Genomic DNA, 132300 nt, shown 5'->3' on the forward strand with positions numbered 1-132300 from the left:
TGGCCCGTGTCAGGAAAGGATGTCAGGCCAGTGTTTTCACCTGAGCTGTTTTATAGCTAACAAAGTCTGCAGCAGAGAGTGTGAACACTCCTTCCGAGTTTTAATTCCTGGGGAAGGACAAATATAGAACCTCAGGGAACAATTTTCACTTGCAGGGGCCTGCAAATCCCTAAGTGGATTTTCAAGAAGAGCTGCATCCAGGTGCCTGCAAGTCCTTGGAAAGAGATCATCTCGAAACTGGCTTGGAGTGGTCTTGGCAATGGCTGGTTGCAGGTGACAAGTGAGCCAGAAAGTGACCTGTGTGTTCACGTATCTGGACTGTGTTTCAGCAGGTTATTGTAGGAGAAACAGTAAGTACTACTGCAGCTCCCAGAGAATTTGATGGGGAGGATGCATTTAGCCCGGTCCTGCACACCTGTTGTTATCTCACTGACTGTCTTGCTAGCTTCAGGAACTGTACGTCATGCTGTTAACGTTCTAGAAAACCTACAACAAACTAAAGAAATGGGCTTTACATTTCTCCCAAGTCCTGTCTCTCTGCTGTTCTGAAACGTGTTAATCGTTCTTGCATATTTGATGTTTGTTTTGAATACCACAATCTCTCTGTAGGATTTGGGGAGTTAAAAGATTTTTTAAAGACACTTTTGGAGCCAGGAATGAAATTTGTTCTTTATTCTCTCGCTGTTTCTCTGAGTGCACAGGGATGTAATGGTGAGAAAACTGGAGAAGAGAAAAGTATTTCTAAATACGTCTGCCCCATTTTTGTACATCCTATGGGCATTGTTTCCTGACCGTTCGAGCTGAATTCATTAATTAATTGATTCCCCTCCTAGAAAATGTTGATGAAATTTTAAACGTAAAATCATTTTTGCCAATGGTTTCCACAGAAAATGTCAACGTTGTGGCAAAGCAATCAAAAGCTGAACATTTCCAGCTCAAATATGAACATTTGGATTTGCTGCAATGCCTGCTGGGAGGTGTAGTTCCAGTGTCTCATGCCTGTGTTCTCCTTTATGGATCAGACTCCCTGGCCCAGCAGGCCCCTGGACAAGGTGAGGGAGGGCAGCTCTGAGCTCCCAGAAGAGGTGGGGCCTCGGGTGGAAGGGTTGAGCCTGGGGACAGCCAGCCCCCTGTGGTGCCTGGAGCATGCCACACCGCTCCCCAGCCCGTAGAGCCACACGGAGCGCAGGGCTCCAGCGACAATTTAAAGGGCCGGGGGTTCTGAGTCCCTTTGAATCCCCAGTCCCTAAGTCAGCTGGGCCCTTCCCTCCCTCCGGCCCCCGTGGGCAGGCCTGGGACCACCATGGCCAAGGGACCATCACAGTCACTCTGAGCACAGTTCTTCCTGGGCGTTGGGCTTGGCACGACGTTCTTCAGCTCAGCTGAAAACCTTCAGTGTTCTGGGGCTTGTTTTGCTTCCCGTTTTCTGCAAAGCAGACATCTGTTTGCAGAAACCTCAGGGGATCCCCAAACCCAGCTCTCGGTCGAACACCCGCTTCTGTGGAAACGGTTCGACCAGCTCAACGAACCGCAGCAAAACCTCCCTCCTCTTAGCCCCACAAAGTTGCGAGGAGCATAGGACGGACCCCCACCAGCGCCCGTTCCATAGCAACACCAGCCCTTCTCCTAAGAGCCCTTCACCCCCTGTCCTGCAGCCATAGGGCCCCCTCTGGCACGCCCTTCCCCACAGCAGGCCCTCCTCGCCCCACAGAACCAGCCCCACCCACCGCAACCATAACCGGTTTCTCCACTCAACACTTCAGCTACACTAAACCCACTTCCTCTCCTCAGCCATTTGCCCCTCCTCTCACATCTTGATTCACCTGTTTCTGTTCGTTCCTTATGGAACCTATAAAACCCAGGGTGGTGAGTTCAATCCTTGTGGAGGCCATTTAGGGATTTGGGGCAAAAATTTGTCAGGGATGGTACTTGGTCCTGCTGTGAAGGCAGGGGACTGGACTCAATGACCTTTCAAGGTCCCTTCCAGTTCTAGGAGATAGGCAATCTCCATTAATGGGGTACCTGGCATTGGCCACTGTCAGGAAACAGGGGAGATGGGCCTTTGGTGTGGCCCCGTGTGGCCATTTTGATGGGAGAGGAACGAGGTGCGTGAGGAAATTTTGATTGGACCAACATCTGCTGGTGAACAAGACAAGCTTTGGAGCTCTGACCAGCACAGGAGAGCTGGAAAGCTGGTCTCTTTCCTCAAGAGCAGTGGGTCTAATAAAAGCTATTACCTCACCCACCTTGTCTGGCTCCTATCTTTATATATCTATAGAGATCAGCGGTTTTCAAATGACGGGTCGCGACCCAGTCCGGAGGGGGGGAAGGTCGGGCCCTGGGTCTCGTTGCTGCAGGGTGAGCAGTGGGGGGCAGGACTAAGGCAGCTCCCTGACTGTCCTGTACCGCAGACTGTGCTGCACCCCAGAAGCAGCCGACAGCAGGCCCGGCTCCTAGGTGTGGGGGGAGCAAACAAAACTCCATGCACTGCCCCTGCCCTGAGCACAAGCTCCACACTCACTTTGGCTGGGAACCTGCTGCCGGCTACTTCCGGGCGCAGCATAGTCTGCGAGGCCGGGAGAGGCAGGAAGCTGCCGTAGCCCCCCCGCTGCACCGCTGTCTGGGAGCCGCTCGAGGTCAGCCCCGGCCCTGACTCACCTCCAAAGGGGAAGCCCCCCTGATGCCCTCAAAGCTGGAGCCCCCTCCTACCTACCCCAAAGCTCTCCTCAGCCCCCCCCCCCCCCCCCCAAGAGCCTCCGCTCCAGTCAAATCATGTGGGGTCGCGGCATCAACACTTTTTTTCACCTGGGTCATAAGAAAAAAAAGCGTGAAGACCTCCTCCCTAGAGGTGTGTGTCTGTCTGAGCGTCCCTTGGTTCAAGAACTTCTAAGGGCTAGGCTCACCATATTTGACATGCAGCTTCCTCTGGGCCTAACGTAAAGTACGGGCAGGGCTGGGGTGTGCCAGGACAACCAGACGCCCTGGGCCAGGGACTGGTTTCCATAACATGGAAAAGGAGGCGGCTGGGGCTGAGCTGTTTGGAGGGATGAGCTACTGAGAGTGGCCACTGGGGGCAGGGAGCCCTTAGGGGAGAGCTATGCTGCAGCGTGGCCACTGGTTCCACCGAGGCGGGCGCTCCACTATCTTGCCTGTCAGCACACCAGGTAAGTACCCCGCCCCACATCCCAAACCTTTTCCCCCACTCCCTGCCCTTGGCCACAGCACCTGAGATGATGAGAAAAATGGCCCCTGGAAAGTGGAAGGTGACTAGGGGCAGAAAAAATGCCCCTGGCAGCTGTAGCAGTTTAGGGGAAGAGAAAACGCCCCTGGGAGCTGGGGAAGGGCTGGGGGGAGAGAGAGGCCCATGCCGGAGCTGTGGAGCTGTTGCTGGGGTGGAGCAGGGGGCATAGTGAAAGTGTGGGAGCTGTGGCTGGGGGCAGAGCAAAGGGGTGGAGCTGTGGCTGGGGTGAAACGGGGGGGGTGGAGCTGTGGCTTGAGGCGGACCAGGGGGCGGAGTGGAATTGTGGCTGGGGGCGGAGTAAGGGGGGAGCTGTGGCTGGAGGCGGAGCAGGGGGGTGGAGCTGTGGCTGGGGGCGGAGCAGCGGGTGGAGCTGTGGCTGGGGGTGGCGCAGGGGGGTGGAGCTGTGGCTTGAGGCGGACCAGGGGGCGGAGTGGAGTTGTGGCTGGGGGCGGAGTAAGGGGGGAGCTGTGGCTGGAGGTGGAGCAGGGGGGTGGAGCTGTGGCTGGGGGCGGAGCAGAGGGGGTGGAGCTGTGGCTGGGGGCGGAGCAGCGGGTGGAGCTGTGGCTGGGGGTGGCGCAGGGGGGTGGAGCTGTGGCTGGGGGCGGAGCTGAGTTAAATCATCAGAAATCTAACTGCGGAACATGGTGTGATGATGCTTTTACAATGCCATGATTTGTGGGGCCAATTTCATGATTTTGGAGGGAAATCTCACTCAGGATTTTTTATTTCTTGACGTTGGCAAGTCTGGATTAATCTCCCTGAGCTGTGAATTTCTCCACAATGATGCAGACTCCCAAGCTCTATGGCAAATGCTGGTGAAGATTTGCAGGGAGACGGGACCTGCTCCCCAGAAAGGGGCTCGCATGGATTCTGCAAGAGCAGCATTAATGTGTGTAGAGCTGGACTTAGCATGTGCGGGTTCTAGGAACAACAACTTTATTCAGGCTACAAAAGGATGACTAAGAACATAAGAACGGCCGCACTGGGTCAGACCAAAGGCCCATCTAGCCCAGTAGCCTGTCTGCCGACAGTGGCCAGCACCAGGTGCCCCAGAGAGGGTGGACCGAAGACAATGATCAAGCGATTTGTCTCCTGCCATCCCTCTCCAGCCTCTGACAAACAGAGGCCAGGGACACCGTTTCTATCCCCTGGCTAATAGCCTTTTATGGACCTAACCTCCATAAAATTATCTAGCTTCTCTTTAAACTCTATTATAGTCCTAGCCTTCACAGCCTCCTCTGGCAAGGAGTTCCACAGGTTGACTGGTGTCATGGAGCTTCATATGCCAGTAGATGGCGCTCTTTATGGTCACTCACTACATGTATGTAGAGGGCAAAATGCAGCAAATGGGACAGATCCAGCCGCCTTGCAAGGATCCTTAGGCACAGAGCAGCTCACGTCTCTTTAAACAGCTGGTTGCTCCTGGCTTTGGATAATGGGGAGAGAGGGGGGAGGCTTTGCGCACTTGCCCCGCCTCTCAACTTTCATTGGCCTGTTTCCAGCCACTAGGAGCTGAGGAATTTTGCTGGGGGCAGGGCAGTGTGTGAAGCCGCTTCCCTTCCCCTTGCCATGAGCAGAGTCACATGGAGCAGCCAGCCAAGCAGTTTGGGACTGTAGAAGACAAGCATGGAGCCTGCCTCAGGTTCCTGCAGGGCTGCTGGCTGGGAGCTGCCTAGGTAAGTGCCTCTCGGCCAGAGCCTGTCTCTGGCACCCCACCCTCTCTCTCCGCCCAACTACCTGCAGCAGGCCACCACCCCTTCCAGCCCCAGGTCACCACCCAGCCCCTTTGTGCCCCCTCTCCCTACCTTCTCCAGGTCACAGCACCTTCCCAGACCTTGCACCTCCCCTACGTCCCTCCCCCAGGCCAGAATCCTCTCCTGCACCCATACCCCCTCCTGGACCCTGCACCCCCATTCCCCTGCCTCAGGTCACCACCCACACCTTCTGCACCCTATTTTCCCCCTTCTCCCAGGTCACAGCTCCCTCCCAGCTCCTGACCCGAACCCACTACCCAGAGCTCCCTCCTGCACCCAACTTCTGTCCCAAAGTTGTGGCCCTTGACTACTTACCAAAATCTTAGAGTGCCCCCCCACCATTAAAAACTATTGCTCACCCCTGATATAGAATATTTTAAACCCATTGGGCCTGTTTTCTGACCAGGACCAGCCCCAAACACAGTACCCGTCCCTCCCCTGCAATTTATTCCTCCTGACATTTAGAATAATGTGCATGGTCAGAGGCTGTTACCCAGCCAGGATCCATCCCCGAGGGAACCTGAATAGAACAGAGCTACTTCTCCTGGCCTCCCTTTGCTGGCTGCCGGCCGGCTACTCCTGCTGCCTTTTTGTAAATACACCTGATGACAATTTAGACCACCCAAGCTCCCACCATGACCTCTGCCTTGCACCTGGCAGAACAGAGTCTGTGGAACAACCACCATCAGACAGATTCAAACCTGGGGCCCCTGGAGTTTAGTGTAAAATCCACTTGAGCTATAAAGCCAGCTCGCGCTCAGCTTAGGTTGGAGAGCTCTCTCATTCTTCTCTCTCCGCTGTATGAGGTCTAAGTCAGTTTTTCTCAACCTTTTTTTTATAAACTACCCCTTTAAAAAAATTATAAAGACCCTACAGTTTTCAGACGCACAATTTTTTTTCCTACCCTTGCGACACATTTGTTTAAACAACTTAATCATAGACAGGAGGGCGATGAAATTTTGGGGTGTAAAAAGTACAAAACTACGAAAGCGCTGTAAAACTTAACACAAAAATTCAGTTTTCTCCAAATTTCAGTTGTGTTGACGTATCCCCCGGACTTCTCTCAAGGACCCTGAAGCAGGGCTGGATCGAGCCATTCCGGCGCCCCGGGCAGACAGGTTAATTGCACCCCAGGTTGGGGGAGGGTGCATGCGTGGCTCCGCCCCTGCCCAGCGCATGGGGGAGGGCGCACGGAGCTGGCGGTGGCAGGATGCACATGCCCGGCCTGGCCCAGCCCGGCTACCACTGCTGCTGCGCAGCCTGGGGGCGCCCGGGGCGGGCCGCGGGGGGAAGGGTGCTGCTGGCCAGCACTGCGGGGGTTAACACGGCCCCCACCCTGGGCCGCTGGGAGCTGTTGCAGCCCTCAATCCGGGTGCCGGGCGTGCAGTGACTGATGGTCCCTTATAGCTGCCATCAGGTACCCCCCCGATAGGTTGGCGCCCCGGGCAGCTGCCTGGCTAGCCCATGCCTTAATCCAGCCCTGCCCTGAAGGGTACTCGTACCCTTGATTGAGAAACACTGGTCTAAGTGCCACTGCATGGGACACTGTGTGGGTTACACCTGGTCACCCACATCCTAAAACATTCTGGACAGAAGCAGGCAGCAGATCAACCGCTCACCTGCCATGGGAGCGGCGAGCCCCCCAGGCAGTGATCATAACCCACGCCCTGGGGGGAGTGCTGTGCGTTGGGGGCTGGGATTCCCCACCGGGCTCTCCGTGGAAGTTAAACGTGGCCTCCAGAGAGAAGAAAGGGTCGCCGAGGTGATTTTCTGGGTCACGCCTGCGGTCCTTCATTTTCAGCTAATTCCAGACTTGCGGACTTGCGAGGCGCAGGGCCTCAGAGGATCCAGGGAAAGGCACAGGAAAGGGGAAAGGGTCTCCCATTGGGATGGGACGCATCAACCCCGCACTGGGCCCGAAGGGGTTAACCTGGCCCAGCGGCCTGCAAAGGCCCCGCCCCCAGAGCCCTGCTGGGCATGCTCCAACTGGAGCGGACTATAAAAGCTTCTGGAGCTGCTCCGTCAGGGCTGACTGCTGCAAGGGCAGGAGGTGCTGCAGGAGCGCCTGGGGAGGAAGCACATCTGGACCAAACAGTGGCAGTCAGGCCCAGAGGGGCTGCAGCAGAAGCTGCAGGACCTGAGCGTGAGGCTGGAGAGGACTTTTGACAAGACCCGGTAGGCGGTAGCCCAGGGTGGGGAATTGCTCCCTGAGAGTGGGGTGTGTTGTGGGGGGATTCCCTGCTGAGCCACTGCTAACAGGGCCCTGGGCTGGGACTGGTGGAGACGGAGGGCCCAGGTCCCTCTACCCCCTCTGCAGATGCCCTCATGTGGGGGAGGTTTGTTCATTACATATGGGCCCTGTGGCTGTTGGGCCGTACTACCCTGATCCCAGAGGGATGGTGCACAGACTCTGGGGGGGCTGCTGGGCCCCCTGGTGCACAGACTCTGGGGGGGCTGCTGGGCCCCCTGGTGCACAGACTCTGGGGGGGCCGCTGGGCCCCCTGGTGCACAGACTCTGGGGGGGCCGCTGGGCCCCCTGGTGCACAGACTCTGGGGGGGCCGCTGGGCCCCCTGGTGCACAGACTCTGGGGGGGCCGCTGGGCCCCCTGGTGCACAGACTCTGGGGGGGCCGCTGGGCCCCCTGGTGCACAGACTCTGGGGGGGCCGCTGGGCCCCCTGGTGCACAGACTCTGGGGGCTGCTGGGATGTGTTATCCTGAACGAAGGGGAAATGTTTGGACTCTGGCTACTGGGCCATACTGTCCTGAGCACCGGCTGCAGTACATAGACTTTGTGGTGCATAGGCCACCCTACCCAGAATGAGGGTCTGAGGGGCCACAGTGGACTTTTGCCACCTTTCCTCGTGGGCAGATGAGACTCCCCTTGACAGGCTCCCATTCCCTCCCCCCTCCCCCCAGCATTTCCAACCTTGTCCTCCTGTTTATTGTCATCTTTCCTGTTTACCTCTGACCTTTCTTCCGTGCAGACCCCAGGCATGGGGCTGCCTACTCGAGCCCATCCGCAGGCCCCTACCCTGTCCACAATTCAGTCCCCCTTTAGTCTGGCTGCCTAAAGAGAACTAAGCTGACGTAAGTTGCTTTCTGTTGTTCCCTCACCTCACCTGTGTATGTCTTGGACTTGGACAATGAGTTTTTTGGAGCAGTAACTCGGTGACATTTCATGGCCTATCATATACAGGACTTCAGACTCGATAAGTGCTGAAGGAAACGACCAGGGGCCGTGCGCAGCTTGACCTGCTGCTCACAAACGGAGGAACTAGGAGGGGAAGTAGAGGTGGGTGACAACCTGGGCAGCAGTGATCATGAGATGGTCGAGTTCAGGATCCTGACCAGAGGAAGAAAGGAGAGCAGCAAAATACACACCCTAGACTTCAGAAGAGCAGACTTTGACTCCCTCAGAGACCTGATGGGCAGGATCCCCTGGGATGTAACATGAAGAGGAAAGGAGTCCAGGAGAGCTGGCCGTATTTTTAAAAAAGCCTTATAAAAGGCACAGGAAGAAACCATCCTGATGCGCAGTAAGAAAAGCAAATGTGTCAGGCGACCAGATTGGCTTACCAGAGATTTCCTTGGTGAGCTTAAACACAAAAAGGGAGCTTACAAGAAGTGGAAACTTGGATAGATGACGAGGGAGGAGTATAAATATATTGCTCGAGAATGCAGGGGAGTAATCAGGAAGGCGAAAGCGCAATTGGAATTGCAGCTGGCAAGGAATGTGAAGAGAAACGAGAGGTTTTTACAGACATGTTAGCAATAAGAGGGTGACCAGGAGGCTGTGGGGCCGTTACTGGATGAGGGAGGTAACCTAGGGACAGATGATGTGGGAAAAGCTGAAGTACTCAATGCTTTCTTTGCCTCTGTCTTCACAGACAAGGTCAGCTCCCAGACTGCTGCACTAGGCAACGCAGTATAGGAAGAAGGTGGGCAGCTCTCGGTGGAGACAGAACAAGTTAGGAACTCTTTAGAAAAGCCAGACATACACAAATCCATCCAGATTTAATGCAGCCGAGGGTACTGAGGGAGTTGGAAAATGTCATTTGCGGAGCCTTTGGCCATTATCTTTGAAAACTCATGGGCTGTGTCTACACTGGGCCTCTTATTCAGAAAACCAGCCGCTTTTCCGGAATAACTTGCCAGCTGTCTACACTGGCCCCTTGAATGTCCGGAAAAGCACTGACGATCTACTGTAAAATTGTCAGTGTTTTTCCGGAAAAACTATGCTGCTCCCGTTCGGGCAAAAGTCCTTTTCTGGAAAAATTGTTCCAGAAAAGGGCCAGTGTAGACAGCACAGTAGTCTTTTCCGCAAAAAAGCCCCGATTGTGAAAATGACGATTGGGGCTTTTTTGCGGAAAAGCGCGTCTACATTGGCCACAGACGCTTTTCCGGAAAAAGTGCTTTTCCGGAAAAGCATCCTGCCAATGTAGACGTGCTTTTTCTGAAAATGCTTATAACAGAAAACTGTTCCATTTTAAGCATTTCCAGAAAAGGGTGCCAGTGTAGGCGTAGCCATGGAGATCAGGAGAGATCCTGGATGACTGGAAAAAGGCAAATGCCATGCCCATCTTTAAAAAAGGGAAGAAGGACAAGCCAGGGAATTACAGACCAGTCAGCCGTACCTCAGTCCCCAGAAAAATAATGGAGAGGATCCTCAAGGAATCCATTTTGAAGCACTTGGAAGAGGGGAAAGTAATCAGAAATAGTCAACATGGATTCACCAAGGGCAAGTCATACCTAACCAGTCTGATTAGGTTGTGATGAGGTAACTGGCTCTGTGGACATGGGGAAGTCAGTGGATGTGCTATACCTTGACTTTAGCAAAGCTTTTGATATGGTCTCCCACAATATTCTTGCCTGCAAGTTAAGGGAGTATGGATTGGACAAATGGATTGTAAGGCAGATAGAAAGCTGGCTAGATTGTCGGGCCCAATCGGTAGCGATCAATTGCTTGATGTCACGTTAGGGGTCGGTTTCAAGCAGGGTGCCCCAAGGATTGGCTCTAGGGTTGGTTTTGTTCCCCATCTTTATTAATGACCTGGATGAGGGGATAGATTGCACCCTCAGCAAGTTTGTGGGTGACACTACACAAGGGGGAGCGGTAGATCTGCTGGAGGGCAGGGATAGGGTCCAGAATGACGTAGACAAATTGGAGGACTGGGCCAAAAGAAATCTGATGAGGTTCAACAAGGACAAGTGCAGAGTCCTGTACTTGGGATGGAAGAATCCCAAATAATGTTACAGGCTGGGGACCGACTGGCTAAGTAGCAGTTGAGCAGAAAAGGACCTGGAGATTGCAGTGGATGAGAAGCTGGATATAAGTCAACAGGGCGCCCTTGTAGCCAAGAAGGCTAATGGCATATTAGGGTGCATTAGGAGGAACATTTCCAGCAGATCTAGGTAAGGGATTATGCCCCTTTATTCGGCATGGTGAGGCCACATCTGGAGTATTGCATCCAATTCTGGGCCCCCCACTACAGAAAGGATGTGGATGCATTGGAGAGGGTCCAGCAGAGGGCAACCAAAATGATTCAGGGGCTGGAGCACATGACCTATGAGGAGAGACTGGGGGATTTGGGCTTATTTAGTCTGCAGAAGAGAAGAGTGAGGGGGGATTTGATGCAGCCTTCTGCTTCCTGAAGGGGGTTCCAAAGAGGATGGAGAGAGGCTGTTCTCAGTGGGGGCAGGTGGCAGAACAAGGGGCAACGGTCTCAAGTTGCAGTGGGGGAGGTCTAGGTTGGACATTAGGAAAATCTATTTCACTAGTCTGGTAGGGAAGCACTGTGATGGGTTCCCTAGGGAGGGGGTGGAATTTCCATCCCTAGAGGTGTTTAAGTTCTGGCTGGACCAAGCCCTGGCTGGGATGATTGAGTTGGGCTGGTCCTGCTTTGGGCAGGGGGCTGGACTCCATGACCCCTGAGGTCTCTTCCCACCCTGGGATTCCCTGACTCTGTCACTTAACTGTCCCTTCTGGCCCCAGAATCTATGAATCAGGGACCCTCCCTTCCCTGCTGCTTGGAAACGGCCTGACATATACAGCAAGCAGGCCTTGTCCTATATAAGGCTATGTCCACACCACAAGGCTTTTGCACAAAAACGTCTGGTTTTGTGCAAAAACCAGTGGAGCGTCCACACCTCAAGTGCATTTTTGCGCAAGAAAATCGGCAGGACACAGGGCTTTTGCCGGTCGAGTTATTCCTCTCCCCACAAAGAATAACTCCTTTTTGCACTACACCTCTTGGCCATCAGGGCTTTCTTGCACAAGAGTGTCCATGCAGTGTGGACATTCTCTTGCGCAAAAGCTTTTGCCACGTGCTTTGAGATCTGGACTTGCTTTTGCACAAGAAGTTTTTGTGCAAAAACCCTGCAGTGTAGACAAAGCCTAAATGGCTGATAACTGATACTGACATGTTTCACAAAGATGGAATTATGATTTTGAAAATCAGCTGAATGACTTCATAGGTAAGTTTACCTAGCGGGGTGCAAATGGCACAGCTCTGGCAAAAGCAGATGCCTAGGGCATTTGTAAAATACCTAGGCAAGTCTTTTCCTCCCTGAAGGAGCTGGATCTAGACATTAATTTGGGAATATGGTCCCCTGTAGTTATATAACTTTTGAAGCCTCTTTTTCTGCTCCATGCCTGAAACGTAATAAAATACTTGCTAGAAATATAAAAACCCAGGAAGGAAGGGAGTTTGGAGGCAAACTAACATCCTATTTCCAAGCAGAAAGCTTTTCTAAATGCTTCAGGCCATGCTAAGTAAGCACTGGTGTTTACAAGCAAGATTAGTAGCCCATTTGCATTAGATGTGGATTCGAATACTTTCCCTGGTTCGTTAACTCTACAACGAGCCAGCAAATGAAAGACGCGTCCCTGCTCCTGTGTTACAAGAAGCTCGTTAAATTAAAAGTGAATGGTGTTATCAGTCGAAATGTGGCCTTGCGATGGTTGGAAAGTTATCCAGGAAGAAGAGAAAGTGCTGGTAGTTTGTGAATTCACTCTTTTGTTGCTTCAACTCCTACTTGGGGTGGCTAATATATTACAGCATATTGCCCTATATCTGGGGAGGGGAATGTCCGGTACGTATTTTCTGTTTTTCTGGGATAGAAGGCCGCTTGGGATGTTCTTTCCTTGGGAGTGTGGGGACTTAAAGGGGTTGTGATTTTTTTTTTTTTTTGGTGCGTTTCTCCCCGCACCCCCCCCCCCCCCAACAGCTTAACTTCTTGTGGGTTTTTTCTCCAATTTTTTTCCCGCCATATTGGTTTCACAAAAAATACCGATCTGGCAACCCTACTGGAGCATGCTGTGGGAGGAAGCCCGAGTCTCAGTACACTTCCCCCGCCCCCTCCTCTCTCCGCCGCAGGGCTGGAGCACGAGGGGAACCCCAGCACCCCAAGTTGTGTGAGTGGTGGCCAGGTCCGTGAGGAGTTTTTGTTTGGTTTTGGGTGGGCGTTGCTTCTCAGTCAAGGGCCAGGCCTAGGGTTGCCAGATACTGTCACAAAAAATACTGAACATGGCAGGGAAAAAATTGGTTGAGGGGGGGAAACAAAAACAAAAAAAATGGACCAAACTTGTTGAGGAGGAAAAAAAAATCAGTCACTGTGCCTTTAAATCCCCACGCTCCCCCTGCCCTCGCCACACGCGGCAGGAGAAGAATGTCCCAAACAGCCTTCCATCCGAGAAAAGAAGAAAACACTGGACATTTTACATGTCCGGTATTTTCTGTTTGGTTTTTTACCAGATACAGGCCGCAAATACCAGACTGTCCGGGCCCATATCGGACACTTAGCAACCTTAGCCCAGCCAATGAGGTTTTACTTTTTTTTCCTCTCTCTTGCTTCTCACTTGAGTGCAGCCCCCGAATGACTTCTTCTGAGAGTCAGTGGCCCCCGACTTGGGGGGGAAAAAAAGTTCCCCACCCCTGCTCTACGTGCTGAAATGGCTGCCTTGGATCCAGTCCTAGACACCTCACTCCTCTGGTGCTCCAGAGCAAGAGGGAGGGACAGAGAACTGAGGTTCAGGGTTCCCATGGGCTGGATTTACTCTTCTGGGGTTCCAGGGTTAGTGGGTTTTGTGAACCCCCCAGGCTCTGGGGTGGGAACAAAAATGAGGATTTCAGTGTGCGGGACAGGGCTGACAGTGAGTGCGAGAGGGTTGGGTCTGCAGAATGAGGGCGGAAAGTGGGGTGCAGGAGGGTGTCAGGGTGTGAGGTCTGGGTGAGACGTAGAGAGCAGGAGCAGGCTGGGAGAAGGGTGCATGGCTGGGGGGAGGGGATGAGCAAGAGAAGGTGCAGTGTGTGGCCAGGAGGGGGGTGCAGGAGCAAGGGTGGGTTCAGGAGCACGGTGGGGGTAGGTGTCTGGCCGGGGGAGGATGCAGGAGCAAGGGATGTAAGCGACTAGTCGACTACCCGATAAGCATATGTGGGTGGCTCTTTCTGCGTAGCTAGGATAGCGAGCTCCCCACCTCCTCCTTTCAACTTTTCGATGGAAATTCAATGGACTACTCAAGGAACTGATTAATTGAAATTTAACATCCCTAGTCTGGCCGGGAGAGAGCGTGCAAAGGGGGGTGCAGGAGCAAAGAGGTGGGGGGGATCTTGGTGGGGGGAGTCAGTAAGGGGGATTAGGATGCAGGCTCTGGGCATGCGGACTCCTGCCTGGCTTCGTGCCCCTGCCACTCCTAGGCACAGCCTCCTGATGCACCCATTGGCTGCAACTCTGGCCAATGGGAGCAGTGGGAAAAGCCTCCAGGTAGGGCGTGGTGTTGCTTATGCTGCCTCCCAGGGCGGGAGCACCAGGGCATGGAGCTGCTTGTTCTGCTTCTCTCTGTGAGCCCGTCTGGCGAGGAAGGTCGGGGCTTTCTTCACCACCGGCCCTCGCACCCTCTGAGCAGGAAGTTGGAGCTGCTGCTCCAGGCTTGCAGCTGAGCCGAGGCTGGAGCACCAGCGCAGGCTTCCCACTGCGGGAAGGAGGGGGGCTGAGCTCAAGTCACAGACCACCTGGAGGGAGCCACAGTTTGAGAACCGCTGACCTATAACAAAGATTGGGCTGGCCATATTATGCGCTCTGGTCCGGAGGTGTGTTCCCATGGGCAGCAGAGGGTACGCTACCAGTTGAACTGGGAAAGTGTTTCCCAGCTCAGGGAGACACGCTTGAGTGAACTTTCATAGAGCTTGCACACTAAAAATAAAGAGTAAAAGCCAGGGCAGTGTGAGTCATGGGAGGGGCTAGTTGCACAAGTAAGTATTTATGGTCTTGGGCTCGAGGCAGGTAGCCCCTCCCACCACTTGTGCTGCCACGGCTACACAATATTTTTTATTTTAGTGCAAAAGCTTGATGAGAGCTAGTGCAAGTATGTCTCCTAAAAGTGGGACTCTCATCCACTGAAATTACACCGATGAAGACAAGGCCCCTGTAATGGCCATCTGACTGGCAATAGGATATACAGTTCAAAACAGGGTGTGGTCCCTGGTGAACATCAGAGACCAAGCTGGAACCTGAGTTGTACAGAATCTGTTTATCTGTAGTAGTAGCTGTTTCTTCACTAAATGTCTCTTGTTTGAGAACTAGGATTCCAGATCTCAGGACAGACAGGCACTGAGCGCTTCAAAGCCTGTTAATATCATTTCCGTCCCTGATCTCTCTGGACTGCTCTTTTCCCCGCTGCTTCACTTGGAGTGTGCTTTGGAGGGTGCAAAAATGTCAGGTTGTTACTTGGCTCTACTGAGGAGTGGGGGAGTTGAAGATGGGTTGACACCAACACAATTGTGTTAGAAAGTTTGTATTGACACACACTGGGCTCAGCCAACCCCCCAGCACTCACTAACCAATCTAGCTAGCAAGGTACATGGGGCAAGGTGACACTTGGCTAGGAGACAAAGAAACAGAAGTTAGCAATTAAAGAGCCAATGAGTCTGTGCTGATTATTTTTAGCGCTCTTTTATTAGCTCAAACATTCCCAAGATGACACTATTGGATCCGTCATTTTTTACAGCTTAAAGGGCAGCTACATGCTGAAAAGTGGGTTTCCCTATTTCTGCCCTTTCAAAGACCTCTAAATCTAAAGTCAAGTTCTGCCTAGAATGTGAAAATCCAGCCTTGCCTTTCTGTGAACAGAACAGAGATTCTGTGAAGCGAACTTAGCAGACATTCATGACGAGTGAATAAAACAAAAAGTGCAGTCAAATACATTCAAATGCACAGACCCATTTCCTTTTTCATACACAATCTCTTGTTTATTGCCATTGGCTTTTGATTAGGGCTGTACAAGTAATTTGTAATGAGTGATTAATCCAACATATTTAGCACTAGGGATGTGCATGATTAACCGGTTAACTGGTAAGCCTCACCCTTACTGATGCTTTCCCATTATGGTTAACTAGCAGCCCGGCTGTTGCCTGCCCGTTTAAGCAGCTAACTTGTTAAACATAACATTTGACTGGTTAAGTGATTAAACAGGATTTTACATCCCGACTTAGCACCTTTTTCTCCTCATTGACTATCTGGGAATAGAGCATGATTTCCAAAGACTTTGGGATTCAACATGATTTAATTGTTTTGGGGTGAACTTGTCTGTCTGTGTGGATTGATCATGAACAGTTCTTTCTTTCTTTGATAGTAGGGTAGTGGTGAGGTATTGGTCACCTGGTATTGTCTCTGTTCCCTGACTGAATGAGCAGGCCAGCACTTCTTGTGAAAACTCTGACATGTGCAATTGTGAAAACTCTGGCATGTGCAAATGCAACGTGTGGATTTGGTGAATGCTTGTGTAAATGACTTTGGATCACACCTTAATCCTCTCACTTCTAAGTTGGTCAAAGTGAAGGAGTGTTGAAGAGGGTTACGTAGGAGCCCCCAAACAGAAAATGGTACAATGATGGCCTATGGATAAGACACTGGATTGGGCCTAAGGACCTAGGTTCAGCTCGAGTTCTGCCAGAAGCTTCCTGCCTGGCTTTGGGTAAATCACTACAACTCCATGCCTGGGTTCTCCATCTATAAAACAATGCTTGCTTCTTCCATATTCTTCATCTGTTTTGTCCTATGTGCATTATAATCCCTTCAGAGCAGGGACTCTTCTTGCAATGTATAGAATAGGGATGTAATAGTGTAGTCGATTAACCCATTAACAGATAAGCAAACACTTATCAGGTAATGCTATAGACTACACGCATTTCTCCCCCTCCCACCAGTGAGTGTTTTAGCAGGCTGGCCAGCAGCCTGGCTCGCGCTGTGTCCGGGACCTACCCCCGCTGCGGCTCTGCATTTAAAGTGTATCAGGAGCTCAGCCCCACCCCCCTGCACAGGGGCTGCTGCCACCCCATGCTGTTGCCTCTGTATCAGGGCAGGGGCGGGGCGACAGGCAGCCAGTTTACGAGGGGAGCTGGGTTTTAAACGAGCTCCCCTCATGACCAGCTGCCACCTGGCACCCTGTGCTGCTGCCGCCTCTGATAGAGAGGTGTCAGGGGGCTCCTCGGGAGTGGGGCTGGAGCACACTGGGTGCTTGCCCCATGCCTGCACACTATAGAATAGTCAAGTAATGAAGAATTCAGAAGGTTAATCCACTCCTCAATTAACCGATATTTACCATTCTTGGTATAGAGCCTAGCACCAATTACATAAGAGCGGCCAGACGGGGTCAGACCATAGGTCCATTCAACCCAGTGTCCTGTCTTCTGAATGTGGCCAATGTGCCCCAGAGCGAGTGAACAGAACAGGGAATCCTCAAGTGATCCTCCCCTGTTTCCCATTCCCAGCTTCTAACTACCAGAGGCTAGAACAGTATTCCCACCTATCCTGGCTAATAGCCATTGATGGACCTATAATGAATGGTTTTGATCCATCAATCTCTGAGTTATGGACCAGGCACCCTTTCTCTGAACCACTCTGCTACCTAATGAATTAAGCCAGTTGTGCTAATAAGAACAGAAGATGCCATAATGGGCTAGCCCACAAGTCCATTTAGCTCAGTATCCTGTCTCTGGGAGTGGCCAATACCACAGCTCCAGGATTATACAGAAAAGAGCCATTTGGAAGAGAGCCACCTCTCATTCCCTCACGGCTTCTAGCAGTCAGAGTTTTAAGGTCTCCCCCAGCATGGGGTTACATCCCTGATGAGTTTGGTCAATAGCCGCTGATGGCCCTGTCCTCCATAAACTTACCTACTTTTTTGAATCCAGCTTACTTTTGGCCTTCACAACACCTCAAGGCAGTGAGTTCCAGAGGCTACTTGTATGTTACATGGAAAAGAATTTTGTCACGTTTGTATTATACCAGCTGCCTGTTCAGTTCATTGGGTGATCCCTGGTTTTTGTATTATGGGAAAGGGAAATAAACTAAAGGGAACATAACGTAATGCACATAAGACAATCCCGTTTTCTCCTGCTGTCTCTGCTGACTTTTTTTTGGTCAAAACTCCCTCTAGTGTTCTCAGTCACCTATTGCATTTCCTAAGTCCTCCGTTGGCAGTACGTGCACCAAATCTCCATCGATCGAATGTGTCACTTTACCTCATCTGCCCCCATCGCTGTTCGTTGGAGCCTTTTGTCTCCTCACTGTGGGTAGCTCAGTTTGACATTTGTGCCCTACGGCTCGGCTACTGTTAATCTTGCTCCTTGCTCCATGCCTGTGACGTGGCTGCCGTATTAACACTCCTTTATATACCAGAGCTCACCTTTAATCTTGTTCTGTCTAATCACTGTCCTAAATCAAACCTGTCTTCTCCTTTTACAGTCTGGAGGCAACTTGTGTCCTCAGTGCTTCCATCACACCTCTCCCGGTTTTCACTCGATAAGCACTTTCAGATTGGCTCGAGGCCATCCCACAGCACAAACTGATTTGGCTCACAACTGCCGTTACTTAGCCAGGATTCCGATTGTATTTCCTCTCTGGTTCTCTCCAGTTTGGCCTTTTCATTTTTGAATTTCCAAGACACACAATCCGGAAGGCCTCTCTGCCTGTGTTTAAGGGGGGTTACAGGTCTGTGGGAGGGGTGTTCACACATTGTAGCCTGCAGAGGGAGAGAAGGTGGTATGAGAAAGAGGTCTGAGCATAGGCCTGGAAGCCAGGAATTTGAGCTCCTAGGCCTGGTCTACACTAGCCCAGGAAGGTCGATTTAAGGTTTGCAACTCCAGCCATACTCCAGGTGTAGCGGGAGTCGGCTCACCTTAAACCAAGCGTTGGTGGCATCCATACAGCGGGAGGCCGACGGGACAACACACTCTTTGGCTTTCCTTACTGCTCACAGAACGAGGAGTACCAGACACCAGTGGGGGCTGCCCTCAGTGTTTGATTTGGGGGTCTACATTAGATCTGCTGAATTGAACGCTAGATTGACCTCCGGATGGTCGATCTTCTTCTCCCTACTGTAGACATGCCCCTAGTTTGTATTACTTCGGTGACTCTTCAACATCTTTGACCTATTTTCTCCACCTATAAAATGCAGAGGATAAAAATTATTTAGAGGGCTTTTGTAAGGAGTAACTAATACGATAAAGAGTTTTGAGGCTGAAAAATGCTATATAGTATAGCAGTTACCTGGCACAGCCAAGATGTTAAAGTGGGGCTTTCATTATACTGCCTTATTTGAGGGAATCAAACTTTTTGACACATTCTTCTCCAGAGCTGAAACTTTTCAGAGGTCTCAGCTCTGTGGTGATTTTTGTTTAGAAGTTCAAGGAAAGGCGCCATAATCTGGCCCTAAGAGACAGAAAGGTAAGATAAAATAACAAAGGACTAGATTCTGACTTTAAAGAAAGCCCTTACCTCTCTCTTAGGGCAGCCTTGATGACAGGCTCTAGTCTAGAGGGTCTCTGTACACTTTTTCATCTTTGAAAAGTCATGGAAGATGGGAGAGATCCCTGAAGACCAGGAAAAGGACAAACATAGTGCATCTATAAAAAGGGAAATAAGAACAACCCAGGAAACTACAGACCAGTCAGCCGGATCCTGCGCTGTGGCTCAGCCTTTTAAATGTAGTAAGAGCATTTAAAAGGCAGGGTTGCATTGGAGTTAATTCCCAGGGGCGGCACAAGACAGGACTGCTTAGTCCAAGCTTGCACTGCCCATGGGAGCTAACCTTGCTGCCGCTCTGCAGTTTAAATGTAATAGGTGGTGTGCTGCCTCCCAGCTCCTACATTTAAACTGCAGAGCTGCAGCAGGATTAGAGAGCGCCCTCCCCTTCTCGACTAATTGAGTAGTCGATGGAAATTCCATCAACTACTCGATTAGCTGATGATCCGCCATTTAACATCCCTAGTCTGAGAACCACAACACAGTGTGGCCATGCCCCACGGTGCAACATTTTAATGGAGCGTTATGAGCATTGCTTTTTTTTTTTGTAAGAAAAAGGGTTTTGGTACTCCGGGGGAAAGTTGGGGGGGTGGGGGGGAGGAGAAAGTGTGCTAAAATGCCATCATGGCCCCTTTAAGAGCCGCATGTGCCGAACGGGCTTCCGGTGGGAGCCCAGCCGCCCCCGGAAAAGAGTTGCCGGTACAACGGAGGGGAATACGATTCCTTTAAGTTATGCAGGGGAAATAGGTGCCGCCCTGGGCCGTACCGTCACCAAAAAAGCACTGGTGGTGAGGCTGCCTGCTGGACACTTCCCAATGGTGCAAGGACACTGGCTAGGTCAGCGGTTCCCAAACTTTTCGGCATCAGGCCTCCTTTTTGATTTTTGAAAAACCCTCATGGCCCCCCCCCACCCACCCCCAACAGCAAAACTTGTTGAGCAAAAAAAAGGGGGGGGGAACTGACCAGGGAAGTAAAACTTGATGGGGGGGGGGGCTGGGTTGCGTCACGCCCCCTAATTTGGGAACCCACGAGGGCACCATTCTCTGGGTGGCTGTCCCTGCACCCCTCAGCCTGCAGGCCCCTTGTGGCACCCCATGGACGGCCCCCCAGTAAGCATGGGGGGGGGGATCTGATGAACCAGCTGGGCTAGAGGGGGGGGGTGTTTGGGCGTTGTCATGGCTACAGAACTGCCCCAGCACACAGCACGTGCAAACCCCCGGGGGCGGGGCCTCTGCTTGGCACGTGATCTGAGGCTAATGGAGGGAGGCGGGCACCGTGTCACGTGGGCGGGCATCACCCGGCCCAGGCAATCCCAGCCGCGTGCGCCGCACCAGGGCTGCCCGGGCGTTTGCCTGGCGAGCTTCCGCGCCGAGCTGCGGGTGACGGGGCGTGTTAAGAGCACTGGGTTTCTTCTGCGTCCCTAGCGCGCCCTCGCTCCCCGCGTGGAAAAGCTCCCTGGTGGGGTTTTTTTTAATTTCCGCCTGTCTTTTTCAGTCAGGCACAGCTGCGGCCGCCCTCTCCCGTGCCCACGCCGAAGACGGGCGCCGTGGGGGCTCCGCGCGCCGCCAGCTGAGAAGGCCCCCAAGATGGCGATGCTGGCAGAGCGTGAGTAGCGCGAGGCGGAGGGGGTCAGCACCGGCAAGCCGCGTGAAGGGACAAAACCACTACGTGTGCGGGGGAGGGAGCTGGCGCTGTCTCCGCAGGGGGGGAGCGGGGAGGAGGCAGGAGGAAGATACTAGTGGGGATGCGGCAGGACAGAGGGATGTGTGGGACTGGATGGAAGAAACTATGCTGTCGGGGGGGGGACTAGGGAGATACCACTTTTCCTCCGGGGGGGGGGGGTCGCTGAGTGATGTCTCCTCTGGAACCCTGGCTCCTGCCCCGCCCTGGGACGCTCCCAAAGCATTGGGGGAGGGCTTGGAGGGGAGGGGCCTGTGGGCACTACCAAAGCAAGGGAGGGGGCTTGGAGGGGAGGGGCCTGTGGGCACTACCAAAGCAAGGGAGGGGGCTTGGAGGGGAGGGGCCTGTGGGCACTACCAAAGCAAGGGGGGGGCTTGGAGGGGAGGGGCCTGTGGGCACTACCAAAGCAAGGGAGGGGGCTTGGAGGGGAGGGGCCTGTGGGCGCTACCAAAGCAAGGGAGGGGGCTTGGAGGGGAGGGGCCTGTGGGCGCTACCAAAGCAAGGGAGGGGGCTTGGAGGGGAGGGGCCTGTGGGCACTACCAAAGCAAGGGAGGGGGCTTGGAGGGGAGGGGCCTGTGGGTGCTACTAAAGCAAGGGGAGGGGCCTGTGGGCGCTACCAAAACAGGGGAGGGGGCTTGGAGGAGAGGGGCTTGTGGGCGCTACCAAAGCAAGGGGGGGGGCTTGGAGGGAAGGGGCCCATGGGCGCTACCAAAGCAAGAGGGGGGGGCTTGGAGGGAAGGGGCCCATGGGCACTACCAAAGCAAGGGGGGGGGCTTGGAGGGGCGGGGCCTGTGTGCGCTACCAAAGCAAGGGAGGGGGCTGGGAGGGGTGGGGCCTGTGGGTGCTACCAAAGCAAGGGAGGGGGCTGGGACGGGTGGGGCCTGTGGGTGTTACCAAAGCAAGGGAGGGGGCTGGGAGGGGTGGGGCCTGTGGGTGCTACCAAAGCAAGGGAGGGGGCTGGGAGGGGCGGGGCCTGTGGGTGCTACCAAAGCAAGGGAGGGGGCTGGGAGGGGCGGGGCCTGTGGGTGCTACCAAAGCAAGGGAGGGGGCTGGGAGGGGTGGGGCCTGTGGGTGTTACCAAAGCAGTGGGGAGGCAGGTGCCTAGGTGTTGGAGGAGCAAGTGGGGAGGGCCTGGGCCTGGTGGGGGGGGCTCCTGCTAGCTGGCCCTCCTGTCTCTGTGGGGCCCGGGGGAGGAGTTTTGGGGCCCCACCTCTCTGGGTGGGGGCAGGGCTCTGGGGGGAGTGAAGCTGTTGCTGAGCCCCCCTTGGGGATGTTACCCACACCAGTGTCCCCAGCTAACATGACACTTCCTCCCCCCCCCCCCCCCCCCCCACCGTGGGAGGGGAAAAGGCTTCTCTTTGGGGCCTGCCCTGACGTGGCTGTGTGCTGTGAGCCTGCCCAGCAGTGCCCTGGTGAAACGCAGCCAGGCAGGGTGGCCATCGTTAAACGGCACGCAGGAATTCAGGATGAAAAGTGAATGCCACTTTATCTCCGCCCGCAAGGCTTGTAGGTGGAGCAGTAGCTGAGCGCGAGGGTGCTGTGACTCTAAAGATTTATACGCGTGATTGAAGTTGAGAACACACTTGACATAGCCCCACCGAACTCAACAAGAGTATGTGTGCTTAACGTGAAGCGTTGCTATTATAGAGAGACGCGGCCGGCCCTGCCAGCTGCAGCAGGCCCGCCCCCTCCCGTGTGCAATGCTGTGGGCCTGGCCCACACAGCCCCCTGCCCACAGTGCGGCGGACTTGGCCGCACGAACGCATGGTGTGGTGGGTTGGCCCAGCCTGGCTGGAGCAGCAGGAAACTTAACGTTTAACCGGTTAACTTTTAAAACAGGATTTGACATCCCTGGCAGGAAAAAGGTTCTATAAGGTACCAGTCTTGGGAGCCATCTTGTCACAGTCACCTTTTGCATAGGGTGTGCTCCCAAAGTTACGCCCCTGGAGCTGTCTTTTTAGATCCCACCTATTTATAAGTAAATCATGGCACTGGCTGCAACACTTTTTACCAAAAAAATTTTTACCTTATTTTTTCTGGTACCGTGGTGTACCCATATCTCTTTGTTCTAAACACGTGCATGTACCCAGGAATGGGAACACATCTGAGGTTTATACCAGGGTAGAACACAAAAAAACTATATTTTGTCCTTTTCCTTTCGGACATTCCACTACTGGCTTGTAAGGGTAACTAACTCCCTGTCTTTTACTATGATGAAACATTCATGGTCTGATCCTGAAATGTTTCCTATCTGCTTAAGCCAACGTTTACGTCCATAAAAACAAGGTATTATGGGACACTTAGCATAGGCGAACAGGATTATAGTGAAAAGCTAGGCCAATTTAGGCTGTATAAATGTTACAAAATGCGCCTAATGTATGTGGTGAAGATAGTACATATTATTGTTATAATATATATATGTAGCCAACATGTTTTTAATGCTCTTAAATTAAATTTTCAATGTCTATCTATTGGGGCATTGGGAGCTTCTGAATGTGCATTCATGTCCTCTTTTGATGTCAAATCTAAATAATGTGTGTCTTCAGGATTGGGACCAGAATATGAAATTCATCTTGAAAGTTTTTTTTTAAAATTTGATGCATCCAAATTTACTTTACTAAAGTTGTACGTAGAGAACACAATTGCATACAAGTTCCCATCAGCAGGATTTTTCAGAGTTGTGCAGTATCCAGTTTATTCTTGCCTATTCAGAGAAGCACCGAAATAGCTTTTTAAAGAATAAATCTAATTACAAAGGGCTTGCCAGCACTCTGTCTGTATGATTAGCTTGTGGTAATTGTAAAGGCAGATTATACACGGGCATTTTTGTGTGTGCAGTTCTGGACTAAATTCAATGACTGTATTCTCAATATTGATCCCAAAAGAGAGAGGAAGAACTATTTATTTCTTATCCACTCCCACAGCTAAAGCACTCGTCCCAGCTCTCATTTTCTTGGTTCTCGATTATGACAACATCCTTCTCTCCGGCCTTGACAAAAGCAATTTTGCCCTGGTTTTTATCCATTCAAAATGCTGCTATAAAGATAATTTTCCTAACCTATTGTTTTAAGGGTGTTGCTCCTTTCTTTGCATTGTTCCGCTGGCTCCAACTTCTTTAAACTATAAGAAGCTAGTTGTTACTTTCAAGGCCCTTCGTGACCTATCCCCCAGCCCTATCTGTCATCTTTTATATGAAGATCTCAGCTCTTGCATCTGGTCAGCTCATGATGCCAGTCTCCATCACCCACTTACTAACTTTTCAAACTAAGATCTTCTGCTTTCTCCCGTGCTGCCCCTCACACTTGGGAGATGCTCCTCATAGGGATGTCAACAATCACATGTAGACAACTACACCATTAACCGATAAATCTGGGCTTATCTATCAATCCTGTCGACTACACGCATTCTTCCCCCGTCCCCTTTGCAGAGGCAGCAAGGGGGGAGAGGCGGGAACTGCCTCTGCAAGGCAGAAGAACTGCCTTCCCACCCATCCTGATAGAGAGACAGCAGTGTAGAGGGTGGGGGGCAGGCGAGAGCTGAAACCGACTTCCCATGCGTATTGGTTCCCATGGAGCTGTCGCCCCCCCCTTTCTGTCTCCCACAGCTAGAGAGAGTCAGCTCAAAAGCCAGCTCTGCCTTCCTGCCGTCCATGGGGTTGGAGGAGGTTGCTGCAGCCTCTGTCTGTAGCAGGCCCAGGCTCACCATGGACAGAGGCTGCTCCATGGGATACCAGTGCAGCCTCTGTCCGCAGGGAGCTCGGATTCCCCCATGGACGGGGGCTGTGGCTGTCTCGGGCTGCTGCCTCTTTATCAGAGGCAACAGTGCAGGGTGGGAGCCAGTCTGCACAGGGAGCCAATTTTTAAACCGGCTGCTCCTGCAGGGTGGCAGGGGGCTCCCTGGAAGTGGGGACGGGAGCACACTGGCTGCCAGCCCTGCCCCTGGAGACTATCAAATAGTCATGTAACCACTAAAATCTGATGTGGCTATACGATAATTCAATTACACGGTATCTAACATCCCTAGCTTCCCATAATCGTTGTAAAGCAACCTCATTGTCCTATTTCAAAACCCCTCTCAAAACTCGCCTGTCCTATGTTGCCAACAAAATTGACAATGATCAGGGTGCTTGTGTGCAGTCTGTTGCTATCACGCTGACTAATACTGTCCTATCGTTTCCCAGTACTCCCGTCAGTCTGTATCCATCTGCTGTCTCCTGTCTTGTACTTAGATAGTAAGCTTTGTCAGGTTCTGTTTGTACAACACCTAGCACAATGGTCTGGTCCGTGACGAGCTCCTACGTGTTGTGGCAATACAAAATGACTAATTTAAAACAAGAGACACTAGATGGGCAAGGAAAGGAGACGTAGAACAGGAACGTGTTGAGCCATCTCTTGGTGCAGTTGGGCAGCTGGAAATGAAGAGAGCCAGTAGCACATCACCAACCAGCTCTCTGCCCATAATTATGGAGTGCTCCATGGACCAATTTCAGACCTGCTAGTTGAATATCATCTCCAGGGCTGCATTTGGGCAAGAAGTGTGCAGGGACTGGCCCGTTGCAAACAGCACAGAGCTGGAGTTACGGCAATAGCAAAGGAAGGTGTCAGAGTGAAGGACGTTTTTCTCCACTGGATGGTGCTGCTTGTCCAGGATATCAGTAGCACCTCCATGGTATAATTCCCCAGCGGCAGTTTCATACAACAGAGTGCTAGCATTGGCACTGAATCACTTTTAGCTTGCAGGGCGATAGATAGTTTACTCATTTTGGAAAGATTACATTGCATGAGCAACTGACAAGAGTGAACTAATTCTTTCCAAAACTCATTTGGAGAAGGAGGGATGGCTGCAGCACAGGGGCTGGAGTTCTGGCTCTCCCAGAGATTTCTTCTGAATGTTAATTGTCACTTCTCATTGCTTGAATTTCTTTATCTGTACAATAGGACTAACACACGTCTGCCTCAGGGAAGTGTGCTGATGAATACCACTGTTTGTAAGGTGATTGGAAATCCTGGGATTGAAGGTGCCAGAAAGGGGAAAGCATTGCACGTTTCAGCTTGAAGCTACTCTTCTAGGTCTTGCAAGCAGGGTTCTCTGGGAGTTTTAAGTGTAAAGCGTCTTAGATATATGTGGCAGCTTTTCAGCTGTGTAAGATGTACCAGATTGAATTCCTTGCCACTGTCCTTGGTAATAGTTACAACAGACATAATGGAAGATGCAGGTACTGCAGATGTTGTCACTGGTAGGAAGAGCTGAACAGGTGGGATAGCAGCGCTCTGAGGAAGGTGAAGGAAGAGCAATAAGAGAGTTCAAGATAAAGGATAGTGATAGAAATACCTCTAATACCATTAGCTCACAAACATTTACCTTCCCTCCCACCCCCCGCATCCCCCTCCTGTTCTGAAATGTGATTTGTCCTTTTCATATGTGTTCATTTTTTTAATTGTATCCTTTGGTATATATGGTTGTGACTATTTTCTTCCACTATTTGATCTGAGGAAGTGGGTCTGACCCACGAAAGCTCATCACCTAATAAACCATCTTGTTAGTCTTTAAAGTGCTACATTGTTCTGTATTTTGTTTCAAGATAAAGGAGTAGAGGAACTCAACTAGCTGCTTTTCCCCCTTGTTGCCTCTATCTTAAAAGCCGGTTCCCCCTCAGCACCATCTTCACAGGGGAGGCAGAGGCGTAGTTGGGGACGGGGCGTGAGCCAGCTCACACTCAGTCCCCCTCTGCACTTGTGCTTTTTAAGTGTATTAAGAGCCGCTTTATAAATGTATCCAGCATGGCAGGGGGCTCCTCAGGAGTGAGGCCAGTGTGCACTGGCTGCTGGCCCTGCCCCCAGGGACGATATAGTAGTCGACTAACTGAGAAAAATTCATGAGGTTACTCAACTACTCACTAAACCGAGATTTAACATCCCTACTTAGCATTATGCTTTGTGATTATTATTTTTTTTAAGTGGGAATGCTTTTTAGAAGAACCAGAATTGGGGCCAAAACCCAACTGTGTTCCTGTATCTTGTTCTTAGTTCCCAAAGGTGCTTTTCGAGAAGAAGTGGGGAACCTTTTTTGGGCTGGGGGCCAGTGACCCACAGAAAAGGGGCTGCACGCAAGTGAGAAACAAAACACAAAAGAAACCCTCGCTGATGTGGCCCACCCACTGAGAAGGAGAAAGACACTCTCCATATTCCCCTTGCACACCAGAGCTTGGGGGGGTCCAGTCTAGTAGATTGTGTGCGCTTCAGCCCCACGGGAGGACCATAAAGGGGGCGGGGGAGGGGATGCAATGCCAGCGCAAGCTCCCCAATGCTGAAGGAGAGCCCTGAGCATCAGGGACCGGATTCAGGCAAGACAGGGGCCTCATCCAGACCCTGGGCCTTAGCTTCCCCACCACTGTTTTAGAGGAAAGATTGTCTAGTGGTTAGAGCATGGAATTGTGACTCAGGGAACTGGGTCCAAGAGTTGGCTTGACTGCTGACTTGTTATGCTTTTGAGCAAGTCATTTATCTTCCTGTGCCTCCCTTTGTAAAATGGGGGTAACAGCCCTTTTTCTGTGCATGCCTAACTTTGCTCTGCTAACTTTCCTTGATTGATTTCCATGGAACGACTCATGGTAGTAAAGTTAAACGTGTGCATAAGTGTTTGTCAGATTTTAAGCTCTTCAAAGCAGAGGATCTCTCCTCCTGTGTCTGAGCACGATGTGGCCTTGATCCTTATTTGGAGACTAGCTCAGTTATCCTCAACGTGTGGGCCACGACCGCCTCCCAGGTGGTCCACAGCTTGAACTCAGCCGCCCCTTTTCCCCCACGCAGCGGGGCGCCCGTGCTGCCGCTTGAGCGTTGCAGTTGCCACTCAGCTGTGAGGCTGCAGCACTAGATCCAGCTTCTGGCTCGGGGGAGTATGCGAGGGGGCAGGGGTGAAGAAAGCTCCGACCTTCCCCTCCAGACCTGGCTCTTGGAGAGAGGCGGAGCCGGGTCGGGGATTTCTTCATCTCCCCCTGCCCCGTGCAGCCTCTGAGCTGGAAGCTGAAAATAGTGCTGCAGCCTCGCAGCTGTGCCAGCTCCCTGCTGCGTGGGGGAGAGGGTGGCTGAGCTCCCTCCCCTTCTCACCCCACTGGGGAAATGGCAGTGCAGTGATGCACTCTCCGGAGGTTTTCCCTGCTGCAGGACAGGGGCTGGAGGGGCGTGAAGCCAGGAAAGCATCTTCCCTTATGCCCAATCCCCGACACCCCAACCCCTCTCACTCACTCCTCTCCCCCCACCGAGACCCCCACATCCCAGCTTGCTCCGACACCCTCCCTCCTGGCCCAACACCCTGCCCCCTGGCCAGACACCTTGCCCCCAGCCTGCTCCTGCACCCTTCCCCCAGCCAGACACTCTCTACCCAAGCCCCTCCTGTACCCTCCCTTGCTCCTGCACCCTCTCTTCTGGCCAGACACCTTGCCCCCAGCCTGCTTCTGCACCCTCCCCCCGGCCAAACACCTACCCCGATCCTGCGCCTGCATCCTCCGTTGCTCCTGCACCCTCCCTTGCTTCTGTGCCTGCCCCCTTGCCAGACATCCTACTCCCATCCTGCTTCTGCACCCTACCACCCACCCAGACCTCGCACCTTCACCCTCCTCCCCCGCACTCCATCTCCTTCCCACATCCTGCACCCTCATCCCTATCCCACTCGCTGGCAGCCATGTCCCGCACACTGAACCCCTCACTTTTGTCCCCACCTCCGAACCCCAGAAAAATAAATCTGGCCTATGGGAAGCCCTGAACCTCAGTCCTCCCTGTCCCTTCCCCTCATCCCATGAGACTGGAGCACCAGAGGAGTGAGATGTCTCAGTTGGGGGCCACATCAGTGAGGGTTGGGGAGAGGGGAGTTTAGAGGAGGGTTTTTTGTGTGCTTCTCACTTGTGTGGTCCCCAACTGATTTTTCTGTGCTCAGTGGCACCAGACCCAAAAAAGTTCCCAACCCCTGCCATAAATAAAAAGAACACTGAAACCTTTTGTGTTGGACATAAATTCATATTTTACTTTATTTAAAATGAAGTTTGATAAACTAACATGAGAGAGTTAACGCTTAATGTGTTCAATAATTTAAAGGAAACCGTTCTCCCTAGCTGCAGCACTAGCAAAATGGCTCGGGTGTCATTACGTAATTAACTATGAGTTTCCATTAGCAATTGGTGGTCTGCAGAAAGTTTTGCGTTGACCCAGATGGTCCACAGGCCAAAACGTTTGAGAACCCCTGCTCTAGACGGATGCAGCGGTAATACAAATAATGTCGTCTGAGTTCTCAGGTAGAACAGCAGGAAGCTGTGGGAAGCTTTCCTCACATCGGTGCTTTTTCTATACTCGCTGAATACGCAGACCCGTGTAACTTGGTTTGGTTAACGTTTTATTAAAGCAGTGCTTAGAGCCACTACAGTCTGACATTTGGGACTAGTCGATTAATCGAAATTTAACATCCCTATGCTGGACCAAGGAGGTCCAACCTGTCCATTGAAGGCTGAGATGCTCAGATGCTGTGGTCACAGGGACTAGAGAAGTACCATAAAAAGTCGGTTTGAGATTCTGCTTGGAGGGGAATAATGTCTTGACTCTTTCTTAATTGCATTGTCGGCTTCTGTCGCATTAAATGGCACATATCATTCTTTTCCTGCTGTAGCCCGTAAAAAGCAGAAGTGGTCTATGGATCCTAGAAACAGCGCCTGGAGTAAAGATGAATCCAAGTTTGGCCAGAAGATGTTGGAAAGAATGGGCTGGTCCAAAGGAAAGGTATGGACTAGGGGCGTGGTCTTGCAGAAAAGCAAGCTCTCGGGCCTTACAGACTTTGAAATGCAGAGACACCTGGATACACAAACTACGGGCAGTTCTTGGCAGCGACGTCTTTACAGGCCAGCGGGGAATATTTCTGGCATTGTGAGAGAACTGATCTCCGCTCGCGGCTCTCCCACATAGGAGCGTGCTGCGGCGGGAGGAGATGTGGCTTGATGCCATGCTCTGGCTACTCGGGAGCAGATCATAAGGGGCCATTAAAAGTTGCCAAAAATTTAAGCCGCCCTGGGGGCTGCTCTTACAGCTGTCAGAATTGGTGAGGCACAGCGACCCTGCCTGCATTTCTGAATTGGGGGGGGGGGGCAGCTCCTTCTCCCAGGGAGAGCAGAGAAGGAAAAGAGGAAATAAGACAGCAGGAGAGATCCAGAAGTCAGCAAGTAGGGAGGAAAATAGCTACAGGTTATACCTCCCTTAAGCGGGACTCCCTAGGCTGGCATGGACCACAGCCCAGGAGGAGGGAGGTCTGGCGGCAGGACAGGACCATAAGGGACACTGGTATGTGTGTGTGTGGAACTCTAGCCTGGCTGCAGCCATGGAACTGTGGCCCCGTTCCCGACCTGCGGCGCTCCGGTCACATTCTGGCTCCAGCAGCCGGGGAACTCCAGACCCAGCAGTAGCCAGGGAGCTCTGGCCCCAGCTGCGTAGCTCTGGCCATGGCTCTCTGGCGTCACTAGTAGCAGGGCCGGCAAGAGCCCTGGGGGGGTTGAGGCAGCAACAGCGGGGCGGGGCGGAAGGAGGATGCTGGAGCCCGGAGCCCTAGACTCATAGACTTTAAGGTCAGAAGGGACCATTATGATCATCTAGTCTGACCCCCTGCACTGTGCAGGCCATAGAATCTCACCCACGCCTCTTAGAATAATCCTCTCACCTGTATCTCAGATATTGAAGCCTTCAAATACTTTAAAGGCCCCAAGTTGCAGAGAGTCCTTCAGCTGTGATCTGTACCCCATGCTACAGAGGAAGGCGAAAAACCTCCAGGGCCTCTGCCAATCTACCCTGGAGGAAAATTCCTTCCCAACTCCAAATATGGCGATCAGCTGAACCCTGAGCATGTGGGCAAGACTCACCAGCCAGACACCCAGAAAGTTCTCTATAGCCCAGCCTCGACGGGAGGGATCTTCCATGCTCCAGCATGTTAAGTCCTGAGGATGCCAGAGCAGTGAGGTCCAACCTATACTACAAAGGAATAGGCCTGTACATTGTACGCCCAAGAGCTACTTATCGTTTCTGTATCTAGCTCTCTCTCAGTATTTCAAATTTCCTGCCAGCTGGGCAAGAAAAATACATCATGAGCTCCAAACATATTTCCTTTGTGGACTGAAAAGCCGTTAGCTTTGTTCGGACTACAAGGCAAGACCTGAAGTCCCGATTTGCCCCAACACTCTTCATGAAGCAAACAGTAACATGATTATGCGTGAGAATGCAGTGGAGGAAGGAGAAATTAAGGAAGTGTGTCCTGCGGAGTTCCAGTTTGGGTCAATTCCATTATTTGCCTCGCTCTAACCTCCCTGTGCAATTGCAGTTGAGTGTGTTATTGTTTGTTAATGTACTTTGTTAAACAGCCATTCTCCACCCCAGAGGTGGGTGCATTTCAGTGGTGAGAGAAGCATTCCCAGTGCCTGCTCTCTCTCTCCGTGTTTCAGGTTGCAAAGCACTTGAGACTGACCTCAAAATGCAAGGGGGTGACCTGATTGGTCATTAACCACTCAGTGATATTACTCCTTTGGTGTGTGTAATTTTCTGAGTGACACAAAAGCAGTGGGTTAAAAATTCTTGATGCAGTGCTTTCAGGGGCGGGGGGAATCTTTTTTGGGTCGGGGCAGCTGCCCCACAGAAGAGTCAGTTGGGGGCCACACACAAAGGAGAAGCAAAAAAACCAAATCCCACTGACATGGCCCTTGATTGAGGAGGAGGAAGACGCTCCCCGTGTTCCCGTCGCAGTCCAGAGCCTTTGGAGCCCCAGGCTAGTAGATTCTGTGCTCCAGCCCCTTGGGGAAGCAGTGAGGGACTGGAGCACCAGTGTGGGCTCCCCAGGCCTGGGGGGAGCCCCACGCCTCGGGGGCCAGATCCAGGCAAGATGGCTGCATACGGCCCCCGGGCCTAAGGTTCCCCACCCTGGCTTAAAGCATTTGACTGAATCAATAGTTATTTAAGTTGTGTCTCGTCTGTAATTCCAAACCAAATGGGTTTCTGTAGGATACTTATACTTACCTTTAATATCGCTCCTGAAAAATGCTTACCAGTTGCCTTCACTTCTCATTAGGGTCTTGGGGTTCAGGAACAAGGGAGCACAGAGCACATCAAGGTTCGAGTGAAAAACAACACCCTTGGTTTAGGAGCAGCCGTAAATTATGAGGTGAGCACTCATTAGCATTCTTGCCAACCCAGGTAAGACTGTGTGGATTGTTGACCGCCCCTTTATGTAATGGGCAGTGGGTGCAATGGAACGTCATGGGTAATGATGAACATCTTGCAGAAGAGAGAAATCTGCTCAAATGCCGGATTGGGACAGTTGTGTCCTGCCAGGTTTTTTGGGGAGGATGTTGGGGGTGGTGAATGCTCAGAGATGCCACTTCCCACAGGCCACTGAAATGTTTTCTTGCTGGTAGATAGCCCTTTGTCTCCTTTTACTAGACCTGGTTTTGTGCTTTCCTGTCATTCTGCTCCCTGTGCCTGGAACAGTCCCCGCTTCCCGTTGGCAGCCCTGGGTGTGCACAGAACCTGGGATCGAGCCCTAAAGGCGCTGTCTGAGTCAACGTCAGAACTGACTTTGTGTGTTCTCATCTTTTGTGCTGCCGGGAAAATTCTGTTAGCATTTCCTGCCTGTAGCTGAAAACAACTTGCCCAGGCTGGGCCATAATAGAGCCAACAACAACTCAGTATTGTTTGAAGACTTTCAAGCACGTCTCGTAGGCACTTTGAAGCGAACGTAACGAGTTGTAGCGAGTGCTTCTACCCAGGAAACTTTAGGGGATTTCTAGTTACTCTTTGGTATTTAGACCCAGAGGACGTACAATGAGACTCTTGTAGACCTTTTGGTAGGGTGGTTTGCCTCTTAATCACTTGAGTGCTCTTTTCAGGACAGCTGGCTTGCCCACCAAGATGACTTCAACCAACTTCTGGCTGAACTGAATAACTGCCATGGACAAGCTGAATCAGGTACGTTAATGTGTCGCTATTTTGGGTGCTGGAAGCTTCACGGAGCATTTCCTTTGGTTTTCATTTGTGAAAAGGCAAATTCAGGCCTGGTCCTGTGGGCTGGTAACACTTCTTGCATGATGTTGATCCTCCTTCAGCTCTCGTTAAAATAAATGGGAGGAGAGAGCTCGGTTTCGCACAGAACCAGGCTCTTAATTTTGATGAGGATGTGTATGAATTGCATTTAAACTCCATAGTCTTTAACAGGCTTTGGATCAGGCCCTTGGTAGAGCTCTTCAGGAGAAAAGGCAGACAGGTGTGTTCCCTGTAGCCAAGAGGAGAGCCTTGCGGTGGGATATGCAGAAACAGCAGCCCTTAAAAAGCAACCTGAGGCCGCTCCAAGGCACGTGACACACATTCTCGATTGCCACATTTACCATTGTTAGTGTTGAAGAATTATGGCTGGCTTTTACCTGTTGGCAGTTTCTTTTGCATGAGCTGGAGTCAAAACCTACCGACTCATTACATAAGGCAGGGTAATGGGATTTAGTTGGGCAGAAGCAGGAGACTTGTCAAAAATTTCCAAAAAGAGCAAAAAAGTACTTGGGCCTGATCTAGGCGCATGCTGGTTTAAATAACGGACAAACTACACTGATGTGAGGTTTAAAACAGGACAGGCATCCACATAGCACCGCGTAGGTTTAACTAACTCATTCTAACGTCTTGCCTTTGCTTAGACTCGGGCGTTTTTTATGTGCCGACAAGCCCTTGGGCTCAAGGTCTGCAACGGTTAGTTCCCTGGTGGAGCCCTGTTAAAGTCAGCGGTTTTCTGCCTGGGTGCAGTGTCTGTCCATGTATAATCAATTGCAGCACGTTGGCATGAGGGAGTTTATTCAAACTATTCAGAGCAAAGTGTAGTTGCCAATGTATTAATCCTAAAAATGACACCAAGAGTGTGGGGCTTTATTGAAAGTTCGGAGAGAAATCAAAATCCGTTTTTATGATGGAGAAACAAGCCACACACCTGCAGGGCTGAGTCTCCGATCCTGGTCCTCAAGTGCTATGGGCCAGATTTGTAAAGGTATGTAGGTGTCTAAAGATATAGAGAACTGCTCTAGTCATTTTCTAAGTACAGTAAACTTCTGATAATCTGGCACCTTTAGGACCCAGGGGGTGCCGGATTATCAGATATGCCGGACTATCAGAAAGACCCCTCATAGCCCCCCCTTCCGATAGTCTGGCTCTGCCCAAGGCGTCCCCGATTCAACCGCTGCTGGTCAGTTTCAGCAGCAGCTGAATCGGGGACGCCTGCGGCAGAGCAGCTGGGGTGCTGCCAGGTTGGTCCAGTAGCACTGCCCCTCGGCACTGCGAGACCAACCGGGCAGCACCCCGGCTGCTCTGCCCCAGGCTTCCTGGAATCAGCCGCTGGTCAGTTTCAGCAGCGGCTGAATAGGGACGCCTGGAGCAGAGCAGCTGGGGTGCTGCCTGATTGGCCCTCCAGCCCCGAGGGGCAGCACTACGGGACCAACCTGGCAGCACCCCAGCTGCTCTTCCCCTGACTTCTCCGATTCAGCTGCTGGTCAGTTTCAGCAGCGGCTGAATCGGGGAAGCCAGGCACAGAGCAGCTCCATTTGTCCGGCTGCCCGAGCACTTCCGGGTTCCTGATTGGATGCTGGACTAATGGAGTTTTACTGTACCTAGTTCCTAACTCCCCTTGGATTTAGGTGCCTTTGAAGATCCCACTGGGCACTTGTGTACATCTTTAAGAATCTAAATACATTTACAAATTTGATCCTAATACCCTACTGAGCTAAAGGAAGATCAGTTAGCTGTAACCCGGGGGAAGACCCTGCTGGTGTTTGTAAGTGGATGGCATCCACTAAGTGCTTTGAAAGGTGGGCGAGTGTTATGAACCCCATTTGTACAAATATGGAAACAGAGAGTCTTAAATGACTTCTCTATGGATGCACAGAGCATGACTGGAATAGCCAGGTTCATTGAAGGAAGCTGTTTTGGTTCCCAGTCCTATGCTGTGTCGCCTAGGTAGATCATTGTCACTTCTCCAAAGTCCTGTTGATAAATTTTGAAGACCTTTGGTCTAGACAAAAGACAGGACTATGCAGCACTTTAAAGACTAACAAGATGGTTTATTAAGTGATGAGCTTTCGTGGGCCAGACCCCTTTCCTCAGATCAAATTGTGGAAGAAAATTGACACGATCATATATACCAAAGGGATACAATTTTTTTTTTTTTAAAAGTGAACGCATATAAAATTGACAAATCAGATTTTTAGATTGGAGGGAAGGTGGGGGGGGAGGTTAGTGTCTATGAGATAATGATATTAGGGGGTAATAATTGGGGAAACTATCTTTGTAATGGGTAAGGTAGTTAGCATCTTAGTTAAGGCCCATTCGTAAAGTGTCAAATTTAAGCATGAATGACAGTTCTGAGGTTTCCCTTTGTAGTCTGGTGTTAAAGTCTCTTTGAAGTAATATATATGTAGTGAGGTCGTTGGGACAATGCCCAGTCTGGTTGAAATGACCAGAAACTGTTTTTTATTTGTGAAACTGTCTGTCGTCTGATTTGTGGGCATTAATTCTTTGGTGAAGTGTCTGAGAAGTTTGTCTAATATACATAGCAAACGGACACTGTTGGCACATGATGGCATAAATTATATGGTCTAGACAGGTAGTTATTGTTGTCCATGGTTTCTGAGCACCCATTTCATTGCTGGGTAGTTATAAGCAGGGACTAGGCTATGGACAAAAATACAACCAAAGCAAAGTGTTTTTAAAATGTGAGTGGATATTTATGCAGCGTTCAGCCAGCCCTAATACTGAGTCTCAGTTCTCAGCAGACAGGTGATAATGCGTCTCTCCGTAGATAAAATTCCTGATGTTGGATACTGAAATTCCACTTTGCTGCCACAAGAGGGGGCTGGCGTCACTCTCGCTGGACCTGTGAGTTTGCGATTGATGCTCCACTGAGAATTCTTACTATGGTGATGCTCAATTGCCTCCCAGAACCTGTCCATTGAGGGCTTTCAACTCTTTCTGCAGCAAATGCCTTCTAATCCCAGATTTGCTAGTTCCCCCTGTAATAGATTTTCAGTCTAAATTCAGGAGGGACTGGATGGATCAGAGCCTGATCATGGGCTCTTCACTTTTCTCCTCCAGGCTTCCAGTTAAACTCCTGTTCAGTCATTCTGAGTTCCAAACAGTGCCACCATCTGTTCAAGTTCAGGGAGGGAAATGGGTTTTCACTGGTTCACCAAGAAACTTAGTCTGTAAGCCCTTGATTGCAGGTGAGGATGAGGGAAGCCAGCTTGACTTTTGGTGCCCAGGCTGAGCCTGCAAGGCTGGCAGTTAGAAAACACATCTTAACTTGTAAATTGATGATATTATTTTTTATTGTGGTAGCAGTTAGAAGCCCTAGTTGAGGACCAGGACCAAACTGTTAGATGCCACGCAAGCCCAAAACAAAGCCCTGTGTAGCGTTTCCAATTGAAGCACAAGATGAGACAGCAGTTGTGTACAGACAGATGGGTTAGCACAAGGAAGTAAGGAGGTGATATTAACCAGCATGGTAGGCAGTGGTCTCACCACATCTGCAGCCAAACTGTTCCGGGGGGAGTTTAAGCATCACAGCAAAGGAATTGGAGGTGGACAATGCGGCAGCTTTGTGGATGTTGGCGGGGAGTGTGGGGCAGCATGGGAAAAGGCAAGGTGCTTGTTTAAAAAGCAAGTAGGTGGACGATGCAGGCTGGCACCATGGGCTGGTCATAGGTGAGCCTCAAGATGACAATGCTGAATGTGTGATGATAGTAGGATGGGGACTGCGTGTGAAGAAAGAGCCTTGGAAGGGAAGAGAAGCCGCCTGTGTGTAGCTACTGTGGGGAAGTGAAAGTCCCTGAGAGATGCCCACAGAACCTCACGTTGCCCTTTCCAGTCGTCAGGGTAGCGCCCTGACGGAGTCGCTCCTGTATCTTGTGTGTGTGTCTTCAAGAACTCCTAGGTTAATTGCGGTGGTGGGCAGCAGTGGTGGGCAGCAGACGGTAGTAACAGACCCTACCCAGGGGTTCTATAGAAAGATGCAGCGCGGCATGTAGAAGGGTGGCCCGCCAACCCGATTGCTTCGAGGCACTGTCACAGTATAGATACCTACTAACAAGGCACTGTCTCTGCTTGAAGAACTTGCCTCTTTTTTCAAATTACATTTATACCAAGGAGGTGTAACATTATAGGTAGCAAGACCGTACAATAACGCTTCGTGAACAGCCCTTTCTCTGCTCCTTTGATGTGATGTTACTTGCTGGGACTTAAATCGAGGCGTTAAGTATACACATGATCCTCTGTACTCTGGGTGTCCCTAATCTGGGCATACCCATAGTATGGATCCTGGCGGGAGGAGGAGAAAGCAGCTCTGCACACTGCTGTTTCTCCCTCTCTTGAGCTGGGGGAACGACAGAGCAGCAGCGGGCTTCCCCTCAGGCTTTTTCTTGCTGCTCCTATCGTGGTGGGGGGCAGCACCTGGGAACAGTGGGAGCATAGAGCCATGTGTACCCCCAGGAGCAAGGTGCCAGGTAAGCACTTCACGCCCAGACCTTTCAGCACCCAGAAAATTCTTGAATCCCACATACCCTGTTTCCCAGTGTATTGATGTCTGAGGTTAGCAGTTAGCATTTATCCAATGGACATGTAATCTTTGTGTGTTAGAGCCTGCTGGCGAACAGAAGACGACATTCAGTCTGGAAGAGAAATCCAGATCCTCCAGGAAACGAGTTCATTACATGAAGTTTGCCAAAGGTAAGGGGCACTTTGTTTTTCTTTCACAAACTTCAGGGCTATAAATATCTACATCTGACTTACATTTGGCACTAAAACAGCCATGTGGCAACCGGCTTTAAATTATAATACAGCCTTCCTGCTTTAGTTGGCAGTTTTTGTTGGCTTCAGGCTGGTATTCTGGAATCATTCAGTCATTGTCTGTAGGAAGCTGCTATTTCATAAGGAAGGGTGACTGTTTTGAATGGTATAAAAGAAAAAACACAATGGTCCATGTGATGAAACAACTTACTAAACAGTGGTTGCTTGGACATCTGTACAGCTATATCCTGTACAGTCTTGATAGGCCCACTTAATGGTCATGTGGCTAAGATCAGGGATAAGCTTAAACTTGACTGCAGTAAGACGAAAGCCCTGTTATCAGGTCTTCTCTCTATCCTTGACCATTGGCCTAAGTCACCCAAATAATTAAACTTAACTCCTGAAGTATTGAGATTTTCCCTCTTCTTTCAGAGGAGTAACTAAATGCCAGCCATCCGGATGCCCTCTGTTTCCGGCTTTTCTTTAATAGTAATTCTGTTTCTTTTTTTGTGTGTGTAAAATGTCATTGGAACTGATTTTTGCCATACGTGTGATTTTCCACTAATGGTTACTTTGTTAAAATATAACACACACTCCCCCTCCCCCTCCCCGTCTCCCCCAGGCCAAAGTTATGAATAGATCACATAAAACAGTGGCAGATGACTTCTGAATGGGAGCCAAATTCTTGTCCTGGGGTTCCACCAAAGGCTGCAGCGAACTTTTGGTGGCATCTCAAGTTGTCACATCACTCCTTTCCTCTGCTCTGTGTGCCCCATTCCTGTTTTCAGACAGTGTCATATTCACAGGGGGAAAAAGCTTCTTGTAAGGCCTACAGCATCACTGCCCTGCCCTTGAAAACATTTGGATGTTGCCCAAATGAATAATAGTTGCACTCCTTTGCTTCCTCCCAGGAAAGGATCTCTCTTCCCGCAGCGAAGATGACCTGTCCTGCATTTTTGGGAAACGACAGACTGCGAAAACTGAGGTAAATCTTATGAATTTAGGACTGGAAGGGTCAACTAGTCCAGTGCCCTGCGCTCTCAGACACCCCTGCTGTGCAGTACCATCAATAAACTTATCGCGCTCCACCTGAAAACTAGTTTAGGTGTTTCCCTTCCGCTGCTCCTACAAAAAAGCTACGCTGGAACTTCACCTCTTTGATGGTTAGAAGCCTTCTTCTAATTTCCAGCCTACATTTACTCCTGGCCAGGTTATACGCATTTGTGCTTGTGCCAACAATGTCTGTTAGCTTAAATAGCTCTTCTTTCTCCTCAGTGTTTAACTCTTGAAGTGTTTCCAGGGACCTGTCCCCACTGAGCCTTCGTTTCACTCGGTTAAACAAACCAAGTGCTTTAGTCTTTTCTCCTAAGACCAGCTCTCCATTCCCTGATCTGTCGAGTTGCCTTTCTCGATGCTTGTTCCGACTGGAATTCATCTTTCTTGATCCTGGGTTCAATAGTGTAAACAATTTATTCTTCCTTCTATGTTTTTCCCTTTAAAGATGGGAAAGCGAGATTGTTATGACAATTGAGATCATCAGTCAATATTAAGTCTACCTAAGAATTTTATTTTTCTTTTACACTCTGATTGGCAGTATAGAAAACACGGTAGCTGTCTTTTGTTGTCGGAGTTGTAGATTACGTTGGAAATATAAAGTACAGTACTTAGCAAAAAGTGACCAAGATCAGCAAAACAGCAAATTGTTCTTTAATTTCCATAAGATCACTGTACATTTATAAATTCTAAACCCTAGGAGCTGTTTTAATGTCACCTTAAATATGGTGGCTTGATTTTTCACATTCACTGTTCGGCATGCAGTACCCTCAGTCCTGCTATTAAATATCACCAGGGACTCTTCAGTACTTGAGGTGGGTAAAATGTCAGGTCCAAATTGACACTTATAGACTCACTGGTGCAAGTTCTGGGGGGTTCACAGACAGGTTTGCACTTAACACTTTGGTAGCAGTTTGTGGTATGAGGCGAATGTCTGTCTTGTGACTCTGCAGAGAGATTCCCTTGTGCGGGAATGTGACTAGTGCGGGCAAGTGTTTTGGCAGTACTGAGATTCACTGGTGTGCGCCCAGAGAAGGTGCAAAAGAATGTGCCACAGGTATTCTAGTGCTATCCCTGTGGGCGCTGTGAAGTCTGTGGTGGTTAGAGGGAGGGGTGCAGCCTGTGTTTCATTTCGTGGGTACCATAGGAATGGGAGCAAGATACTGCAGAGCCTTGTGTCCGCTCCAATCAAAAACGTTTAAAAGCTGTTCTACAGCTTCACAAGATCATGGAGCTTGGGAATCGTGTGTCCGGAGAGCCAGTCTCTGCGTGTTATAACGGCAAAGATCTGTCAGCTGTCCAAACCTAGAGCACTTCCATGAGATTGCAGCGTGTACCCCAAGCTAGGGATGTGAAAGTGTCCCTAGGTACACAGTTATATGTAGCTATCCCCCAACCCCCTCTACTGCCTCTGTATCAGAGGCAGCAGCAGTGGGGAAGGGCATGCAGGAGCCGGTACACGTGAGAAGCCTCTGTTACATAGGCAGCAGCATGGAGCAGCAGGCGGGAGCTGCCTGCCCCCTGCATGTAACCATATAATCGTGGCAATGTTCAGTGGTTACACAATTACTTAACACATTTTAATATCCCTAACCCAAGCTATAGTACACGGCCTTGGTGTTCTGTTCGGTAGCTTTACAATTTTAAACAAATACAACTCCCCCCCCCCCCCCCCCCCTTAAATAAAATCTTGGTGATCTTGGTGGGGAGAGAAAGGGGGCATCAGATCTGTTTCCCATGATAAAAACTCCCCAAGCTGCAAGAACAGAGCAACAAATAATTGAAATAACCGAAGCTAGAACCACCCTGTCTTGTCAGCAACTATGAGTAATAATCCACACCTTTATTTTGCAAGCCACTCAGTTCGGACTTGATGGATAACAGTTTGGGGAGACTCCATCAGTCACAAGACCGCTAATCTTAATTTAGTGCAGTTTTGAAATTAGGTTTTGGACTAGCGGCCTAAACTAGTGTATGCTTTCAGTAGTAGAGCTCTGTAGATTAACTTCGCCTATTAGCTGTATAGCCAAGGGCCTACTTTTCATCTCTCTGGCTGAAGTGCTGCCATGTGGTAGCCCAAGATATGGCAAAATCTGATGGGACTTGTAGTCTCCCGTTCTAGTCTTCATCTCCACAGTCAATGTAAGGAAGTCATGGATCACAGCTAGCCCAAAGGTATCCAAATGTGATGTCATTTTAAATCGTTTGGATGGAAGGGATTTTGGGAAGGCATCATGTTGAGCCTCTTGTGCCGTGGCTGGATCAAGGCCAGATCTATACTACATGCAGAAGGTCAGTTTAAGGCACGCAACTACAGCTATGTAAATAACAGTCGGAATCAATGTACCTTAAGCCGAGTTTGGTGCAGTCTCCAAAGTGGGAGGTCAATAGGAGAAACACTCCTGTTGACTTCCCTTACTCCTCGTGACAGCAAAAAGTACCGGTGCTGACGGGCACTCTTAGCATTTGATTTAGCAGGTCTTTACTAGACCCTCTAAATTGAACCCCGAAAGTAGGGATGTAGCAAGTACTTGACTACCTGATAAGCCTAACTACTCCCTCCCTCCCACCCCAACCTGCTGCTTCTGTATGAGAGGCAGCAAATGGGAGGTAGGAGCGGGTGTTGGTGGGAGCCAGCTTAAAAGCTGGTTCCCCCCAGCACCATCTCTGCGGTGCCACTTGCTCCTTGTGCAGGTGGAGGGGGGGGCATATGATGGGTAGGAGAGGCTGCTCTGATTCATTTAAAATGCAGAGGCACAGCAGTCTCTGAGCAAGCCTCCCCTTATCAGCTAATTGTGTAGTCAATACCTGTTCCTTAACATCCTTACCCGGAAGATACGTTGCTAGAGTGTGGATCCACCAGTAAGTGGAGACGTGGCTTAAGTCAACCTCCTACACCATCTTTGACAGGAGTTTGGCCAACCTCTTTTAAAAAACCTGCAATGCTGGGAATTCCAGAATCTCCCTTTGGAAGCCTATTCCAGAGCTTAACTGCCCTTATAGTTAGACAGCGTTTCCTAATACTCGACCCTAACTCTCCTCTACTGCACAGTAAGCCCATTACAGGCAGTCCCCGGGTTACGTACAAGATAGGGACTGTAGGTTTGTTCTTAAGTTGAATCTGTATGTAAGTCGGAACTGGCTCCAGATTCAGCTGCTGCCACTGAAACTGACCAGGGGCTGACTACAGGAAGCTGGAGGCAGAGTTGCTCTGCCCCCAGCTTCCTGGAATCAGCCTGATCAGTTTCAACAGCTGCTGAATCTGGAGCCTGGGACAGAACAGCTAGGGCGCTGCCGGTAGGTTCCCACAGGACCAACCCAGCAGCACCCCAGCTGCTCTACCCGAGGCGTCCCGCAACAAAAGCCTGGTCTGCTGGGGCGGGGGGGGGGGGGCGCACTAGCTGCGCCCCCTCCCCCCCAGCAGACCAGGGAGACCCGAGCAAAGCCACACAGGCGGAGGGACCCCGCCGCCCGTGTGGCTTTGCTCCTGTCTCCCTGGTCTGCTGGGGGGGTCCAGAAAAGCCGCTGGACCCCCCCGACAGACCAGGGGGACAGGAGCAAAGCTGCCCAGGTGGCGGGGGTCCCGCCGCCCAGGCAGCTTTGCTCCCGGCCAAACGAGCAAAGCCGCCCAGGTGGCGGCTTTGCTCGGGTCTCCCTGGTCTGCTGGGGGGGTCCAGCGGCTTTGCTGGTCCCCCCCAGCAGACCAGGGAGACCGGGAGAAGCTTTTCTCGCCCCGGAGGACACGGGGCGAGAAAAGCCTCGTTCATAAGTGCGGATCCGACATAAGTCGGATCCACGTAAGTCGGGGACTGCCTGTACTACTACTACTACATTCAGGAGATGTGGAAAACTATTGATCACAGTTCTTTTTGTAACACATTTGAAGACTTTTATCAGGTCCCGCCCCCTTTTCTCAAGTCTTCACACGCCTAGTTTTTTAACCTTTCCTCACTGATCAGGTTTTCTAAACCTTTTATTATTTTTGTTACTCTTCTCTGGGCTCTCTCCAGTTTCTCCACATCTTTCTTACAGTGCGATGCCCAGAATTGAAGTACTCCATCTGAGGCCTCTCCAGAGCTGATAAGATTGGTACAATTACCTCCCATGTCCTATACACAGCACTCCTGTTCCTGCATCCCACAATTATATTAGTCTTTTTCACAGTTGCCTCAGATTCACTCATATTCAGTTTGTGGTCTGCTACAACCTCCAATTCCTTTTAATCTATTCTACCCTCTAGCCAGTTATTCCCCATTTTGTATTTGGACATTTGATTTTTTTTTTTCTTGCCTCAATGAAATATTTTGCATTTGTCTGAATTTTTATCTTGTTGCATTTAGACCACCTCTCCACTTTATCAGAGTTGTTTTGAATTCTAATCCTGTCCTCCAAAATATTTGCAGCCCCTTCCAGCTTTGTGTTATCTGCACATTTTATAAGCATATTTTCCGCTTCCATTATCCAGGTCATTAATTAAAATATTGTAGTGCCAAATCTAAGACAGAACTTGCGGGACCCGCTAGATACACCCTCCCTGTTTGACAATGAACCATTGATAACTATTCTTTGAGTATGGTCTTTCAACCAATTGCATAGCCACCTTATAGTAATTTCATTTCCCTACTTTACTTATGAGTCTATCATGTGAGACTGTGTCAAAAGCCCTACTAACATCAAGATATCACATCTGTTGCTTCCCCCATCTCCATTAGGCGAATAACCCTGTCAAAGAAGGAAATTAGGTTGCTTTGGCATGATTTGTTCTTGACAAATCCATGCTGGCTATTCCTTATAACGCTATTGTCCGCTACGTGCCTACGGATTGATTTCGTAATTTGTTCCAGTATCTTTCCAAGTATTGAAGTTAGGCTGAGAGGTCTACGATTCCCTGGGTCCTCTTTGTTCTCCTTTTTAAAGATAGGTACTGTGCTTGTCCTTTTCCAGTCTTCTGGGACATCACCCATGCTCCAGGAGTTCTCAGCGATAATTGCTAATGGTTCTGAGACTCCTTCAGCAAGTCCTTTGTTAGCCTAGGATGAATTTTGTCAGGCCTTGCCAACTTGAATACCTCTAGCTTATCTAAATATTCTTTAACCTATTCTTTCCATGTTTTAGCTTGTATTCTTTCCTCCTTGTTAATATTTTGTTGAGTATTTGGTCGCCGTTAACCTTTTTGAGTGAAAACTGAAGCAAAATAGGCACTATTAAATACCTCAGCTTTCTTGATGTCACCACTTATTAGCTGCCATTAAGTAGAAGACTACACTTTCCTTTCCATGTTTCTCTTTCTTCTAATGTATTTTAAAAACCTCCTCTTATTGCCTGTATCCACTTTGCTAAATGTAACTCCTTTTGTGCCTTAGCCTTTCTGATTTTGTCCCTACATGCTTGTGCTATTCTTTTGGACTCCTCCTTAGCACTTCATCCATATTTCCACTTTTTTTGCCTTCTTTCAGGTCGTCATAGCACTCCAGGCGACGCCATACAGCCGGTCCCCGAGTTGCGAACGGTCGACTTACGACCATTCGCATTTACGACCGAAGCTGTCATAAATGGCGGACCCGGGGTTACAAACGCTATCTGTGCTTACGAACAGCGCAGTCGCAGGTAACTCTATGGGGTCCGACATACGCACAAACTGAGTTGCGACCAATTGCTTGGTCCGTAACCGGTTCGTAAGTCGGGAAGAGGCTGTATTGGCTTTTTTCAATATTTCTCTTTCCTTCACGTCACAGTAGTTTGCAGTGAAGCCTTTAATGTTGTCTCCTTGATAAACTACCAATGACCTGGCAGCCTTAAATGGCACCCAAATCAAAAGCCTGGTTATTATGGAGGGCGGAGAGGGCCTGGGTCATTAACCTGGAGCTGCCTCCTACCTCCAGGATGGCCCCTCAAGATGAGCCAGTTGAGTGATGGGAATACAGGGAGAGAGGAGCAAGCACTGGGGGCCGGGCATTAGGGGAAGAGATAGAGTCTGTGCAACGCGTCAGAGGTCTTGTTACCACCACCTAGGAAGGCGGCAACCCTAGGAGGGGAAGCACTCTAGAAATGTGTCCATATCTTGGCATGTTTTTATTAATTCTCACAAAAATGTGATGGCTAATGGCTTTGATGCGGCACTGAACTTTGGGGGCGCAAGAGAGGCCTGGCACTGTTCCCTGTGTCCTGGCTAGATTTCCATGCTGATGTATTGACAGAGGAGGTAGGGCAAGTTGGAACGGTATTACCGCCCCCTGTATCCTCTGTGAAGCTGCTGGAAGAGCCAGACGGGGCAGCATCGCTCCTTCTTACGTCATTCTAGCCACAGAGCCGTCACCTTTTCCTTCTCTCGGGATCCCGGAGACCTGTGACGTTAGTGGGAGGACAACATTAAAAACTTCACTGCTCGACTCCTCACAGGAAGGGGGACTTGTGACATGGAACTTCAGCTCTTTCATACTCCTCTTTGTCTCCTTTGCCGGACATGCCATAGGTGGGGGGAATCCAGCGTGGTACTAAATGAAGTGATCAGTTGATCGCTTTAAATGGTATTTATCAGGTTTATTTGTGATCTCTGGGGAAATTCCTGGACGCTTCCCCGGTGCGGCAGAGAGAGAATGCTGCATATGCTGGAATTCTCTTGCAGTTCTCCTGGATACTAGTTTATATCCGTTCCTATTCAGACAATGTAGGAAGAATCTTGATGTCCATCAGAACCCTGGGATGTGCTTTCATTCTCTAGTAGTCTCTGGTCCCTCGCTTTTTGCTGTGGTCCCATTAGAGCCGTCAGCTGTGGCACGCTGTTGTGCCTGCGTGAGACAAGTTACGAGAGATGGATTTAGGGGCTAGGGCAACCAAGGAATCTTACTGGTTTCTGAAGCCTTATTGTAACCACACTCTGTATAATGGTAACAGATCTTGCACTGCTCCTGCATTCTCACCATGTTTTTTGAGACAGCCCCTCTTCAAGGAACCGGTAATGGAATGTTTACTATTTCGATAGAATCCAACTCAGGTCCATAGTAACCAAAACTCCTTTTTTACATGTAGTAGCTGTTGGGTGGTCCGTGTGAGGTGATTTCAGTCGGGATGAGCGTTCACATCAGGAAACCGTCCTCACTATTAGCCTCTGTGCTGAAACCTTATAAAGAAAGAACTATGACTGAGTTAATGTAGAGAATAAATTCCCTCTTTTATTGCTAGAAATCGTCCCACCCGCTCAGCATGAGGAAGCTCCGAGAAGCATACATTGCAGCTACCTGTTATGTACCTGTGCTCGAGATACAATTTCAGTCTTTCTCTCTCTGGATAGCTGTGGGCAAATGGTTCTTTTTCCTGAAAAGTTCTCAGCTGTGGATGCTACGGGGTACCGGTCTGGCCCCTCTTGGACTCTGCCTGCGTCTGGGCCGTTAGGAGGATTAGGTGACTAAGGCGGTGTTGATGACACCCAACTGTATCTTTCTCGTCCCATTCCCATGATGCAGTTCCGTCCTTCAGGCAGTGCGACTGAGTAATGGGAGAGAGTGACCTGGCTGCAGCTCCGCATAGACGAGATAGTGGGCTGAGGCAAGCAGCTGGAGAACCCGGGGGAGTTAATAGCCGTCCCTCTGAGGGAGAACCTCCACCGTTAGTCACTGGTGTTTGCAATTTCGGAGAGGTTCTAGGCTCCTGGCTGCAGTTGGATGACCATCTTACAGCACTAAACCAGTCAGCTTTTTCCCACCTGCATCCTTTCCTTTCAGATGTCGACCATGTCCCTGTTACCCCAGCTTTTGTTATCTCGAGATTGGACTGCTGTAGCACATTCTGCTTGGGGCTGCATCTTAAAGCCTTTGGGAGACCAAAGTGACACACACTGCCCTGGCTCGCTTCCTGAGTGGTTCATAGCACGGGAAACATGTGACAGCAGATCTCTGGGATCTGTATTGGCTGCCCATTAGGCTGAGAGTGGAGTTTAGGGTATTGGTTATGCCAGTGCTTTTTTTTGTAAGAAAAAAGGTGCCAGGGGAAAGTTGTTGAGCGAAGGAGGGAAAAAAAAAAAAAGCCATGCCGGGGGCCAAAATGCCATCGTGGCCCCTTTAAGAGCCACGTGTCCCGAGCAGGCTTCCGTCGGGAGCCCAGCTGCCCCAGGAAAAGAGGTGCCAGTACGCCCAAGGGGAATGCAATTCATTTAAGTTATGCAGGGAAAATAGGTGCCAGTACGCTGTCCGGGGGCGTACTGTCACAAAAGAAGCACTGTGTTATGCTCTTTAAAGCGCTGAATGGTCCGCAGCTACCTACCTGAATTTAGACACCTTTCAGGCAGGCTGAAAAACAAATCACATGATAGGATTTTTAGGAGGGGTTGTGGGGTTTGGGTTTGCTCCCCATAACTGTGAAGGGGTTTGGGGAGGTGTCGGGCTGGCTGAGATCTTGTTGAAGTGATTATGTTAATGCTGCTGGGATTTCGTACTGATGATGTGAGGGCACCTAGAGCCTTTCATAGGCGTCTCTTTAAAATTATTTTAAATCTAAAATAAATGTTTCCTTCAAGATAAATCGTGTGGCCAAACAAAGCCTTTTTAATAAACTACAGAGGGACCTCTGGATCCGTCCCCCGTAAAGTGAAAACAATGGCTCAGCTTTGGAGTTCACCTAAATTGGAAACGTCTGCAGTTTTCTCAGGGAGACAATGAGTGATCGAAAATATTGAATTGTAATTATGGTGCTCTCCCGAGACCCGTGGTGGGGACCTGCTTGCAGGGCAGGGCCTGCCAGGCTTTGCCCCCACAACCTTTTAGTTTTCTCACTCGCTTTGGAGCTGGGGAGACAGAAAAACAAATTCCATTAGTTCCTATCTGGTTGAACTTCCTGGAACCCCCACTGTTTTTTTTTTTTTTCTCAGAATTTCCTTCCTCCATCCAGCTGTGTTTCCTGATGGAGCCTTATCACAGGAGAAAATACTCCTGAGTGAGACTGAGGATTTGGGAATAAGCTAGACGGTCCCAGTTCGCAAGAGGAACAACATGTTTTGGCACTAACTCGTTTTTGGGGTTTGGGAGAGAAGCCCTGATTTGCTGGGACAGTTCTAAGAATATGGATTCCTGCACAGAAAACTTAAGCATTATAAACACCTCTCACTTCCGCATCTCAGGCCATCAGATCAGTAAATAGCATCCTCGAGTTACAGTAATGTGCATGCTGTCATGCATGAGTTCCCCTAAATGACCAAAGCCCAGTTGCCCATTTATCTCCAGGTTTGGTGTGATCGCTTTCCTGTTAATCATCTGGAATTTTAGCCTTCCTCCCTGTTGCTGTTTTACTTTTTATCAGGAAATTGGTTTCTGACACATTTTCCAGAGTTTCCTCAACGATTTGCATTTCCCAGCAGTTATCACAGACCTTGTCGGCTAGTGATTCGAATCCAAAACTTGAACACTTGCCTAATCTTGGCTAGACCATTGGCTCATTGTGAGGCTATAGGCCAGGGGTGGCCAACGTCTTCTGACATTAATATGCGGCTCTTTGCTCAGGCACCGACTCCAGGGCTGCAGCTACAGGTGCCAACTTTCCAGTGCTCAGCTCCTGGCTCCACCTCCTCTTCTAAGCGTATTGCGTCCTTTTTCCTTCCCTCCCCCACAGAGCTTCCTGAGTGCTATGAAACAGCTGATTGCAGCGGGCAGGAGGCACGGGGAAGGAAGAGGGAGGTGCTGATCGGTGGGGCTGCTGGTGGGCGAAAGATGCTGGAGAGGAGGCACCTGATGGGGACTGCTGACAAATTACTGTCGCTCTTTGGCAATGTACAGTGGTCAACTGTGGCTCCTTCTCAGGCTCAGGTTGGCCACACCTGCTGTAAGCAAATCACTTAATCCCTCCATACCTTGGTTTTCCCTTTTGCGAAATGTGAATGCTAATAATACTTACCTGACAGAGTTAAGTCTCACGAACCCTGATGTGTTCCTAGGTTAGTCACAGCTTCTCTGCATCAGTTTCCCCTTCTGCAAAATGGAACTAATGTGTGTGTGTGTGTGAGGAGTCCTTGGCTCTGCTTTTCAAAGCTGAGGCTGTGGACAGAATTAAGTGCTGCGTAAGAGCAAAGTTACTTATCCACTAAGAATTACAGAGAATGCGAGGAGAGCTTGGCAAGATCACAGCTTGCACTCGGTGTTCAGAATGGGAACACACAATACAAAAAGGACACTGAAAAACTGGAGCGAGTCCAAAATGAGCTGAGTAAAATGGCGACAGGGTTAGAGGCCATGTCCTCGAAAGAGGGAGTGGAGGAATTGGATATGCTCATCCTAGAAAAGAAGCTGAAAGACGACCACCATGTCTATATATATCTGGGCTTGGGGGGTAATAAAGGAAAAGGAAAGAGTTCCTTCTATGGGAGCGGAGAGGGTCAAAAGCTGGGAATAGGACAGGGAGCAGGAATTTAAAGTTAGGAAAAGGAAATACAAGCTAGCTCCTCTATAAGCTTCCTAGTGGCAATGTCAGTCAGTCAGTAGAACAATCTCTTGAGGGAAATCAAGTGAAGAAAAATTGGGTTTAACATGTCCACGGTGGATGTCACAAAAATCTGGTGGCTCCCATAGCATTGTCTTCCTCCCTCCTTAACTCTTGAGTGATCTTTAATATGTATGGCATTTATTCCCCCCTGCTGTATGTATTGGATATTAAATGCATCGTATCCCCATTTTAAATGGTGAGGCAGTTGTGACTTGGCTCTCTGAGGGAGTTTGTCAGAGATGGGATTGAAATTTCAGACTTGATGGCTCTCGGTCCTGTGTTCCGTTTATTTCTATCTCGTATATTTCAGTCCGCAGTTCCCGTTTGCAGCTAAAGAGTGTTTAATGCATTCTACGTTGTCGAGGGATAAATATGAGTAAACATGGCATTAAATGTAATGAGCCTTATCAGTAAGGGAAGTAAATGAGAATAAATAATCCTACAGTGAAGTGTCAGATATTGGAATGGATGGTTCAGTACTGAACTGTTTCTCTTCTAAACCCTGACCAAACACTCCAGTAACAACCTAGTCACCACTCAGCCTCCGCTCACTGCTTCTGTTTTTTTGTGATGGCTTCTTGCAGTTTGTGCATCTGTGATGGTTTTTTTCCTTTGTATCTTCAAAAATCAATAGTTTGTGCGAGAGGGGGGGAGAAGATGCTTGATCACTTACAGTAAACCTTGGTAAGTGATTTAAATGCACTCCATCAGTAGTTGTGGGAGATTGTTGTAGGCTGTTATATTGGAGATCCAAACTTTGAAAACTGCGATTTGTAAGAATCCTTCCTGGGCACTCTTGATTTGTCTGCTTTTACTGCCACGGTTTGCTCACTACAGAGGATTGGTATGACAGCCTGTCTATATAATTTGAGAAATCGAATGTTGTGTCATTAGCCCAAAGGGCAGCTCTGATAACACTCGTTGAGAACTCTCCATGAGAACTCTTTTTGGCTTCGGTGGGAGCTGGCCACGCATCCTGAGGCATGTGCACAAAAGGGAAAGAGTTAATATTGCGCGTTCAGTCTTCGGTTCTGCATTTCCTGCCTTTTGACCGTTTGAATGAATTTGTTACTCCTCAGAGAGAGAAGTCTCTGTGAATGTGTTGTATTAAATCGGTGGCCTCTCAGTTGCAGCTACGCTGCAAACCACAACCTGTGAAACTTCAGAGACAAAAGCCCCTTGGTCAGCTGTTAGCCGGGTAGAGCTTTTGACCCACAATTGAGAACTTTGCTACTTGAGCAACTCTGTTTCTACCCAGCAGGGGGCAGTGGTACATACAAATACTAGCTGACTCATCGACTATATATTTGAAAGAGCTTGTCTGTCTGTCTGTTCAAGAACTCCTCCTAAACAGTAAGAGATAGGAGCATCAAATTCAGTAGACAGCTTCCTCTTATAACTTAAAGCACGGTGGGGGTTTGGTTGTGCCAGGACAATGCCATGTGCCTGGAATGGATTTGCTTCTCATAGAACCATACAGAAAAGAGACAGAATCACTGGGCAGATGGAAGGGGCTAGCTGGGGTACCCCAATCCCGAGCCTCCCACCCCCCCAGGCACCCCTAAAAGGATATGGGGCTGAAGCTCCTCCCTCTCTCCCCCAATTCGTACAGGGACATTGCTGGCTGTTCCCCTTCATCAGGGAGCAAAGGGAAAGTGCACGGTTTGCTGCATTCCTCACTCTGGCTGGGGGATACAGGGGGGCAGATGAAATTGGACCTGCTCCAGCCAGGGGACATGCACCCCTCCCCCAGCTGTGGCCATGGAGAAGTGCTTCACATCTGGCCCCAAGCTGTTCTAGTGAGAGAGGGCTGGGGTAGGCCTCCCTCCCTGGGCCGCCTGCCTGCTGAACCCTTCCTACCCAGCCCCACCGCAGAGCAACGATTGAAATGGAAAAAAAAAAACCAAAACTTATTTGGATTAAGGACCCGAGCAATGCCAGGAAAATCTTCTAGTAAAATATAAATAGAGGTGCCCCCTTCATCACAGCCTAGCGCCATGTGCTCCTGTTACACCCGTGCCACGCACGACGGATAGCTTTTCGTACCCCTTTTGTGCTGGTGTGTCCGACTGCAGAGCAGCAGTGAATCAGGCCTGTGGTATTAATCGGGGTTTTGTTTCGTGCTTCTCGATACTGGGGCCTTCATTCCAACAGCAATAGTCACAGCTCCTTTATATGGCATGGGTTCTTGGCTCTTCTTTGCTTTTATCAAGAGAACTGCTCAGTATTGACGTTTTGTTGCCTATTCTATAAGCACCCTGCTAATCAGCTGAGGATAAATTATTGCTGTTCAGAAAGGAGCAGATCGAGAGACATCTCCCAGTCTCAAGAAACCAGTGGTTTTTTTTCCTCTTTTTCTTCATTGGTGAAGAGTCCTGTTTCTATCTGTTCATTCCTTGGGGGTTTAGTTAGGGACTGAAATGAAACTGGGGGGAGCTCTTTTGATTTATCTTCTCGCCTTCCCTTTTGGTCACTTCGATAGGCTAAAAGAGCCGAGTTGGCTTTAATGTGTCGCTGTTAGAGACCAAGCATTAGCAGGAATAAACCATCATGCCTCACAGTGAAAAATGTCCTCTGATTGGCTAATTAATCAGTCAAAGGGGAATGACATGGCTCTTGGCTTGAGGGACTCTGCTGCGGAGGTAAACAGGCCCGTTGATAAATGGTTCGCCCACAAATTCATATATCAAGAAAACTTAGTCATTTTTTAACTACAGTGTGTGTGAAAACTACACTGCATTTTTGGGAGGTAAGTTTTTTGCTGCTGCTGCTTTTTGAAGAGTGTTTTTTAGGTTGGGGGGGGGTGAAACATTTTGCACCTGCTGCATTTATCACTCATATCTGCTTTTCAAAGTGCAAAAGGTCCCCTTCTGTCAAAGCGACCTCAAGAATATAAGTCCTTGCCATGGGTTCCTGGCGAAGTTGGGTAGCGTATCAGATTGGAAAGGTCTGTGGCTTTCTTGTTGTATGTTCGTTTCAAGCGTTTAATAAGCCATGTTGTCCTTGAATGAACAGTGCTTTACTACAGTGGAAGATCCCATGAAGTAAAGTGCCCAGTAGAATTAAGACTTGACTTTGCCACTCATACGCTAAATGGGATCTTCTTTCACAAACCATCTCATTGATTTCCCAGTGGGACTGTTTCCAGAGTGAGCCCTGATAAAGTCCTGGTCTGCACAACATCCTCTGGCGAGGAGTTCCACAGGTTGACTGTGCACTGCATGAAGAAAAACTTCCTTTTTTTTGTTTTAAACCTGCTGCCTATTAATTTCATTTGATGACCCTTAGTTCTTATGTTATGGGAACATGTAAAAAAACTTTTCCTTATTCACTTTCTCCAAACCAGCCATGATTTTATAGATCCCTATCATATCTCACTTAGTCTCCTCTGTTCTAAGCTGAAAAGTCCCATTCTTTTTAATCTTTTTTTATATATCATCTCATTCATTATCAAGCTAGCTGTGCTCTCCAATCAACCCATTATGTCAGCCTCCATTGCCCGCTCGTTAAATTTTCGCAAGCGCATCCTTGCACCTTCATGTTGCACCTCTCCTGCTTCCCAAGATACTTCCTGCAGACATCTGCAACCTACCTTATTTTCCAGGTTCAGAGGCCTCTCTACAACGGAATTGTGGGCCAAGATTAGGTCTCCAAGTCTGTGTGTTTATTTACTAATAATGATTGCTACAGGAGAACTAAAAAGCTGTCTGAAATGTGCTTTATGTATGTGCATATTTATCTTTTGAACCCCACAGCCAGGGTGCATGTCAATTCTATGCAGCAGGCTTAGGCTAGCCTGACTTAATTAGACTTTCTGAAATTCCTGATGCATGACCGTCTCCAGCTTGCCTGAAATACTTGCAGAAGCAAAGCGGTTTGCACAATATTTGGATAGGGAGGGACAGGGGGAGGGAATGCGCCCCACAGCACTGAATTACACACATACGGGGGTCGGGCAGGGAAAGGGCTGTTACTCTCGTTGGATCTGTGAGTCTCAGAAAGCTGAGGTCAGATAATGAATGAAGGGGTATCTCCCTGCTAGAGGGTTTGTATAACCAGTTGCTTCTGGCTAAGTGGGTAGTAGCCCTTGTTTTGACAGTTAGTACTTAATGCATCCTTTGGGCAACTGATTCCCTGACATCTATTCGTTACAGCAGACCTCCTCTAAACAGGCCTTGGAGCACCTCTCTTTTTTTTTCTCCTCTAATAAGCCTAGTGTTTCTGAGTGACCAGATGGTGAAAGAATGTTAGATGTGATCATTGTAGTGGATCTTCTCCAAAGTAGGGATGTTAAATATCAGTTAATTGAAAAGTTGATTAACTTCATGAATTCTTTGTCAACTATTCTATAGTCCCTAGGGGTGAGGCTGGCAGCTGGTGCGCTCTGGCCCCGCTCCTGAGGAGCCCTCTGCTCTGCTGTCTCTGTACCAGTTAGACCCAGGGGCCTCCTCAATTTCTGGTAGACCAGGCGATATCTGATTGTAATAGGTCACCTGGGCTAATGCCCACAGAACAGGAAAGGCGCTAAAGTCCGTATTTGACTTGGGTCTGACTCAGGCTGAGTTTGTTTTCAGACTGTATGTTTTTCAGTTCCAGTTCTCGCTCCTTCGCCTGGTGGATCAGGTACGTGATCTGGTGTTCTCTTCTCTGCTGTCCGGCTGGCTGCCAGGTGGGAGATGGTCCATAGAATCATAGAATACTAGGACTGGAAGGGACCTCGAGAGGTCATTGCGTCCAGTCCCCTGCCCTCATGGCAGGACCAAGTACTGTCTAGACCATCCCTGATAGACATTTATCTAACCTACTCTTAAATATCTCCAGAGATGGAGATTCCACAACCTCCCTAGGCAATTTATTCCACTGTTTGACTACCCTGACAGGAATTTTTTCCTAATGTCCAACCTAAACCTCCCTTGCTGCAGTTTAAGCCCATTGCTTCTTGTTCTATCCTCAGAGGCCAAGATGAACAAGTTTTCTCCCTCCTCCTTATGACACCCTTTTAGATACCTGAAAACTGCTCTCATGTCCGCCCTCAGTCTTCTCTTTTCTAAACTAAACAAGCCCAATTCTTTCAGCTTTCCTTCATAGCTCATGTTCCCTAGACCTTTAATCATTCTTGTTGCTCTTCTCTGGACCCTCTCCAATTTTTCTACATCTTTCTCGAAATGTAGTGCCCAGAACTGGACACAATACTCCAATTGAGGCCTAACCAGTGCAGCGTAGAGCGGAAGAATGACTTCTCGTGTCTTGCTCACAACACACCTGTTAATGCATCCCAGAATCATTTTTGCTTTTTTTCTGCAACAGCATCACACTGTTGACTCATTTAGCTTGTTGGTCCACTATGACCCCTAGATCCCTTTCTGCCGTACTCCTTCCTAGGCAGTCGCTTCCCATTCCGTATGCGTGAAACTGATTGTTCCTCCCTAAGTAGAGCACTTTGCATTTGTCTTTATTAAACTTCATCCTGTTTTAAAAACCAGCTCCCCTTGCGGATTAGCTGCCTGTTGCTCCACACTGTTGCCTCGGATACAGAGGCAGCAGCAAGGGGTTGACAGCAGCCCTTGTCTGGGGGGTGGGTGTCTGAGCTCCCGGACCTGGTGTGAACTGGAACTGAGCCAGGTTGCCTGCCCACCTAGTTCCTAATACACTTTAAATGGAAAGCCACAGTGGGGGTAGATCCTGGACCAGCGTGAGCTGGGCTGATGGCCAGCCTCCTAAAAAAATTACTGGCAAGGTGATTGCGGTGGGGGGGGGGGAGGGAGAGAAAGAATGCTTGTAGTCTATAGCATTAATCTATAAGCTTTTGCTTATTGATTATCGACTATGCTATTACATTCCTAATCCAAAGAATTAGAATATGGTCCATCTGTTTGGTTTAGCTTATTTTTCCCCCAAAAACCAAGTGGTTCTGACTTTCACATTTGCTACTAAGAAACATGCAGGTTTCTTGCACTTGGCAACTTGCCTTGCAAAAACATTCATACGGTAAAGGGTTTTAGCCGAACCTTGGCCTGTGCTTGCTGTCTGGGATTGCTCCAGGATGGTGGTGATACTCACGTTCTGTGGAAACTGAAGCCCCTCCCCCCGAGTCACACAGAAACATTGTTGGCAGTTCCCCTTTGTCGGGGCAAGGGGAAAGCGTGCAGTTTGCTGCATTCCTCACTCTGGCTGGGAAGTGCAGGAGGCAGATGGACCTGGTCGTGCCCCGGCAGGGGGACATGCACCCCTCCTCCGGCTGTGCCCACTGGCGCTGCGGCGGCCATGGAGAGGCGCTTCTCATCTGGCCCCAAGCTGCTGGGGCTATCCTCTCTCACCAGGGCTGCCTGCATACTCATCCCTCATCCCCCCCACTCTACCACAGAGCAATGATTGAAATGAAGCAGGGACATTTCCATTTTATTTTCCAAAAAACAAAAATTAATTGAGTTAAGGACCTGAGCAATGCTGGGGAAATCTTCTAGTAGGCTATAAAGCCCCAAACCTACTATAGACGCGCTGCTGAGTTTTGATAGACATTGCTCAAGCCACTGAATAGAACTACGGTCTTATATCTCCCCTCTCGCTAGCTCATCTATCTAAAAACCTGTTTCCCTTGAATCTCTGTGAACACCCTCTTCCATGAGAGTGAGTAGGCGCTGGTAACACAGTAGGATAAAGTGGGATCCACTAGTATCTTGGGTGTTGGTTTGAGTCAGACTGCTGGCTTGGAGAGGGTGGCCCTGCGCAGGTAGTGCTAGAATTCTCTTATCATCCTAGCTCTGTCTGGCCCGGACAGTAGGTTCGTTTCACTACATCTGAAGGATGCATTTTTTCTTTCCCTCCCCAGGTAGGTCTCTCGGGGGGGAAAGAACCCAGACTGACTGTCAGATCCCAGGATGGATTTGCTGGGCTGGCAGTTAAGAAAAACAACCTTTTAAACGGTGGGTGCTAGAGATGGGAATGACTAGTCGACTATCTGATAAGCAAATGCTTATTGGTTAGTCAACTAGTCACTTCTCTCTCTCTCTTCTCCCTCCTCCCGCCCACTGCCTCTATCAGAAAGATGCAACAAGGGTGGGGAAAGAGGAGAGGGTGCTTCAAAGCAGCAGCTCTGCGTGGAGCCTGGGGCCAGAGCCCGGGTTCCACGTGGCCCTGCCACTTTGAAACCCCACATACCATCTGGTGCCACCAGGGAGCCTGGGTTGCATGCTCAAGTGGATCCAGGTAGTAGCCTTGCTGGGGACTCCCCCACTGACCCCTGGCTCCACGTGGCACTGCTTCTTTGAAATGCCACGTGGAACCTGACACTAGGCTCCCCGTGGCATTTCAAAGCGGCAGCGCCGCATGGAGCCCGAGTCAGCTGGAGAGCCTAGGCTCCATGCAGCGCTGCCACTTTGAAACACTGCAGGAGCATAGGGGCAGCGGGGGACTGCTTGAGTCCCCCACTGGCTCTGTGCTCTCCACAACGCTTTCACCTTTGATATGTAGCAACAGCCCTGGTGCTGTAGCTACACTGCAAAGGCGGAAGCGCCCTTATCGACTAATCGAATAGTTGAGGCACATTGCATCGGCTATTTGATTAGTGAAATAATCGACATCTTACATCCCTAGTGTGTGCTTCATCTGGCGTCCCAAAAGTCATACAATTGGAGCTCTCTTAATGCTTAGACTTTGTGAGCTAGAAAAACACTTGTTGCCAATTCATATCTGTTCTAGTGAAATTTGCTAGTAGCCGGAAGAGTGGAAGAATGCTACTTCTGTCTCCCCTAGGGTTGAAGTCACTGAGGGAAGGCATCGAGGTGTTCTTCTATAGCAGCCTTCCCCTTTGGATTTCGATCCCTGTTAAAAATCCACTCATGCCAGAACTTGGCCACCCTCAGGGCATGTGTTGTGCTAGCACCATCCATTCAACTTCCCGTTTTATCCTTCCAGGAGAATTCCTTGCTCTGATGCTGATGGTTGAGTGAAGCTGATTGCTTTGTTAATTGAATGAGGATTATTGGTGGGTGTGGCCTAGTTTTGCCTTGTGATCATTTCCCTTTCTATACTGATGCTTAGGAATGTTGCATTATGATGAGAGGTTTGTTGCATAATGGGAAATCCATAAATGTTCACCCAACTTAAAATGGACAGGTGTTGAGAATGGACATAGACCAACGTGACTCTTTTTGAAAAGGTCCCTCTGGAAAGAAATTGTTCTGTAACTGCTTCACTTTTGGACGGGCGCAAGATGACCCTTTCCCATCCAATTTTAATGCTGATTGTTTCCACGCTTGTATCTATTAAAATTGCCTGTGTATAGGAGAGCCAGGTAGTAGCCTTGCTTAGGATGGTGGTTTTATAATGTCCAGTAAATTGAGCATTGTAGCCCGGTGTGCATCTCAGAATTGGTGCCCAGTTGCTGTGGAGGAGGGCATATTATTCACTTTTGTCTAAAGACTTGGGAAAGTGTGACTCGCTCATTTGAGAATTGTACCAGCTCCTTTATCACTGCCAGTCATCTTCAGGAGCACTACATTCCCTGGTTTGACATGAAGGAGGAGGCTTGCCCTGAATAAATACAGTAGATAAATGGTCTTTCTGTTCCTCAGAAGAACTGGGCCACTTCTCAAAGCTGGTGCCAGGAGTACAGTAGCAGAGTGGCATACCTAAAGTTAATTGCACTAACTTTTTAGTTAAGTCTAACTGCCTTGTCAGCTTTGAATTTATATTTTCACAGTTCAGTAGGGAGCGATAATAGGGAGGCTTTGATGTAGTTTGCTGCTGCTTGCTTGGTGCCCTAAGCGCCACAGATTAGTCAGTAAATGTTTGAAGCATTTTTTTTAAGAGACTTAAAACTCACGGGCCAAAAGTGCATGGTGTACTTGTTTGTGGTGTTTAAACAATCTGTGGTTACCTAAGTCTTCACAGCAGGCCCTGTGCTGCACACGATGGTACTCCGAAGTCACAAGACAGCAGGGTATCGATCCTCATGTTCCAGGAGCTCGAAGCCCTGCCATATAAATTAAAGGAGTCTCTCGAGGACAGTGCCTCTGATAGGAAGTGGGTCTGGCCCACGAAAGCTCTTCATCTAATAAACCATCTTGTTAGTCTTTAAAGTGCTACATTGTCCTGCATTTTGCTTCTGATAGGCAGTGGAGCAGTTCTGGCTCCATCCAGCAGAGGGCAGCAGATTGTGCACGGGCACACGGGTGCAGTACCGATAGCGTGAGGCATTCTGAAAATAGGACGGCAAAGCAATAATTCAGTCGTTCGATACTTAGGAACTCATTGTTAATGAAAAGGAGATATTTAGTCTTGCGTAAAATATCTGGGCCTACAATAACGCTTGACCTATATGTGGTACATTCATCACATTCCAGACGCGTTCAGATTCTCAGGCCTGGTTTCCCCCCATTTTCTGTACTGGGCTAGCCATTTCAGTTGAAGGGTTGGGGAGGTTTTAAACCAAAATAATTGTCCTGGTACAACCCTTTCCCCTTCTGTGGACAGTTATACTGACACAAGTGCTTTAAATCAACATAATTTATTTCAGGGATGGGCAATAATTTTTGAAGGGGGGGGCCTCTTCACAAATTTATGAAGGGGCGGGGCTTCAGGTGGAAGGGGCGGGGCTTCAGGTGGAAGGGGCGGGGCTTCAGGTGGAAGGGGCGGGGCTTCAGGTGGAAGGGGGGAGGCCAGGAGACAGCCTATGCTCTCACGGACCCTGATTAGCCTGGGGTAGGGAGCACGTGAAGTCTTTGCTCCCACTTCCCCAGGTGGCTAAAGAGAACTGCCAGCTGGTGGCCGGAGGAGACTTCACACAGTCCTCCTACTCCCAAGCCAATCGGGGCCTGGAGGCGTGGGAGCACGTGAAATCTCTCACCCTCTGCCCCCGCCTTGCCGGGTGAGCAGCGCCTAGAGGGAACCACCAGCTGTTTTGAACAAGTGGCAGTTCCTGCTGGTGCCGCGTGTCCGTGGCGGGCAGCGGGGGGAGACTCTGCATTCCCCCATCCTTAGGTCTGGATTGGCCTCGGGCCAGATCAACCGGCTTGGCAGGCTGGATCCAGCCCACAGAGGCTGTCTTGCCCACTTCTGGTTTATTCCTTTCCCATATGGCAGTACACTTTATGGTATAAACCCACCTTTATACTGGTTCAGCTGCATCTGTAGTAGGCCATTGTACCACATAAGTCAGGGGTGGGCAATAATTTTTGGCTGAGGGCCACTTCAAAAAGTTTTGAAGTGCCCCTGGGCTGCCTAGAAGGAGTGGGACCTAAATCAGAAGGGGCTGGGCCAGTACACTTCTGGGCTACCCCACCCACAGACCTTGATTGGGCCGCCCATCCCACTAGGCACCCATGCTGGACCCCTGCCATGTGCTCCTTGTGGGGAGGTGGGAAGGGGGCCGAGGAAATTTCATGTGCTCCTCCCGCCCTGCGAGGCGCACGTAGCACTTTGAAGTGCCGCAGGCTCCTCGCAGGGCAGGAAGAAGTTTTGTGTGCTCCCCTGCCCCCAGTTGGCTTTGGGGCGGGGGAGCGGCAGGGCCCTCACGGGCGGAATCCAGCCCACGGAGGTCCTTTTGCCCACCCCTGACATGAGTGAACCAGTGTAGTTAAATGCAGGGATTTAAAAAATCGGTTAAACACCAACCATGTCATTGTTGAAAATCCTAGTGGCCACATGCGCTGCGGGCTCTGCAGTATAAAGCTTTATATATAAGCTGGCTCCTCATGCATGGGGCCGGGAGCAGGCTCGCGCCTGGAGCTGGTTTATAAGCTGGCTCCCGGCTGCTGGCTCCGCTTTCAGGGAGCCGGCTTCACTGTGGGTTATCATAGAATCATAGAATAATAGGACTGGAAGGGACCTCAAGAGGTCATCGAGTCCAGCCCCCCGCCCTCAAGGCAGGACCAAGCTCCGTCTACACCATCCCTGACAGATGTCTATCTAACCTGTTCTTAAATATCTCCAGAGAGGGAGATTCCACCACCTCCCTTGGCAATTTATTCCAATATTTGACCACCCTGACAGCTAGGAATTTTTTCCTAATGTCCAATCTATACCTCCCTTGCTGCACTTTAAGCCCATTACTCCTTGTCCTGTCCTCAGAAACCAAGAGGAACAAATTTTCTCCTTCCTCCTTGTGACACCCTTTTAGATATTTGAAAACCGCTATCATGTCCCCCCTTAATCTTCTTTTTTTCCAAACTAAACAAGCCCAGTTCATGAAGCCTGGCTTCATAGGTCATGTTCTCTAGACCTTTAATCATTCTTGTCGCTCTTCTCTGTACCCTTTCCAATTTCTCCACATCTTTCTTGAAATGTGGCGCCCAGAACTGGACACAGTACTCCAACTGAGGCCTAACTAGTGCAGAGTAGAGCGGCAGAATGACTTCACGAGTTTTGCTTACAAAACTTTAAAGTTTTGCAGTATAACTTTATATTGCACAGCCCGCAGTGTGTGGTGACTGCTGGGAGCCGGCATCTGACCGTTATGGAAACTGATAAGCTGAGGCTCATTGGTGAACTTCAAACAGTTACACTTTTACCTCTCTAGTTAAATGGTACAATGTGTGTGTAGACAAGACCTCACTAAGCCTCACAACTCTCCTGGGAGAGGGGTTGCTTGTAATCTCATTGTACATGGACATTTTAAAATAGAAATCCCAGTCTTTACTTGCTGGAGTACGTGATCCCAACTGTGTGTGCTATGTACTTAAACCATGCGGGCTTAAGCGGAGCAGCGTCTATTGAGGATGTCCATTCTCCAGACACTGTCAAAGAGCGTGTAGCATAGAGGAGAACTTGTCTTTCTGAGGCTGTTGTGATTTGATGGGGCATTAGATGTCTTTATAGCACACTCCTGGGGACACTTTTAGTTAGTTTGGTGCTGTTTATATACTGAGAAATATCTTTTATGACATGCATCTGACGAAGTGGGTCTTTGCCCACGAAAGCTTATGCTCCTACACTTCAGTTAGTCTCTAAGGTGCCACAGGACTCCTCGCGGATCTTTTATCCCAGTTCCCCTACACTGTCAAATTCCTTCTGTCCCTTTCCATCTAACCTGCTAGCCTCCCATCTAAGTCTCCCTTCTCCGTCCACTTCTCCAGTCCGGCTCCAGTCCCTTCCCGTATCTAACTCAGGCAGCTCAGAGGGCTACTGAGAAGAGAGGAGAGGGGACCTACCTGGCTCTCCGTTCCACTGCCTGGCCCCTGCGGCAGCTGAGTGCTCCAGTTGCACAGAAGGTTCTACTCAGGCCTAGTATAGAGCATGACCAGTGCATATTGAACCTTCAGGGAATTTAGCTGGGAGGCTCTAGCAAGTCTCTACTGAGCATGTGCAGATGGCAGGTTTTTTTCCCAGAGGTTTACCACTTGGCCAAATTTGGACAGACTTCCACAGAGATGAGAGAAATCACATACTGCCACAAAGGCTACTCCTTGCCAAATTTCAGGTCCCCAGTCCAACTCATGCAAACCCTGGAGCTGCTTAAAGAAAGGGGTCATGAGTATTCATTGACTTGATAAAACCATGTATTTTCTCCTAGCCCGCTTCTTGAAAATGGTTGAACCATTCATTGTGGCTGACGTTTTCCAAAAGTATTCAGCCTCAGGCACATACCAAGCACGGGAAACTTTAAATGGTTAAAGTTTGGCAACATTATAAGCAACTGAAAACAGGGTTTTTATAATGGGAAGTGTCAGGCAAATTGAATAACAGGTCATGCTACCAGCTCTGCTTTTATGAGAGGCACCATTTTCTAGAGCTTTGAGCTATGGGCTAGGCATTCGAAATTCCTGAATTCTTATTGAGTCCAGTGCATAGGACAGAGGACTGACCCAGCTCTTCCCTATTTCCAGTTCTGACCAAAGTGTTCGTCATGCAAGTAATAACTATACGAAGGTAAAGCACACGGGCCAAGTGTTACATTAGTACCAATATCTACTTTGTAACATGTAAGTCTCTCTATAAAGAGCAATATTATAACTGCAGAGAATTAAAGCCAAACTCATCACTCGGTAGGTACCGAATTAAGTGTCCTGATTTTGCAGAGACTCTGATCCCCTGTAGCTCCCCTTGACTTTAATGCTCAGCTCTTCTGAAAACCAAAATACTTCTAATCAAATGCCTAAATTTGGATTTAGGCCCTCGGGTTTGAAAGTGTCGGCCTTAGCTATTAGATGAAAGGATTGTCCATGTTGTACATATTATTCCTGGTGGGCCGTGTGTGTATAGCCCTTGCCCCCTCCGAGGGGAATTGTGATTCCTGCAGGGAAGTATTTGTCATTTCTCCTAATGTTTACTAAGGTAATTAGCGTGCAGCCTTGCGGAGGAAGTGCAGCATCACAGGAATTTTTCTATCCCTGTTTGACTCACTCTGTGATGCCATCACATTCTTGCCTTTCTTGGGTTACAGTTTCCTCAGCGAGCACGGTCAGCTCAGTAGGAGGCTCTGTCACAGTGACAGATGATATCAATACCTAGGCACAATTTCATCCTGGGAAGCCACCCTATTAATCCCTGCCATCAGGGAAGCTTCTTGTACATATCGCCTCGTGAACGCTACCGGTGAGAGAGCTGAGAATAAAGCTTCCAATAAAGACTTCATTTCCTGTAAAATGACAGGGCTAGGGGCTAAATTTTCTGCAAGGCCTCAGTCTGGCCTCTATGTAGACGTACACTGCTTTACACCTGTAACTACTTCCATGCGCAATTTTGTTTTGTCCTGTCATTAGGAAATGCATATAGATTGTTCACACACAGACCAGCATCTCACACAGTGGAGCTTCATGCCTAGTTGATTCCTAGGTCCTGCTGTAACAAACATGATGGATGCTAACATGATTTAGTACATCCCTGAAATGTATTTCTACAAATGAAGCAAAGAGCATTCTAAAATGCTATTAGGAATGTGAATGGGTAACCAGGTGATGCTTACTGGTCATAAGAACGGCCAGACTGGGTCAGACCAATGATCCATCCAGCCCAGTATCCTGTCTGCCAACAGTGGCCAATACCAGATGACCCAGAGGGAGGGAACACAACAGGTAATCTTCATGTGATCCCTCCCCTGTTACCCACCACTAGAGAAACAGAGGCTAGGGACGTCATTCCTAGCCATCCTAGCAAATAGCCATTGATGAACCTAACCTCCATTAAACTATCCAGCTCTTTTTTGAACCCTGATAAAGTCCTAGCCTTCACCATATCTTCCGGCAAGGAGTTCCACAAGTTGTCTGTACGCTGAGTGAAGAAAAACTTCCTTTTGTTTGTTTTAAACCTGCTGCCTCTTCATTTCATTTGATGACCCCTAGTTCTTATATTGTGGGAATAGGTTAATAACTTTTCCTTATTCATTTTTTCCACCCCAGACATGATTTTATAGCTCTCAATCATATCCCCCCTTAATCTCCTCTTTTCTAAACTGAAAAGTCCAAGTCTTTTAATCTCTCTTCATAATGGAGCAGCCCCCCACCTGCAGCCTGCCCCCATACTGGGGCTAGCAGCTGGTGGCAGCATGGCTACCAGCCAGCGACAGTCCCAGTGCAGGGCTGGAAGCTGGTGGTAGTCCCATGGGCTGGGGGCTGCTCCAGCTGGGCTGAAGCGGTCCCCCATCCGAGATCCTGCTCATTTGGCTAACCGGTTAAATGTTCGATTTACCTAATGTTTGACCAGTTACTGATTAATTGGGATTTTACATCCCTAAATGTTGCTGACCAAGTTAAACACCTGTTCTTTTCCAGTAGAAATTGGCAGCTGCCAGTCCTATCTGAAGGCAGAGAATGCTATATCTGGTTATAAAGGCCAGTCACTTCTGGTATGGCTTCGGTGAGAAAAGAGATCTTGGGGTTTAGAGGCCGTTATTTTGTTGCTTAAATCCTTGCCACAGAAAAGAATCACAGATGGTCATACCTTTTTAAGTGGAGGCTTTTGCACATTGGTGTCCAGATAAATCCACATGCTTTGTGTAAGGCACACTTCTTTCAAAGTATGCTTTACGGGAGTGGTTCTCAGCTGGGTGATGGGGGGGGGGGAGGTTGCTGGCGGCCCAATCAGCAAATAGCTGCGACAATGTGACATTTTCACAGCTTTAGAGGTATTATGTATTATGTGGGCCACACCCACACAACACCCAGCTGCCTGTGTAGCCTGCAATGGTCAGTAAGTCGAGAACGCTTGTTTATGGTTGTCGTAGCTTTCGAGAGCTTAGTAGAAAATACAGTCTCTGATTTCATTTTGGTGGCAAGTATATTTTACCTCCACTAAGTGTTCATTGTTTCCTGAGAGACTTAGGCCATATCTTCACATCCTGGAAGATGGATGCTGTGGTGGTTGATCTTCCAGAGTTCGATTTAGTGGGTCTAGTAAAGACCCACTAAATTGAATGCTGAGGGCGCTCCCAGCAATACCAAAATGCCTACTCCTTGCAAGGTATAAGTGAAGTTGATGGGAGCTTTTTTCCCATCAACCTCCTGCTGTGAGGACAGCACCGAAGCTCAGCTTAAGGTTCGTTGTCTCCAGGTATGTTTTTTACATAGATGGAATTGTGTATTTTAAGCCAACCTTTGGCTGTCGTGTGGACCTGGCCTTAACCTCACTTTGATAATCCTAGTTAAAACTTCTTTTAGATATTTAGACTATTGATTTTGCATATCTCTTTATATGGACATTTTTCTGGTCATAGAACCAATGAGAGCTGGTTTGTTTTGTTTGTTTGTTTGTTTTTTTAAAGCTTTCACCATAATTAAGAAATCACATTGCCACTCAGACTAGGTAGTTTTCCAGAGAACCGATAGTCCTTATCTGAAGTAGGCAAAATCTTTTGGGAAGTTTGAGTCTTGTTTCTTCAGAAAACCACCACAGAAAATGGGGCTTTGCCAAACAGAACCCCCCTGAAATGGTACTTGTCTTTTCATTTTTCATTGTTGTTGTTCTTTGACAAGACTATCTCTCAGTTGTCAAATGAGAGCTTGCTTAACCAAAACAGCCTCTGTAACAATATCCAATCTCTGATGAATTTTTTGCCTCCTGAGGTTTCATGAGTTTATTTTGCTGCTCTTGAGAGGCAAATGCTTTTACAACCAATCCTGCCTTTGATATTGCAGCTATGTGGAGGTACTAAATTTGGCCTGGCTGTATTTTCTGAGGACTTCCTGAGCTAGTCAAATCTTCCTTTCTTTCCTGTTCTGTCTGATATCTAGGGATAAACACACAGAGACACATGCAGTCTTTTCTCCTGTGTATTGCATGCAATTCCATCCTCTGTTCTGTAAAATCAGTAACTTTAAAAAAAAATCCAATTTTAGTTAATTCAGATTTTTGTTTGGTGGAGAACAGTGAAGACTTTGTCTTCCGTGTTCTGATATTGGTGCCCTTCACCTTAGTAGCTGAGCATTATGCAGAAAGACACCTTAAATCTTAATAATTGACAAGATCGTGAGATGGAGAAGGATGTTTATCTTGCCTCAGGCAGCTTATCTTTAGACCATGTGCTGCTTGGAAAGTGTGATTTCTTAGACATGTGTTTCTGCCTCTAAAGAATCTGAATGCCTTCTTCCTGAAGTGAATTAAAAAAAAATGTATGAAACACTGGTGAAAATCTGCCAATAGGACTGATTTTTGTGACACTTTTTTACCCTTCAGTACTTTTCTAAACAAGCCTTCTGAAATTTTCCAACTGTTGGAAGGGTCTGGATTTGTTGTGTTAAAATTTGACAACACCGAAAATTTACCTGTTGGACATGGCAGAATGTTTTAATAGTAAATTATCATTTTTCTAAAATCATAATATTGCTTACGAATAGCTGTGCATTAAGCCTCCACATCCATGGAGCTAGGGAACGGGTTGTTTTTTTTCCCCATGTTCTAAATGAGGAAACCAAGAGTAAGGGTAACATTCTCAAAAATGCCTAAATCCACTTTTCTAAAGTGATTTAGGAGGCTACAGGCTAATTTACGTAGAAGTTTTGCCATTTATAATTATAGAAGTAATCTCCTTCCAAAGCCACATAAACACAGCCAAAACAAGACACTTGTGCTGAAACAAGTTTGTCTCCTTAGTATCAGCACGGGCTTATCTACACTCAAAATGCTGTTGTGACACAGCTGCAGCTACATTGCTGTAACACTTCAGTGTAAACTCTCACTGCAGTGATGAGAAGAATTCTTCTGTTGTCCTAATTAATACAGCGAGGCAGTAGCTAGGTCAATGAAAATCAGTCTACACTGAGGTCATTTTAGGGGCATCCGTCAGGAATGTGGATTTTTCACACCCTTGAAATAAAAGCGGATTATTAAACTGCATTAAACCCTTGTGTGGGCATCTTCATTCAGAGTTAAAGTGGCCTTAATTTTGTTTAGCTCAATTAAGTTCCAAAACAAATTAAACTAAACTGAATTAAAGCTCTTTAATTCTCATGTCCATATAAAGATTTATGAGATTGATTTAATCCACTTCATATTTACCCCTTACATTAATTCAGGTTAACTATACTGGCTGTCCACATGTCAGTAAGCCCTTAGTTTCCTAAATCCCATTTTTAGAAATAAATAAGGGCATGTCTACATGTGGATGCTCAGGAAAGTTAATCTGAATTAACTAAAGGTGTGATTTGAAAGTGGGTTAGTTGAAACTCATTTAAATTCTTGTGTGGACAGTCATTCTGAATTAGTGGTCTCATATCTGTTTATTGTGACAACTAAACTCAAGTATGGCAACTTTAATTCTGAATGAGAGTGTCTGTATAGTACTTTCATGCATTTTAACTAATCCTCTTTTATTTCACACCTTTAGTTAGTTTGGATTAATTTTCCCAAGTGTCACCATGTAGACAAACTCACAGGTACTTTGGATAAAAGAGGCAAAAGTAGCGACGTGACTTGGCCATGGTCACACAGAAAGTCTGTGGCAGAGCTGAGCTCAAATCCAAGTCTCCTGTATCATAAATCCATCCATCCTCCTCCTCAGGTTCAATCTTACTTTGTTGTTGTGGTCACTTGCATGGTTTGGCAACCCTTACAGAATTGAGATCATCCACAGCTTCTAGTGATATCCCTTGGGTTGTATTGTTTCCATTTGACAGCTGTTATGATGAACTGTCTAACGTTTGTACAGCACTTTAAACACGTAAAGCACTATATACCCACCAAATTGTTATGAACTTGTAATCCTCCCTTTTGACTAAATAGGGCTGGCGTTGGGTGTTCGCCAGATGTGCTTTCTAAACTGTTGGCAGCTGTCATAGCGATGTATCTGAGGGTGTGATGCAGGCGCAATGGATGCCTTTCCAAAATACGTTATGTGGTGATGAGGAATACCTGCATAGATACCACACAGGGAGGGGAGCCAGGCTAGTGTTAATTATTAGTAGGGAAGTGTTTTTTGTATATAGCTTTTGCACGTAATGTTTGCTTGAGGCATTGACAATCTAAATTTTCTCATAGCTAAAAGTTACCTCCGAAGGATGAGAGCCATAATCCATCCTTCGGGGCCGGTACTCTGGTTAAACATGGCACATTGGGTCAGCACGGGGGTAGACAGCAAGTGTGGTGTTCTTCAGCAGAGATTTCATTTTAGATTTAGTTTCTTTTTTTACCCATTCGGTATGGGGTGAACTCGTTTTGCCAGACTTTGAACCCATTTTAAGCAGGAGCTCAAAACTCAGATATTACCGTGGTCTCATTCTACTTCATAAGAGCCATGTGTGGTGGTGGTCTTTCATGTTTCATCTGTAGATCTCAGGCTCTTCAGGTGGAGCTCAGTTTTCCAGATGGAGGACCTGAGGTACATGAGACTAAATGATTTGCTCCCCCTCCCCCTTCACCTAACACATCAGTGGGAGAATTGGAGTAGAATCCCTGAATCACAGTCCACTGCCCTAGTCTGTGGACCACACTGTGAAACACTCAGGAAACACAGAGAAGGAGAGGCAGTAAAATATTGTGAGAGATGTAGCAGCAAACAATAAGGAGAAGGAATCAGAAGTTCAAGAGAAAACCATCAATACCATATAAAGGGCATACTCGTGTGCCGAGCGAGCTGTGTGGGCGCTTCTTTCTTAATAAAGTGCAGGCAGCCTTATACCTATTAAGAACTGTTGTTTCAAATGCTCACTCATCCTTATAGTGGGAGAGCTCGAGAGAGGTTTAAATTGGGGAAGGGAAAGTTCACACTCCAGCTAGTTTTTACGAACCTCAAAACATATTTTGAGACATTCTCAAAACTTCGACCTGCACTAGGTTCAGCCTGGCTTTGTACAAACTGTTATGAGAAAGGTTCAAGTCTCTTTATTTTTCTTTTCTTGTCTGTCTTGAGCTAGTTGAGTTTTTGGTGGTGTCTGTGCTGGAGAGTAGCAGGAAAAGCTGATAAGGCCATAGGACAGAAATCTTTGCGCTTATCTTGCTGCAGCACATGGAGCTGAGAGTGCATCCTTTTCCTGTCCTAGGACAGGAGACGTAAACTGACCATCTCCTGACAGCAGCGACTTCAAACGGGTTCTGTAACGACTACAGGGTATGAATCTTCTCTCAGCTTCACAGGCCAACGAGGTGAAAGTGGGTTGCCGCTTGTTTAGAAAGCGGTTTTCGTGCCAGCGAAAAGTTCTGATAACCACTGGGGCAATAAACGACTTTGTAGATATTTTCTGAAACACACAAATCCAGCACAACTCTTGATTGTTTGTTTAGCTTTTTACCGGGAGATGGATTAAATAGAAAGGAGTTTTTTTTTCAGTCAGACAATTCTACTAAAATTACAATAGAGCTAAACAGTTCGGACGCAGGTTCAGAGGAGAACTTTCCCCGAGCTAGGAGGACTATTGGGACAGGGAGTTTTAGTTTGTCCCCATGCGTGAATTAAAGACCATCTGGCTGATTTAACTACTGTTCTTGCTAGAACTACAAATGAAGTGAAGAGTCCAGTTAAAAGTTGTAATGGAGAATCCTGTTTAAAATGTTAACGTGTTAAACTAGGCCTTTAACTAGCCGATGTACCCGGCGTTGCTCGGGTCTTGAACTGAAGGAGTTTTGTTTTGTTGGAAAATAAATGAAAACTGTGCATGCTTTATTTCAGGGATTGTCTTTTTTTGAAAACAAAGGCTGGAGTTAGGGTTTGGGAGTAAGGAGAGGCTATGGGTAGAGGGTTGGGAGGGGTGTGTGGGGGGGGGGGGTTGCAGAAGTCTAGGCCGGTGGGAGGTGCAGGACTCGAGGCTTGGAACAGGAGGCTGGGAGGTAGGGGGGCTTAGCAAAGCCACCCGTGGCAGGGAGGGTGGTGCTGCTCCAGCAGTGGTCCCACACGGGGCCATGGCAGTGCTCTCCGGCCAGCAGTCTGCACGTCCTGGAGGGCAGCTCCTCCCGGGAGGGGCGGGTTCTGGGGTTGGGCTCTTGGCGGGTGGGGGTTGGGCTCTGCGGGCCATCCCTGGCCTCCAGCTGCCCCTGCCTGTAGCATGGGAGGGGGTGCTGCCCCCAGCCTCCAGTGGCCCTTCTGTGGCCTACAGGCTGCATGGGGGGCAAGGTGCGGGGGGCTGCCCACTGCTCCAGTGGGTTCCCCCACCCACATGTCTTGCAGGCTGTCTGGGAGGACCAGGCTCCGGGAGCAACCTCCCAGCCTGCAGGCTGTCTGAGGAGGGGCCAGGCGCTGGGAGCTTCCTCCTCCTCCAGCAGCTCCCTCCCCCATGTTCAAATGAGGGGTCAGGCTCTGAGTTTGGAGCAGGGGGTCTCCTTACCCAGTCTGGAGACAGGCAAGGTGGCAGAGCCCCAGCCTGGCTGGCCACTTGCTTTGTGCTGCAGCTGCCCACAGTGGCCACTCTCAGTATCACATCCCTCCATTCTCTGTCCCCCTCCCTCTCTCTGTCCCCCCTCCCTTTTCATGTTATGGGAAACAGCTCCCTTCCCGGCACTTCCCATTTTCCAGGCACAACCAAACCCGGACCTTGGTTTAAGTTAGGGTAAGAGGAAGCTACATACCAAATTTGGGGGACTTAGCTCTTATGGTTACGAGGAGTTCTTGAACAGATGGACAAACAGGCGCCCGGACAGATGGACACACTTATAGATAGATAGATAGTGAGGGTGGATGGATGAATAGATAAAGGATTATATGTTTAACCAGTTAACAGGTACACTGCCCCACAGGTGGGACACCTCTGGAGCAGCTCCCCCTCCCTCCGCCCGTCCTGTGGGCTGCTCCAGCTGCCCAAGTCCTCTTCCCCACACTGCAGGCAGGAGGGCCAACCATGTCACCAGCGGAGGATTGGGTGCCAATTAACTGGTTACCCCAGTAAGCATGCCAGTAAGTTGAATGCTTGCTAGGTCACCAGTTAACTGGTTAACGCTTTACATCCCTAGATAGGACACTGACCGTGAAACCAGAACTGTCCCAGGTTTTAACCGGGTTACAGGGACTTGGATACGAAGCAGATGGGACTTAACTGTTAGCCAGGCTGTCACCAAGATCTTTTAGGTGGTTGCACACCGGTTGACTCATGGATTGATGCGTATGTGGTTATGAAGAGTAGAGAACCTGTAATGTTATGAGCAAAGCTCACCCTGGGTATTTCCTGTACATTTTAGGTATACTTTTATTCCCCTTTCTCATCCTCCCCACCCCACAAACCGTCACTGCAACTCATGCATCCTGGGACACAGCTTTCCTGGAGAGAGGGCAGCCGAATGCTTGAAGCCCTGGACTGGAAATCAGAACGTCTGAGTTCTGCTCCCAACTCTACCACTGATTCCGAGGGATTTGGAGCAAATCCTTCTTTGCTTTGTGCCCCAATTTTCCCGTCGGTAAAGTAGCCCTAATATCAGCTTCTGCATAGTAGTCTGGGGCTTTTAATGCATGAGATCAAAGAATTTCTGTTCTAATTAACTGGCTGGCAGGTGGGCACCCATACAGTGGCTGCAGTCTGAAGTCTACCAAGTAGATCAAGCATGTCAGGTGAGCATGGCACCTGGTTTCCAATTACCCAAGGATCTCGAGTCTAATGGTTGCTGTGCAGGCTACCCGTGTCTGACAGCTGTGCAGCGTGTTGCCCCCTCAGCCATGGGTGCAGCCTTATTTATAGTATTATTTGAACTTTAATTTATTGCTATGTTGTTGGTTGGCACACCTTGCAGGAAAGTGAGACGCATATTGTGTTTCGCACACTGGCTGTGAGCTCTCATCAGCGCCGAAGTAGCAGCATGTGCTCTCGTCCTGCCCCTTTGTTTCGGGACCCGATGCAGAACGGTTCCCTCTGATTTCCTTCTTTTTTTTAATATAAAACTGTGACTCCTAATCATGTGTGTGAGAGCTGTATGAATTATTAGCAGAATCTCTAAGCCACTCAGACTCAGTCTGGCGTTTGCGGTTTGCTGCATTCCTGAATCACCCAGGCTTAAAAAGTTTTCCGGATGCTGGCTTTGATGGGAAAGCCAGTCAAGGTTGTTCCCCACTTTGTCAGCTACCCCCTTGTTCCCAGGAAACCCTGAAATGCTCTCCTCAGTGTATCTAAGTTAAAGAGCATTCCCAAGGCCTTTAAGTTAGGGGTCTCCAACCTTTTTAATCAATGGATCGCTTTCTGAATTTAAGTGCAATCCAAGATCTGCCTCAAATATAAATACCCTGGCCCTGCTTCCTTCACGCCCCTTCTCCGAGGCCCCGCCCCTGCTCACTCCATCCTCCCTCTCTTGCCTATCCTCACTCACTTTCACCAGGCTGGGGCAGAGGGTTGGGGTTCAGGATCTGGTCTTGGATTTAAGGGATCTGGAGTGTGAGAGGGGCTCTGAGCTGCTCTTGAGGCAAGCTGTTGGGATGTAGGAGGGGTTCTAGGAGCAGGCTTGGGGATGGCGTTTGGATGCTCAGGGCTTGGGGTGCAGGAGGGGGTTCATGACTGGGGTAGGAGTTAGGGATGTGGGCTTCAGCTGGGCCGTGCTCACCTCAGGTGGCTCCTGGGTGGTGGTACATGGGGCTAAGGCAGGCTCACTTCTGCCCTGGCCCTGCACCACTCTCAAAAGCAGCCGGCAAACTCCATCCCAAGTTCTGTTGGGCCCCCTTTCTGCTTTGTGGAGCTAGGATACAGAATGGGAGGAGGCAACCCTGACATTAGCACCCTCTGCCCTGCACAGACAGCAGGAGGCTCCCCAGGGGGAGGAGCAGCTCCAAGACAAAGGGCAGGAAATGCACAGCCGTGGGAGGTAGGGCAGCTGAGGTGCCAGCACTTGATAGCCTCTTGGCCAAACCAGTCAGGATCACCTGTCAAAGGCTCCAAGATCTACCAGTCGATCCCGATCTACTGCTTGGAGACCACTGCCTTTAAATAATGAGTAGAGATGAGCACCCCTTTGAATTTAAATCAAATTGTAGTTTGACTCTTCTAATTCCTGCTGCTCCTGCTTCTGGAGAATAGCAAATTGTGTCATCCACTTATTCAAGGTCATTAGCAATGCAGAGCCTTTCATTCTTGAGTTGAAACAATCGTCTTATGGAATGCTTTCCTTTCCCACTATTCTGTTGAAGCTCAGGGATTCCAAATATCGCTGAATCCGCGGTAGCTCTGATTTAAGACGCAGGACTGATAGCAGCTGAAAATAAAGCGTTGGCTGCTACTAAAGAGGTGGTGGACCTGAGGCTAGACTAAACTTCCTGCGAAGACCCCCCTTTCCTTCTGTCTTCCTCCCATCTTCTCTCGCTTCTCTGTCCAACTTAGTGTATGTCTAGACTACATGCCTCTGTCGCCAGAGGCATGTAGATTAGGCGACCAGACATAGGAAAATGAAGCGGCGATTTAAATAATCGCCGCTTCATTTAAATTTACATGGCTGCCGCGCTGAGCCGACAAACAGCTGATCAGCTGTTTGTCGGCTCAGCGCGATAGTCTGGACGCGCGGGTGTCGACATCAAAGGTATTTGTCGACCACCCAGATATGCCTCCTGGGATGAGGTTTACCTGGGTGGTCGACAAATACCTTTGATGTCGACACCCGCGCGTCCAGACTATCGCGCTGAGCCGACAAACAGCTGATCAGCTGTTTGTCGGCTCAGCGCGGTAGCCATGTAAATTTAAATGAAGCGGCGATTATTTAAATCGCCGCTTCATTTTCCTATGTCTGGTAGCCTAATCTACATGCCTCTGGCGACAGAGGCATGTAGTCTAGACGTACCCCACGAGTTGGGCCCACATCAAAACCCAGCATCTGAAAATTCCAAAGGCAAAAGTTCATAATTGTGGTCTGAGTGTCAACACATCCAGACGTAACAATGTTCATATTCATCCCCATCGAGAGCTTTGAGTCGTAAATTCAGATCCAGACTCAGATCTGGATCCGGTATGTTAGTTCTGACCCATCTCTACTTACATTTGGTCTCTAGTTTTCACATGTATTAAAATTACGCTGAGGAATACAAAGCCCCTTATATAAAGGGCGCTGGTTTCTATGAATGTGTGAGTGATACAAGTTGCAGAGTGTTGTACAGAGGAGGCTTTATCAGCCAAATACTGCTCCATTTCTTACAGTCTGTGAAATGTGACTGGTGTCTCCATGAGGTACTACTAGGGTTGCCAGGTGTCCAGTATTCATCCGGACAGTCCGGTATTTTCACCTACTTTCGGGTAAAAAAAAATTCAGAAAATACTGGACACTTAAGATGTCCAGTATTTTCTGATTTTTCCGCCCTCCCCCAGCCAGGAGGCGAAAATACCAGGCACCTGGCAAGCCAACAAACACTTGGCACCCAGACTTCCCGCTCTCCCCCTCTCTCCACCCCCAGGCTCCTGATCCCAGACCTCATGCTTTCCTGGTTCCACAAAATGGCTGCCAGCAAAAAAGACCAAGGGGAAGCAATGACTCCCCTGGGTCTTAGTGCTCAACCTTTCCCGTGTTTCTATCCCTGCACTCACTCTTAAAGGGGATATGCTGTTTGTTTTATTTCATTTTTATTTGCTTAAATAAGTCTTGGAGTCCTTTTTGTTTGTTCGTTTGTTTGTTTTTTCCCTCAACAACTTTGGTTCCCCCCCCCCCTTTTTTTTTCCTTCCAACAGAATGTTTTCCTGGTGGTGGGAGGGGAAGAGGGTGTGTGGTTTTTTTGTTTTTGTTTTTTTGGTGGGGAGGGGCGGGCAGGTGTTCCGTATTTTTGTTTCAACCATCTGGCAACTCTAGGAACAACGCCCATCAAAACAGGTGAAATGAGATGTCTTGGAGCTGGGGCACAAATGGGTTTGTTGATGATGGGCAGGTGAAGATTGGATTCAGGCCAAAATGGGTTGTTTAAGGGAGGATAGTTTTAACATCACTCAATTTGATGTAGACACAGAGGCAGCCATGACGTACAATGCGTGATTAGCGCACAAGAGTGGGAATCAGAAATTGTGGGTTCTAGACTCCGTTCCTGTCATTGAGGCTATGTCGACACTGCAGTTAGATACCTGTGGCTGATCCATGCCTGTTTGCTGGGACTAAGGGGCTGTTTATTTGCTGTGTCAACATTCAGACTACAACCTGAGCTATGGACCCTCCCATCTTATGGGGTGTTGGAGCCAGGTTTCAACCTGAGCTTGAATATCTACACTGCAGTTAAACAACCCTTTCGGCCGAGCCCCCAGAGTCCGAGATAGCTAGCACAGCCAGCCATGCGTTTTTATTTGCAGCATGGGCATACCTGGTGTGGCCGATCTGGGGTGCATTCCTCAGTTTCTTTGCCTGTAAAAGGCGATCACGTTTTCCTACCGTACGAGGTGGGTTGTGCGAGCCTTATTACTGCTTGTAAGGTGTTTTGTGAGCCTCCTAGAAAAGATGATACATAAGAAGCAAATTAGTTCCTTGCTTCTGAGTTGTATGTAAATGTTCATAATTTGTTTGTGCATAAGCTGTTAAAGGAAACTTGGCGTTCCCTTTCTAGTCTTAGCTCAGAATCCCGTGGCCATTATTCAGCAATCCAAAGTACATCTGTCCCCGCACGAGGAGACTGCTTGACCCAGAATTATAATTTATAGACCGTTTGATTTGGCGGCCATCCCAAAGGACATAGTGCCTCAGTATCGATCATTTCTGAGGTATGAGCAGCCTGGGGAGGCTGTCCTTTTTCTTTCAAACAACTTGGGTCTCAGCAGTGTATTAAGAACCGTTGTTAGGTGAGTCACAGTAGCTTTTCCATACCTTGGGATGTTGTAGAAAGGCGGGAAGTCAACCCCTCTGTCTCCCACCCCTCTCCTAGAGGCTGTTTTCAGGAAATTCCTTAGTTTCTGTAGCAACAACCCCTGAAGTAAGTGGCGTTTGAAGGTGTTTGTATTGGCTTTTCTAATTGGGTCGCAATACAAGCATCTGACTAGGCAAAAAAAAAAAAAAACCAAAAATCCCCAAAATCAAAACAAACAGTATCTACCATCTGATGTTAACATTGGCAGCTTTTTCTTGTCACTATTGCAGTAAAATTAACTCTGTTGGAGGAGTTCTGCAAAAGTGCAGGCATACCAACTGGGACTATTTTACCCTTGGATTGGATTTTGAAATCCTTCCTCTCCATTTCCAAGATGCCACTCACCACGGCATCGGAGTAAAAAGCTGCCAGGTGGCATAGAACGGTTATTTAAAAGCACCATTACATGGGTTCATGTCTTCAGTCAGTTAGTGTAGCTTTTAACGCTGGGGTAGCTCAACACCTAAAATAGTGTTTTAAAAACTGGGCATGCTGCAAAGCCCAGATTAATAAAGGGCGGAGGCACATGAGAGCCGGATTTCTGGCTGTTAGGGGAGCATGATGAGGGGTTTAAGCTGTCTTGGTTCCATAATTGATGATTAAGTGATGCGTTTGGGTGGGAAGAGGAATCCTGCTGCTTTGGGTACTTAGCTCTCCTCCACAGACTGTGGTTCTAAATGTGTCAGGGACTCCCAGAGCTATTGATGGGCATCATGGTACTGAGTTCCTACTAACTGAAATTGAAACGATAAAAGTGTTTTTAAATACACTTTGAACCTCTCCAGTCCGGCACTCTCGGGATGTGACCACTGCCGAATCAGAGAATTTGCCGAATCATGGGAGCTCAATATTGTCTAGGACAGTGTTTCTCAACCTTTTTTTTATATATATATATAAAGTACCCCTTTAAAAAAATTATAAGTACCCCCAATACCTACAGTTTTCAGACACACACAATTTTTTTCTCCTCTTGCAACACATTTGTTTAAACAATTTAATTGTAGCTGGGTGGGCGATGACACTTTTGGGTGTAAAAAGTACAAAAATAATAAAACGCTGTAAAACTTAAAGCAAAAATTCAGTTTTCTCCTAATTTCAGTTGTTGATGTAACCCCCCCCTCCCCCCAACTTCTCTCTAGTGTCCCTAAGGGTACTTGGACCACTGGGTGAGAAACACTCATCTAGGACCACAGATTTTGTCGGACCAGAGTGTGGGGTTAGAGAGATTTAACCTGTAATGGTCTCTACTATCTAGTCAGTCCTTTACTTACGGCTTCCCCATTAGCTCCCATCTTCTTATGCCTTACGTTTTTGCCCCTTATCCCACAGTGTTAAATTCCAGAGCAAATATGTATTCTGCCTAGAATGTATTAGTGTAATCTTTTGAAAGGGATTGAATTCCTTCTCATGCTGGAAATATCGAAGGTTGCTTTGGTGTTGCAGTAGCAGCATCGCTGTATGGGAGATGCTGTGAAATGGAAAGACTTTGTTTTGGAAAGACATTTTGAGAATGTATTTTAGCAGTAACTTCAGGGTGAATGTGACCATATTTGCTGCATTTGTAATAGTGATAGAAGCATCTCTGATAACAGCGTTTGTATTCAGAATAAAACCAAACAATTGCCTTGACTTACGGTGAATCATTCACCTTGCACTGGCTAATATTACACATTTATGGTATTTGTAAATCTTTTGCTTGCAGTTCAGTGCTGTAAACTTCACTTTAACACCAAACCCATACCTGCCTTTCAGCAAAGACCGTGTTCGCTGGGAAGCCAGTGCAGTGTAATACAAATCTTCATTGCTAATAAGCACGGACGGTGTGACTAATTTTAGCAGCTGTTAAATTCAGACTCCTTTTAGCTAAGCTACACAAATAAGTTTATTTTGTATCTGTGTCCATGTGGGCAAGGGACCCTAATACTGTTAATAGTCCTGTTAATACTCTGTATCCCTTTTTAGATGCAAAGACAGCTCTGTCATTTCAGAGCCGGGTGAACTTAGCTGTGAGGGGTGATGGCCTTAAACCCAGACCCTCACCTCACCTGGCAGAGCTCAGACTGTGGAGAAGGGGACTTAGCCAAATTATAGCTCACAGAGGGCCCCACCCACAAAGCTCCTGATTGGAGGAGGAGTTCAGCTTCCCTGATTGGCAGAGGCACACTACTTAAGGCAGACTGAAACTCAGGAAGTTGTCTAAGCATCTAGGTAAATCTCTGGGTGACTGCTGCTACAGACCCTGCCTATTTGACTCATGAGCCCTATTTTTCCACCTGTTCTTGGTTCCTTCCTCCTAGCCTGTTCCTCCTTATCCCAGGCCCCTCTTTGTTCCTGGTTTTCCTGCCTCACTTCATGTCGCTGCTCCTATGCCCTACTCCAGACACTTGACTCCGGCTTCAACTTCTGGCTTGACTCTTGACTTTCTCCAGCTCTGACTTGGCACTGGACCCTGGTTCAGGACTCTAACTATTAGGCGTGACCACCCCTGCTCCAGGCCATACAATGCCTGATTATCTTCCGAGACCTTACCGTTCTAATTGTAATATTGTGTTTTCTGTACGTCTCCAAAAGCGCTTTAAGAAAAGTGGGTTACTGTCCCCATTCTCATTTTGCAGATAAGACAGTCTGAGATGCAGAAAAGCGATATGACTTGGCCAAGGTCACGCAGCTTGTGGGAGCTTATGTTTCCTGGCGGAGCGCTTCTGTTGCATGAAGCAGGGCATCTTTTTCTTTTCTTGGTCACAGCTGGGCTTGCAAATATCCAGGACCTTAAAGTCCATGCAAAATGATTTCTTTGAAAGGTCGGGAGCCCTGCCCTACAGCTTTTCTTGTGGCATTAAGTATAGGGAAATGGAGTGAGGAAACAAAAATGAGCTAGCACTACTGAATCACTGCAGAGATGTAAATCTAAATGAATTGTCAGGCATGTGGGCAAAGCACAGGTCAGGAGATGTACACGGTTATAGCTGACTGGGGCAGAGATGGTCTGAGAGATCTTCAACTATAAAGGAGGAGGGATGGTAGGAAAGTTAACTGAAAGGACAGTAAAGTGAAAGTAAAAATACTTTTTTTAGTGGTGGTCTGGCGGCTGAATCTTGACGGGGAAGGATGTTGATACATTGGAGAGGGAAGAGTCTCAAGAATGATTGAAAGATTAGAAAACATGTCTATTGAGTTGAACAAGGGAAGGCTAAGAAGTGATTTAATTACAGAATCAACACAGGGAACAATTTCATAATGGACTCTTCAGTCTAGCTAAGAAAGGTATCCAATGACTGGAAGGTGAAGCTAGTCAAATTCAGCCTGGAAAGAAGGTATACATTTCATGGTGAAAGTAAGTAACCATTAGAACAATTTACCAAGGGTTTTGGTGGATTTTCTGTCCCTGACCATTTTTAAAATCAGGGTTGGGTGTTTTTTTGAAAGATCTGCTCTAGGAGTTATTTTGGCCTGGTGGTAGCCAGGGCTATGTCTAGACTGCAAGCCTCTTTCGAAAGAAAGCGTCTAGACTGCACGTTGAACTTTCGAAAAAGCGGCTTGCTTTTTCGAAAGAAAGCATCCAGTGAGTCTGGATGCTCTCTTTCGAAGAAACCCTATTTACATTGAAGAACGCCTTCTTTCGAAAGAGGAACTTTCGAAAGAAGGCGTTCTTCCTCGTGAAATGAGGTTTACCGCCATCGAAAGAAAAGCCGCGTTCTTTCGATTTAATTTCGAAAGAACGTGGCTGCAGTCTAGACGCAGGTGAGGTTTTTTCGAAAAAAGGCTACTTTTTTCGAAAAAACCCCTGAGTCTGGACACAGCCCAGGAGATCAGATTATTTGATGGCACTGTTCCCTTCTGGCCTCTGAATCTATGGTAAAAAAATCTTTTAATGTTTAAACTAGTAGGTTCTTCAGGGCAGAAGCTGTTTCCTTTTGCAGTATTGCCAACTCCAAAGGTTCAAAAATCATGAGATGATGCAAAAATAATCATAGATTTTTCTTGGTCTTTTGCTTTTTGAGTCTTTGGGGCCACATTTTGAAGCCTTCGCCACAACCGTGAAGGCTAGAAACAATGATAGAGACTCATGACCAGACCATGAGAGCTGGCAACACTGCATCGCTAAACATGCTGCCAGTGCTCAACGTATAATAAAAATAGCAGCTGTGTCTAACTAATATCTGCTCTTCAGTTAGGGTATGTCTCAACTACATCCCTCTGTTGAAAGAGGGATGTAAATTAGGCAAATCGAAAGTGCAAATGAAGCGGGGAGTTAAATATCCCACGCTTCCATTTGCAATCGTGTCACAGCGGTCTTTCGTAAAAGGATATTTTGAAAGTGAAATCACCGTCTAGACGTGGTTCTTTCAATAAAAAAAAACACCTTTTTCGAAAGAATCTGTACTCCTTGGGTCGGTGGGGTTCCGAAAGAACCGCGTCTAGACGACGGTTTCACTTTCAAAATACCCTTTTTCGAAAGACCGCAATGATGAGATTATTCAAATGAAGCACGGGATATTTAAATCCCTGCTTCATTTGCACTTTTGATTTGCCTAATTTACCTCCCTCTTTCGACAGAGGGATATAGTTTAGACATAGCCTAAAAGCCTGTTTCTCACGGCACTAGCTGACTAGCGGGAACTACAAGTAGTCAGGGGAATTTCCCAAGGTCCCTCTTTGGAGAGTTAGCACTATGGCCGATCCTAGCTCCTGAGTTTTTGCTCTAACTTGAAAACAAAGTTCTATCCGTTCTTGGCTGCATCTCCATTTCTTAACCACAGGTGATGAAGCACTAGTGACAGGTAAGATTGGTTCTTCCTCTTGTTTCACCATGTCCTCGCTCCTGACATCTCCCTTCAGATCTTCCCATCTTCCTTCTTACTGCCGCTTGTCCCTGAAACACCTTGCAACCAACATGGGATGAGCCCCGATTCCCACTACTTTGAAGAAGCACCTTACCATGACATTGGATCTCACGCCCTGTGGTGCTTACAGGACACTGGTGTGTATCCACATAACTTATGTTGTACTGGCTCCACTCATGGCTGTAGCTTGTGATTACACTCTTATTGCACTATGTAAATGATAGTCATAGATGAATTGATTTAGTTGGATTTTAGTTGGATTTACAGGCATGGGCATTTCCTCAGCCTCTTCTGGTCTCTGTTACGAAATACGTATGCAGTGCTGCACCTTTGGCCTCTTTACAGAATTGTTTAAAAAGGCAAAGAGTTTATCATTTTGAATTAGGTGAACCGTGGGAATGATAGTACCAAAGGAAAGTGAGAGCCTGGAGACTGCACAGAAGATACTAACTGAACCTGGTGTGTCCTCTGTTTTGGCCAGACTCTTCCCACCCCAGCTTAGCAGTACATCGCTATGTGAAGCCTTACTAGCCAAAATGAAGAAGCCAAGCCTCGTACAGTCTATAGATGCTATGAGGTTTTTTTGACAAGTAATGAAACAGACCAAGGGAGCGGATACATACAGGGATGTAATAGTGTAGTTGATTAACCGATAAGCAAAAGCTTATAGGTTAATGCTAGAGACCAATGTTTCTCAATCTTCTTTTTTTTTATAAAATACCCCTTTTCCAAAAAAAAATTGTAAGTACCCCCAGTACCTACAGTTTTCAGACACACAATATTTTTTTCTACTGTTGCAACACATTTGTTTAAACAACTTAATCATAGCCAGGCAGGAGATGCCATTTTTGGGTGTAAAAAGTACAAAAATAATAAAGCGCCGTAAAACATAAAACAAAAAGTCAGTTTTCTCCAGGTTTCAGTTGTTGACTTCTCAAGTACTCCTAAGGGTACTCATACCACTGGTTGGGAAACACTGCTATAGACTACATGCATTTCCCTCCCCACCCCGTGCCAGTGAATTTTTTTAGCAGGCTGGTCAGGAGCCTGGCTCAGTCCTGGTTTGTGATGGGTCCGGGACCTACCCCTGCTCCGGCTCTGCATTTAAAGTGTATTAGGAGTCAGGCAGGCAGGCTCACGCCAGGTCCAGGTGCTCAGACCCCACTCTAGTCAGGGGCTGCTGCCACCCCATGCTGCTGCCTCTTTATCAGAGGCAGCAGCACAGGGTGATAGGCAGCCGGTCCATGAGAGGAGCTGGTTTTTAAACTGGCTCCCCTCGTGGGCCAGCTCCCACCTTTCCCCCTTCCCTCCCCTTTTCCCCACCCAGCTTTGTGGAGTGGCAGGGGGTTCCTTGGGAGTGAAGCCAGAGCGCGCTGGCTGCCAGACCCATCCCGGTGACTATAGAATAGTCGACTAACCGTTAAGAATTCATGAGGTTACTGGACTATTCAATTAACCGATATTCAACATCCCATGACTGTGTCTACACTGGCACCCTTTTCCGTAAAAGGGATCCTAATGAGACACTTCGGAATTGCAAATTCCGCGGGGGATTTAAATATCCCCCACGGCATTTGCATGAACATGGCTGCCGCTTTTTTCCGGCTCGGGGTTTTGCCGGAGATAAGCGCCAGTCTAGACGTGATCTTGCGGAAAATAAGCCCTTTTCCGGAAAGGCTCATTAGCATCCCTTTTATGGAAAAGGGTGCCAGTGTAGACACAGCCCTAATGTACAGGCAGACAGAACAGCCCTTATCCATGTAGGGCTGAAGTGTGTGCAGTTGTCAGCGTCCCTGTTAACACTTATCCATCATCTTAACGGCAGGGGAATGACCCATGGACATTGTAGGTCCGAGAATGCCCAGTTCCATCTTGCTGAGATCAAACTGGAGGGTGGGCTGCTCAGATCAAACTGTATCTGTGATCTCAGGGGACCCATCCCCACCTTCACTAAAGGTAGCTGCAGCCTCCCCTGGGCAAGTTGTCCATGCCGTTTGGGGCTGGGAGAAGTCTGACCACCGACCTCGGTTCAGGCTGTCACTAGAGAGCACTAGAAAGTTATTTCCAGGCAAGAGCTAGGCACCAGATCTGTGATCAGTACTAAAGTGTGTCTTCCACGATCTTCCACGAAAGTGAGATCTTGCACGATCTCAAAATAAAAAAGGAGTCCTATAAAAAATGGAAACTAGGACAACTAACAAAGGATGAATATAGGCAAGCAACACGGGAATGCAGGGGCAAGATTAGAAAGGCAAAGGCACAAAATGAGATCAAACTAGCTACAGGCATAAAGGGAAACAAGAAGACCTTTTATAAATACATTAAAAGCAAGAGGAAGACCAAGGACAGGGTAGGCCCACTGCTTAGTGAGGAGGGAGAAGCAGTAACAGGAAACTTGGAAATGGCGGAGATGCTCAATGACTTCTTTGTTTCGGTCTTCACCGAGAAGTCTGGAGGTGTGCCTAACGTAGTGAATACAAGCAGAGAGAGGGTAAGTTTAGAAGATAGGATACACAAAGAACAAGTTAAAAATCACTTAGGAAAGTTAGATGTCAGCAAGTCACCAGGTCCTGATGAAATGCATCCCAGGATACTCAACGAGCTGATAGAGGAGGTATCTGAGCCTTTAGCTATGATCTTTGAAAAATCATGGCAGACAGGGGAGATTCCAGAAGACTGGAAAAGGGCAAATATTGTGCCCATCTATAAAAAGGGGAATAAAAACAACCCAGGAAACTATAGACCGGTCAGTTTAACGTCTGTCCCAGGGAAGATAATGGAGCAGGTAATTAAGGAAATCATATGCAAACACTTGGAAGGTAATAAAGTGATAGGGAATAGCCAGCATGGGTTTGTGAAGAACAAGTCATGCCAAACTAATCTGATAGCTTTCTTTGATAAGATAACGAGCCTTGTGGATAAGGGAGAAGCGGTGGATGTCCTATACCTAGACTTTAGTAAGGCATTTGATACGGTCTCGCATGATATTCTTATTGATAAACTAGGCAAATATAACTTAGATAGGGCCACGATAAGGTGGGTGCATAATTGGCTGGATAACCGTAGTCAGAGAGTTGTTGTTAACGGTTCTAAATCCTGCTGGAAAGGGATAACAAGTGGAGTTCCTCAAGGGTCTGTTTTGGGACCCGTATTGTTCAATATCTTCATCAATGATGTAGATATTGGGATAGAGAGTACGCTTATTAAGTTTGCAGATGATACCAAACTGGGTGGGGTTGCGACTTCTTTGGAGGATAGGGACATAATTCAAAATGACCTTAGCAAGTTAGAGAAATGGTCAGAGGTAAACAGGATGAGGTTTAATAAAGAGAAATGCAAAGTGCTCCACTTAGGAAGGAACAATCCGTTCCATACATACAAGATGGGAAGCGACTGTCTAGGAAGGAGCATGGCAGAAAGGGATCTAGGGGTCATAGTGGACCACAAGTTGAATATGAGTCAACAGTGTGACGCTGTTGCAAAAAAAGCAAATATGATTCTAGGTTGTATCAACAGGTGTGTTGTAAGCAAAACTCGTGAAGTCATTCTGCCGCTCTACTCTGCACTAGTTAGGCCTCAGCTGGAGTACTGTGTCCAGTTCTGGGCGCCACATTTCAAGAAAGATGTGGAGAAATTGGAAAGGGTACAGAGAAGAGCGACAAGAATGATTAAAGGTCTAGAGAACATGACCTATGAAGCCAGGCTTCATGAACTGGGCTTGTTTAGTTTGGAAAAAAGAAGATTAAGGGGGGACATGATAGCGGTTTTCAAATATCTAAAAGGGTGTCACAAGGAGGAAGGAGAAAATTTGTTCCTCTTGGTTTCTGAGGACAGGACAAGGAGTAATGGGCTTAAAGTGCAGCAGGGGAGGTTTAGATTGGACATTAGGAAAAAATTCCTAACTGTCAGGGTGGTCAAATATTGGAATAAATTGCCAACGGAGGTGGTGGAATCTCCGTCTCTGGAGATATTTAAGAACAGGTTGGATAGACATCTGTCAGGGATGGTGTAGACGGAGCTTGGTCCTGCCTTGAGGGCGGGGGGCTGGACTCGATGACCTCTTGAGGTCCCTTCCAGTCCTATTATTCTATGATTCCATTCCATGCCCTGTCCCGCTTTCTCTGAAACACCCCATCTCCTGAAACATCCTTCCTCCTAGCGTAATCCCTGCCACTTCCTCCCACTGCTTGCCCTAGGCACGGGCTTCCCCTCCCATCCTCCACTCTCTGTACTCTTCTCCCTTTTCCCAGCTTCACACCTCACTTCCCCCCAGGGCCGTTCTAGACTCAACTTTCTCAGCCTAGCTGGGAGTAAGCGGAACTCCCCGCACAGCTGATTCGGAGCAGGACTCCCAACGTCGCTCCTTCTCAATACCACGGAGGGAGGCAGCACAGAGAGATTGGGCAGAGCCAGTGAGGAGGCATCACTTCATCACTGGCAGGTAGAAGAAGTAGGAGCAGATGTCCAACAGCAAGAGGGCTGGGGAGAGCTTTTCCTCTCCCCCAGAGATGGAGCCTTGGAGGCCTTTCTTTCAGGGCCAGCAGCAGTAAATTGGGCTGCCGTTTGCTAATGCCGGATGTTCAGCAGAAGCAGGATCTAGATCCTTTTGTACAGAGCTTCTGGCTAGGGAGGTGAATGATTAATTGGTACCCCGGAGCAGCCCCTTGCCCACGGCCAGCTGTGGGCAGAGGGCTGTTCCAGCCCTGCTGGGCCACACCATGCTAGGAGCCATCAGCCCTGCACGGGGCCAGCAGAACACATACATCCCACTGCGGGGCCGGAGCCATCCTTGCCTGCAGCAGGAGGGAGGCTTCCCGTCCTTCCCGCCTCCCCTTTAACTGGTTAAAAACTATGTTGAACTGGTTAACCAATTCAGCAGGATTTTACATCTGGCCAAGGAGAGTTATTCCACCCTAAGTAATATGCGGTGTCTACAGAAAAGATGGTGAGAGAATCCCGTATGTTTCTGCCCATCTGGTGGGGTGTGTTATTTGTTAATGTACAGTGCCCGCATGTGTGCTGATTGCACCGGTGAAAACACGTCCATCTCCCAGAGAATTTACAGTCCAAAGGGTGGACATGACGACGCACAGGTGTGTCATACAGAAGGTAGGGAAGAACACTGGTTAAGTGGCTGTTCCGTTGGGCACCTATAAGACATTTTTAAAAAGTGAAGCGGTCGGGTTTGGTAGGGGCTGAGATGGACGTGCGTCTTGTGGAAGGAAGGACTCATTTGGAAGAATAGCTCGGGGAAGCTTGCAGAAGACATAGAAACATATGGAAAGACACCGTGGTTGGGATGGTCACTAGGAGATCTGGTCAGGAATGTAGGCAGGGGGTATGTGATCTAAGTCCTTGAACAAGCTCATACACAAAATGAACCACACCTCATAAGTGAATTTCCCAAGCCACACAGCATGCCTGGGTCCAAGTTGGGCCCGGAACCCTCTACCCTTTATGAGGGCCCACTTGTTCCATCTGGCCCCCAGCTGCACCCACAAAAAGTGTGTGGTTTTACTGTGTACATGCACTCGGTTCTCCCCACTCCTAATGCATCTTGTCTTTCTGTATCTACCTCCCAGACTGCAAGCTCTCCTGGGTGGCGAATACTTTGAGTTTCTGCTGCTTGCCCTGTCTGAGAATTGTGTTGGTCTGATTCACAGTCCTGTGCTGTAAACATGAGGAGAGCTTTCTTGGCACCATGCTAAGAAAAGGAACTAGTTAGTGATGATGGCTTGTTAAGCAGATATGTGACTAAAAGATGACAAAAAAAAACTTTCTTAACGGCTCCTCTGCTACCACTCACTGAAAAACAGGAAATACCTGTATCCCCAGTGCAAGGGCCCTGACTTGATTCTGGTTAAATAGATCAGCTCTGAAGCTAATTGCCCCCTTATGGAATAATTTCAATTATGTATTTTCCTTCACAGAAAAACTTTTTTTTAAGGAAAACCCCCTCCAGGATTGGGCAATACTGTTTTTCTAATCCTCCGAGGAACCTTAATTCCTGATTTTACGTGACCAGAGAGGTACGAGTAAAAGTTCCCAGAGGTCCATATTATTTTCAGATTTCAAAATACATGTGTTTTCCTCATCCTTCAGAAACCAAGCCCTGCTGCTGACACGGCTTCCTCTGATAATCTTGGCCAGAAATCCTTTCCGCCTTTTGGGTATTTTCAAGTGCATTACGGCACCGTTCCTCCAACTGCTTATCTCAATAGAATCTCCCTCCGCCCCTCCCGCGAATATCCTTGCTTATACTTGTGCTGTGGCTAGCCGAGTATGCTTTGTGTGTCCCAAGCAGTCCACACAGCTGGTGCTGTATCTGATGGCCAGAAGACCGAAATCCTTCACTCGTTTGGCATTCTAGAGCGGCGGTTTTCAAACTTATTTTTCTCAGGACGCACTTGAAGAAAATTGAGGCCCATGACCCAACATCGTGTGACTAGAGTCTGGGCTGATCAGGAGATATCCTTTGGGGGATAGGAGAGGGCTCTGGCTTGTGGGGGGGTCAGAGCTGAGGCAGGAGCGGCTCATTTTGAGCGGCTCCCGGTCAGCGGTGCTGTGGGGGGCTAAGGCAGCTTTCTGCCTCCTGGCACCACAGACCATACTGCGCCCAAAAGCAGCAAGCTCCTAGCCAATGGGAGTGCGGAGCAAGTGCTAGAGGCAGTGGGCAGAGCCCTGTGTGCTCTTCTTCCCTCCCCCCACCTAGGAGCCGACCCTGCCACCAGCTGCTTCTGGGGCGTGGCGCAGTCTGCGGTGCCAGGACAGGCAGGGAGCTGCCTTAGTCCCCCCGTCCCCCCCCCCCCACTGCTCATCTGATCCCCCTGCAGCAGTGAGACCTAGTGCCCGACATTCCACCACCAGTCCTGGGTCATGCCCCGTCGTTTGAAACCACCTGATTTAGAGACTCACAAAAAGAAGTAACAGTTATCGCTAAAACACGTTCGTTGAAACATACCTGCCGAATCACATGCCAGCAACACAGACACCCCGACAAGAAGGTCTGTTATGAGTGCATCTTAATCATCTGTAATTCCAGGGCAGAATCAAGCGACAGTACTGCAAACTTAAACAGCAGGAAATAAAAAGTTGAAGCTACCTTGTAATTCTGAGGCTGTAGTATGGTAATTTTTAATTGCAGGGTCACATATTTTCCAATGAATTATACCCTCCAGTTGATTTGCCACGTGCATTTATACAACCTGCGGCACTATACCAGTTAAACTGTTCCTGGAAGTCATTTACGTGATAAGGATGCAGCCTTGAAGAAAATTCTACAGGTGAAATATTACAGCATAGTGAAAATGTCTGCTTTGGATGTGTAAGAAAAAGACTGTAGACTCCCCAAGGCAGGAGCCATGTCTTTCTGTGCCTTTGTACAACACGTATAACCATGAGGTCTTTCATCCTGGTTGGGGTCGCTGCTTGCTAGTGCAATGCCGGTCATCATCAAGCAGCGTTAGTCTCGCCCTTTTATTTCTCTCTCTCCCCCTTCCCTTTTCAGAGACCCCTCTCACGAGCTCCTCCTACAACCGGAAATAAACCTTCTTCTGGAACAAGGAGCCACAGAACCAGTAGCACCTCAACACATAGGAAAAGGGCTCTATTCCCATTACTTTCTGTGCAGAAAAAGAATGGGGCGGGGGACTTATTCTGAATCCATGCAAGCGGAACACGTTTGTACAATCCCAATGTTTCAAAATGGCAAATTTCAACATTGCAGCCACTGGAGAAAGGAGTTTGGCTCTTGTGTGTTTACCTGCGGGATGCTGATTTTCCTACAGTATAACGATCCATCCCTTACACAGAAGATTTCTGTGTTTTACACTGTGGCATTAGGCCAAACGGGAGGACTCTGTACTGGTAGTGCTATCGGCTGCCCCAAGGTACTATTTTTTCAAGGTACTATCTGTCGCCGCAGCTCATCTTCACAGGCTTGGCGTTTTTTCCCCCCACCCCCACTTTAACTGTACGACTGCCTCGTGTGCACCAACCCAGCCAGCAGCATTTCAGGCCGTGTGGCACACACTGAACCTCTTTATCTGCTTGGGGTTCTAAATAAACTTCCAAAAAGTCCCAGATAGTCCCGGGCTAGCAGCTGGGGTTCACAGCGGTGTATCTCAACTGCCTTCCGGTGAGGCCAGTCTGCCCCAACAACCATTCCTCAGACTCACCACGTTAATCCCTACCATCCTGGAGAGCTCCCGCATGTCCACCAAGACATGGGGGAGGGATAGCTCAGTGGCTTGAGCATATTGGCAGCTAAACCCAGGGTTGTGAGTTCAGTCCTTGAGGGGGCAATTTAGGGATCTGGTGCAAATCTGTTAGGGATGGTGCTTGGTCCTGCCACAAGGGCAGGGGACTGGACTAGATGACCTCTCAAGGTCCCTTCCAGTTCTATTAAAAAAAAAAAAAAATGTCAGCAGGTCCTAGGCCGCATGGCTGTATGTGGTCAAACGTGCCGGGCCATAGGAGGTACCTACAGTCCTGGCTCCACACCAGCTACGCACCCCCCCCCCAGCACTCCCTTCTCAAATGCCCCACTGTCGAGGCCTCCCTCTCATGGTGGCTACAGTCCCACGACGCACATTCCAACGTCCCATTCCAAAGATGAGTACCCGCCATCACTGTTATCACGGCTGCCTCCTCATCTGGGCAACAACACTGTCCAGGGACTTTGGTTGCTACCAGAGAGCACTTCACACGTGAACATTTTCAAACGCCAGGACAGTCGGAAAGACTAGCCAGCACTTTCTGCCACACCTCCACGACACCACCGTCAGAGTCCTTGTGGACAACACACCCTGCATGTCCTACGTAAGCCACCAGAGTGGAACCCGATCATGTCCGCTGTGTGCCAAGGCCTTGGCTCTCTGGATCTGGTGCATTTCCAACAATGTGGACAGTTCTTGCTTCCTACCTACCTAGCTATCCTTCACAACACCAGCTGAGCAGGCACTGCTCACATACCCACGTTTGGAAAATGTGATAGACCTCTTCGTGACAGCGCACAATGCCAAATGCCCATGCTCTGTTCCCGGGCAGGACGCGGTCACCCGTCACTGGGCGATGCGCTACTCATAAAATGGAAGGTGCCACCAATGTCACATTTCCCTCCATCCTCCTGCAGAACAGGGTCAGAACTATTCTAACCGTGTCCACTTGGCCACGAAAAACATGGTTTCCCTTCTCCGGCAAAGATGGCGGAAACACTGCTGCTCCTACCCCACTTCCTCATTCAGGACGCGGGTCGTATCGTTCATCCCAGCCTATGAGTTCTCCACCTCACGGCCTAGCTGCTGCATGGAGATGCTGGCTACTCTCAGGAGGTGAAAGACATCCTTGTGAGTAACCATTAACCATGCAGAACGTACACCCAGAAATGGCTCCGATTCTTCTCTAGGTGCGAGTCTCACAGCATGTCTCCTCACTCCATTCCCTTGCCAAAGGCCCTGGCCTATCTCTTATGCCTCAACAAACTGGGCCTTTCCAACAGCTCCATGCAGGTGCACTTATCTGCAATTACCTTACTGCACCACAAGGTAGATGACGCCTGCAATTGCACCCACCCCACTACAGAGCGCTTTTTCAAAGGCTTAACCAATGCCATCCCGCCCCTCAAGGACTCTGCCCCAATATGGAACCTCAGCCTTGTGCTTCATACCCTTTTGGGCAAACCATTTGAACCCCTTGCCGCATGCTCTTTCCTGTACCTGTCCATGAAGGTTGCCTTTCTCATAGCTACCACATCAGCCTGGAGGGTGGGGGAATTAGGAGCCCTAATGGCCCACCCCCCTTATATTTCAGAAGGACAAAGTCATCCTCTGCCCTAGCCCCAAATTCATACCAAAAGCGGCCTGCCTGTTTCACCGTAACCCTTATACTTACCTGTGTTGTTTCCCAAACTGCGCACAGACGCCAGGGAATCCTCTCTCCATAGAGCTCTCTCCTTCTGCCTGGACAGAACAAAAACAGTCAAAGTTCCCTCCCCCTCATCTTTTTCTGTCTAGCGCCGAGCGATGATTGCTTATGCACACGGGGAGAGCCCCTCGAAGTCCCACAAGGTGGCCTCCTGCACAGGTGCAGCCAACCAAGGCAGGGCTACCTAAAGTCTCTGGCGAGAAACGCAAGAGACCTCCGGTCGGGCATCCCCAGTAACAACCATCTTGAAGAACCTCAGTTGCTGCGCAAGGGTGAGTAACCTCCTCTACAGGGCTGTCTAGCCCTGTCTGGAAGGCTGTACCTGGAGTGCAAGTGTCGGATGCAAAGGCTACTCTGAGACGGTCTGTGTATATCTCGGGCTGTAATTGTATTTGAAAAGGGCACGTGGTCATGTTATTACACAAAGGGACTTGACTGAGCTAACTCCGCATGCTCATTCTTAATTGTATCTTTGGAACAGTCCACCTTGCCACCTAGGGCTTGTATTTACATAGTACCTTCTGCTTCTTCCCTTGGAGGATCTCAAAGCACTTGGCAAACATTTAATTAATGGAAAACTTGCAGCTCCCTTGAGAGTCAGTTTAAGGATAGTGAGACCAGTTTTACATAAGGTGGGAAGCAAGAAGCACGGAGAGTAAGTGACTTCTCATTGAGGACTGAATTGAGAGTCGAGAACAGAGCTGGGAGTAGGGTATGGTTCTCCCAGTCCGGTGCTCTGATTACTAGACCATATTTCCTCTATTATTAAACCAAGTGAGAACACGCTGATTAGGACTTCTAAATAAGTCCCTTGGAAGAGGGAAGATGAGGTCACTGTTTGGATCTCTGTATTGTGTGAGTAGAGGAATCCAAAGGGAAATACCTTCCTTAGCCTTGTTTATTAAATCTAACACACAGCTGTAATTTACAAGGAAATGACTAGGAAGAGGCGCTTTGTGACCTCAGCTGCGTAGGTAGAGTGGTTTGGATGTCGCCAGAGTATGTAGGTGTCTCTCTTTCCTTTGCACAGCTTATTAGTGTATGTGGTGCATCAGTTTACCCACGTTCGCCTCTTTCCTTATCCCCCACATGTCTTCCCCGTCACATCTTGCATGCTATCTCGCGCTGTGTGGATTTTCCTGCCGCAGTTGTTTGCTTACCCTAAAATACTTGCCATTCTACTTGGAAAAGTGGCTCTGGAGGGGCAGGGTCTGTATGTCTGTTCTGTGACGTCATATCACATTTGCGAAGAAAATAATAGGAAAAAAAAGTTTGTTCCAACTGCTCAGCCTGGGATGTGAAAGTCCGTTGTGTCCTTTGTAGGTGTGAGGTCACTGGTAATTAATTTTTGGGAGGGGGCCAAATTTTTATCTGGTGCACCTGTGCAACTCTGTAATCTTCAACTTCTGCCATGAGTTACATCCATCTTCAGTGGCGTTGAAGGCAAAATCTGAAGGCAAAATCTGGCTCTGCACTTGGGAGTTTATGTATACATCTGTTATGATGCATGAGCCAGATTAGATTCCAGCTCCGTCTCCCAGAGCACACACCTCTGTAGGACTTACCTGCGTGATTAGCAATAAAAATGTGTTGTTTCTAAAATAAGGAAAGTAGAATTCTGGATACATAAGGGTTCACATCTGTGGAATTTTAACTGAAACCACATTTGAATTTGAAAAGAAATAAGAACTGAAATTGACCACGTGCCGAGATCTTTGGCACAAGCTCTTGGCAGAAAGTTTACAAAACAACCTGTGATGTTTAGCACCCTTTGAACCTGAAGTCCTTCATTTTTTAATTCAAAAAGGACTTAATAAACACACCATATATATACAGTAAATATGCAGGAGCATGTCAAAATAATGTCTTGGAATCCACATTTTCCCACTGATACTTAAAGTAATGTTAGATGTCTGCAGTTGGACTTCTATAGTGGAGTGTTCTTTTGGTTTTTTGGTCCAAAAACTTCATTTTAAGCAGGGAAGCCGTATAATAGGCAAAGCTCTATCTGGAGAAGGATCCCTCACCTTCTATACTGTAACAGTAGTATCAGCACCTCTCTTTCATCCTCGATATTTACAGAGGGAAGCATTTGTAGCAAAACGGGTTCCTCTTCACTCCTCTCAGGAAACAGCTGCATCAAGGCTGTGAGCCACAGAGTCCTCCTTTTCCCTTTTGTCCTTATGAAACATGCGGTCACCATTCAGAACTCTAATTCTGCTTCCCGTTGAATGGCGTTTTCTCTCTTGAAGCTTACTTATTTGTGGGTCCTACAGTGTAGGATGAATGTACATATGCCATCACATCCTTGTCATGTAACACGAGTGTCCAAGAGGAAATGAAGGAGAACAGTGAATAACAGAAAAGGAACAAGAGAGATGAGGGAGAGAAAGCACTGAATGTTTGAGATCTCTTCCTTCTGGATGAGAGGGCCTGTTGGAATAATGTGTATAGAATATATGGGCCAGAGACATTGGCATAAACATTAAATAGCGTTAAGCAAGGCTTGGAGTTAGTATACCGAGATCCTAGCCTGCTTAGCAATAGGACAAATATGATTAATTGTTAACCTTTTATTAAAGAACAGTGAAAGCATTTGAAACTAAAGTAGTAAATGAGGCTTTCATTGAAACAACTTTTTTCCCCTTTTAGTTGGAGAGAGCTTTCAGAAGGGAGAAAAAACCAACCTTTTGTTTAACAGTCTTTTAGATGCTGTCAGAGGTATTAATAAGTGTTCCTTTAGGGAAAAGAAAAGTTACTTGAGAGGCGCTTCTGCCGAGTCCAATCACAGTTCACAGGTGGTGTTTGGGAGTCAGCTGCAGCTGACAAGATGGCAATACCATTTTCGGTCCACTCTTCCTCAGCCATTTCATTGGGACATCTCTAAGGATTAGGATGAAGCAGGTCCAGGTGACGTTCGGGGTGACAACCATGCTGGTTAAATTCACTCCCAGAGCCAATTTTAATTCCTAAATTGTGTTTCTTCAAGGTCAGCAAAAAGGAGCCGTGGGCAGAATACCCCGTCCCCTCATTATTTTGTCCACTGATAGGGCTTAGTTTTTGACATACCAATTTTGGTTTATTGTTGGTCTTACACTTGTTTTGTTTGCTAATCACACGTTCTATTAGCAGCCCTTTTTGTTTGGCCTAATCTGCCCCCTTTTCGTTCTTCCCTCTTAGCATCCGTTGTTATAAATTATTGTGGTGTTTTATGAACTTTTAGTTGAACTTACAATTACTGTAAACATGTAGTCCATAGCAGCCCACTATCTTAATATTTTCCTTCTCCAAATCTATCCTTAATTTCCAGGAAGTTGCCTTGTATCTCCTGCAGCTTTGTCTTGTGGCTAAGTTGATCTGTTATCTTTTTCATAGATGCTATCTCCAAAGCATTTGTAAAACCCATCCTTGGTCATGGATGGATGTAAGTTTTGAAATTGCCAGAGCAAAAATCCTTGTTATGCACCATGTTACTAATATTCCATTTTATCTGCCTGCTAGATGCTGGCTCATGTTCTGACGTGGGAAAATTGAATGAAGAATTATGTGAACCTATTTTTAAAATGATTATGCTTCCACTAAAAACACCATTACAGCCATTACTCACTGGGCTGGCTGGTTGGTCCCAGTCCTGCAAACAACTGCGCACGTGCTTAACTCAAGCGTTTACAGCCTATGCCCCTGATCTGAGAAGCTACTCAGAGAAGAGCTCTTGTCATCTTTAATGGCTATAAAGTGCCATGCACGTCTTTTTCTTTGCTCTGCTTCTTTACATTAACATTGGCTCTACGGTCAAAAGACACTGGGCAGGGTTTGAGAGGGGAGGGTTGGCCTGCCAAGTTTTACTCCTTCTAGGGGAGAGGTACAAGCTCAACTCTGCATTGAGGACTTAGAGTAGGAGTCTTGAAACCAGATCGTTTCTAAATCTCATCGGTACGATTCCTCCACTCTGAGGGTGTGTCTAGACTACAGGGTTTTGTCGACAAAAGTGGACTTTTGTCGACAAAACTATACCTGCGTCCACACTGCCTTTGAGTTATGTCGACATAACGTTGACAAAACTCAGCAGTTTTGTCAACGTATGTAAACCTCATTCTACAAGGAATAACGCCTTTTGTCGACAGAGTTCTGTCGATACAAGGCATTATTGCATCTACACTGTCCTTTGCGTCCACACTGTTATGTCAACAAAACGGCTTGCTTTGTTGACAGAACTGGATGTAGTCTAGACGCTCTACGTCGACATAAGTTTTGCCGACATAACTTATGTCGACGTAAGCCTGTAGTCTAGACATACCCTAACAAAGCAAAGGTGCAGGATTCACAGGTTTTTATGGTCAGCCAGGATCATTATGGTCATGTCCTGTAACATGTACCAGAGATATACTCAGTAATTTCAACATCGTTCCCAATTTCTGTTATTTAGGAGCACATCTATTAAAAATATGTTCACCCTTCTCAGACTGTGCCGTTCTCAGCCCCACTGTACTTTTTATTCCATGCCATTGTAATAGTCCTGTGACGACAACTGTTAAGTCACATGACAGGGAAGCTGAGATGTGAAGAGATGAAGTGACTTGACCAAAGTGTCATAGTGAGCCAGTGGCCATGCCTGGACTCAAATCCAGATTGTCTGACTCTCAATCTTGTACCTGAAGCATTAAAACCGGTTTTTCTCCTCTTCAGAGTTCACGAACCTGACTGAACTAACACAAGAGCCACTCTTGCGTACATAGCAACCACCAGTTATTTTGTTGCTGATTGATTTGTTGCTGCCTTCCTTTCCCTCCTAGAAACAGGTGAAACCCAGTTTTTCTGTCTGGACTTCCGTGCTACTAACTAAGCTTTTAAAGAGAAGCTAGATAATTTCATGGAGATTAGGTCCATAAAAGGCTATTAGCCAGGGGATAAAATGGTGTCCTTGGCCTCTGTTTGTCAGAGGCCGGAGAGAGATGGCAGGAGACAAATCGCTTGATCACTGTCTTCGGTCCACCCTCTCTGGGGCACCTGGTGCTGGCCACTGTCGGTAGACAGGATACTGGGCTAGAAGGACCGTTGGTCTGACCCAGTACGGCCGTTCTTATGTACTGTCCTCTTCTGTTATCAAGTTTCTATGTATCTTCTAGCAACTGCCACTTTCCTTACCAAAGGAGGCTGCATTTCAGTGGGGGGAGTAATATTGCCTGTACATAATCGGTGTAACTCACTTTGGATTGAAAGGTATTAGGACCAGTGTTCCCTCAAAATTATCCTGCACATGGATGGAAAAATTAATGTCCACCCAGGTATGTGCGGATGTGCACCACCAATAGAAACAAAAATCTTAGCTGCGGGCACTCTACTAATCAGCTCAGCAGCATTTGAATCTCTCCTGAGTAGCCACACAAGTGCACAGCTAACAAGGAACACTGGTTAGGACAGAGTACAGTAGAATTTGCTGTTGTCTTCCATGGATCCAGAATTTCATACTAGAAGGCTATTACAGACATCAGTTTTGTGTTTGTTTTTAAGTAAAAATTCCAATATTGGTAAATGCTTAGCGCTTCGAAACATGTTTTTTAAGGTGCAAAAACTGAAGTAATTCTGCATCTCACCTTTCTAGAGTTGGAGAGAGAGACGTGTGTTTAGTTCTAGGATGTTTCCATGGCTGCTTCATCAGTTACAACATGGAAGGGGAGGTGGAACATTTCTGGCACTAAATAGCCCTTCTAGATGATTTATGATTGCACACAAGCTTTCCCTAACTGAAGGGGATTTTAGGGTTGGCACCTCCTTCCCTGTCTCCATGCCCTGCTAGTTCTGTGTTCAGTGGCCCATGGTTATTAAAATTCTTATCAATACCGGAATTTCTGTGGTGTGAGCTTGTTTTCTGGAATCACAAATGCCTCCTGAAGTGAGCGGCGTAGCCAAAGAACCAGTTTCTGTATTTAGCCATATTTAAAAAAATAAACGTATAGGATTCAATTAATAGTCACATTAAATTACAGTAATTAAATTGTCAGAATTAGAACTGGCCAAGGGAATGAACAAACCCTTTCCTGGTTTGCCCCCGGGGGTTTTGGCGCGGCGTCCTTGAGGACGTTTTGTAAATCAGCAAAGGGCAGTTTTGGCGAGTGGCCATTGCTGAGAAAAATGGGAAAGCATTTGTCATTTTGTAAAGCAAGGTGTCAACATCATCTAGCAGGTAGATAGAACAGAAAAAAAAAGTGACCCGTTTAAATTTGCCTTAGCGGGGCAGCTATTTTTGATCTGCACCAACGTTCTTTGGTAGTACTCAAATTGGAAGGTGCCTTGTTCAAAAGACTGAACTGTGCTTCAGATATCCAACTATTTATTCTGCGGGTTCTGTCTTGTCAGACTTTTCCTGCATCTTCCCCCATCAGATATAGAAAGATTTGGGGGAAGGGGAAATTCCTGAACAACAGAGTTCTTCTGTTGTATTAACTGTGTTTAAACTCCCCCTTTTAAACAAGGTGTATTCCTAGAGGGAAAAGAACCTAATTTCCTTAAGTGCCCACACAAACATTACTGGAATCTCAAGTGTAACGTTATTTTTGTTCCACTAGAATAGCTCTCTTGAGAGCAGATTTGAGGAACTAGCCACTCCTGATACATTGCTAATGACAAACCTGCAAATTCTTGTTCTCACGAGTAAAGATGACTGATATGTGTAAAGCCCTGTACCTGGAATTCACTTATAAAGCCCACTCAGCTAGCCAGTTAAATATCGGAACCTAAAGAGAACTGAGATCTTTTATGTATGCCACCGAACAATAATTACAGTATTTGAGAGCTATAATGTGATATTCTCATTCATTGCTATCCTTCATCCTGTGTAGCAGTTTAAATCGATGTGAGTATAAAATGCTGCCATTCTGATTTGGTTGCATTTTATACCCACTTTGCGCTGGTGCAACATAAGAATTACAAAACTGGGTCAGACCAAAGGTCCAGCTAGCCTAGTATCCTGTCCAAAGCCAAGTGCTTCAAAAGGAATGAAAAGAACAGGCAATCAACATCCCCTGTTGTCCACTCGCAGCTTCTGTCAGTCAGAGATTATGGACACCCAGAAAATGGGGTTGCATCCCTGACCATCTTGGCTAATAGCCATTGATACACCATCATCCATGAAATGATCAAATTCTTTTTTTAAGCCTGTTACCATTTTGGCCTTCACAATATCCCCTGGCAGTGAGTTCCACAGTTTGATTGTGTCGTGTGAAGAAATATTTCCTTTTGTTTGTTTTTAAACCTGCTGCCTATTAATTTCTTTGGGTGACCCCTGGTTCTTGTGTTGTGAGGGAGTAAGTAACACTTCCTTATTTGCTTTTGCCACACAGTTCATGATTTTACAGATCTCTATCCGATTTCCCCTGTGTTGCCTATCTTTGAAGCTGCAAATTCCCTATCTTTGTAATCTCTCCTCAAATGAAAGCTATTCCATACCTCAAATCATTTTTGTTGCCCTTTTCTGTAACTTTTCCAATTATTTTTTGAGATGCAACCACATCTGTATACAGTATTCAAGATGTGGGTGTACCCTGGTTTTCTGTAGAGGCAAGAATATATTCTCGGTCTTACTCTCTATCCCTTTTTTAATAGTCCTCATAATTTTATAGGTATAGTTGAGATCATGTTGTCCAATTCATTTTGTTGCTCAGTCACCTAGTTTTGTGAGATGCTTTTGAAGCTATTCACCATCTGCTTTGAACTTAACTTTTTTTGAGTAGTTTTGTATCATCTGCAAATGTTGGCACTTTACAGATTACCTCTTTCTTAAGAGCATTTATGAATATGTTGATAGGATTGGTTCCCGTACAGATCTCTGGGGAGCACCACTAGTTACCTCTCTGCATTTTGAAAACTGACCATTTATTCCTACCCCTTTGTTTCCTATCAAACCATGGAAGGACTTTCCCTCTGATCCCGGCTTACTTTGGTTAAGAGCCTTTGTCAGAGGGACCTTGTCAGAGGCTTTTGAAAAATCCAGGTGAACTGTATCCACTGCTCCATTTATATACAAGTATTTCTGAAAAGAGGCCACCAGTTCCCAACACCACCATGCATACCATCTTTCAATGTAATTGATGGTAATGGACTTGGATCCATGAGTATTGGTATAGAATTTTTTTTTCTGATCTCTTCCTTCTCTGAGTTGTGAGTTGCTATTAGAGTGGGATTCAGGCTCTTAGATCTAGCAGTTATTTAAAAATACATCGTTTGATTTGAAAAGATCTGTGTAAATATTAAGCATTTCTGGGTAGTTTATCATTGTGAAATATAAGTATTTGTGTCTAAAAGACAGCCCAAAATGAACAGGTTTAATTTTGAGAACTACATATCTGTAACAACACTTCATAGTTTGCACAGAGCTTTATGTGTAAATAATGGACAAATTAACAAGCTTTACATTTGCAGTCCAGTTTATTTCTGTCGCTTTATTAAAAAGTTAATCTTTTTCTTAATACCGTATGTCCATTACACAACCCAGTGACCCCTTACTTCTTGTTTTATATTTGTTGTCTAGATGCAGGATTTGTTCTCAACCCATGCACATGCAGAACTGCTGTTGAGTTCAGCAGTGGTTCTTGGTGTGATAGATTTGCTAACTCTGGCCTGTAATGGAGTTTGATCTTTCTGATAGTTTGTGTGTGTGTAAAATATGTTAGATTAAGAGAACATTAAGGTTGCAAGAAGCACTCAAAAGTCAGGAAATGCCAGCGTTGAGGTTGCTTGTACATCATTGAAACATGTATTATTTTCCGCCCCCCAGCCTCGTTCTCAGAAACAGTTGAGCCATTTTTGCTGAAATCTTCCAAAAAGAGGGGACACATGACATGGAAAATGTCGACCCAAATAGTTATCCTGGCACAGTTAGAAAAAAACAGGAGATGGGCTTATAATGAGACGTGTTAGGCAACTTAAATATATTTTTAAAAGTAGTATCGTACTGTTATCAAATGGGATCATGTAGGGTGAAATTATATGAAACAGCTATGAAATAACTAACACCTGTGATCGTTGGAAGAAATTTGTTACCCCCATTTCCTCCTGCCAGTGCTGGTGTGTTCCCCAGAACATATGTGCTACAGTGCTTTAAGTATCTTCCAGAGATGAGATTTCCACCACTTCCTGGGGCAGACTTTGCCACAGATTGATAGGGCATCTTGCATCTTTGCATCTTGCGGAGACACTTATATCTGTGCAAACAAAATGGGTATAATACACTCTTATGATTTGGGAACATTTTAAACATCCTTTGCACTTGCATTGGACAGGTGTGGTTGACTGCAGATGGTACAAACCAATAAAGAATCACATCCCTTTAAATCTAAATGTTCTTTGCCTTACTTTTATCTCCTTAGTCCTCAGTATACCTTTTATGCAATGTTCCCTCTACTCTTTTCTTTCCATGTGCAGAATAATTGCATGCGCCATGAGGCATGTGCGAATGTGCACCACCAGTAGAAATAAAAAAGTCTTAACCGTGGGTGCTCTGCTAATCAACTTGGCGGCATTTGAATTTCTCCCAAGCAGCCGCACAGGCTTCCAGCTTAGAGGGAATGCTGGTTATATCATGCCACAATATCAGGAATGTTCACAGAAATTGTTGTATGCTCTCTCCTTTCTGCTTCCCAATTTAAGAGGGTGGGTTGGTTGGTTGGTTCCTTGTTTTCTCTCTTTAGATGTTGAAAAGAAAAAAAATCTTTAAATTCCATGTGTTGAAAATCCTTTCCCTGATCACCTTTAAATTATTTCCCTCAGGAGGACAACACCCATGCGGATTCTCCAGAAGAGGACAGAAATGACCCCCACGACATGCCCACACCAGTGGACCAGAGTAATACCGTGACCAGCACCATGACTGTGCAAGAGTATTTTGCCAAGCGCATGGCAAAACGGAAGAAATTCCCAAATGAACCAGAGAGTGAGTTAGCAGATCCTCACGTGGCCACAGCTCAAGACTCGGAGTCTTCGCAAGGCCTAAAAAGCAAATCCAAAAAGAAAAAGAAAAGCCACAAAAATGTTGAGGCAGAGACCATGGAGGGCTCTGAAAAACCCAAGGTGAAACCCTCCATAACAGATGGCTTGAGGGGAGAACTGGAGACGCCAGACCCGGAGTACCAACCAGGGAAAAAGAAAAAGAAAGCCAAAGATCGACGCAGAGGGGAAGACAACAGTTGTGATGGAAACGCTTGTGTTTTCGGAAGGAATGGAAAGGTTTTCCCCACAACTTCCGACAGGGAAAATCTTGAAGAAAACTCTGAGGCAAAGCAAAAGAAACCATATAAGAAAAAACACAAAAAGCAGAAAAAAGAGGCCGCAGAGTCTGTGCATGGAGTGCAGAGAAAAAAGAAGAAACATTCGCCTTAACTCAGCAGTGTCTTGGACTTTGGAATGAGTGAGATGTTGACTATGAAACCTTATGGAAATACTAGCCCAGGGCGGGCAGAAGCCACTCAATGGGCCAGATCCAGCCCGTGCAGCTGTTCCAGGCCCCACCCCCTAGCGCGTTGCCTGGGAGGTGGAGCCTCATGAGCCCTTTCAACTGCTATTTAAAGGGCTCATTCCTTCTCTATTGCCTGGCAGATGTGGGGAAGGCGCGAGCCCTTTAAATAGAAGCAGTTAAATAGACGGGCTTGCCTGTCTCCAGCTCTCAGGCAACGCTAGCGAGCCCTTTTAACTATTTCTATTCAAAGAGCTCGTGCCTCCCGGGTGGCTGTGTTGTCTGGCAGCCACAAGCCCTTTAAATCGAAGCAACTGAGAGAGCTCGCAGCTCCGGCCCCACACTAGCCCGTTGCCTGGGAGCCAGGGACATGTGAGCCCTTTCAACGGCTTCTATTTAAAGGGCTTGCGCCTTCTATGCCAGGCTCCGCCTCTTTTGTCCAAGGCTCCGCCCCTTACAGGGCGGCCGGTGACCACCTCAAAAATGTTTGAAATGCTCAAAAATGTCCATCCCTGCACTAGCCAGACATCACAGTTCATCCCGCAAGTGGCACGCTGTCTCTAATACCGAAACCTCAGGTTCTTTAAACACAGCTCTAGTTGGGAGGGTGGGAGTACATCGTCCTTGTCCATCGTAGGTGGGCCTGAAGCACGTATTGACTGTTCTACAAACCAGCGCGGTGGGCGAGGTTCATCCCAAGTCCACACAGCATGGGCTCTGTGACAGCCGTGCATACATCTGTGCTTGGCTAGTCAGTGGTCAGTCCCCCGCCAGCAAGATCCAAAGGGATATGTGATTCCAGGCTCACTCACACTGGTATCCTTTCCCTGGAGTCTGCCACCACTTGCTAATGAGAGGAAAGAACCTGGCCTAAGCTGTGGTGTAGCAGGACTGTGCGTTATAATAGAAAATACCTATAGATCGTTCCCGACGCCCCACTCTCCGGCCTCAAAGAAATGTAATGCAGTTGCGTTTTGTGTCCTCCATAGTTTTTCTGCCAGCCCAGTTGCCTTCTGTGAGTCTGAGCATGTACCACATCGCTGTGCCTCACCTTTTCATTGATTTCCTTCTGTAGCTAAAACGAATTTTGCTTCCTCTTAAAATCCCTGCTCTTATTAAAGGATTGTGCCCATGGGTCAGTGCCGGAGAATGGAACACAATCATTCCTTTTGTGCCCTAGCCAGTCGCTAACTGTTGCCAGGTTGGCATTATGTTGTTACAGCGCGACACGAGAATTCTTTTCAGTGGCCTTGTCTGGGTCGCTTAACTTTGACTTTCAGGCCACAGTTTGGGTATTTATAGTGACCATGTTCAAAATGTCCCACCGAGTGAGCCTTGTAAGAGGCACACGTGATAGCCGAAAAGGTTACACAAGCGTAGCTCCTGGCATGCACTGTGGGGAGGCGTTGCCATTTGTACAAGGGAAACCTAATTGAATAGTCTGGGTTAGCTGTTGAAATGGATTTTAAATAATCAGCTGTACCTCCAAAATGGGAGACAGCGAATGTGGGACACATGACTCCTCTGAGGGGCAGTTGCGTACACGGGGGTAGATGCCGAGGAGCGGATCGTAGCACGCTTACTCGGAGGGGTCGCAAGGGATTCTCTGAGTAAGGCTGAGCACTAGCGGGGCCCTAAGAAGCATTTTCCCTTGGACCCTTTTACACAGCACCTGGTTCTGGTTTCATTTATCTCAGGGCAAAGGGGGAGGAACTGCTCTGAAGTCAGGGAAGTTGCTCTGGATTTGAGCCAGGGTAGCCGACCGGAGCTTGGCTTTTAACTCTGGTGTATTACAGAGTTTGACACTGGGCCCAGATCTCTTTGTTTCACCCCTCTAAATCTGCTGGGTCTGGCGGATAAAAACTGGGGAGGCCGTGGGGAGGCTTCCTGTGCTAGTGGAATGTGATTGAAAGCCCCACGAAGATGCAGGCTAACGGGTAGGAACCTGCAGGCTCTGGCTGTGCTGCAGCCTGGCCCACGAGCGTCGCTTCAGACCAGCTAGCCTTCATCTCAGAGTCTCCAACTCCAGCCCGCAGGCCATCTATGGCCCAAACAGCTCACACAGCTGCCAGCACTGAGTCCCTGCAGCGGGGGCAGGGAGTGTCCATACCCTTCCCCCAAGCCGACCCCAGCTCAATGCCCTCCCTTCCCCTCATCTCCCTCCACCGAGGGATGTGACCTCATGGATTGCTGGTGGGCCTAACACAGGGTGGTAGCAAGGGTCAGCCCCCCACCTTCCCTGCCTTCTCCGCAGTGGCAGGGTGGAGCAGGCTGCTGCAACATTCCACTTCCCCCCTCCCCGCAGCTCCTGCTGCTGTGGTCAGTGGGGGGTCCTGATCCCTGCTGCCAGGCCCACCCTGTACAGGACACCTCTACGCACCGATCCCAGGCCACAGGGATGTGCCGGCAGTGGCACAGAGCTAGCAGCCCGAAACCACTCTAGCTCCACTCCATTGGTGGTGGCGGGGTGTTTTAAATTCCCCAGGGCCAGGAGATGCGCAGGGGGAAGAAGGGAGGGGATACGTGGAGCCCCTCGTCTGGAGCCCTCCAAGAACGGGTGCCTGCTGGTCTGCTAAGAGCATTGTTTGAAACCCCTGGTCTGTGCAGTTGTCAAGCGAACACAACTGCATCCTCTTTGCCCATCGGGACATAGCTATTTCCTACGGTGGAATTACTCCAGATCAGTGGTCCCCATGGTGCCCACCGGGCCATTTCTGTGCGCCCGCCGAGTGATTGGGGCCAGGTGTGCGGTGTGCATGGGCTGTGCCAGCCCCCGTCATGCGGCATATGGGCATCCCTGCCCCTGGGCACGTGGCACAGGAGTGGCGCCGGCCCCTGGGCGTGCGGCGCGTGGGCGCTGCCAGCTCCTGGGCGTGCGGCACAGGAGCGGCGCCAGTGCCAGGCATGCAGCGCATGGGCTGTTCCGGGCGCGTGGCGTATGGGCAGCCCCACCCCTGGGCGTGTGGCACAGGAGCGGCGCCAGCGCCAGCCCCGGGAGTGCAGCATATGGGTGGCCTTGCCCCCTGGCCTGGGCACAGCCCCGCCCCCAGGCGCCCAGCGTGTGAGTGGCCCCGCCCCCAGGCGCCAGCAGCCCCAAAAGGTTGGGAACTACTGCTCCAGATCGACACCAGTGCAAGAGCAGATTTGGGCCTTCTCTGTATGCCACACTGTACGGTTTGGCTTTTCATCCCTGTCACGTGTCCACCCCATGGCCACACCGAAAGGGGCCACAGGGATGCTGCTGTGGCCGGTGCTGCTACGTGGCGTTCTTAAGCAGCGTGTCACTCACACCGTGTGACTGCCAGAGAACTCCAAGTAACCTGCAGCCTGAAGTCAAAAACTGTCATTTTCCCAATGGAAGGTCCGAGCTAAACAGGCTGTGATTTGCCGCGTGGGTGTTCTAAGTGGTGTGAGCTGCTTTTGAGTCGCCAAGCAGAGTGGTGCAGGCAGCGTACTGCTCACAGCGAGGTGGTGAAGCGCTGTTTATTGAGGGCCAAAATCTGAACTTTGGCCTTAATGGTTCACTCTGCATTGGCTGAGTGTTAGTTCCGGCCTTCATCAGGGATGAATTAGAACTCAAAGATGCTAGTACAGGTAGTCCCCGACTTATGAACGCATCGACTTACGAACGCATCGACGTACGATAATCCGTGCTTACAACCAACCTCCCATACAGCCGGTCCCCAACTTACGAACAGCGATCTGCGCTTACGAACAGCGCGGTCCCATTTAAATGAATGAGGTCCAACTTACGAACAGATGGAGTTACAACCGAGTACTTGGTACGTAACGCGTTCGTAAATCGGGGACTATCTGTAAATGATTAGACGTTCCCCCCAGTAAAACTTTGATCTTTTGTTTGTCCTCTTTACTGGATGTCACTGAGTTTCTAAATGCTAACTCTTAGGGAGACCCAAAAGGCCAGTTTCCAATCTTCGTCAAAACAACTGTAAAATCAGGAGTAATTTCTTTTAAGGCAATGGATTTATTGCAGTTAAATATAATGTAACTGAGATTAAAATCTGGCCAAAAGATTCTCTACTTGAGCAGGAAGAAGTGTAAATTTCACACTAACCCAGGAAGAGTGTGCAATTTTACATTCTACAAATTGAACCTCTCTAATCCAGAACTCTCATCTGAAAACCGTCATCCGGAATGATTTGTTAGCCCGATGTCCACTTTTTATGGGTGTGGCCAAGTTACCTGCCATCCCATGAAGTTTTACAACCACCAGTCCTGACTCTCAGTGTTCTGTGCTGTTATTTAGCTCTAATTCATCCCTAACTGTCTTCTAACAGCCTAGTAAGCAGTGGAAGTCTTGGCAATGCTGTTAGACAATATTGACCTTCGTGATCTGGAAAATTCTCACGTTCGGAATTGATCAGGTTCCGAGACTGCTGGACTAGAGAGGTTGAACCTGTCGAAAGTCCTTCAATACTGGGTTGTCATAAAGGGGACTATTTATTTCCAAATGAAGAAACTGGAGAAAGCCGTTCCTTTTGTCATGGTTCTCTTTGTATTTCAGGCACTCAACTTTTTGAGCTTTTTCAAAAATCCCGTCCTAGCGTATATTGTCTAGAGAAAGGGATGCTTGAACAAACAAGGAGAAGCTTATGTTCACATTTTGTATTTAAAGGGACACAGCTGGGGCTGATTTTGCCCAAAATTGTGTGTGTGTTTGGGGGGGGGGGTCCAAAAGAAACATAGAAAATCTAAGAAAAGGAGTGATAGTCTGGTGTAGCTGAAACAAAATACAGGACTATGTAGCACTTTAAAGACTAACAAGATGGTTTATTAGATGATGAGCTTTCGTGGGCCAGACCCACTTCCTCAGATCAAATAGTAGAAGAAAATAGTCACAACCATATATACCAAAGGATACAATTTAAAAAAATGAACACATGAAAAGGACAAATCAAATTTCAGAACAGAAGGGGGATGCGGAAATTTGATTTGTCCTTTTCATGTGTGTGCAGAAAATTATGTCATAGAATCAGAGAACACTAGAAGTGGAAGGGACCTCGAGAGGTCATCAAGTCCAGCCCCCTGCCCACACGGCAGAACCAAGCACTGTCTAGATCAGTGTTAAACTTTTTCAGACCACAGAACACCAAACAATCATATTTTTTTATACAGAACACCTATGAAAATTTTCTTCACAAAAAAAATTCTCACACAAAAAGACAAAAACAAACAGGAGGTCGTGGCACACCTGCGAGTTGTTCACCAAACACCAGTGTACTGCGGAACGTAGTTTAATAAACATTGGTCTAGAACATCCCTGATAGATATTTGTCCAACCTGCTCTTAAATATCTCCAGTAATGGAGATTCCACAACCTCCCTCGGCAATTTATTCCAGTGTTTGACCACCCTGACAGGCGGGAAGTTTTTCCTAATGTCCAACCTAAACCTCCCTTGCTGCAGTTTAAGCCCATTGCTTCTTGTCCTGTCAGAGGCCAAGAACAATTTTTCTCCCTCCTCATAACATCCTTTTAGATTCTTGAAAACCTCTATCATGTCCCCTCTCAGTCTTCTCCTTTCCAAACTAAACAAGCCCGATTTTTTCAATCTTCCCTCATAGCTCGTTCTCTAGACCTTTAATCATTTTTGTTGCTCTTTTTTGGACCCTCTCCCAATTTCTCCACCTCTTTCTTGAAATGTAGTGCCCAGAACTGGACAGAATACTCCGAGTCCTAATCAGTGCAGGGCCGGCTTAAGGGATCTAGGGGTCATAGTGGACCACAAGTTGAATATGAGTCAACAGTGTGATGCTGTTGCAAAAAAAGCAAATATGATTCTAGGTTGTATCAACAGGTGTGTTGTAAGCAAAACTCGTGAAGTCATTCTGCCGCTCTACTCTGCACTAGTTAGGCCTCAGCTGGAGTACTGTGTCCAGTTCTGGGCGCCACATTTCAAGAAAGATGTGGAGAAATTGGAAAGGGTACAGAGAAGAGCGACAAGAATGATTAAAGGTTTAGAGAACATGACCTATGAAGCCAGGCTTCATGAACTGGGCTTGTTTAGTTTGGAAAAAAGAAGATTAAGGGGGGACATGATAGCGGTTTTCAAATATCTAAAAGGGTGTCACAAGGAGGAAGGAGAAAATTTGTTCCTCTTGGTTACTGAGGACAGGACAAGGAGTAATGGGCTTAAAGTGCAGTAGGGGAGGTTTAGGTCGGACATTAGGAAAAAATTCCTAACTGTCAGGGTGGTCAAATATTGGAATAAATTGCCAAGGGAGGTGGTGGAATCTCCCTCTCTGGAGATATTTAAGAACAGGTTAGATAGACATCTGTCAGGGATGGTGTAGACGGAGCTTGGTCCTGCCTTGAGGGCGAGGGGCTGGACTCGATGACCTCTCGAGGTCCCTTCCAGTCCTATGATTCTATGATAAACCTCCCTTGCTGCAGTTTAAGCCCATTGCTTCTTGTCCTGTCCTCAGAGGCCAAGGAGAACAATTTTTCTCCCTCCTCATAACATCCTTTTAGATTCTTGAAAACCTCTATCATGTCCCCTCTCAGTCTTCTCCTTTCCAAACTAAACAAACCCGATTTTTTCAATCTTCCCTCATAGCTCATTCTCTAGACCTTTAATCATTTTTGTTGCTCCTTTTTGGACCCTCTCCCAATTTCTCCACCTCTTTCTTGAAATGTAGTGCCCAGAACTGGACAGAATACTCCAAATGAGTCCTAATCAGTGCAGGGCCGGCTTAACTGCTGTTTAATCAGAGTGCGGGATGGAATTGATCTTACAAAGGCGATCCATGTCCCACAACAATCAGAGATCTCGTGTTTTCCTTTATTATGTACACTGGAGAGGCCTCTGAATGGTGGTAGACACACAGAGGAACTTCCAGTCCCTGTTTGTGGAAGAAATTCCCAGGCTTGACGGTATTTATTCTTGTGCATTAGCATAGCACTTAGGAGTTGCTGTTGTAGGCCAGAACCCCACTGTGCAAACCTAGATCTATCTGCTTATATGACTACGGCCCTACCAGTTGCATGGCTGTGTAGAAGGTGTCACTGGCCATGAAATAAGCCCTAGCCTGTGAAATCTGTTATTCCCAGGCGGGGGCTCCTAGCTACTAGTCTGTGCTGACCTTCCCCTGCACAGCCACTCTCGGGCTGTGCGGGGATATCAGCCCCACCACCCTACACAGCACAGAAGTGAGGGGGATTAGACCATCCCTTCTGCTTTGCAGCAGCCCCAGAGCTGGGCTGTGCCCTCTCCCCCCACAACTGCTCAGAGCTGGCCTTGCAGCTTCAGCCCCCGGTGGCTTCTGCTGGAGCTCTGGGCGCCTGCTCCTTGCAGCTGCTGTCAGGACTTAGGGCTCCTTAGCTCAGGGCTTCAACCCCTGTGGCTCCTCTGAGGGGCTCAGAGCTAACACTTCCCGTGGCTGCTGCCAAGGTTTGGGGCTTCTGCCCCCCATAGTTCCTGCCTGGTCCCAGGGTGCCCATTTTTCTGAGGTGCCCAAATTGGCTGAGGTTCCTGGTCACAGTTAACCTGTCACTGAGCAGGACTAGCAGCAAGGAGTCCGCTGGCTGGGGCAAAGGGGGGGCTCCCAGCAGCAAGGGGGAGATCGGACCCACCTCCAGCAGCCTGCAGCCTGCAGCGTCAGGAAGGCAGCACAGAAGTTAGGTGGCAGTCCCACCAGCCCCTTGTGGGTTGGGCCCCATAGTTACAACCCCCTGAAATTACAGGTGGCTAGGTGAAACTGACTAATTTTCAAATCCTGTGGACGTGAAATTGACCAGAATGGCTGTGGCTTTGGTAGGGCTCTAATAATAAAAATATGTTTGTGGTAGTTTCTCTGGCTTATCGTTGGACTTAGCGAGAACGCTCCTGCCTTTTTTGCAGTGTTGGGGTGCAGAAAGCAGGCACGTGTCCCAGGCCCTGCACTTGATTTCAGCCAGAGAGGGATCTGTCAAGCAAGCCACTCCCGAGAGGTGAGTCCCTGCGGATAAGAACAGATGTATTTTGGCTGCACCCTCCTACCTTCTTGTGCATGGAGGAGTGAGATGGCATCTCAAAAGAACGGTGGCCAGCTGCACCCCACCCCTGTAACACGCCCAGCTCTAGGCTGCAGGGCCGGTGGGTTGTCGGTTTGAAAGGCAAGTAGTGAGTTGTCTTCGACATTAGAATCACAGAATCCCAGGGCTGGAAGAGACCTCAGGAGTCATCGAGTCCAGCCCCCTGCCCGAAGCAGGACCAACCCCAACTCAATCAACCCAGCCAGGGCTTTGTCCAGCCAGGTTGACTTGACTTAGATCCCTTTTGCTACAGTTCACTTTCCTCTCCTGGAAGCTGCGGGCTTAACGGTAGAACGTCAGCATCGAATATTGTATCCCATCGATGCTCCATCTAGCCCCCTGTCCTGTCTTGTGGGAGTGGCCAATGCAGGCGGCTTCAGAGGAAATGCACAACAGGGAAATGTATCACCTGGGCCCATCCTCCATTGGCCTGTCCCTGCATCTGGCAGTGGGACGTTAGCAGAGAAGAGTTTGCATCCCTGGCCATCTCAGCTAATAACCTATGATGGACCTATTCCCCAGGAACTTATCCGGCTCTGTTTTGAATCCTGTTATAATTTTGGCCTTCATCCCATCTGCTAGTGCCAGGAGCCCTGCAGGCTGACCGCATAGCGTGATGGAGAATATCCTTATGTTCGCTTTCAACCCCACACATTGAATTACATAAGAACATAAGAACGGCCGTACTGGGTCAGACCAAAGGTCCATCTAGCCCAGTATCCTGTCTGCTGACAGTGGCCAACACCAGGTGCCCCAGAGAGGATGGACCGAAGACAATGATCAAGCAATTTGTCCCCTGCCATCCCTCTCCAGCCTCTGACAGACAGAGGCCAAGGACACCATTTTATCCCCTGGCTAATAGCCTTTTATGGACCTAACCTCCATGAAATTATCTAGCTTCTCTTTAAACTCTATTATAGTCCTAGCTTTCACAGCCTCCTCTGGCAAGGAGTTCCACAGGTTGACAACATGCTGTGTGAAGAAGAACTTTCTTTTATTAGTTTTAAACCTGCTACCCATTAATTTCATTTGATGTCCTCTAGTTCTTCTATTTAGGGAACTAATAAATAACTTTTTGAGTGACCTCTCTGGTTCTCGTGTTACCTGACAGGACAAATAAGCTTTTCTCTGCGCTATCTCTGATTGCCTGCATCCCTGTCCTATCCCTCCCAGTGCTCACTTTTCTAAACTGACTAGTCCCAGTCTTCTAAATCTCCCCTCGTGGCAATGGCATCCCCCGAACTATGGTTGATGCCCATCATGACTGGTAGCAGTTCTAACATCTCTTGTTAAGGTGAGGTGGCCAGGAGTGGTACTCAAGCTGTGTAAACAGTTTTTCAAGTATCTAAAAGAGTGTTATAAGGAGGAAGGAGAAAAATGGTTCATCTTGGCCTGAGGACAGGACAGGAAGCAATGGGCTTAAACTGCAGCAAGGGAGGTTTAGGTTGGACATTAGGAAAAACTTCCTACGTGTCAGGGTGGTTAAACACTGGAATAAGTTGTCTAGGGAGGTTGTGGAATCTCCATCTCCGGAGATATTTCAGAGCAGGTGGGACAGACACCTGTCAGGGATGGTCAGACGGTGCTTGGTCCCACCATGAGGGCAGGGGACTGGACTTGACGACCCCTCGAGGTCCCTCCCAGTTCTAGTGTTCTATGAACCAGTGGTTTGACATAGCAGCATCCAGATATTTTGTCTCATCCCATCCCTTTCCTAAGGCTCCCTGATCACTGCCTATATACAAAGTGAAGCGTCTTGTATCAAGATGTAAAAACGGCCAGACTGGGTCAGACCAAAGGTCCCTCTAGCCCAGGGTCGGGTCTGCCCACAGTGGCCGGGGCCAGGTGCCCCAGAGGGAGTGAACAGAACAAGGGAACCCTCACAGACAGGGACACCGTGCCCAGCCTGGCTGGGAAGTATTGCTGGAGCTAACCTCCGTGCATGTATCGACCTCTGTAGCAGCTGCAGTGTGCAAACGGCCGCCGTGGTGCCCTGTTTGCTGCCGCCTGAGAAGCGACACGCTTGCCCTGTTGGGGTAAATGAGACCGGGGCACAGTGGACTTGGCATCCGACTGGGACCCGGAGTTGCACACCTGGGATCCTCCCGGAGGTCCCCGCTGCTCCGCTTGGCCCACCCGCGGGTGCTGGGACTATCCCTTTCCTCCAGGGGGTTAGTTACGGGGATTTAAACAGCGGCCTGGCTCTCAGGAAAGCGCCTTGCGCCTGCTGCGTGGTCGGGTCACCCTCTAGAGCGACCCCTTGGACACCCCCAGGTGGAATCCGCTTCCCTGGGCCCGTGTGAACGCTTCCGCGGGGAGGGGGGGCTGAATGCGGGGGGGGGGGCGCTCCGGCTGAGGCCGGGGAGCATCCTCGGGCGAGGTTTCTCCGGCGTCCCCCCCACCCCCCCTCAGGACGCGAACCGACTCCAGCTGAAACTCCGAGGTGCGTTCCCAGAGAGCCGGGGCTGGCCCCTGTCCTGCCGCCCCGCTGGGGCTCCCGGTGCGGCCGGGCCGGGCAGCGCCCCCCTTCCCCCGCTAGGTTCCGGGCCCTGGGAAACGTCTCTCACCCCCCACCCCCAGGAGATGCCTCCCGCTGGGTCTGCTGGGCAGCACCGATCGGACCCCCCGCCCAGCGCCCGGGAGCCGCTGCGCTCCTATGGGGGGGGGGGTCAGAGGATTTCGGGTGACACCGACGATGTCGGGGCCCTGGGCAGGCTGAGGCTGGCCGGCCCGTGGCGTTTGCACCTCGCTCTCTCTAGCGCATGGGGGGGGGGGGGGGTTAGCCCCCCCCCCTGATTCTGGCTGAAACTTTCCAAACTTTTTTCAAACTTCCCCCCTCGGTCTCTCTGACCCGCAGCACCTGCTGTTGGCGCCGGGTTGTTCCTCAGCAGCATCTTCTGAGCGGCCGTTTGTCTTTCTACCCCGTGGGGGCGATTTTCCAGCGTGGGGGGGGGGGCAGGGGGCGCAGAAGGGCCGATAGCAGAGGCTCCTTCCTAGAGACAAAACTCCGCCACTCGCAGCTTCTCTCAGGGCAGAGGTGGGGAATGTGCGGCCCGCGGGCCAGATGCGGCCCCCGGGTTGCCTGGATCCGGCCCGAGGCTTAGGGCTTGCCCCAGCATTAGGGAGCCCGGGCTGCCGTTCCAGCCCCCAGGCTCTCCCCATCCCCGTCCCCGTCCCTGCAGACCCGACTGATGTTTCTGTGGCTCCGATGTCCGGACCCCACCCCTGTCCTAGGGGCGGGACTGTAGCTACAGACAGAACCAGACGAGGGTAAATTCAAGCCCAGGGGAGGGAAGCGGGATCGATCGGTTGGGGGGGGGCTTCGTTTCTTCTAGGCTTGGTGGGGTTCCCTGCCTTCCTCTGAGCAGCCAAGCCGCCGCAGGGGCGAGTGGCTCGGGGAGTGGTTGTGCTTCCTGCCTCAGTTTCCCTCTCCGGAAAGTCGAGAGTCCTGGGAGTTCTCCACTTGGCAGAGGGGGCCGAGAGCTGCTGGAATGCGAGACGCGGGAGGGGGGTGAGTGTGCGGGGGGAGGGTGCAAAAACCAAGTAAAAATAAAACCAGGCCCTTTAGCTTTTTGAATTTGCAATTAGACTGGGGGAGGGGGAGAGACTCCAGCTTTGTGAGATGCCTCAGAGCCCTCCCGCCTCCCTCGGAGAACTCCAGAGGCCCCGCGGGGCACAAATATCCTTGATCAGCCCCCCCCCCCCGTTACTTCCTTGCCTCCCCCACCAGTCCTGGGGGCAGGAGGGAGCCGGGGGCGCCCCGCAGCCCTAGAGAGGAAGCGGGGCGGGGGGGCTGGCAGGCCGGGGGGTGCAGCCCTAGGGGGAAGCGGGGCGGGGGGGCTGGCAGGCCAGGGGGTGCAGCCCTAGGGGGAAGCGGGGCGGGGTGCAGCCCTAGAGAGGAAGCGGGGGGGGGGGGCTGTCAGGCCGGGGGGCAGCCCTCGGAGGGAAGGGGGGCGGGGGGCTGTCAGGCCGGGGGCAGCCCTAGGGGGGAAGGGAGCGGGGGGCTGTCAGGCCGGGGGGCAGCCCTAGAGAGGAAGCGGGGGGGGCTGTCAGGCCGGGGGGCAGCCCTCGGAGGGAAGGGGGACGGGGGGCTGTCAGGCCGGGGGGCAGCCCTCGGGGGGAAGGGGGGCGGGGGGCTGTCAGGCCGGGGGGCAGCCCTAGAGGGAAGCGGGCGGGGGGGGAGGCTGTCAGGCCGGAGGGCAGCCCTCGGGGGGAAGCGGGGCGGGGGTCTGTCAGGCCGGGGGGCAGCCCTAGAGGGGAAGGGAGCGGGGGGCTGTCAGGCCGGGGGGCAGCCCTAGGGGAGAAGGGGGGCGGGGGGCTGTCAGGCCGGGGGGCAGCCCTCGGGGGGAAGGGGGGGCGGGGGGCTGTCAGGCCGGGGGGCAGCCCTAGAGGGAAGCGGGCGTGGGGGGAGGCTGTCAGGCCGGGGGGCAGCCCTAGGGGAGAAGGGGGGCGGGGGGCTGTCAGGCCGGGGGGCAGCCCTAGGGGGGAAGGGGGGCGGGGGGCTGTCAGGCCGGGGGGCAGCCCTCGGGGGGAAGGGGGCGGGGGGCTGTCAGGCCGGGGGGCAGCCCTCGGGGGGAAGGGGGCGGGGGGCTGTCAGGCCGGAGGGCAGCCCTAGGGGGGAAGGGGGCGGGGGGCTGTCAGGCCGGGGGGCAGCCCTAGGGGGGCGGGGGGCTGTCAGGCCGGGGGGCAGCCCTAGGGGGGAAGGGGGGCGGGGGGCTGTCAGGCCGGGGGGCTGCCCTAGGGGGGAAGGGGGCGGGGGGCTGTCAGGCCGGGGGGCAGCCCTAGGGGGGAAGGGGCGGGGGGCTGTCAGGCCGGGGGGCAGCCCTCGGGGGGAAAGGGGGGCGGGGAGGCTGTCAGGCCGGGGGGCAGCCCTAGGGGGGAAGGGGGGGGGGCTGTCAGGCAGGGGAGGCTGCCCTAGAGGGAAGCGGCGGGGGGGGAGGCTGTCAGGCCGGGGGGGCAGCCCTAGGGGGGCGGGGGGCTGTCAGGCCGGGGTGGCAGCCCTAGGGGGGAAGGGGGCGGGGGGCTGTCAGGCCGGGGGGCTGCCCTAGGGGGGAAGGGGGGCGGTGTCAGGCCGGGGGGCAGCCCTAGGGGGGAAGGGGCGGGGGGCTGTCAGGCCGGGGGGCAGCCCTCGGGGGGAAGGGGGCGGGGGGCTGTCAGGCCGGGGGGCAGCCCTAGGGGGGAAGGGGGGCGGGGGGCTGTCAGGCCGGGGGGCAGCCCTAGGGGGGAAGGGGGCGGGGGGGCTGTCAGGCCGGGGGCAGCCCTAGAGGGAAGCGGGCGGGGGGGGGGCAGCCCTAGGGGGGAAGGGGGGCGGGGGGCTGTCAGGCCGGGGGGCAGCCCTCGGCGGGGAAGGGGGCGGGGGGCTGTCAGGCCGGGGGGCAGCCCTAGGGGGGAAGGGGGACGGGGGGCTGTCCAGGCCGGGGGGCAGCCCTCGGGGGAAGGGGGCGGGGGGCTGTCAGGCCGGGGGGCAGCCCTAGGGGGGAAGGGGGGCGGGGGGCTGTCAGGCCGGGGGGCAGCCCTAGGGGGGAAGGGGGGCGGGGGGCTGTCAGGCCGGGGGGCAGCCCTAGGGGGGAAGGGGGCGGGGGGCTGTCAGGCCGGGGGGCAGCCCTAGGGGGGGAAGGGGGCGGGGGGCTGTCAGGCCGGGGGGCAGCCCTCGGGGGGGAAGGGGGCGGGGGGGGCTGTCAGGCCGGGGGGCAGCCCTAGGGGGGAAGAGGGGCGGGGGGGGCTGTCAGGCCGGGGGGCAGCCCTCGGGGGGAAGGGGGCGGGGGGCTGTCAGGCCGGGGGGCAGCCCTCGGGGGGAAGGGGGCGGGGGGGCTGTCAGGCCGGGGGGGCAGCCCTCGGGGGGGAAGGGGGGCGGGGGGCTGTCAGGCCGGGGGGCAGCCCTAGGGGGGCGGGGGGCTGTCAGGCCGGGGGCAGCCCTCGGGGGGAAGGGGGCGGGGGGCTGTCAGGCCGGGGGCAGCCCTCGGGGGGGAAGGGGGCGGGGGGCTGTCAGGCCGGGGGGCAGCCCTCGGGGAAGGGGGCGGGGGGCAGGTGGCAGGCGAAGCGGCGCTGGAGTTCGCCAGCAAGGAGGAGCCGCCGGCCGGCCCCGGGGGTGTCACTGGAGGAGGCGGCTCGGAGGGGCCGATAAATAGGCGGCCCGGGCGGCCGGCGGGCCAGGCCCCCGGATGCCGGGGCGAGGCGGGGAGGGGGGACGCCGGGAGCCGCGGGCCATGGCCTCGCTGCTGGGCTCCTACGCCTGGCCCGAGGCGCCGGGGCTGGCCGCGGAGCGCCCCCCGGGGGAGAAGGGCGCGGAGCCCCGCATCCGCCGGCCCATGAACGCCTTCATGGTGTGGGCCAAGGACGAGAGGAAGCGGCTGGCGGTGCAGAACCCGGACCTGCACAACGCGGAGCTCAGCAAGATGCTGGGTAAGCGGGGCGCCCCCCGGCCCCCAGGGGTCCGCCCGGGCCAGCCCCAGCCGGGCGCGGCGCGTTGTCCGCCCGGGCTCGCTCCGGAGTCGGGAGCGTTCGGGTTCACACGGCAGCGCCTGGGCGCGTCCCGCGGGGTTCGACGCCCGGGGCCGGCCAGAGACCCCGGGAAGGGCAGCCTGGGGGCGAGGGGGCTTCCTCGTCCCCTGTTCTCCCCGACGACTCCTTTCTCCCGGCTGCGTTTGGCTTTCCAAGGGTCGCGTCTCTAATTGGGACCGGCCCGCAGCTCGCTTCGTGGGACTCTTCCCCTCGCGAGCGATCCCCGCCACGTCGGGGCTCTGACTTGATTCCCCTTCGGGCTCTGCCCTGGTCTACACGGGAGAGTTATTCAAAACCCCTCTTGCATGGGAAGAAGTGGAGTGTCCAGCCACCACGCCTGGGAAGCGGCTGCTTCTGTCCAGATCGGTGCCCCTGCTTCCCTCGGGGAAAAACGCTGATTTTATGTCGGGAATTATTTCAGGTGTAGTTAGCCTGAAATATTGTCCTAGGGTGCCCTACGGTGGAAGTCGGGGGGGAGCTGGCAGGCTGGGGGGCAGCCCTAGGGGGAAGCGGGGCGGGGGGGCAGGTGGCAGGGAGCCAGGGGCGCCCTAGAGAGGAAGCGGGGGGCTACTCTGCAGGGCTCTGGCATCCTGAAATAGTTACCCCACCTCTACACAAGCCGCCGTTATTCCGAACTATGTTTCGAAATAACGGGTGCACGATTCCGCCATCCTGGTAAATCTCATTGCACGAGGGATAAGCTCGAAATCGCGCGTCGTTTTGCAGTGGATTTGAAATAAGAACCGCAGTGGGCATTGCGCCTCTTATTTCGCGTGGAGGGTGCTGGGTAGACGCACCCCCGTGTCACCATGTGAGTTGAGAAGCCGCCGAGCGATCCGCCCTGTCCGCAGGGCTCCTCGGTCGCTGGGAGTCTGCAGGATCGGGGCCTGGCACTGTGTGTATTTGCTGGGCTCCAGGAAAGTCTCTTAACCTCCTCTCTCCACTGGGCTCAGACTTCCTAGCAGTGTGTGGTGGCAGAGAGAAACCTCCAAAGGCGGCGTGGTTTCACAAAAGCCAGGGGCTTTCTGCAGATGCCCAGGGAGCGGGCGTCTGGTTTAAAGGGTTTGTGTAAAGAGGCAGGAGACAAGCCACACGAGCCTGTAGCCCTCCTAATCCGGCCACTTCACTTTTTGTCAGGTTTCAAAGGTGGCCAGACTCGTCTGTTTCAACACCAGCTGTCCCAGGGCACCTGAGAGCCTCACAAACACATCTCTAGCAGGACGAGCTTTTGTGGGCAAAACCCACCTCTTCGGGCAAGCCGATCTCTCGGGTCCCTCCAGCTCACCGAAGGAAGTGGGTTTTCCCCACGAAAGCGCCAGATCCTCTCTCGTTTTGTTAGGCGCTAAGGTGCCACGGGGATGCTCATCTTGTTGTGAAAGTTACAGGCTCCCCCACTGAGACTGAAACCCCCAGGAGGCGGGGGGGGGGGGGGGTCTGACCGCTGAACACTTTTATTCTGGCGCGTGCTTTGGTGAGCTGCAATTCACAGCAGCTTCTGCCACAATAAAGTGGGTTAGTCTTTCAGGCGCCCCTGGACTCCTTGTTGTTTCTCGTGAACTTCTGCTCTGCAGGGGCTGTCCCGCTCTGTAGGGCTGTAGGACGCATCCCGGCCTGCGACACAATATTTTGTATAGGGTCATCTCTCTCTAGTCAGGATTCAGTGGGTATCTGGCCCCTGTTCTCCACCAGATGCAGGGCTGCCCTTGGTTGCTGGGTGTGCAGGGAAACAGGCCTTCCACGCCCGGCCTGGATGGTGCTAAGGGGATTTTTGTTCTTCCCTTGTGGCAGGCAAGTCCTGGAAATCCCTCACTCCTTCCCAGAAGAGGCCGTATGTGGAAGAAGCGGAAAGGCTGCGGGTGCAGCACATGCAAGATTACCCCAACTACAAATACCGGCCACGGAGGAAGAAGCAGGTCAAGCGAATCTGCAAGCGGGTGGATCCCGGCTTTCTGCTGGGGAGCCTCTCGCGGGATCGGAGCTCGCTGCCGGAGAAGCGGGAAGCGGCCCTGCAGCCGGACCGTGGGGGAGTAAGGAGGGGCAGGGTGAGTACTCGCCCGGCCCGGTAGTGCAGAGCGTCGGCAGCTACAGGGAGGCCCGGACCAGCAGCAAGTGCCAGCATGGGACACCTACCCCTATGGGCTGCCCACCCCCGCCTGAGATGTCCCCTCTGGATGTTGATCGACCCGGAGCAGAGCTTCTTCCGCCTCCCCTGCCCGGAGAGGAGCATCACCACCCCCGTATGACGGGGGCCCCTTTCTCATCAGAGTACTCAACCCAGTCCCCTCCTGTGTAACCACCACCCCCTGGGCCCCATGTCTATCCCTCAGCCCGGCACCCCCATGATCTCCCTGCCTCCAGCTGCCCGCCTCCGCCTCCCACCTACTACCCACCAGCCTTCCACCCCGTCCACTCCGCCCAGCCTCCATGGCCCACCTCGGCCCGCTCTCACCCACACCCCCGAGCAACCCAGCTTTGACAGCCTGGACCAGCTGAGCACAAGCGGAAACTTCTGGGGGAGATGGATCGCAATGAGTTTGACCAGTATCTCAATGCGCCCAGCCACGCAGACCACGGTTGGGGCCATACTGAACAGACACGGGCAGGTGCCTACCGGTCGCGGGGGGTTTCGCCCTCCGCAGAAACTAGCCTCATCTCCGTCCTAGCAGATGCCACTGCTACCTACTACAACAACTACAGTGTCTCCTAGGCCCAGCTGGAGGCTGGGGACAGACCTGACAGTATTAGTGGCAATGATTCCGTGTCCACGCCAACCCGAGGGACCCCACGCTCCTTGGGGTTGCTCGGTCAGAACTGAAACGACTTTTGGAGCCTCCTTTTCTGTGGATTTTTGCTTATCAGCCATCCACTGGCCTAACTATTGAGTATCCTGCTTCGAAAGGTATTTGATATCCCGCGTCCGTAAAGGTCTGTGACCATGTCCCTCTTCCAAGCCAGCTGGTCACGGCTTACAACCAAGTTATTGTATAAGCACGGCAAGTTCTTTGAAAGATGGGTCTGATTTTTCAGTGATGCTGAGGCCCAGCCAACTTCTTGGATGGGGCTAGAGCTTCCTCAACTCCAGCTGTAACCTGTGGGGGACTGATTCGCAGCCCCCTTCTGAAAAATCAGTCTCCATGCCTGGTTCTGTGTGGCACTTGACCCGTTGTGGTAGGGAAGGGGAAAAGCATAGATGTGGCAAATACGTATGTAACTCTCTGTGTCAGTGTGCGCCGTCACCTGCGCTTGCTGGCAGAACAGGGCTTGGCCGCTCGTAACGCGTGTTCTAGTAGTTCAAGTGTCCAGCCTTGTTCCCGGAAATTGAGGGTGGCTGTCACCAGCAGCTACAGCTGTACAGAGCGAGTAAGCTCAGGTGATCAGACGTGTCCTGTTCTCACATAATTACCCTACAGCTTTAACCCAAAGACAGCTGTGTGGCCTTCGTCATCGCCGTGTGTTTTCTGTTGGCCGGGTCTTGCATTCCCTTATGTGCTCAAAAGTTTCACTGACGTGGCTGGGAGATTTTGAGTGCGCTAGCATAGGGAATGCGAGGCCGGTGCGTGTTCCATCCTGTGTACACACAGGTCTTGGATCAGGTCGGTTGAACGCCCGGCCCGGCTCTGCATTCCTTTGGCTCCCGGAACTTTTTGTGGATTTCAGTGGGAATTCTGAGAGTGTACGGAAGGATTTCAGAGGGAAAGATCTGGTCGAGGGTGCCACCCTGGTATCCTTCCTGCCCCAGACAACATGATCAAGAGGGAAGGTTTGAACTGTGGAGCGGTGACATGGTCTTGTGATAATGGACTGACTGGCTGCTCCATCATTCAGGTGTCAGCCGAGTTTCTGTCTGACACTGAATTTTGCACAGTCTGTACCATTTAGTTTGACTCCTCTACAGAGTTTCACTGGGCTCTGACCCTCCTTACAATAGAGCAGGATAAATCCCTTCCTGAGTCACTACAAGTAACTTCCCATGTACGGAGACAGGCTGGTGGCCTTTGGAGCATCTACTCTGAAGGCCAAGACCCTGGGTGATCATGCTGGTGAACTTAATATCCCTTCTTGGTCCCTCTACCTGCCCCCACAGCTGGAAAGAATTTATTCTGATGAGCACTTTGGAAGAGAGGTGATATGTAGCAGACCCGTTTGTATCAAGCACCATTTGAAGGCAAATACTTAACGTTTAGAAATGAAATGCCCGTTCCTCGTTACTTCAATATATTATTGCTTGTACTAAATCTGTGCATCAATTTGTATGTTCCATTATTTCCCCTTCCTATTTTGTATTGCTGGAATTTTTGCTCTTTTTTTCATAAAGATGACATTTTATTTTACATCCGTTATATAACACGATTAATCTTAGCATTACTGTATGACACTTGGTTATGATTAGTTAGTAGAGCGGTTATGATTTTCTGGTTTCAACCCTGAGCACCTAATTAATTGCAAATAATAATATAATTGCAAATCATTTTTAAAACGACCAGGTTTTAAGCTAATACTTTCCATCCTTTTTTTCCCTATGTGCGGCTCTTCTGCATTTTGAATGCGTGTAGATATGCGTTTGCATAAAATATTTAATTTAAATAAATATGTTTTTATACAATGACTGTTTTTATCATTTAGATGGCTGTAGTTCTGTTCAAAGGGGAAACATTTATTGTGCTCGATGTTACGTTTTGTTTTGTTTGTTTTAATTTCCAGCCAAACTTTTCTACAGGAGTGGTTGTTTTTTTTTTTTTAAATAAAAAAGCTATGGCTATCTTTAAAAATTGTGGAATACTTTATCTGAGATTAATTAAAGTCACAGTTTAAAATATCTTTACTCTTCCCGATGTATAGAAGTCTCTTTTAGGGTGTGCCTACACCGCATCGTAGGTCGAAATAAGATACGCCCGTATGAGCTACGCAAGTTGAAGATCTTACTTCGATCTTATTTCAAAATAGCTTATTTCGAAATTTGGCACCGTCTAAGCAGCACTTATTTTGAAATAAAGCGCTGTTCTGAAACGTCCCTGACTCCTCGTGCAATGAAGTTTACAGGGATGTCGGAATAGCGAGCTCCTCATATTTCGAGATAACGGGGGTGCTCAAAAGAAGTAACACTGCAGTGTAGGTGTAGCCTGAGACACCTGAATGTGCATTTCTTGCTTATCCAACGTACCCTTCAATAGCAGGAAGAGTTTTGTATAGGCAAGGATTGCAGGATCCAATCTAGACATGATTTTAGGGCCCACTGATGTGAATTGTGAGTTACTATTGACTTGGGACTCGGTGTTGTCCTCAAAATGTGGACTGTTTTTGCTGAGTATAATGAGTTAATAGGGCATGATTCTTACCTACGCTAAGGACCTTTACACTAAATATTTACACTCCTTATCAACCCTCTTTACATTGCCAGAATGATGTAGAGGGGCAAAGGTTGTAAATGGGAATTGGGACAAAAATCCTTAAAGTGGTCTGTTAACCAGGTGTGAAAAAGGGGGCTTTAAATACCCCAGTGCTGCCTGGTGGATGGGTTTCAAAGTATCACCCCGACACATTTAGGGTGCAGAGTTATACAGAGAGAGACGGATTCCACTGTGTAACTGGTGCCCTTGGAAAGATTTTAAGTTTGGATCCGAGGCCTCATACACACCTGAACGGCCTCTTTTTGTTCCCCACTGATCTATGTCAGGCCCCTTCCCTGCCATATCTTGTGGACGGGTGAGTCTGTATTTAGGAGGAGCAAGTCTTGGGGGGGACCCAAACGTGTCAATTTCTCACCAGCTCTACGTGCTCTGGACCAGTGTGTGTCAAACTGTTTTTTGATAAAGTACCCCTTTAAAAAAAAAAAAAGTACCCCAGTACCTACAGTTTTCAGACACACAATGTTTTTTTCTACCATTGCAACACATTTGTTTAAACAACTTAATCGTAGCCGGGCGGGCAATGACATTTTTGGGTGTAAAAGGTACAAAAATAATAAAGTGCTGTAAAATTTAACACAAATTCAGTTTTCTCCAAGTTTCAGTGGTGTTGATGTATCTCCCCTCCTTCTCCACCCCCCCCCCCCCCCCGGACTTCCCTCAATTACCCCCCTAAGGCTACTTGTACCACTGGTTGAGAAACACTGCTCTCAACCATGCATTCTTTTTTTGTGATGCTGTACTATCTAGACCCTCAGGCCAGAAGGATGACCAGCACTATGTAAAACGACATAGAAATACTTAAAAAAACTAATAGTCTTGCAGCACCTTAGAGGCTAACAAAAAATGAAGATGGTATCATGAGCTTTCGTGGGCACAACCCACTTCGTGAGTCCACAAAAGCTCATGATGCCATCTGCATTTTTTGTTAGCCTCTGAAGTGCTGCAAGACTTAGTTTGTTTTTTTCCAGTTACAGATGAACAAACAGGGTCAGCCTTGTGAGCCTTTTTAACACACAGAAATACATCGCTCACTGGCTTAGCCTCCTCTTTTGTTTCTGTACCTCTGCAACACACACGTCTATGTCTCTGATGCATGTGGGTTGCTCGCATGAGTTTTGATGGCATTCGGGAATTAAGATTCTTCACTCAGAGTCTTTCAAGGACTCAAGGAAACTCTGGCCTGGGCCACATTTTGTGCATTCAAGGGGTTTTGAAACGACGTGTGAATTAACCCTCACAACACACCCGCAGAGCTGAACGTACTCATCCCATTTTACAAGTCAGGAAACTGAGGCACGGAGGAGTTAAGTGACTGGCCCAAGGTCACACGGTGAGTCAGGAGCAGAGTCCCATGTTTCCGGACTCCTATTTTCATGCCCCACCCTCCCTACCAGGCTGATAGGGGATGACTTCAAAGCACGAGAGCGCCCGAGCCATAAAAGGAAGTTTCTATTTAATAAATGTGGATCGATTCCAAATTCATAGAGTAGCTGGGAAATGAACTCAAACAGCACAGTCCAATCTGCGTTGGCTTTTAAATCCCCCAGTTTGATCCCGGCGTTCTATTCCGCTTCCTGAACAGATGAGAGGAGACATTCAAAATGTAGGTGGGACTTTCAAATGCGCAAGTTCCACTGATTTGCAAAGTGACGTCCTGTTCCTCAGATGGGTGCAGCTGCAAAACTCATGGGCTGAGTCCCAGTGAAAGGCAGCAGGGTGGCCTCACTGCTTTTGGAAAGTTTCCCTGAGGTCCTCCAGTAGAAGGAGTCATGCATTTGGGACTGAAGATTGAGGGTTTCATCTTTGCTTTCCGATCTAGCAGGGCTGGTTACGGTAGCACCCGGGCCCGTACCCTCATCTATTGGGCCACATGCAGCTAGCTGGTTCGGTCCTGATACCAGCCCCCGAACAGCTTGCCATCTGGTTGAAGAGCAAAGCAGCCGCCTGATTTCTCCTCCTGTCTCATAGGCTATGTCTAGACTGCAAGCCTCTTTCGAAAAAGCCTCTTTCGAAAAAGAGCGTCTAGACTGCAAGCAGTACTTTCGAAAAGCAAGCTGCTTTTTCAAAGAAAGCAGCGAGTGAGTCTGGATGCTCTCTTTCTAAAAAGCCCTGTTGGCATTCAAGAACGCCTTTTTTCGAAGGAGCACTTTCGAAAAAAGGCATTCTTCCTCGTGAAATGAGGTTTACCACCGTCGAAAGAAAAGCCGCATTCTTTTGATTTAATTTCGAAGAACGCAGCTGCAGTCTAGACGCAGGTGATGTTTTTTCGAAAAAAGGCTACTTTTTTCGAAAAACCCCTGAGTCCGGACACAGCCATAGACAGAGCCTTGGTCGCTGAACAGAGCTGGGGTCATGAGCATCCAGGAGCATGTTGCCGTAGGAATAGGTTTCGTCTAAGGAGGTCCGGCTCTCAGCGCCACCCAGACCCGTAGTGGGGGAGGCAAACGGCGCGTTTATCAAACAAATCGGTCTGTCACAGCCCAGTAACTAGACAAACTGGCACCGAAGCCTGGCAAGGAAATAAAAGCTCGGGCTTGTAATAAGCCAAAGACTCTGATGGCTCTGGCTAAGCAGCACAGCCGGGTAACTCATCACTGTTTATTGCCTGATGCCAAATGTTCGTATTTAATACAGATGTTGGGGCTAATTCTTAGAAGCTCCCGAGAACTCACCCAGCGCTCCACAATCACTCTAAAAAACTACCCCCGCCCTGCATCCGACCTATTGCTCTTACGTGGGGACGAGCGTTTTTCAAGCCACTTTCTAGGGCAGGGGCTTAGTTTAAGGCCTGATTTAACTCCGCTGAGCTCTGGGGGTGGTTCTGGGAGGGCTTTGTCCCCGTGTTTAACACAGACTCACCTGAGCAAAACCAGGGTGGGTCACCCACAACCTCTACCCGGCAGTAGCAGAGCTGGGCCTAAATCGAAAACCTGGGGGGGGGGGGGGGGATTTGGATCTGGAGCCAAGCAATGGGGCTGGCTCTTTAACAGAGAAAAGAAGCACGTTAGGCCAGCCCATATGTGGGGAGGTTTGCTTCTGGTCACAGGGGTGGTTTCAATAGCGGAGACATTTGTGACCCGTGCCATTCACCTATTCCCTGAGTGAGTAGGGGGCAATGGTGGCAGTTCATCGGGTTAGCCCTTGGTGGGCCACCATTGCTAGGTTTACCTACACTTCCACAAGTACAGGTGCTTGCAGCTCCTATTGGCCACAGATCGCCGTTGCTGGCCAATGGGAGCTGCGGGAACCGACGCAGACTGGGACACCACTTCCCACGGCTCCTATTGGCCAATGGAGCGTCAATCACCCGTACTGGTGGAGCACAGGGGAACGCAGTGGCAGCGGCCTGCTATGGGCTAACCCTGGGGAACCGGATCTGGCCTGCCCGCCACTGGGATCAAGTCTTAATAACCACAGGGAAACTGAGCTCTCTGTTTTCACCCTGACCCTGCAGAATCAGCTCTCTTGGGCGTCTGTTTTGCGATCCAGCGCTAGAACGGCCATGCGGAGGACTCAGGGCCTTACTTCCTCACCACGCAGGGTGCGAGCGAGTGGCAGCCTCCCCCTCAGTCCTCCAACACCGTTCCTTAAATCAGCGCTGCAAGGAGCCTCTTCGGGCAGGGACGGTCTCGGCCGCTCGCGAGGTGCTGTACAGCCCCTAGCAGAGGAGGGCTTTCAGCAGCTGATGGGGAGCTACTGTAAAATGCAGATCTAGCCATGGCAAAGGGTAAAGCACAGAACTGCTGTCGCTAGGTCTGTTCGGCCCTGGGGGCTCTGCTGCAGATACCACTTTTGTGGCATAAGCAGCTTGTTCCGCATCGATCTCCAAAGTGGGTATTCCCTTTCGTCCCCTGCGGCAGCTGGCCACTCTCCCCAATGACCCCGCCTCGTCTTCGCACCCAGGCTGGCGACGACCGGTGTTCCCTCCATGTTTCTTCCATCCATGTGCGCAATACATTTTGTTATGTGCACCCAGGCCTGTGCGGATGTGCACCACCGGGAGAACCAGCGGTGGGCGCGCTGCTAATTCAGCTGGGCAGCATCCGGGTCTCTCCTGGGTGGCTGCCAAGCACACAGCTACAAAGATCACTGGCGACGGCTCTCCCGCTCTTCAATGGAGGGTAGGTCCATCATTGGCTAGTAGCCAGGCGGGGTACGGATGGTGTCCCTGGCTGCTGTTTTTCGAGGGGCTGGAAGTAGATGACAGGGGAGGGATCATGTGCGGATTCCCTGGTCTGGTCACTCCCCCTGGGGGGGGCACCTGGCGTTGGCCCCCATGGGCAGACAGGACACTGGGCTAGATGGACCTATGGTCTGACCCCGTCTTGGCCGCTCTGATGTTCTTAACTCCTGCTCCTAAGAAGCGTCGGGGTCTCTCCAGGCTGTACGGAGCAGCAGTGGAACTTGGAAAATGAGCCCAGGGTAATTCCAACCCCGTCTCTGCTGTTGTTTTCTGCCCAGATCCTGGGCAGGGATGGGAGGAAGAGGGAGAATTGAAAACGTCACCTAGAGCCTTAGTCTGAGGCCTTGGGGCTCAACGCCGGACGTCGGAACCAGCTCCCCACGCTCCCGTCAGCCCACAGCCAATATCTGTGCTGTGCCAGTCTCAACAGTGAGCCAGCGGGGACCTCGCCCTTCCCGGAGAGCCCTGGAATTCAGCGGTCTGGGAGCTGCTGTGTGTCATGCCCCAACCCCCGGAGGACCGATTTCCTTTCTGTCCAGAGAACAGGTGGTGTGAGTCTTCTCGGTCCTGCAGGCCGGCATGGAGGAAGCGGGATCCGTCCCCAGTCAGCGGTTCTGACAAGGGGGCCTGGCCAGGCCAGGTCTGTGCCTCTGGGTCTGGGCATCTGTCCCAAACGTGTTCTGCCCCACTCGTTGGGGGAAACTGGCGGGAGATTTAACCTCGCCATGTTCGTGGCGGGTGTTGAGAACCGTCCCTGGGCCCAGCTGGTGCAAATGGCCGAGCTCGCTTGCATCCCGTGTGGTTGCTGCTGGAAGTGGCCCAGTCCCTTCCCAAGGCGTCTCGGGGACCACAGCTTGGAAGAGCCCTATGCGGGGTTGCCTGTTGCTAGCCGAATCCCAAAACAGGGGGTGGATATTTCAGTGGAACCCCAGCTGGCTTGACTGGAGCAGGGTGGCAGTGAGAGATTCCCAAGAGGCGTCTGCAGCGTGGCTAGCACAGACAATGTCCCCAGGGGTGGAAGATGCTCTCTCATTGGAGCCAGCTGGCAGTCAGACCATTCGGAAAGGGAAGGTGGGGCAGGAAAACTGGCTTCATTTCCCAGTGCTGCCACCGACTCCCTGGCTGACCCTGGGCAAGTTACTTAACCGCTCAGTGCCTCAGTTTCCCCATCTATACAATGGGAATAAGAATGATACCTTTGTGTAGTCTATGGACGCCTGGTCAACACTGAGAAAGTACGTTGCCATGGCTACCTTGCTCAGGGGAGTGAAAACCCCCACTTACCGAGGGCATGTCTACACTAGGCAATTATTTCGAAATAACTTCATTTGAAATAACTCCCGAAAAAACTATTTTGAAAGAAGTGTTATTCCGCCAGGAACGCAGGAGTACAGATTTCAAAATAACCAGCCCGTTGTTGCGAAAGAACAGGCGCGGTCGTGTGGACACCTCTTGTTATTTTGAAATAAGGGGGGTTATTTTGAAATAATGCCCTGGTGTGGACCGGGATTGGCTGACACAACTGTACTAACAACCCCTCTGTGGCGACACAGCCAGGTTGATAGAGAGATGAAGGGATTTGCCCAAGGCTGTCCTGTGAATCAGTAGCAGAGATCCTCCGATCTTCTGATTCCCAGCCAACAGCCCTGCTTTCCTGGACCGGGGGAATGCTGCAGCAGTCTTGGCGGTGGAAGAAAACTTGTATGAGGCTCCTGTTTGCGGGCCCACGGCTACCTGTCCCAGACAGCCCAGCAGGAGCTCTTGTGTTCAGGCTGGGGAGAGCTTTCCCCCGAGGCAAACCAGCAGGCCCCGGCCCTCCCTTGATTAAGAGGAGAGAATGAGACAAGCTGCTGAGTCTTTTCCTGCCAAGTGCTGCCAATAGGAGCTGCCTTTGCTGCAGGGAGCGCTGGCAGGATGTCTCCAAAGCTGAGTGTTTCCTGCCTGATAACACCGGCCCCTCCTGCCGGATGTTATGAGTCCGGGTCCTACCTTCACGATTCAAGCCCAGGGCCGGGGAAAAACCTGCCTGTTTATGGCAAGAAAAAAATAGCTTCTCCCTCCATCCCCTTCTGCAGCTCCCAGGCTCCCCCTCTCTCCTTCCCTCTCGCCCCCCTCTCCCCGCCGGGCTGTGTGAGAGACTGGGAACATGAAAACAGGCCCAAAGACCCCCAGGGAAAAGGCCCAGGAGAGACGCAGGCCTGGACACAAGCAGATGGCGGGTCCCCTCCCTCGTGTCTGGGGGTGGAGACCGGCTAAAGGCGCTTGCTATGAAGCAGAGAGGGGGCAAAGCAGGAGCCTGGATCTCAATGCAATGGGCCAGACTCAGTGCTGTATAAAAGGGGAGTAATGTCACTGACATCCCTTGAGTGACTCTGGTTTGACCCCCCAGGGTAACGGGGAACATGATCTGCCCTCCCCCCTTTCAGAGAAAGCGAATAAGGAAACGTTATTGACTTGTCCCTAAGAACGATGGGTCACCGGATGAAACGAACAGGTAGCAGGTTTAAAACAAACAAAAGGAAATTTTTCTTCACCCAGCGCACAGTCAACCTGTGGAACTCCTTGCCAGAGGATGTGGTGAAGACCAAGACTTTAACAGGGTTCAAAAAGAACTGGATACATTCATAGAGGTTAGGTCCATCAATGGCTATTAGCGAAGAGGAGTAGGAAGGATGTTCCTAGCCTCTGTTTGTCAGAGGTTGGGGATGAGTGACAGGAGAGGAATCATGTGATGGAATCCCTGTTCTGGTCATTCCCTCTGGGGCACCTGGCATTGGCCACTGTGGACGGACAGGATACTGGGCTAGACGGACCTTTGTTTTGACCCAGTGTGGCTGCTCTCATGTTCTAACGGGATGGAACAAACACCTCAGTCTGATCACTCCGGAACACAAGGAGGTGAGACCATGTCGGCTATCGGAGGGTTCAGCCTGGGAATTCAAGATCCTGTGGCAGAGTGAGGTTTTGGCTGCGAATGCAGCTCCCGACCCAGGACTCCCGGCTGTCTTTGAGACAAAGAACATCGGGAATGACTGAGCCAGAGGCGGGCGGGTGGCGGAAACACTGGGGAGGAATGGGGAGTGGGGAACGCTTTTCGGGGGGGTGTTAAGCTTCAGCAGGTGGGTGGAGAGAAAATGGCCCAAACTTGTACCCAACTCAGTCGCCAGTGCCATAGTTTCCTCTAGAAATCGGTCAACGCCAGCTCAGGCTGAGATCTCGTTTTTATTTGCCATCTCGCCCTGTGTGTGTCTCTGTTACACCTGGGCTGGGCTCCACAGCGAGACAGAGCTGTGAGACGCAGAACCGAGCGTCTCTCCTTCCCAGAGGGGTGTGAAATGACTTTCTTCCTCAGCACACCCGCCAGGGCCTGGAGACAGCAGCCCGCGTGGCCAAGCCCTTCGGAGGAGGGTCCTTTGGGGCGTCTAATCTGGCTCGCAGCGTGCAGCCGTCCGAGTGGCCCAGGTGGCCTGCACAGCAAGGGGGAAATCGTGGTCCCACTGGGTGAGTGAGGCTGTTGCCATGGCGTTCGGCGGGGCCTGGATTTCACCCTGAGGCCACGTCGACACTAGGAAACCATTTCGAAATAACTAACATCGATTTCAGAACTCCTGAAATAACAAAATCGACCTAGCGGGGTCCCCACTACAGGGAAGCCTCGAAATGAGTCCGAGGCAGGCTCCGCTTACGCGGACCCGCTCCCTCGAATTCAGAGCCCCAGGAAGCATTGAGGAGCAATTCATTTGAATGACTGTGGGGAGTCGTGATTTCGAACTCGCGGCCCTGGCGTGTCCTCCCTGCTGCAAGTTCAAAATAAAGATTCTGAAACCAGCGTTAGACCCCAAGGAAAGCGGGAGCACCAATTTCGAACTAACCTGCCCCATATTTCAATGTAATGGGCTTGGTCGCAAGGACATCCCCTTCATCAATTCCACCCAATCTCAACGGCTGTGTCTAGACTGGCAAGTTTTTCCGCAAAAGCAGCTGCTTTTGCGGAAAAACTTGCCAGCTGTCTACACTGGCCGCTTGAATTTCCGCAAGAACATTGACTTCCTACTGTAAGAAATCAGTGCTTCTTGTGGAAATACTATGCTGCTACCATTCGGGCAAAAGTCCTTTTGCGCAAAGCTTTTGCGCAAAAGGGCCAGTGTAGACAGCTCAGATTAGTTTTGTGCAAAAAAGCCCCGATCACGAAAATGGCGATTGGGGCTTTTTTGCGGAAAAGCGCGTCTAGATTGGCCATGGACGCTTTTCCGCAAAACGTGCTTTTGCAGAAAAGTGTCCGTGCCAATCTAGATGCTCTTTTCCGCAAATGCTTTTAACGGAAAACTTTTCCGATAAAAGCATTTCCGGAAAATCCTGCCAGTCTAGACGAAGCCCCCTAGTGTAGACCAGGGCTGAGTGTTGTGCCAGGGAGCTGATCCAAACAGCCCATCTCCGGTGGAGAGGTGGAACATTTCAACACAGCTTGACCTTGGGGGGCCAGAGGCCCACCCCCCTCCCAGTGGGGCACAGAGAGGAGCCATGACACAGCCTTGAAATAAGGGGCAGGGAAGAGAGGGCAGCCCCACAGCAGTCTCCAGCCTCTTTTAGAGCCTATCTCCACCACCGTCCCAGGGATGCATGTGGGGATCCGTGGGGCCAGGATGTGGGCAGCTTGTGGGGCCAGGTGCCGCGGAACGGCCGGCGAGCTGCAGTGTGACGGTGAAGACTCCGGGATTAAGAAGACTCCAGCGTGCCAAGCCACCGCCTCTGGGCCCAGCACCGCCCTGGCATGTTGGACTTTGCTTTTGTGCTCCGGAGCCCCCACGCCGGCCCCGGGAGCCGACGAAACATCAGAAGAGTTCTGCGCTCAGGAAGGAAACCGGCTCACGTGGGCCATCTCTGGCCGCTCCTCCCCTAGGAGCCCAGGCAGCCGGAGGGGTGACTGATTAAAACAATGCCTGAGCCCAAACCGAGATGGAGATGGCAGATTCTGACGGGCCGTGCTGCCCAGCTGGGGGCGCTCGTCCGGGGATGGCTCGGCCCCCTAGACAACAGCTTGGCAAACCGTCCCTTCTTCACGTCTGGCCCTGAAATCGGTTTTCATGCAGCTCCTCCTGCATGGGGATCTTAAAACAACCCACGTCTTTTACAGTCTCCCTGTGATTTTCCTGCAGGTGAGACGTTCTCCATTTACGGGCCCGGGAAGAACCATCCATGAGGTAGCCAGAGATCAGGTACCAGGGAGGCAGTAGCAAGAAAAGCCCAAAGATAAGCAGTGTGGCTCAGTGGATCGTGTACTAGCCTGTTGCTTAGGAGAGCTGGGATTTAGTCCCTGCTTGTAGGTCCAAAGCCCTCGGATGAATCGTTTCTAATAAATCATCAAACACTAGAACTAGAAGGGACCTTGAGCGGTTGTCCAGTTCCCTGGTCTCATGGCAGGTCTAAGAACTGTCTAGACTATCCCTGACAGATGTCTATCTAACCTGCTCTTAAATAGCTCCAGAGATGGAGATTCCACAACCTCCCCAGGCAACTTATTCCAGTGTTCAACCATCCTGATAGGAAGGTTTTTCCTAATGTCCAACCTAAACCTCCCTTGCTGCAGCTTAAGCCCATTGCTTCTTGTCCTATCCTGAGAGGCTAAGGTGCCATGCTGGTAAATAGCAGGTTTAAAACCAAAGGAAATGTTGTTTTACAACACAGTCAACCTGTGGAACTCCTTGCCAGAGGATGTTATGAAGGCCAGGAATTTAACGGTTCAAAAAAGAGCGAGATAAATTCATGGAGGTTAGAGCCATCAACGGCTATGAGCCAGGATGGGTAGGAGTGATGTCCCTAGTCTTTGTCAGAAGCTGGGAATGTCAGAGGTTGGGAATGGGTGACAAGGGAGGGATCCCTTGATGATTCCCTCTTCTGTTCACTCCCTCTGGGGCATCTGGCATTGGGCACTGTGGGCAGACAGGATACTGGGCTGGATGGATCTTTGGTCTGACCCAGTCTGGCCGCTCTTATGTCCGCTTTCTGCCTAGTTACATCTTGATCCAAAACCCACTGAGGCCAATGCAAAGATTTTCACTGACTGCAGCAGGCTTTGGATCGGGCTCTTACTGCCCCTAAGACCTGACTTTCAGGGATTAGGTCCACGGGAAAAGAGAGGTGTGATTCTCCATAGCCTGTTCTCTCCTAGGCTGTCACACAGCGCCAGGTGAGCCCTGGCCGTTACAGTGCAGGGCTTGTCTGTGTGAAATCCGGTCCCTTTGCTCGTGGCAGAGGTCAGCTTTGTGTCTGGCACCGACTGACAGCAGAACATTTCCTCCCAATGAACAATGGGAAGCGCTTGGTCTGCAGGCTACAGCAGGCGTCAGAAATGCCCACTCTGCCACTGATTGCCTTGGTGGCCTTGGGCATGTCTCCATGCCTTGGCTTACCCCGCAGAGGATGACGTCTGTCTCACTGAGGTGCTGCCAGGTTGGACTGGCTCATACGTTTAATATTCTCAAGGCCCTCAGAGAGTCTTGTCTGGGGAAGGTGCTATAAAAGGGGGACGGATTATTGTTACACCGTGGCGACAAAACATTAAGCGAAGAGTGAGGGGCTATCGATACGTATCAATAACTAAATTGGGTGGGGGAGGGAATTAGAAACATTGGAAAGCCAGGAAGCACGGGCAGGTGAAACTTAAAGGGCTCAACGCAAGACATGGGAAAGCAGGAAAGTCTAACATGACGCCCACAGATTTAATTGTAAGTGGGACTGAAAGTACCATCCACAGGCACTAACTGTCCCATTCCCCTGGGGGTGCCCCACCCTCGCTCCACCCCCCCTTCACCCCATTCCCCAAGTCCCCATCCACCCCCGCCTCTTCCTGCACTTGCTCCTAGCCCTCCCCTCAGCACCTCTCGCTTGTCCCGTAGCACCAATCCCCCAGCTCCCCCCTAGCCCCCTGCCCCAGAGCTCTTCCTGGGCTCTAGGGACACAGCTGAAAGCAGGGTTCAGTGGCAGGGCAGGGTCCCAGCCCCGAGCTGCCTTGCAGGTCTCTGCCCATGGGTCCAGCCCCTCTGGTGTCATCCCGCCAGCTCCTCCTGTAGGTGCCGAAATGCCGTGACCGGCCGTTAGTTCAGGAGAATTGTTGCTGCTGCCTGTCCCGGCTGCTCGGACGGGTCTGCCCTTCCCCACCACATCTCCCAGGCTGGAGAAGCTGCCAGACCATCCCCTCCTCTCCCACCCCACCAATGTCCCCGGCACCCCCTCTGCCTCCTCCTGCAGCACATCTGCCCCGTCAGCCTCCCTCCATCTCGCAGCCTCCAGCCTCTTTCCTCCCCCCGCCACGGTCCCCCCGCAGCCTCGAAATCTGCCTCCTGCTCCCCCTCATCCCTCTTCCACAGCATCTCTGCTGCTGCTCACACGCCCCGTGTCCTGGCCAGGCCCCTGAACTGCAGCCTGGCTCCACTCTCACTGAAAACCGAGGGAGGAGGCAGCCAGCCCCGGTCAGGGCGACTTTGCCTGTGATTGTGCAGATAAGCTGTGGGCTTTATCCCCTTGGCAGTACTAGGGACAGCGGCCGTGCTGAATATGGGAATAATTAGGCCTTTCATCAGGCTTCCTAGGATGGATGAAAACACCTGATCTCGCTGCTGTGGGTGCTGCTGAATCATGGATCAGGCCCCATCGTGCACCCCTAGGCTGTGTCTACACTGGCAAGTTATTCCAGAAAATCAGCCGCTTTTCCGGAAAAATTTGCCAGCTGTCTACACTGGCCGCTTGAATTTCCGCAAAAGCACTGACGATCTCATGTAAAATCATCAGTGCTTTTCCGGAAATACTATGCTGCTCCCGTTCGGGCAAAAGTCTTTTTCCGGAAAACTGTTCCGGAAAAGGGCCAGTGTAGACAGCACGGTACTGTTTTCCACAAAAAAGCCCCGATCGCGAAAATGACGATCGGGGCTTTTTTGCGGAAAAGCGCCTCTAGATCGGCCATGCACGCTCTTCCGCCAAAAGTGCTTTTCCGGAAAAG

General features: G+C 49.8%; 2 protein-coding genes and 1 long non-coding RNA gene across 4 annotated transcripts; 2 read left to right on the forward strand and 1 right to left on the reverse strand.

The window, feature by feature from the left end:
* The first annotated feature begins 7038 nt into the window (after positions 1-7038).
* PINX1 (PIN2 (TERF1) interacting telomerase inhibitor 1) lies at positions 7039-101330 on the forward strand. Of its 2 annotated transcripts, XM_075923246.1 has the most exons (8): positions 7039-7170; positions 20294-20404; positions 29135-29244; positions 31568-31660; positions 32385-32463; positions 37159-37248; positions 38220-38293; positions 99499-101330. In XM_075923246.1, the coding sequence occupies exons 2-8, from the start codon at positions 20386-20388 to the stop codon at positions 100105-100107; spliced, it is 1074 nt and encodes a 357-aa protein (XP_075779361.1). In that variant the 5' UTR covers positions 7039-7170; positions 20294-20385; the 3' UTR covers positions 100108-101330. The 2 variants fall into 2 exon arrangements, with proteins under 2 accessions (XP_075779361.1, XP_075779360.1); XM_075923245.1 differs by lacking the exon at positions 7039-7170 and having other exon boundaries at positions 20094-20404.
* On the reverse strand, positions 14962-19984 carry LOC142827546 (uncharacterized). The gene is made up of 4 exons (XR_012902214.1): positions 19763-19984; positions 18545-18706; positions 18174-18439; positions 14962-18017 (listed from the first exon to the last, which is right to left on the reverse strand). It is a non-coding gene; the product is annotated as an uncharacterized LOC142827546 (long non-coding RNA).
* A 12992-nt stretch (positions 101331-114322) lies between the features above and the next one.
* Positions 114323-118263, forward strand: SOX7 (SRY-box transcription factor 7). Its single transcript, XM_075923247.1, is given in 9 exon segments — positions 114323-114614; positions 116502-116710; positions 116713-116889; positions 116891-116929; positions 116932-116988; positions 116990-117056; positions 117059-117123; positions 117125-117208; positions 117211-118263. Coding segments are annotated over 9 exon segments (1149 nt in total). The 5' UTR covers positions 114323-114373; the 3' UTR covers positions 117421-118263.
* The last annotated feature ends 14037 nt before the right edge of the window (positions 118264-132300 follow it).

Source organism: Pelodiscus sinensis, chromosome 3 (assembly GCF_049634645.1).
Source record: "Pelodiscus sinensis isolate JC-2024 chromosome 3, ASM4963464v1, whole genome shotgun sequence".
Lineage (NCBI taxonomy): Eukaryota > Metazoa > Chordata > Testudines > Trionychidae > Pelodiscus > Pelodiscus sinensis.

Bases quoted from the DNA above. Each gene is read 5' to 3' on its own strand.
- PINX1 (XM_075923246.1), top strand. The intron at 29,245-31,567 runs GTATGGACTAGG...ACTTCTCATTAG, and splicing joins TGGGCTGGTCCAAAGGAAAG to GGTCTTGGGGTTCAGGAACA. The intron at 38,294-99,498 runs GTAAATCTTATG...TATTTCCCTCAG, and splicing joins GACAGACTGCGAAAACTGAG to GAGGACAACACCCATGCGGA.